The 134499-nt window shown below is 43.5% G+C and overlaps 2 protein-coding genes across 2 annotated transcripts; one reads left to right on the forward strand and one right to left on the reverse strand.

The window, feature by feature from the left end:
• Positions 1–13469: 13469 nt before the first annotated feature.
• mrpl9 (mitochondrial ribosomal protein L9) lies at positions 13470–25940 on the reverse strand. The gene is made up of 7 exons (XM_060942386.1): positions 25679–25940; positions 15481–15640; positions 15153–15277; positions 14649–14702; positions 13972–14079; positions 13769–13852; positions 13470–13670 (listed from the first exon to the last, which is right to left on the reverse strand). Exons 1-7 carry the CDS (start codon positions 25763–25765, stop codon positions 13542–13544), a joined length of 747 nt encoding a protein of 248 aa, XP_060798369.1. The 5' UTR covers positions 25766–25940; the 3' UTR covers positions 13470–13541.
• Positions 25941–37973: 12033 nt separating this feature from the next.
• Positions 37974–70002, forward strand: lix1l (limb and CNS expressed 1 like). Its single transcript, XM_060941950.1, has 6 exons — positions 37974–38497; positions 43885–44048; positions 44232–44372; positions 58636–58731; positions 58868–58945; positions 69140–70002. The coding sequence occupies exons 1-6, from the start codon at positions 38224–38226 to the stop codon at positions 69392–69394; spliced, it is 1008 nt and encodes a 335-aa protein (XP_060797933.1). The 5' UTR covers positions 37974–38223; the 3' UTR covers positions 69395–70002.
• The last annotated feature ends 64497 nt before the right edge of the window (positions 70003–134499 follow it).

The following is a 134499-nucleotide window of genomic DNA, read 5'->3' on the forward strand; positions in this document are numbered from 1 at the left end:
TTCGCCCGTAGTCAGCTGGGATAGGCTCCAGCTTGCCTGCGACCCTGTAGAAGGATAAAGCGGCTAGAGATAATGTGATGTGTGTGTGTGATTTAATACGCCAAATATTGGGGGGGACAGATTGGTACTTTCCCAATATTGGGGGGGACATGTCCCCCCCAGTGCCTATGGTCGTTACGCCCATGCCCTGGACAAGTCGCCAGGTCATCACAGGGCTGACACATAGACACAGACAACCATTCACACTCACATTCACACCTACGCTCAATTTAGAGTCACCAGTTAACCTAACCTGCATGTCTTTGGACTGTGGGGGAAACCGGAGCACCCAGAGGAAACCCACGCGGACACGGGGAGAACATGCAAACTCCGCACAGAAAGGCCCTCGCCGGCCACAGGGCTCGAACCTGGACCTTCTTGCTGTGAGGCGACAGCGCTAACCACTACACCACCGTGCCGCCCTCAAAGCAAGATGTTCAGAACAAACACAGTGGTGCTTGAAAGTTTGTGAACCCTTTAGAATTTTCTATATTTCTGCATAAATATGACCTAAAACATCATCAGATTTTCACACAAGTCCTAAAAGTGGACAAAGAGAACCCAGTTAAACAAATGAGACAAAAATATTATACTTGGTCATTTATTTATTGAGGGTGGCACAGTGGTGTAGTGGTTAGTGCTGTCGCCTCACAGCAAGAAGGTCCAGGTTCGAGCCCCGTGGCCGGCGAGGGCCTTTCTGTGCGGAGTTTGCATGTTCTCCCCATGTCCGCGTGGGTTTCCTCCGGGTGCTCCAGTTTCCCCCACAGTCCAAAGACATGCAGGTTAGGTTAACTGGTGACTCTAAATTGACCGTAGGTGTGAATGTGAGTGTGAGTGGTTGTCTGTGTCTATGTGTCAGCCCTGTGATGACCTGGCGACTTGTCCAGGGTGTACCCCGCCTTTCGCCCGTAGTCAGCTGGGATAGGCTCCAGCTTGCCTGCGACCCTGTAGAACAGGATAAAGCAGCTACAGATAATGAGATGAGATTTATTTATTGAGGAAAATGATCCAATATTACATATCTGTGAGTGGCAAAAGTATGTGACCCTTTGTTTTCAGTATCTGGTGTGACCCCCTTGTGCAGCAATAACTGCAACTAAACGTTTGCGGTAACTGTTGATCAGTCCTGCACACCAGCTTGGAGGAATTTTAGCCCGTTCCTCCATACAGAACAGCTTCAACTCTGGGATGTCGGTGGGTTTCCTCACATGAACTGCTCGCTTCAGGTCCTTCCACAACATTTCCATTGGATTAAGGTCAGGACTTTGACTTGGCCATTCCAAAACATTAACTTTATTCTTCTTTAACCATTCTTTAGTAGAACGACTTGTGTGCTTAGGGTCGTTGTCTTGCTGCATGACCCATCTTCTCTTGAGATTCAGTTCATGGACAGATGTCCTGACATTTTCCTTTAGAATTTGCTGGGATAATTCAGAATTCATTGTTCCATCAATGATGGCAAGCCGTCCTGGCCCAGATGCAGCAAAACAGGCCCAAACCATGATACTACCACCACCATGTTTCACAGATGGGATAAGGTTCTTATGCTGGAATGCAGTGTTTTCCTTTCTCCAAACATAACGCTTCTCATTTAAACCAAAAAGTTCTATTTTGGTCTCATCCGTCCACAAAACATTTTTCCAATAGCCTTCTGGCTTGTCCACGTCAAGTCAAGTTTATTTGTATAGCGCTTTTAACAATAAACATTGTCGCTAAGCAGCTTTACAGAATTTGAACGACTTAAAACATGAGCTAATTTTATCCCTAATCTATCCTCAATGATGAAGCCTGTGGCGACGGTGGCAAGGAAAAACTCCCTCAGACGACATGAGGAAGAAACCTTGAGAGGAACCAGACTCAAAAGGGAACCCATTCTCATTTGGGCAACAACAGACAACATGACTATAACATTAACAGTTTTAACATGAAGTCAGTTTCATTGATGTTATAAACTCTTCATTGATGGAAACTTGAGTGCAAAACTGTTCATGACAACTGCAGTCCTAAAGTTAGCAAGTCAACTGTAGTCCTCAGCCATAAAAGCATTACTGTGAGAGTCCAGAGCGTCTTCCAGGTGTGACTTTCAACTGTCCACATGGGCCATCCTCCACAGGAGCGATGTGATGAGACTCCAACCAGACGCAGGGCACCAGGATGGATCAGGCAGGTCCGAGGAGCAGAAGAGGTTCAGCATTTCGATCCCAGGACCAACATGTAACTCAGAGGGACAGATTTTTTTTTTTGGGGGGGGGACAGGTTGTTAGGTACGCCCAATGTCACCTCAATAAGTAGGAACAGTATACATATTGCACTGAGTACAAGCAGGGACTCCGGCAAAACTAACTATGACAGCATAACTAAAAGGGGAGAGCCAGAAGGTAACACAGGCATGAGGGAACCCCGGGACATAAAGCAGCAGCCACTACACCGTCAACAAACTCGAGTGAGCAAGTGAGTGGGGACTGACAGCATCCATACATCCCAGTTTACCAAAACACTCTGTCTGAGGACCCTCCAGATCTACACCTTTACCTCATAAACACCATTAACACAAGGCTTGACTAAACAGATCTGTTTTCAGCCGAGACTTAAACACTGAGACTGTGTCTGATTCCCGAACACTACTTGAAAGGTTGTTCCATAACTGTGGGGCTTTGTAAGAAAAGGCTCCGCCCCCTGATGTAGCCTTCACTATACGAGGTACCAGTAGATAGCCTGCACCTTTTGATCTAAGTAGGCGTGGCGGGTCATAGAGGAGCAGAAGTTCACTCAGGTGCTGTGGTGCGAGACCATTCAGTGCTTTAAAGGTCAATAGTAGTATTTTATAATCAATACAAAATTTGATTGGGAGCCAATGCAGTGTGGATAAGACAGGGGTGATGGGGTCATATTTTCTAGTTCTAGTAAGGACTCTTGCTGCTGCATTTTGAACTAACTGGAGCTTGTTTATGCACTTATTGGAACATCCAGACAGTAAGGCATTACAATAATCCAACCTGGAGGGAATGAAAGCATGAACTAGTTTTTCCGCATCACGTAGTGACATTAAATTTCTTATCTTAGCAATATTTCTGAGATGAAAGAAAGCTATCCGGGTGATGTTATCAATGTGAGTTTCGAATGAAAGACTGGGGTCAATAATCACCCCGAGGTCTTTTACTGCAGCACGTGAAGAAACAGAAAGGCCATCCAGAGTTACTGTGGAATCAGAAAACTTACTTCTAGCTGCATGTGGTCCGAGTACAAGTACTTCAGTCTTGTCAGAGTTAAGCAGAAGGAAGTTAATAAGCATCCAGTGTCTAATGTCCTTCACACATTCCTCAATTCTATTAAGCTGGTGTCTCTCATCTGGTTTTGCAGAAACATACAACTGTGTGTCATCAGCATAACAGTGGAAACTAATACAATGTTTACGAATAATATCACCCAGAGGGAACATATATAAAGAAAAAAGCAGTGGACCCAAGACAGAACCTTGTGGAACACCAAACTTTACCTCGGTATGTCCAGAAAAATCACCATTTACATCAACATACTGATAGCGATCAGTTAAATAAGACCTGAGCCAGGAGAGGGCCATTCCCTTAACTCCCACAACATTTTCTAGTCTATCCAGAAGAATGGAATGATCAATGGTATCAAATGCTGCACTAAGGTCAAGCAACACAAGCAGCGAGACACAGCCCTGATCAGACGGCAACAGTAGGTCGTTTACTACTTTAACCAGTGCGGTCTCTGTGCTATGATGAGGTCTAAATCCTGACTGATACATTTCATGGATGTTATTCCTATGTAAATATGAGCATAACTGCTGTGCCACAGCTTTTTCAAGGATCTTGGAGATAAAGGGGAGGTTTGATATTGGCCGATAATTGGACAGCTGACAAGGATCAAGGTCAGGTTTTTTAATCAGGGGTTTGATAACTGCTAGTTTAAATGATTTGGGTACATAGCCAATCGTAAGAGAAGAATTTATTATTTTTAGAAGCGGTTCAATTACTTCAGGTATTATCTGTTTGAATACACCAGGGATGAGAATGAAAAATATTTTTAAAAAAGTCTGAATAAAGCCGGGGGTTTGGGGGCTGCAGGCACCCAGCGGGGCCCAGGGGGCGGGAGCTAATGATTTTTGGCTTTTTTTTTTACTCCAAAACCATTAATTTTATCAGCAAAAAGTTGCAATGTATTTGGAAATAAATTCCCCTTCTTGGTGGACTACCAGGTGAAAATGATTAATATGGTTCAAGAGACTTGTTTTTAATCAATTCACATTTGATGATTTCAAAAAATCAATGCACCTTTTAATATAAACGAGCTCTACAGTATTATATTTCTGCATTTTTGCTATTCATGACTTTGAATACTCTAATCCTTTACAATGAAGTGCAAACCAGAAAAAAGTTCTATCATATAATTCTCTTAAGCTTTCTTCTGATGTTATCATGGTCGCAGGAGGTCTTGCATATTAAGCAGGCAACATTCAACATCACTTATCACTTCCCTTTCAACTGTTGTGTGGACTAACTAGGTTTTATCTGGACAGGATGTTGTGTAATGTAATACAGATACCATATGGCCAATGTGAAGATCAAGATGGTGATTTTGAATTAAAGAACAGGCATGTACAACTGGCATTACATATTGGAAAATTTTTTTAAATCAAAAACTATAAGTTCATCTCGGCCTAAAAAATTCGGGCAGACGCTCCCGCGTGGCACATGCCAGCAATTCCCCCCGTCCTCCTATGAAATGAGCAATAAGTAGGAGAGTTATACACGGTATCATACCTAAAATTTTATCAGAAATATAGATATGATACTCTGATTCTCCCCAACATGCTACATTAGATAAGCTAACCCCATTTATAAAAGATACACACTTACACTTGTGTTCAAAATAATAGCAGTCCAACACGACTAACCAGATCAATCACTGTTTTTGGTGGAAATTATATTACTACATGGCAAATAATTTACCAGTAGGTGTAGTAGAGTCATAGAAAACCAACAGACCCAACATTCATGATATGCATGCTCCCGAGTCTGTGTAATCGAATAATTAAGTAAAAGGGACGTGTTCAAAATAATAGCAGTGTGGAGTTCAATTAGTGCGATCATTCATTCTGTGAAAAAACAGATGTCAATCAGGTGGCCCTAATTTAAGGATGAAGCCAGCACATGTTGTACATCCATTTCTCTCTGAAAACCTGAGAAACATGGGTTGTTCCAGACATTGTTCAGAAGAACAGCGTGCTTTGATTAAAACGTTGATTGGAGAGGTAAAACGTATACTGTAAAGAAGTGCAGAAAATGATGGGCTGCTCGGCTAAAATGATCTCCAGTGCTTTAAAATGGACAGCAAAACCAGAGAGACGTGGAAGAAAACAGAAGACTACCATTCGAATGGATCGAAGAATAGCCAGAATGGCAAAGACTCAGCCAATGATCAGCTCCAGGGTGATCAAAGACGGTCTGAAGTTACCTGTGAGTACTGTGACAATTAGAAGATGCCTGTGTGAAGCTAATCTATCGGCAAGAAGCTCCCGCAAAGTTCCACTGTTAAAAAAAAGACGTGCTGAAGAGGATACAATTTGCCAAAGAACACATCGACTGGCCTAAAGAGAAATGGAAAAACATTTTGTGGACTGATGAAAGTAAAATTGTTCTTTTTGGGTCCAAGGGCCGCAGACAGTTTTTCAGACGACCCCCAAACACTGAATTCAAGCCACAGTACACTCTGAAGACAGTGAAGCATGGTGGTGCAAGCATCATGATATGGGAATGTTTCTCTTACTATGGTGTTGGGCCCATTTATCGCATACCAGGGATCATGGATCAGTTTGCATATATCAAAATACTTGAGGAGGTCATGTTGCCTTATACTGAAGAGGAAATGCCCTTGAAATGGGTGTTTCAACAAGACAACGACCCCAAACACACCAGTAAGCGAGCAGCATCAGGGTTCAAGACCAACAAAATGAAAGTTATGGAGTGGCCAGCCCAATCCCCGGACCTTAATCCGATAGAAAACTTGTGGGGTGACATCAAAAATGCTGTTTCTGAGGCAAAACCAAGGAATGCAGAGGAATTGTGGAATGTTGTCAAATCATCCTGGGCTGGAATACCTGTTCACAGGTGCCAGAAGTTCTCAGAAACCGTGGTTATACAACTAAATATTAGTTTAGTGATTCACAGGAATACTAAATCCTTAAGATTTTTTCAGTTTATACAGTAAATATTTGGAGTTTGTAATGAAAAATGCAGACACTGCTATTTTTTTGAACAGCCCAATGTTCATTTTTCTTCATTTTCTGTAAAGTAATTAAAATATTCATACATTTTTCTTCATGTTTTGATGTAGAATATAATGTGCAGTGTTCCCAATGCATGGAAATAAAAACTATTATAAGGATTTTGAGCTTTACTCATGTTTTTAAACACACTTCTATTATTTTGAACACAACTGTATATATGACGTGTATTACACACATCATGGCATTGATTCGTGCGATATACATTATAAATATAATGAATCATTGAACAGGCAAAATAATTTTCGCCCTGCCTTTGTGTTTTTTGGTGTATATGTGAAGTTCGATAGTCCTTGCCGCTCTACTAGCGGAGTTTATCATGTCAGAACACAATGAGCAAAGTACTTTTCCTGGGATGTCTAGTTTCCGTATGTGATCACCGAGCTTCGTTGCGACAGTCTGCTTGTTGATCTCGACATTCAGTGTTCTTTCTAACCAAGCCCATCGAAAACAGTTCTTTATTCCTGCACCTTTATCAATCTCCCTCGCTCGATCCTCTTCTTTCTTATCCAGGACTTTTGCCATTGTCGATATGCTAAAATATCCCGCCTGAATACGTGTCTTTCCGATGTTACCAATGCATATCATCAAATAGTGTGTACGGTCGGTGAACGGCGATTGCAAGCCACGCGTGGTGAGCATGCGTACTTGTGTTTATGCACTGCACGTGATGGGATTTCCTGAAAATTCTCCCGTAAATAAGTCGAACATTGTCGCAAAAGTGAATGTTAATTACGACATGTCGAAAGACTTGAGTGTGTTAACCCGGAGCCACCAAGAATCAAGACGTTATAAGGTGTTAACCATACCCCCCCAGAAAATTTCTCAACGGATTTACATCGATCTCAAAAACGATTATTTTGGTCTGAAAAAGTCGGAAATCCTCCGATCGGCGGAAAATTCTCATCCCTGATAGGCGTGTAGGTGAGGGATCTAGTACACAAGTCGAGGCTTTTGATGCCGAGATTAATGAAAGTAATTCAGTTTCTCTAAGGGGAGTAAAAGATTCTAATTGCTGATCTGATACAGTTATATTGTTAACTACAGGGTCACTTACATTGTCTGACCTTAAATTAGTAGTTTGAATTTTTTGTCGGATATTCTCAATTTTGTCATTAAAAAAATTCATGAAGTCGTTGCTACTCCATACTGCAGGTGTGCATGTGTTGATAGTGGACTTATTCCTGGTTAATTTTGCTACAGTATTAAACAGGAATCTAGGATTATTTTTGTTATCTTCTATTAGGGAGGAGAGATATGTTGATCTCGCAGCACTAAGAGCTTTTCTATACTTCAGGAAGCTCTCCTTCCAAGCTAATTTGAACACTACCAATTTTGTTTGATGCCATTTATGTTCCAATTTTCAAGTGGTCTGTTTTAAAGTGTGAGTGTCATCATTATACCAGGGTGCTAATTTTTTGTCTCTGACCATTTTCCTTTTAAGAGGAGCTACATTATCTAAGGTATGGCGGAATGTTGACTCTAAGCATTCAGTTGCCTGATCAAGTTCTGCAGGGGCTGACAGTGACCCAATCAAAGTTGATAACTCTGGGAGATCATTTATAAAGCTCTGTGCAGTAGTTGACACGAATGTACGTTTAATACAGTAGCGTGGTGAGACGCATATATTATTACTCAGACATAGTTTGAATGAGATGAGATAATGATCTGAGATAACTTCAGACTGTGGAAGTGTGACTATATTTTCTACGTTTAACCTGAATGTTAGTATTAGATCGAGGGTGTGACCACCATTATGGGTCGGTCCTATGACATTCTGATTAATCCCTACTGAATCTAAAATGGACACAAATGCTGTTTTTAAAGGGTCTTCTGGGTTATCGAAGTGAATATTAAAATCTCCGACAACTAAAGCTTTGTCTAAGGAAAGAACCAGATCTGAGATAAAATCTGCAAATTCAGAAAGAAACTCAGAATATGGCCCCGGGGGCCTGTAAATAATAAGCAATGGAATTAACTGGGTAGACTTATTTTTCGAGGCTACATACATTATATGAGTATGAAGAACTTCAAATGTATTAAATTTATAACCAGGTTTTTGTGTTACACCTAGATAATCGTTATAAATAACCGCGACGCCTCCTCCTCTGCCAGTTAGACGAGGCTGGTGTATACAACTGTATCCAGGAGGACTCGCTTCATTTAATGCTATATATTCATTTGGCTTAATCCATGTTTCAGTTAAACAAAGTACATTAAACTCCTGATCAGTAATGAGTTCATTAACCATTAGTGCTTTAGATGTAAGAGATCTAATATTTAATAGCCCCACCTTTAGATCAAAGGTGCTGGCAGCAGCTGTACAGTCAGTATGATCTAATTTTATATTGATTAGGTTACTGGAACAAACTCTCTGAATATTTCTACCTTTTTGTTGAGCTCGGGGAACAGACACAGTCTCGATGTAGTGGACCCTGAGTGACGACTCTGTGCAGCTAGCAGACAGTCGGTTTAGCCTGTTCCTCTGCTCCCTGGCCTTGACTCTGGATTGTCAGAGGTTAACTAGGCCTGTTCTGAGACTATGACCTATGCTGCAGGAAATGAGAGCAGCACCTTCCCGAGTGGGATGGATACCGTCCCGCCCTAACAGGCCAGCAGTGCCCTCAAAATTAGCCCAATTATCTATAAAGCTCACACTGTTTTCAGAGCACCACCTGGACAACCAGCGGTTCAGTGACCATAACCTGCTGTAAGCTACATCACTCCGCCACACTGGGATGGGGCCAGAGCATACTACAGCATCGGACATCGCCTTCGCTAACTTAAACACCTCTACAAAGTTACTCTTAGTAACCTCAGACTGACGAAGGCGTATATCATTAGCTCCTGCATGGAGAACTATCTTTGAGAACCTGTGCTTGCCTAGGACCCTAAGATTACCTGTTATGTCCGGTGCCCTGGCTCCCGGTATACACCTGACTAAAGCTGCTGGTGCCCCTAAAGGCTGAGCTAATTTCACATGCCGTATGATAGAGTCCCCTATAACCAGAGCTCTTTCAGGTTTCTCAGTGGGTGCATCACTAAGGAGAGCAAACCTGTTTGGCACGTGACGCGGAGAGGAGTGATGCTCCTGTGGGCGAGCCTCAGCAGTAGCTCTATGCTGGCTCTACGCTTATGCCGCCGAGTCATCACCCATTTGCCCCGCTGTAAGGGCTCTAATGCCGGAGTTGGGGGATTACCAACTCCACCTAGGGCATCCAGACTTTCCCCTACAGAAACTACACTGTTCTCATTCTCACTGGCCTTCTCTAAAGCCTGCACTTCTAACACTATAATCTTCTCTGTCAGAGAGCTAACTACTCTGCATTTATCACAAATAAAGCTATCGCTAGCGACGGAGGAAGAATAACTAAACATCCTACACTCAGCACACTGAACAGGCTGAAGGTGTGCCATGATGAAAGGATTCATGTACCTTAATCGAAGATCTGTTGATATTAAAGCAGATCCGATGTGGATAGCCTCCGCTTGTGGTCTTTACACAGGAGGAGAAAAAAAAGAAAGCTTCCGGTCTTGGCGTTCTTCCAAAAAAAGAGGAAAAAAACAGAAAAAGGAAAGCAAAAGTACAATAAACAAATGAAGAGGATACTGGAGAATTATTTGTAGAAAAAAAAAAAAAGATTAGTAATTAACGCCAACACTCATGGAAAAAAGACTTGTCGTAAACAACTCGGGAACCAGGAAGTGCGTAGCACAGAATGTGCATGCGCAACCCAATCACCGCTCACATGACCTTTAGCAAACTGCAGATGAGCTGCAATGTTCTTTTTGGAGAGCAGTGGCTTTCTCCTTGCAACCCTGCCATGCACACCACTGTTGTTCAGTGATCTCCTGATGGTGGACTCATGAACATGAACATTAACCAATGTGAGAGAGGCCTTCAGTTGCTTAGAAGTTACCCTGGGGTCCTTTGTGACCTCGCTGACTATTACACGCCTTGCTCTTGGAGTGATCTTTGTTGGTCGCCCACTCCTGGGGAGGGTAACAATGGTCTTGAATTTCCTCCATTTGTACACAATCTGTCTGACTGTGGATTGGTGGAGTCCAAACTCTTTAGAGATGGTTTTGTAACCTTTTCCAGCCTGATGAGCATCAACAACGCTTTTTCTGAGGTCCTCAGAAATCTCCTTTGTTTGTCATGATACACTTCCACAAACATGTGTTGTGAAGATCAGACTTTGATAGATCCCTGTTCTTTAAATAAAACAGGGTGCCCACTCACACCTGATTGTCATCCCATTGATTGAAAACACCTGACTCTAATTTCACCTTCAAATTAACTGTATAGACAATTCATAAAAAAAAGAACTTTGGAGGCAGAAATTAAATATAAAAAATACAAGAATAAATTAACCAGCATTATGAGGACATGTAAGAAGGAATATTATAATAAATTATTAGATAGTAATAAAAATAATATGAAGGGGCTATGGAATGTACTGAATAGTATTATTAGGAATAGAGCTAAAAACAAAAACACAAGCTACCCTGATCATTATATTGAGAATGACAGATCAATAAATAATATGGAGGAAGTGGTAAATGGTTTTAATAGATTCTTTGTAAATGTGGGATCAGATTTGGCAGAAAAGATTCAAGATACAGACACACCTGGAGGGGCGGAGGCTGCTCGATGGGAGAGAAATCCTAAATCTATATTCCTTGGTGCAGTTGGCATAAAAGAGGTCATAGACATTGTAAGGAGAAGTGAAAGTAAAACCTCCACTGACTGGAATGATATTGATATGAGTTTAATAAAAAAAGTTATTGAAGAAATTGCAGAACCATTTACTCACATATGTAATATGTCTTTTCAATCTGGTAAATTTCCAAACAACATGAAAATAGCTAAAGTTATACCTTTATATAAATGTGGAGATAGACACCATTACACAAATTACAGGCCAGTTTCTTTACTCTCTCAGTTCTCCAAGATCCTCGAAAAACTGTTCACAGCAAAACTAGACAATTTCATTGAAAAATATAAACTTTTAGCTGACAGTCAATACGGATTCCGGAAAGACTGATCAACAACCCTGGCATTAATGGAACTTATCGAGAAAATCACAAATGGTATAGACAATAAAAAACATGTTATGGGAATTTTCATAGATCTAAAGAAAGCATTTGATACAATAAATCATGACATTCTATTCAAAAAATTAGAGAGGTATGGTATCAGAGGGGTTGGTTTGGACTGGGTGAGGAGCTACTTAAGTAACAGGCAACAATTTGTAAAAATTGGAGATCACACATCTGAGTATTTGCCCATAACATGTGGAGTACCGCAAGGGTCTGTCTTAGGTCCTAAACTGTTTATATTGTACATTAATGATTTATGTAATGTATCAAGTATAATGAAATGCATATTATTTGCTGATGATACAAACATCTTTTGCGCCGGGGACAATGCACAGCAGCTTATGGAAACAATCACAACCGAAATGAATAAATTAAAAAGGTGGTTTAACGTAAACAAATTGTCATTGAATTTGAGTAAAACAAAGATTATGTTATTTGGAAAATATAAGTCGAACCCTCAAGTTGAATTGAAAATTGACAACATAACCATAGAAAGAGTGTATGAAATAAAATTTCTGGGTGTGATTGTTGATCATAAAGTCTGCTGGAAACCGCATATTAATCATGTTAAAGCAAAAATAGCAAAGATTACTGCAATTTTGGGGAAATCAAGACACATTCTGGACTATAAATCACTACATACTCTGTATAATGCACTCATACTTCCATATTTGAGCTACTGTGTGGAGATATGGGGTAATACCTACAAATCTAACCTGCAGCCGTTATGCACATTACAAAAAAGAGCAATAAGAATTGTCAATAATACGGGATATCTTGAGCATACAAACGCATTATTCGTAAAAGCACACACTCTGAAATTCAATGATCTGGTTAAACACAAGACTGCACAAATTATGTATAAAGCAAGACATAACCTTCTTCCGGGTGAGGTACAAAATACGTTTATGGAAAGGCAGGGTGGGTATAACCTGAGAGGGGAAATGAATTTTAAGAGAGTAAATGTTAGAACAACTATGAAAAGTATGTGCATAACAGTCTGTGGGGTGAAATTGTGGAATGGTCTGGATAATGAACTCAAAAATAGCACCAACATAAAACTGTTTAAAGAATTATATAAAAACATGTTAATAAAAATATATGAGAATGAGGACAGGCAGACTATATAGGTGATGATGAAATTGAGAGTAAGTCTGTGACTGGTCTTCTTGTATTTAGTGTATAGTTATAGGTATGTGTATATGTATGTACTGTATATATGTATTGTATGTGTGTCTATATGCATAACATAAGTATCTGTATATATGATTTGATTTGGTCGATATTATACCATGTCGGTATGTTTTGATATGTTGGTATGTTTTCTTTTTTGTTTATTGCTTTTGTTTTCTTTTGTATATATAGTTTATTGTGGTGGAAAGTGACATTTGATTAGCGGTGGTATAGAGGGTTAGGATTGGATAAGTTATTACTTCTTCCTAATCCTTTCTGAACATTGTTATGTTATTGCCTTGTGGCTACGCTATTCTGTTTGTTTATGATGATGTTTTGATTATTGTATTTTTTTATTTAAAATTTTTATATCTTTCTTCTTTATTGTTCAGAATAAAGTAATCAATCAATCAATCAATCAAAACTGCTAATCCTAGAGGTTCACATACTTTTGCCACTCACAGATATGTAATATTGGATCATTTTCCTCAATAAATAAATGACCAAGTATAATATTTTGGTCTCATTTGTTTAACTGGGTTCTCTTTATCTACTTTTAGGACTTGTGTGAAAATCTGATGTTTTAGGTCATATTTATGCAGAAATATAGAAAATTCTAAAGGGGTCACAAACTTTCAAGCACCACTGTAAGCGGTTTTCCATCAAAGTGGAAAGAATCCTGATCTGTGGTTCGAGAGAAACCCAACATCCTCACTGACCCTGTGACCCCTCTAAGCTGAAGGCTGTGGGAATTCAGGAACGCTGCTGTATTAACACCTCTGACCTGAACTCCTCTCACCTGGAAAGGGTTAACTTAATGTTTATTTTCAATAAAGCACAGACGTGACAAAAAAAAATGTAGATTTAATAGAATTATTTTGACAGAAGGTTGAAGGTCAGACTGAGACTCGGATCTTTACTCCGAGTTTGTTTCTGGCTTGTTTTCCGTCGCTGCTGCAGCTTCTAGTTTCATTAGTTTCTTCGTTCTCGGATCCACATAGGGCCCGACAGACAGCGGCACTCGCACTGTGTCCAAGCCGTTCACCTGCACACACACACACACACACACGTTACTGTAACCACCTCAATTAATGAGTAATAAATAAACACCCCCCCCCCCCCTACTGGGTTTAAACTCCTCACCGTGACGTCACACCAGAAATCTCCAAACTGTGTGATCGGCTCATCAGGTAACGTCAGAGCGTGGGGAGGGACGACCACGCCCAGCTACACACACACACAGAGCATTCATTGTTATGACTTTAACAAGAACATTAACGATAAGAGAATTTAATTTTAACAACACAAAGACCGTTTAGACAAAACTGAAATGTCCTGTTTCTCACTTTTCGCAAAAAATGTCTGCAAACGATTTCCTTGGTGAGGAGGAACTGCTGCTGAGCGGCGGGTCGGATCCCAACCTCCAGAGGGGACTTTTTCAGGAATTCAACCGTCTGGGGAGGAGGAACAACAGATTTCAGAAAATATTGTATTTATGTCATTAGTTTATTATGAAGCTGGAGTGTGTTTGTATATTTCTCGAGTTTGTTTTTTAAAAACTATTGCTTTTGTAACACAAAGGCTAATTATACAAAATAACAGCAAATAAAAAAAAATACAGACAAGTTATAATATAAATCCATAGATATGGACAAAGAAAAAATAAAGGAATTTATAATTCTGAATAATTAATAAAAATGTATTCCTGAATAAAAAAAACAATGTTTTTAATGTAAAACTAAATTACTGTTTTTGCCAAATGAGTGATTTTGTTTTTTAAGAGAAAATTCTTTTTGAAACTCGGAGAAGCAACAAGGAGCTCAGTTTATTTTGGAAATTTGAGAAAAACCTCCTACAAATTTATATATCAGCAATATATAAAATATAAAAATATGTAAATGTAAATTAATGTGGTTAACAGTATAATTATTTTATTTATTTGTGAAATTCTGCACTCTGAGACGTTGCTGTGAGATTTAGTTTGAGGTTTTGTGGCAGGAAACGTGTGTGTGTGTCCCCTTACGAGCTGTCCCGTCCTCGTCTGGATTCTGTCCTCTTTCTTCCCCTCTCGCAGTAACTGATGAAGTGGAGAGGGTTAATAACTCATTATCATCTCATGAATAAATTAAACGCAGGTGCTGATGATCAGGTGTGTGATCCTTCACCATGGTAACGGTTTATATTCCTGATTTGATGGAACAGAATCGATCCTGATATTATGGATGTTTTGTTTTATATTCAGGGAATTGTCCTAAAAGCCGTGCCGTTATTTGAGAGAGAGAGAGAGAGAGAGAGAGAGAGAGAGAGAGAGAGAAGGGTGGAGTTCTGTTTGACGTGTAAAGTGTGTGTTAGACGGGACTGAAGCAGGTGAGACGGAGCTCAGGTAAACGTGCAGGAGGCCGGTTCGGTTTGATCAGTGCTGAGGATTAAAATATGACCTGGTGATCAGAGTGAAAGTTTCTCAGTCTGTAGGTGAACCTGAACATCAGCACACTGTGCTTTTAAAGATAAATATGAAAAGTTTTACGCGTCTCTCCTCAGCGAACAGCTGCTTGTTCTCAGGTGAAGGATAAACAGCCAGACCTTCAGCCAGCAGCTTGTTCCGTCCCACAGACTTTTTCACAAACACCGTGTCCCCTCGGCCGCCCAGCTCTGTGTCAAACACACACACACACACACACACACACACACACACACACACACACACACACACACACACACACTCACCTCTGATTTCAGCTTCATGCTCACACTAAACCTTTAACCTCAGCTCTTTAATACACACCCAAGTTTTAGGATGGGGCGTGTGTGTGTGTGCGTGTGTGTGTTGGAGGATCTGTGAGTGCTGTACGTACTGGGGACGGTCTGCGTGAGCAGCAGCTCCATTTTATCCTTCATGTTGTGCTTCGTGTCCTCCACTAAGCGATAAACCCTGTGACGGCGAGGGTAGAGTCTTGGGGGACTGCCTTCCTTCGACAGGGGGACCTGCCACCAGCGCTCCACAATCACTGTGTTCTGACACACACACACACACACACACACACACACACACACACACACACAGAGTGAGTTTTTAACATGTATGGAAGGAGTCTCCAGTGTCAGCACTGAGCAGCAGTCAGAGGTGAAGTTTTCTGTCTTCAGCATGGACAGAATAAAGAGAAGAGAAAGCGAGAGTCTGGTGAAGGAATGACTTTAAAGCTGCTGTAGCGTCAGTGAGAGCAGGAACAAACTCATCTCAACATGAAACGTGACTAAAACTGAATCATAACTGCGACGCTGTTTGATTTGAATCCACTGTAAGGTCAGTAAGCGGTTGGGGTATCAGAGGAATAAAACACTTAATGTTTTAGGAAAATAATCAACATCACTCCATCTCACACTCCACTGTGACACCCTGTGTTTATTACTGATTATAAATGTTTATTATAAGTCGGGTTGACTAGAACGTAAGTCTGTGCACGTTAAAACTCTGAAGAGCCACAGTGAGTGAGATGAGAGATTAACCCTTTCAGGGACAGAGTTCACTCTGCTGGAGAGCAGATTCACTTCCGGTCCAAAACCGCACTCATTTAAAGTGAAACTGTAGAGATTAAAGTTCTGGAAGCGCAGTGACTGGGGTCAGGGGTCACTCTGTGAGAGGTGAATGGAGGTGGAGTGTCATGGAGTGATAAAGAGAAATATAATAATAATAATAATAATAATAATAATTGTAGCAGCCCTTGGATCCCAAAGAGAGTCTCGATAGATGCTTAAGGTTTCTTTTATTTTCGTTCGTAACAGCATCAACTTTAACCCATTTCGTCTTAGCCTAATAGCACCGTGAAAACTGTATCAAGACAAACAAACAATAAACATCTTAGCATCTAGTTTCCACAAGTACAAACTTCTCATTATGTGAAAGCAACAATCATACACACAACCACGTTTCATACATACACAGATATGACTTATAAACTATGACTAAATAAACATACCTCGCTGTGCTCACCAAGGAATGCAAAGAAAAATGTATAATATGATAATCTTCTGTCGTTAAAACAGACATCAAAATGAGCTTTTCTTGTGTAAATAAAATACAAAAAACTTGGAGATAAAACTCATGCGGCTTAGGCCCAAACAAAGCAGCTTCCAGTCACTCCCACCTGCAGGCTACCTTTACAAACATCTCCCCCTTGTGCAAACTACGGGGTCACCCACAGGACTAAATTCAGTACTATGAGCACACATTTCCTGTTTCCTGTGTGCGGTGCTCGTTCGCTGGTGTGTGTGGTGCTCGGCTTCGGACTATATTTCTAAGTTAATTTGACTACTGATTCTCGACTAGTGATTTTGGATTTCGGCCAGTGGACAGTGCCTGGTTTATGACGCTGATTTGGAACTGGACTTGCACGATAGTTGGCTAGTTTGCAAACTAACTAGCCGGTGGCTAGGCAAACAGCTGCAAACATCTGACCCGGCGTTGGGCAGCGTTACCTAGCAGCAGCATGCCGCCAAAGAGGACAATGACAGCAGAGGAGGGCGAGGAACTCAAGACGACCCTGGAGTTTTTGGCTAAGGAGATTTCTGCTGTTAAACAGCAGCAGAAAGGCATCCTGGAGCTGGTGGAGGTGGTGAAGGCTCTCCGGATCCAGAACGCCGAGAAAGACCAGCGTCTGGCGGAACTGGAGAACAGAGTGGCGGATCTGGAGCAGTACTCCAGGATCAAGGATGTGATTATCACCGGGCTCTGCATTAAACCCCGGTCATATGCCCGGGCAGTGACCACTGACAACGGGGTGGAGCCCGGTGAGCAGGATGACCGATCGACAGAGCAACAGGTGGCTGCTTTCCTCCACTCAAAGGGCGTTGAAGTGGATTTAAACACCGTGGAGGCAAGCCATACTTTGCCCCGGAGAAATGACAGAAATACACTGGCTGTAAACATGAGATTCATAAACAGAAAATACAAGACTGCATTGCTGAAACTGGGAAGGAAATTGAAAGGGACAGACATCTTCATAAATGAGCATCTTATAAAACAAAACTCTGACATCGCAAGAAAGGCACGCAACTTGAAAAGACAGGGAAAGATTCAAAGCACATGGACCAATAATTGTAAAATATTCATTAAGCTTAACGGGACGCCAGAGCAAGCCAAGGTTGTGGTCATCAAGACCATGGAGGAGCTGGACAGGTACCAATAATCAATCAATCAAGTTTATTTGTACAGCGCTTTTAACAATAAACATTGTCGCTAAGCAGCTTTACAGAATTTGAACGACTTAAAACATGAGCTAATTTTATCCCTAATCTATCCCCAATGAGCAAGCCTGTGGCGACGGTGGCAAGGAAAAACTCCCTCAGACGACATGAGGAAGAAACCTCGAGAGGAACCAGACTCAAAAGGGAACCCATCCTCATTTGGGCAACAACAGACAGCCTGACTATAATATTAACAGTTTTAACAGGTATAACCCTCAACTGTCCTCATGGGGGCGTCCTTCACAGGAGTGGGGCGATAAAACTCCGACCAGACACAGGGCACCAGGATGGATCAAGCAGGTCCGAGGGGCAGAAGAGGCCAGCATCTCAATCCCAGGATCAACATGTAAATCACCATAAACCGGACTGTAAGGAGTATGATGAATTATTTACAACACACAACTATGACATCGTCGGAAATAACTCATTCACCTGCATCTGGAGTTAATGATGGCACATCTCAAAGGATTCCTGATCATAACAATATGGAGCTAAAAACCTTTCAATATTCCGATTATAATTTACTGGATATAGAAAACGATATAGATCCGGACAACAAATTCTTTTGCAATATTAATGACAACTGCTATTATTATACAAACGAACAATACAATCAGACCGTTAGAACTGACAACAAATTATCCATAATCCATTTCAGCAGCAGAAGCATGTATGCAAACTTTAATAACATTAAGGACTACGTAAGTCAGTTTACAAAACCGTTCAAAATTATTGCAGTATCAGAAACTTGGATCAACGCTGATAAGGGGATGGATTTTGAGATGGATGGATATGAACTCAACTATATAAACAGGAAGAGCAAAGGCGGAGGAGGTGTGGCTGTATATGTGGACAAAAATTTAGATTATAGGATATTGGAAAATATCTCAACTGCAACTGACGATCTGTTAGAATTATAACTATTGAAATCTGTACAGAAAAAAACAAAAATGTAATAATCAGCTGTATATATAGAACACCAGGTTCTAGTATGGACTTATTCAAGGACTGGATCGAGGCGTCTTTTTCGAGGATGAATCAGAAAGGTATTTTCATCTGTGGTGATTTTAATATTGATTTTTTAAATCCTAAGAAGCATAAAATGACTGACGAATTCATTAATACACTGTATAGTATGAGCCTTTATCCAAAAATCACCAAACCCAGCAGAATCACATCATAGAGTTCCACATTAATCGACAACATATTCACTAATGACATTGAAAACAATACTGTGAGCGGATTATTTATCATTGACATCAGTGACCACCTACCAGTTTTTACAGTTTATGACGGCAATTTTAAAGGAAATCATCCAGATACAAGACCAACATATAGACGACTGAGGACAGAGGAAAACATGAATGCATTTAAGAATGACTTGCAAAATTGGGACGCTATATACAAGAATAATGATATTGACAATGCATATGAAACATTTCTGAGGATATTTACATCACTGTATCACAAAAATTGTTCAATTAAACAATATAGCAGGAAACATAAATACACGGATCGACCATGGATCACCAAGGGATTACAAAATGCCTGTAAAAAGAAAAATACGCTGTATAGAGAATTCATAAAACAGAAAACTAAAAAGGCAGAGAATAAATATAAAAATAAGTTAACCAATATTATTAGAGCTAGCAGAAAGGAATACTACCATGAAATATTAAATAAAAACAAAAATAATATTAAAGGAATATGGGATTTATCAAATAATATAATCAAAAATGGCTCTAGACAATGTTACCCTCAGTACCTTATAGATAACAACATTAAGAAAGACAATATAGATTATATAGTTAATAGTTTTAATCATTTTTTTTTTTTGTAAGTGTTGGACCAAACCTGGCAGAAAAAAATCCCTGATCCATCGTCATCGCAGGATTGGAATGATAATCTTATAGATAGAAATCAAAGCTCAGTGTTCCTCACAGCAGTGGAAGAAAAAGAAATAATCGATATTGTAAAAAACTGCAAACATAAAACATCTACTGATTGTGATAACATTGATATGAAAATTGTGATTGAGGGAATTTCAAAACCATTAACTTTCATCTGTAACTTTCCATTCCAAACCGGCAAATTTCCAAACAAAATGAAAATAGCTAAAGTTGTGCCGCTGTATGAAACTGGGGATAGACACCACTACACAAACTACAGGCCTGTTTCTTTATTACCACAATTCTCAAAAATTCTAGAAAAAATATTCAACAACAGATTAGACAAATTCCTGGATAAGCATAAATTACTCTCTGACAGTCAATAGGCAGATTCTACCGTAACTGGATCCATTAACCACTTGCCCACAAAATAAGAAATTTTTCTTGTCCTTTTTTCAGTGAGGTAATATTTTCAAGATTGAAAACATGGTATTTGGTCTTCTAAAACAGCACGTCATTTAAAAATACACTGAGTACATCAATAAAAGATTTTTAAAGAATAAAGTTCTATTTCTTTGACATATCTGACAGACATAACTCCCATTTTAAAAATCCCTTTCATTATCCCTGTTGCTATCGTCAGTGAATTTCTGTCAGATGACCTGACGATAGACTCAGACCCCGTCCACACGTAGCCGGGTATCTGCTAAATCGAAGATATTTTTCTACGTTTTGGCCTGTCATCCACATGAAAACATATCAAAAACGAATATTTAAAAAAACTCCGGGCAAAGTGAAGATTTTTGAAAACTCTGTGTATGCCTTTTCGTGTAGACGGAGATAACCGGAGTTTTGCGTTTTAGAACGTCACAATCTGCGCCAAAAAAATGACAACAAATCTGCCCTGACGTCAAACGTGCGACCTTTGTTTACTGCAGAAGCCAGATTAAGCATGGACAAAGAGTAATGGATTGGAGTAGTGCCTTGAAAGCGTTAATTATTGTGCAGATGCTATTTACATGTTTAATTTTAGAAGCCCAACTACTGACAAGATTCCCAATCAACGTTTTCTTGCGTCTTTTGAAGTTTATACTCCAAAATTGTGTTTAGAAGCAATTCTGTCTCCGAGTCTGTCCAGACGAACGAGCTTGGCGCCATGTTTTATGTTTAGGCAGAAGTGACACCAACAGAGGGCTATTCTGATGTGATTGGGGGTAGGATTTGGGGAAATAATGCCATCTACAGGTTTGGAATGCTTATGAATGTGATTGAAAACGCAGATGTTCGGTTATGTGTGGAAGGGATTTTTTTCGAAGACGAGGTGGTGTGGATAAAACATTTTTATAAACGGAGGGGGGGAAAATGTTCGGTTTTAAAAATACCCAGCTACGTGTGTACATGGCCTCAGCCATTATGGATCTTTGGTAGTTATCGTGTGGAAGCAGGCTTTATCATTTTTGGGTGTCAACAGATAGAGTTGAAATAGATTAACAGCGAAAAAACTATTTCGTTCACGAGAGAAGCCCACAGTTATTTTTAAAAAATGCTATCGTCAGTCTGTCAGTCAAATGCACCTGACGATAGCAAAATTCAAGCCCTCGCCACGCACATGTTGACTGACGCAAATGCCGCTTTTCCACTACAAACGCGGCTGAGCCGTGCCGAGTCGAGCTGAGTCGAGCTGAGCGGGGCTGTTGGAGTTGCATTTCGACTACAACCGCGCTGAACCGTGCTGGCTGGAAGTGGGTGGACACATTGGGTGGAGTTAGCGAAAGTGGGTGGACGTCACGTGATGTCGTTAAGCAGCGCAAACAGTGACATCAGTGACAGTGGCGGAACAAGTCAGAGCCGGGCCGGGGGCGGGGCAAATGACCGGGCCCTTTATTAAAGCTTATCATAACATCATTTTAGGCTACAAAATGTCCGCAACTGCGGTGTTTACCAATTTCAACACTACCGGGTGCAACTATGTTATTTAGTACATCAAGTCCTTCAAACGAACATGTAACTCAGAAACAAAAAACATTAGGATACTGTACATGGCTCATAATAAAACATCAATAGCCTATACTGCGCGCATTATTTGAAGGGCATATGAATGAGCGCTCAGAGGTTGCAACGGTGACAGGAAGAGTCAGAAATAAAAGGAGGGCGGTGCAAACCTCACTGAATGCACTGTGTTTACCAATTTCAACACTACGGGGTGCAACTATGTTATTTTGTACATTAAGTCCTTCAAACGAACATGTAACTCAGAAACAAAAAAACATTAGGCGACATACTGTACATGGCTCATAATAAAACATCAATAGCCTACTGCGCGCATTATTTGAAGGGCATACGACGAGCCTTGCGCTCCGCGAACTCGTCCACGATGCTCTGTCTGTCACTGATTCAGTGAGCTTTTAAGCGGTAGTCTCACGACCCGAATAGTAAACAATAAACATGGAGGACATGGAGTCATTAGTGTTGCTGGTCTTGGTGCTGTGGCTTTTTGTCACCGACAACGCGGACAGATACTGGCAAGAGCGTATAGATGAGGCGAGGCGCATAAGGCTTCAGAAATCCTCGTAATTCGTAATTATTCTTCTTCCGGGTTTGCGGTGTTTACAGATCCCAGCGCGCTCGCGGGGCGTGTGTGGGCATGTGAGGACACTCCTCCTCACCAATCAGTGCACAGGGGAGTGTCTGCTCACGCCCCCAGCCTCACTCGGCACGGCTTGGCTCGCTTCAGCCCCACTCCAAAACGGTGCGAGTTTTAGGGGCTAAGCAGGGCTGAAGCGAGCTGAGTCGTGCTGGTTTTTGGTAGTCGAAACGCGAGCCGTGTCGGGCTGAAGTGAGCTGAAGCGAGCTGAAGTGAGCTGAAAAAGGGTAGTGGAAAAGGGCCAAAAGAGGAAATTCTACTGCGCATGATTTTTGTGACAGCAGACATTTACTTCCGGGCAAGACTTGGAGTTCTGACAGCTAGATTTCATCAAATAAATCAAGGTAAGATTTTCAGTCAGCTATCCTGACGATAGAAATTTTTGACGATAGAAACATTGAGAATATATTTGTGCATTCATATTTAAATTTTTCTGGAGTAAAACTATCGTAAGTTGAGATAAATCAGAGCCACTTGCGACCCTTTCAGCCGACAGGCCATTTCAATGTGTTATTTCCCCGCGAAAGTGACACAGTCGTGTCTATTATCACTGTTCTGACAATTATTGTTGATATTTCAATTTTGAAAATAAATTTTATCTTTTTTATTTCAATATTTTATTTTATTATTTGGTTCTAGTGATGAGGTATTTAATATTATTACTAAATTTGTCAGATTAATAATGTAAGAAACAGTTTTTTGCTATTGTCATCTAGAGTGTCTGTCAGAATATGATGGTAGACGTTAGTTTGTCTGTCAGATTTTGATGATAGAAACCGATGTGTTTCTATTGTCATTTAGCATGTCTGTCATGTCAGGCTTTTATTAATTAGTTACCAGGACTACTGTCCTAAAATTTACTGTGAATGTCCAAGACCCCAAATGCTACTAGAAAAACTTAATAGAATGATCAAAATAATCAATTCAGCAATTTAAGGAGATGGGACTTAACTGGCCTCTGTTATGGTAGAATCTGCCAATACGGATTTAGATCAAACAGTTCAACAGCACTGGCATTAATGGAATCAGTTGAGGAAATCACTAACGCTATAGATCACAAACAGTACGCAATTGGAATATTCATCGACCTCAAGAAAGCTTTCGACACAATCAATCATGACATATTAATCAATAAACTGGAACGGTATGGGATCGGGGGATAGTTTTGCACTGGGTGAAAAGTTATTTAAGGGACAGGAGACAGTTTGTGAAGTTGGGAGACTACACTTCCTCATACTTGGACATTGCTTGTGGTGTCCCTCAGGGGTCAGTATTGGGTCCAAAACTGTTCATTCTCTACATAAATGATATCTGCAAAGTTTCCAAGTTATTAAAATTAGTTTTATTTGCAGATGACACAAATATTTTTTGTTCAGGGGGGAATTTACAGGATCTTCTGGGGATGATCACTGCAGAACTGTCTAAATTAAAGAAGTGGTTCGACAGGAACAAATTATCTTTAAACCTTAATAAAACTAAATTAAATGTTATTTGGGAATTGTAAAAGGAATACTCAAGCACTAATACAGGTAGCTGGGGTTGATATTGTAAGGGTATATGAAAATTAATTTCTTGGTGTAATTGTGGACGATAAAATAACATGGAAATCCCACATAAAACACAGAGTACAAACCAAACTGTCACGGAGCATTTCAGTACTGAGTAAGGCAAAACACTTCCTGGACCACAAATCACTCCACTTTCTTTACAGCTCACTAATATTATCATACTTAAATTACTGTGTAGAGATTTGGGGTAATACTTATAAATGTACATTACAACCACTGATTATACTGCAGAAAAGAGCCATAAGGACAATTCATAACACTGGTTACAGAGAACATACTAATCCTTTATTCTTAAAATCAAAAATACTAAAACTCACAGATCTGGTGCATTTTCAAACAGCACAAATCATGTACAGAACAATAAACAACCGACTTCCAGTCAACATTCAAAAACTGGTTTTTTTACAGAAAGAGGGGGGGATATAATTTGAGGGGGGAAATGAACTTTAAACATCTTTTTGCTCGCACAACCTTAAAAACACATTGCATCTCAGTATGTGGAGTGAAATTGTGGAACAGACTGTCGGGGGGCTGAAGCAATGTCCAAGCATGAGTGTATATTCAAACCGCGGGACAAACACATGGGATTCACTCGGGACAGGGAGGAAGAAGGGTGGGACGAGCACTAGGGCTTTTTGCACATATTTTTATTTACTTTGTTTATTTTGTTTATTTTCTATTTTGTTGGTACAGGCAAATATGTTTAATTACTTGTGCTCAGGAGTATGTGATTTTAAAATAGTAAATAAAAATAATAATAACAATAAAGATAAATAAATAATATACACACACAGGAAGTAAATAGTAAATAGTATTAATTAATTGGAAAGGGGGAAGGATTAAATAAGCTAATGCTTCTTCCTACTCCTTTTCAAACATGTTAAGTTAATATTGTTTCCATTGTTTTTAACTGAATTAAGTGTTTTTATTTGTTCTTTTGTTTTTTGTGTTTTTCTCTTCTGTTTTCTACTACTCTGACATGTTTGAAATAAAGCCTTCATTCATTCATTCACTCACACACTATTCAATCACAAATTCACATGCAAATCGGATCAAAACGTACAAAAATAGAAATATTAGTGAATAAGTTAGAAAATAAATTAGACATTTATATGTTGTTTTTCCCAGGCAAAATGACAAAACGCATACAAGGACAATGGTGGTCCTTTACAATAATAATAATAATAATAATAATAATAATAATAATAATATGATGATGATAATATCATGATGGTGATATGATGTGATGATGAGATGGTGATGATGTGATGATGGTGATAAGATGTGATGATATTATGATGATGTGATGACGATGATGTGATGGTGAGATGATGATGTGATGGTGGTGATGATGACGTGATGGTGATGTGATGATGGTGATATGATGTGATGATGTGATGGTGATGTGATAGTGATGATGTGATGGTGAGATGATGTGATGGTGAGATGATGTGATAGTGATGATGTGATGGTGATGATGATATGATGTGATGGTGGTGATGATGTGATGGTGAGATGATGTGATGGTGAGATGATGTGATGGTGATGATGATATGATGTGATGGTGGTGATGATGTGATGGTGGTGTGATGATGATGGTGATATGATGTGATGATGTGATATGATGGTGATATGATGTGATGATAGTGATGTGATGGTGATGATGGTGTGATGATGATGAGATGATATTATGATGATGAGCTGTTACCCTGCATGGTGTGCAGCTGAAGCTCTGACTCCGGCCTGAACTCCACACACCGGCAAGGACAAACCGAGCAGGCGCGCGCGCGAACATCACCAACAACACACACGAGGCGATGATAAACTAGCGCGAGTAAAACCGGGCGCGGTGTTTAAAACATATTTAACGGTTTAAATTAATTTAATCCTCATTAATCGTGTTTATGTTCACGCGCCATGTGAATATGTTGAAGCTCCTCAGCGGCTGCTTCCGCCTCCTCCTCTTCTTCTCCTTCACTCTGTAGTTGAATCGCTGTGCGCGCGCTCAGTACTGCCCTCTAGCGGCCGCCGCTTTGTAGCAGTTCATTCCAGGGATGGACTTTTTTTCTCCTGGAGATTTTAATCACTTGTTTTTTAATCTTTTGTTGTAGTTTTTCATCATTTATATACCTTTTTAAATAAATAATGTAAGATTTGTGCTTGTTTTTTCCACATTCTACTAATTCTAAACTTATCTAAAAAAATCAGCATATTAGACTTAGACAACCTTTATTGTCATTCAGTCTGCAACAAGTGGACACCGAACGAAATTTCATTGCAGTTTGGCTCAGCACAAAATTAAATATGAAGTGTATTAAATTAAATTATGCAGCAGCAAAAATATTATAAAATGCAATACTATAAAGTGACCTGTGGAATTAGGAATGTTCAAGTTATAAATAGAAGTTTAGAGTTTGGGTTTGGAGTTCAGCAGTCTGGTGACCTGGGGGAAAAGCTGTTACAGAACCTGGTGGTCCTGCACCGAATGCTGCGGAACCTCTTTCCAGAGGCCAGAGGGGAGAACAGTCCATAGTGAAGGTGTGAGGGGTCACTGATGATGTTTCTGGCTCGAGACATGCAGCGCCTTGGTGCAATGTCCTGAATGGAGGAAAGAGAAGTCACTCCATAGTTCATTTAAGTACTATTATATGTTTTAAGTACTATTATATATTTTGATGTCAGGTCAGACGGGAGTCTGCTACTGGTAACATTGTAACCCAGTACAACCTGCCGCATGGACAGGTGGTCGGTGTCTAAACCGGCTCCCCCACCAGTGCAATGCTGGTGAGGAGGGTGGCATGTCACCCTGCAGGATTAAAAACAAGACCTGACAAATGGCGGATGAGCTCATTGTGAGCCAACGGCCAGCATGCAACCCCCCAAAGTCTCCAGTGGCAGAACAGTATGAAGACGTTCTTAACTGGGATGGTGGATGAGGGCTGCAACAGAGTCTGGATCCCCAGTCATCGAGGTTTCCTTGCCACTGGAGTTCGGACCCTTTCTCTGTGAAGTATCCGTGTGTCTGCTGTTGTGCACCAGCTTTCCCACGCTAAACAATTTTCACGCACAAGGCGTCTACCAATACCATGTTTAACCAAGTCCTGCGGCAACCGGTGAGTGGCGACAGGGACAGGATAGTGAGATCTGGGAGTCCCTAGCCTTGGACTGGCATGTTAGGTGGCAGAGTCTGATTCAGTCGTCTCAATCTTGGAATGGAGTAGAGGAATGTTTCAGCAGCTTTCTCTGTGACTGAGCAGCCCTTTTCAGAATCTACTCTGCTCACCCCTGATGTGGGGAGGGGGCTAGAAAAGGTGCCCTAAAAATAGTCTGCTCCACTTCTACCTGGCTGGAATACCGCGTCCAGCAGGATCATCTTTCAGCAGTCAAAAAACCCACAAATTAAATCTTGGAACTTGGAATGTACATACCCTACTGGATGACACAGACCACTCCAGTCGACCCGAACAAAGAACCGCCTTTGTATCTCGGGAACTAAGTTGCTTCAATATTGACATAGCTGCTCTTCAGGAGACCCGAAGAGGAGGTGCCGGACAACTGAGAGAACATGGTGGTGGCTACACCTTTTTCTGGCAAGGCAGACCTGAAGGCCAGCCAAGGATGCACGGTGTTAGTTTTGCTATTAGAAGTGAAGTTATTAAACTATTTGCTGAACTTCCAAGCAGTGTAAATGAACGTGTTATGACGATGCGCCTTACGCTAGCAAAAAATGAGTATGCTACTATTATATGTGCCTACACGCCTACCCTTGACGCTGAGGATGAGATCAAGGAAGACTTCTACTTAACACTGGATACCATCATCACAAACATCCCGAAAGAGAATAAAGTTATTATCCTAGGCGATTTTAATGCCAGGGTTGGAAGAGACTATAACCTTTGGAAAGGGACAATTGGCAAGAATGGGGTAGGAAACTGTAACTCCAATGGTATACTTTTGCTTACTCTGTGTGTCAAACACCAACTTATCATAACCAACACGCTCTTCTGCCAGAAGAACAGATTCAAGACCACATGGCAACATCCTAGATCAAAACACTGGCATTTAATTGACTATGTAATCATCCACGCACATGATCAGAAGGAGGTCCTTATTACCAAAGCAATCACCAGCACAGATAATTGTTGGACTGATCATCAGCTCTGAATATCCACCGATGGAGACAGAAAATGGTAAAACGACCCAGAAGGAGACTTAATGTTGAGAAACTGAAAGATCATGAAGTGCGTGACGAACTGCAGCAGTCCCTCCACCAACGCCTTCAATCCATACAATGTGATGAAGTGGAAGAATACTGGAACAAGCTAAAGGCAGCCATTCTCTCAAGCAGTGAAGAAACCATAGGCTATTGTAGCAGGAAACACCAAGATTGGTTTGATGAAAATGACGAGGCTATTAGAAATCTTATTCAAGAAAAGAGGAAGGCCTTCTGTACCTGGCAGCATGACCCAACAAATGAGGTCAAGAAGAAGGCTCATCAGACCATTAAAGCTGAGGCTAATCCGCTGGATTAAGGACCAATGGTGGGTTGACAAAGCCAAAGAGATTCAAGATCTTACGGATAGTCATGATAGTCGTGGCTTTTTTAGTGTCACAAAGGCGATTTACAGTCCTAGCACATGTGGCGCAGCTCCTGTGAAAGATAAAGATGGCACTCTCCTTAAGGATGATGACAGCATCAACCGCCATTGGAAGGAGTATTTTCAAAATCTCCTAAACCGCGAATCACTGGTAGACGAATCTATATACCTAGAGATCCCGCAGCTGCCTGCGACTGTTGAGCTTGGACTAGAACTGGGGTGCCATGGTAACGGCCCGCGGGCTGGATACGGCCTGATTGGTCATCACATCCGGCCCGGTGGTTCATGAGACTTTTTTTTTTTAATAATAAATTAATAAAAATCGAATGTTGTGTTTTTTTTCGTAATGATTTTAAATCTAATGTTTCAATTTGATTCCATTTTCGTGTAATCCATCGGTTCGTTTTTAGCTGCTCTCTGCTTGCTGCAGCACGCACAGATGCAATGACCCGGATTTAATGTAGAGTAGGCTAGTTGTTGCTCGTTCACAAGCAACAACAGTCTAAAAAGAGAAAAGTTGATTCTGAGGGTCGCATCTTTCAGGAAAAATGGAGAGAGAAATACTTTTTCTGGGAAGTAGGGGGAAAACCTGTTTGTCTGATTTGTTCGCAACAAGTGGCTGTACCGAAGGAATACAATGTCAAAAGACATTACGAGACCCACGCCGACAAATACAGCCAATTCACCGAGCAACGCAGGACTGAAAAGCTAAATGAGCTTGCCTCAAACCTTCAAAAACAGCAAGCAGCTTTCTCAAAGTCTCGAGAGACACATGAAGGTTCGTTTTAATATCATACATCATCTTCAGTTCTCCTTTAATGTTAAATGCGACTGTTTTCAAAGAGGGGTGTCTCAATATCTTTGTTGTACATTTTATTTCATGTTAGGGGCAGTGAAGACGAGCTACATCATCGCGTGGGAGATCGCAAAAGTGTCCAAGCCATTTTCGGAGGGTGCATTCGTCAAGGATAAATACGCATCTGTTGGAATCCAATCTTTCTATCAGTCATTGCCACCAGAGTACCCAATTATCACGGCCTTTGCCGGTAAAATACTCTGTATGTTCGGGACAACATATTTATGTGAACAGGCATTTTCAGTAATGAATATTAATAAATCGAAACTGCGTAGTCGTCTGACCCATGGACATCTCAACGATGTCATGAAAATAGCAACTGCCCAGAGTCTGTCCCCCAATGTCGACAAGCTGGTAAAAAGTAAAAGACTTCTGGCTTCCACATGTAAAATGTAGCTGGTATTTCTCCCCCATGTTGCTGTGTGCTTGAGGGGGAATAAACAGGATGGGTGTGTGGAAATATATGTGGGACTTGACCAGCAAAGTTAATGTGCCATCTGTAGTTTGTTTTTATTGGTATGTTCAGTCATATTTGGCTCTTTTAAACTAATGCTACTGGATATTTAGTCACTTGACCTATTGGTGGAATTATTTACCCTGGCACTTCTTTCTTTTGACTCGTTTAGGCCTACTTGCCAACCGTTTTAATTGGCCTAACTAGGCCTATGCATTGACATGTTTTTGATGTGCAAGATCAATAAATCTGATCTAAGTCATTTACAGTTTACACTTGTGTTATTTGTGTCTTAGTCCATTTCTGTAGCATTTTTTTTTTTTATAAATGTAGGCTACTTGCATGCTTAGACTGTTACATTTTCAGAGGGTAAATTGCTTTTGTCTGCCATGTTATTGTGCGCCTCATTTTGAGGCTATAGCTTTACAATTCCTTTTGGGCGTATAGGCCTTCAAAAATCATATAAAATAATGTCCTTTTGTTGAGTTAGTGTCTAGTCTTTTCAGGCCAAAAGTGTAATTCGGCCCCCAAGGTCCCACTTGAAAAAAATCTGGCCCCCTTACCAATTTCACCCTGGCACCCCTGGACTAGAACCTTGCCTTGCTGAAGTAAAAACTGCCATCAGTCAGTTAAAGAATGGAAAGGCCCCCGGTGGTGACAGAATACCAGCAGAGATCTTTAAATTCGGGGGAGAAGAACTTACCTGTTGTCTCCATCAGCTCATTCTTCTCATCTGGCAGAGAGAGAAAATTGCTCCGGACCTAAGGGATGCTGAAATTCAGTGGTGTGCACAGACATTTTGGGGGGCAAGTGCTCTGGGGGGGAAAAAGGGCACTTTTTTGCGCATGTGGAACACCTTATTATAAAAGTCTGAGATTTAACCCTCCTCTTGTGTTCGGGTCGCCACTGACCCATTTTGGTTTTTAAAGGTGTAAAACAACCACTTAATGTTAATTTATTATATCAAGGCTTTTTGACTTTGCCAGGAATCTCTAGTTGAACAAAATAGAAAAAGAAATTTTTGTTTTCCTTAATCTGAAAATGGTCTAGCAAAAAATATAATACTTATGTGCAGTTGTTTCTGTATGCGACGGGCTACTTCACGACAAAATAATTACAGCTTGGGCTTAGAGGGCAAACAATACATTTTCACTCGATTCATGTGTCACCTGGCTGGTGGGGCAGGGGAAGAGCTGACTGACTGCCCGATGTGTTGTCTGCGCTACGACAAGGCCGTGGCTTCCAGGACGCTATGCTGCTGCAACCTCACATTGAATGCACTGCACGCTTGTTCACGTGACAGAGCAAGAGAGACAGAGGTCCGGTGTGTGTGCGGAGGGGGCACACATCGCGACATTATTTTCACACACGCTTTTAATGCCGTGGCTTTTCTAAAAGATCATGTCGACATTGGCCTCAGTAAACTGTAAAAAAAAATTCAAAAGGGCACTTTTTTGGACAGAGGGCAGAGGGGCAGGTGCTTGAGCACCACCTCGTGTCTATCTGTGCACGCCACTGCTGAAATTGTCAAAATCTTCAAGAATGGAGATAAATCGGACTGTGGAAATTATTGTGGCATTTCATTACTTGCTATTGCTGGCAAAGTCATCGCTCAGATTCTTGCCAACCGTCTACATCCCCATGCAGAAAAGTTTCTCCCGGAATCACAGTGTGGGTTTCAGGCTAACTGAGGAACTATTGATATGATCTTCACCGCACGTCAGCTGCAAGAGAAGTGTCGTGAACAACATCAGCCACTCTACATGGCCTTTATAGACCTCACAAAGGCCTTCGGTTCAGTCAACCGTGAAGCCTTATGGAAAATCTTGGCCAAGTATGGATGTTCTGAGAAATTTATTTGTATTGTTAGACTTCTCCATGATAACATGACCGCCAGAGTCCTAAACAACACTGCCAATAGCGAGCCTTTTGAGGTGAAAACGGACGTAAAGCAAGGCTGTGTGATTGCACCCATTTTGTTTTCCTTCTTTGTAGCAGCTATTATGCATCTAGTGAAGAACATAATCCCAGGTGGGATAGAAGTTGTCTACAGAATGGATGGTGGTTTATTCAATCTAAGCAGGCTTAAGATGAAGACCAAAACCAGTCGTACATCGGTGGTGGAACTTCAGTACGCTGATGACAATTGTATCTGTACCACCTCAGAAGATCTACAAGCGATTCTGAACGCCTTTGATGATGCCTACCGGAGACTTGGTCTTTCTATAAATGTGAAGAGAACAGAGGTTCTTTTTTAGCCAGCTCCAGTTCAAACTCTTACCTGTCCATCCCTTAAGATCGAAGAGACTGTCCTACACAATATACAGAGTTTCTCCTACTTGGGCAGCATCCTCTCACCCAAGGCAGATATTGATGCTGAGATCCAACATCATCTTCAAGCTGCCAGCTACACCTTTGGTCAACTGCAGGAGAGAGTCTTTGATGAGAGAGGTATATGAACTGACACAAAAATCCTAGTATATAAGGCTGTTGTTTTACCAACGCTTCTGTATGGCTCAGAGTCCTGGACTACTTATCGATGGCACGTGAAGACCCTTGAGAAATACCATCAACGCTGCCTCCGCCATATCCTGGGTGTCAACTGGAAGGATCGACAAACAAATGTCAGTATCCTGGAAGAGTCCAAATGCACCAGTATTGAAGCCATGGTGATGCAAAATCAACTTTGTTGGTCAGAACATCTCTTACGAATGAACGACTCTTGCCTTCCCAAGCAGCTTTTATTCGGCCAACTTGGCTTTGGAGCGAGATCGAGGGGAGGACAAAGGAAGCATTTTAAGGATAACTTGAAAGCATCTCTAAAGTCCTGTGGTATTAGTGTTAACAACTGGGAGGATGCTGCTATTAGCAGAACCAGTTGGCGAAAGGTCGTCCATGAGGGTGTGTCCCACTTTGAGCTAGAAAGGCGAACTAAGGTCCTGGAGAAACGTTTGCTGCGCAAGGAAAGGGAAAAGGCACCTTTACTGCTCACTGCCACTAATAAATGCCACGTTTGCGTAAGGCTGTGTGCCTCCTGCATTGGACTGTTCAGTCACCTGCGGGTGCATAAAATCTAAACATTTTCTTGGTGGACAATCTTACTCACTATCAAGTGATCCCTGATGATGATGATTATATATTTTATTTTATATTATACATATATATTATATATGACGTCCTTTCCATGAACATTTCTCTTCCTTTCTTACTACTTAGTCTTTTCCCCCATCCCCTCTGTAAAATGACCTTGGAATTGTGAAAAGCACTATAGAAATTCATCCATCTATCCATCCATCATCTGTAGCCACTTATCCTGTGCAGGGTCGCGGGCGAGCTGGAGCCTATCCCAGCTGACTATGGGTGAGAGGCGGGGTACACCCTGGACAACTCTCCAGATCATTGCAGGGCTGACACATAGAGACAAACAACCATTCACACTCACATTCACACCTACGGTCAATTTAGAGCCACCAATTATCCGAACCTGCATGTCTTTGGACTGTGGGGGAAACCGGAGCACCCGGAGGAAACCCACACAGACACGGGGAGAACATGCAAACTCCACACAGAAAGGCCCTCGCTGGCCACTGGGCTCGAACCCAGAACCTTCTTGCTGTGAGGTGACAGTGCTAACCACTACACAACCATGCCTCCTATAGAAATAATAATAATAATAATAATAATAATAATAATAATAATAATAAAATGGCCTGTCAGCCCTGTGATGACCTGGCGACTTGTCCAGGGTGTACCCTGCCTTTCGCCCGTAGACAGCTGGGATAGGCTCCAGCTTGCCTGCGACCCTGTAGAACAGGATAAAGCAGCTACAGATAATGAGATGAGATGAGATAAAATGGCCTAAATATAATCTACATCTTTTCATTAGTCATATTGGCTATGGAGGCGGCACGGTGGTGTAGTGGTTAGCGCTGTCGCCTCACAGCAAGAAGGTCCTGGGTTCGAGCCCCAGGGCCGGCGAGGGCCTTTCTGTGTGGAGTTTGCATGTTCTCCCCGTGTCCGCGTGGGTTTCCTCCGGGTGCTCCGGTTTCCCCCACAGTCCAAAGACATGCAGGTTAGGTTAACTGGTGGCTCTAAATTGACCGTAGGTGTGAATGTGAGTGTGAATGGTTGTCTGTGTCTGTGTGTCGGCCCTGTGATGACCTGGCGACTTGTCCGGGGTGTACCCTGCCTTTCGCCCGTGGTCAGCTGGGATAGGCTCCAGCTTGCCTGCGACCCTGTAGAAGGATAAAGCGGCTAGAGATAATGAATGAATGAATGATATTGGCTATGGAATAATATTGGGATTTTTTTTCAGCTTTTTAAAAAGAAAGATTTAAATACTGGTCTAAAAATGAAATATCTCTTACCATAAAGATACTGCCCAGGGAATTAATATTTATATGATTTAAGCAAACAAACAAACAAACAAACAGTGGTTAGGAAGAAGGTTCTGGGTTTGAACCTCGTAGCTGAATGGGGTCTTTCCGTGTGGAGTTTGCATGTTCTCTCCTCGTCCCTGTGTGGGTTTCCTCCGGGAGCTCTGGTTTCCTCCCACAGTCCAAAGACATGTGAATTAAGTCGCCTGGCTACTTCATTGCTGTGTCTTTTTTATTTAGAAGAAAATAATTTACACTAAATGATCTTTTGCACTGCTGAATGGTGTATTTATAAATTGTGAGATATTTAGATTTTCTGATTCTGTTTGAGAATAAATATATTTGTAAGTATTTTTGTAAGCATTAATATATAAAGGCCAAGTACAAACTGCCTGCATGAACAAGTTTGAGGAAATACTGTATGATAATATATATCCATCCATCATCCATCTTCTACCGCTTATCCGGATTCGGGTCACAGGGGTAGCAGCCTAAGCAGAGCAGCCCAGAATTCCCTCTCCCTAGCTACCTCCACCAGCTCTTCTGGGGGAATACTGAGGCATCCTCAGGCCAGCTGAGAGATGTAATCTCTCCAGCATGTCCTGGGTCTGCCTCAGGGTCTCCTCCCGGTGGGGCATGCCCAGAAAACCTCCCTTGGGAGGCGTCCAGGGAGCATCCTAACAAGGTGCCCGAACCACTTCAACTGACTCCTTTTGATGTGGAGGAGCAGCTGTTCTACTCTGAGTCTCTCCTGAATGACCAAGCTTCTCACCCTGTCTCTAAGGGAGCGCCCAGCCACCCTGCAGAGAAAACTCATTTCTACCGCTTGTATCTGCGATCTCATTCTTTCAGTCACTACCCATAGCTCATGACCATAGGTGAGAGTGGGAACATAGATGGACCAGTAAATTGAGAGCCTTGCCTTTTGGTTCAGCTCTCTCTTTATCACAACAGACTGGTTTAGTGTCTGCATCACTGCTGATGCTGCCCCGATCCGTCTGTCCAACTCCCGCTCCCCCTTACCCTCACTTGTGAACAAAACCCCAAGATACTTAAACTCCTCCACTTTAGGCAGCAACTCCCCCCTGACTCGGAGTAAGCACTCCACCCATTTCTGGCTGAGCGCCATGGCCACAGACTTGGAGGTGCTGATCCTCATCCCAGCCGCTTCACACTCGGCTGCAAACCATCCTAGCTCATGCTGTAAGTCACAGATTGATGAAGCCAACAGGACCACATCATCTGCAAAAAGCAGAGATGTGATCCTGCTGCCACCAAACCGGACACCCTCTGCCCCTTGGCTGCGCCTAGAAATTCTGTCCATAAAAGTTATGAACAGAACCGGCGACAAAGGGCAGCCCTGGTGGAGTCCCACATGCACTAGGAACAAGTCTGACTTACTGCCAGGAATGCAAACCAAACTCCTGCTCCGGTCATACAGGGTCCTAATGGCTCGCGGCAGTGGGCCCTGGACCCCATACTCCTGAAGCACCCCCCACCGGGCACCACGAAGGACACAGTCGTAAGCCTTCTCCAGGTCCACAAAACACATGTAGACCGGTTGGGCAAATTCCCATGCACCCTCCAGTACCCTTGCAAGGGTAAAGAGCTGGTCCAGTGTTCCATGACCAGGACGAAAACCGCATTGTTCCTCCTGAATTCGAGGTTTGACTATCGACTGGACTCTCCTCTCCAGCACCCCAGCATAGGCTTTCCCAGAGAGGCTGAGAAGTGTTATCCCCCTATAGTTTGAACACGCTCTCCGGTCCCCCTTTTTAAAAATGGGGACCACCACCCAAGTCTGCCAATCCAGAGGCACTGTCCCTGACCTCCACACAATGTTGAAAAATTGTAAAACAATGGGGACTCCATTGTTTTACTGGGGGACTTCAACGCTCACATGGGAAATGACAGTGAGACCTGGAGGGGGGTGATTGGGAGGAACGGCCTGCCCGATCTGAACCTAGCAGTGTTCAGTTGTTGGACTTCTGTGCCATGCATGGTTTGGCCATAATGAACACCATGTTTGAGCATAAGGGTGCCCATAAGTGCATGTGGCACGAGGACACCCTAGGCCGTAGATCGATGATTGACTTTGTAGTCGTTTCATCTGATCTATGACCATATATCTTGGACACGGGTGAAGAGAGGAGCAGAGCTGTCAATTGATCACTACCTGGTGGTGAGCTGGATCAGATGGCGGGGGAGGAGGCCGGACAGACCTGGTAGGCCCAAATGTGTAGTGAGGGTATACTGGGAACGTCTGGCAGAGGCTCCCGTTCGTCAGATCATCAACTGCCACATCCAGCAGAGCTTCAACTGCATACCGGGGGAGGATGAAGACATTGAGTCCGAGTGGACCATGTTCCACACCTCCATTGCTGAGGTGGCCGTGCAGCGTTGCGGCTGCAAGGTTATTGGTGCCTGTCGTGGCGGTAATCCCTGAACCCGGTGGTGGACACCTGCGGTGAGGGGAACCGTCAAGCTGAAGAAGGAGTCCTATCAGGCTTGGTTAGTCTTAGGGTCTCCAGAGGCAGCTGACAGATACTGATGGGCCAAGCGGAACGCGGCTCAGGCAGTCACTGAAGCAAAAACTCGGGTGTGGGAGGAATTCGGTGAGACCATGGAAAGTGACTTTCGGTTGGCCTCGAGGATATTCTGGTAAACTGCCTGGTGGCTCAGGAAGGGGAAGCAGTGCTCTGTCCTTACTGTTTATAGCGAGAATGGAGTGCTATTGACCTCAACTGGGGACATCATCTGACGGTGGAAGGAATACTCTGAGGGTCTCCTCAATCCCACATTCATGTTGTCCAAGGAGGATGCAGAGTCTGAGGGTGCTTGGGAGGACTTGCCCATCACAGGGGCTGAGGTTGCCAAGGTGGTTAAAAAGCTCCTCGGTGGTTGGGCTCTGGGGGTGGATGAGGTTTGTCCTGAGTTCCTGAAGGCACTGGATGTTGTTGGGCTGTCTTGGCTGACACCCTCTTCAACATTGCGTGGCGGTCAGGGACTGTGCCTCTGGATTATATATATATATGGTGGCACGGTGGTGTAGTGGTTAGCACGGTCGCCTCACAGCAGGAAGGTTCCGGATTTGAACCCAGCGGCCGGCGAGGGCCTTTCTGTGTGGAGTTTGCATGTTCTCCCTGTGTCTGTGTGGGTTTCCTCCAGGTGCTCCGGTTTCCCCCACAGTCCAAAGACATGCAATTAGGTTGACGTGGGGCGGCTTTGGGCTGAGGTGCCCTTGAGCAAGGTACCGAACCCCTGACTGCTCCCCGGGCGCTCTGGTGTGGCTGCCCACTGCTCTGGGTGTGTGCGTGTGTTCACTGCTTCAGATGGGTTAAATGCAGAGGATGAATTTCACTGTGCTTGAAGTGTGCGTGTGGCAAATAAAGGTTTCTATGTATATATACATAATATATATATATATACACGTAAATATATAATTTGCAGAGGCTATATAATATATTTTGTTCTTATATATTACATTTATATTTATATGAATTTTTCTACCTGACTGTTTTTGTTCTCTTTGATCTGTAATCTTCCCATAAAGTTTATCTTTTAAAACATGCTGTTACGACTTTTCCTCCCAGACCGGAAATGGATCCTGCTGAGGTTCAATCCCTAAAGCTGTGCTCGTGCCTATATAAGTGCACTAAGTAGGGGGTGAAGCCACGAGCCCTACCTCCCTACCGAGTGCACTTGGTGTGTGACAGAGTGCGGTTTGGGAGCGGGGTGATAACGGGACTCCGCCAGCAGCGCGTTATTATTTATCCCGGGATAAAAGCGGTGCGGGTTCAAAGGAGAAAGTTGCGACTCTGTAGTGTTTTAGTGGAACAGATGTGTGAGTGAGTGAGTGAGTGAGCGGTGTGTGTGTGTGTGTGTGTGTGTGTGTGTGTGTAGGGGTGTACTCTCGGACTGAGACCCACTCTGAGGTGTTCCAGCCTGTAGAGTTGCTGTGAGGAGACAATGGAGTCCCTCCGCCATCAGCAGCGCCTCCAGCCCGGGGTGGGATACGGAGCCACACTGAGAGCCGCGCTCAGGCCCGGAGTCACCGGAACCGGAACCGTGGCCAGCTCCGGGCCTCCGCCGCCGCTCCCTCCGCTCCACAGCCTCAGCGCCGGGTTCATGAGCCACGCCGGACTCGGAGCTCCAGAACCGGCCACAAACCCGGCCGTGCTGCGGGAGGCGGTGGACGCGGTGGTGCGGAGCTTCGCCAAGCACACACAGGGCTACGGCAGGGGTAGGACACCTTATAACGCGCTATAACCACACACAGGGCTACGGCAGGGGTAGGACACCTTATAACGCGCTATAACCACACACGGGGCTACGGCAGGGGTAGACACCTTATAACGCGCTATAACCACACACGGGGCTACGGCAGGGGTAGGACACCTTATAACGCGCTATAACCACACACGGGGCTACGGCAGGGGTAGACACCTTATAACGCGCTATAACCACACACTGGAATAACACTACAGGCTCAGTAATAACCCTTTAAACACTATAATAACTATATAAACAAAATATTAACTATATAAACATTATAATAACTCTATAAACACTATAATAACTAAATAAACAAATTAAGTCTAAAAACATAACTCTATAAACACTACAATAACTAAATAAACACCATAATAACTCTATAAACACTATCTATCTATCTATCTATCTATCTATCTATCTATCTATATAAAATGTATATTCAGCAGTCCATCGTTACGATGATGACTGTGAAGTCTCATCTCATTATCTGTAGCCGCTTTATCCTGTTCTACAGGGTCGCAGGCGAGCTGGATCCTATCCCAGCTGACTACGGGCGAAAGGCGGGGTTCACCCTGGACAAGTCGCCAGGTCATCACAGGGCTGACACATAGACACAGACAACCATTCACACTCACATTCACACCTACGCTCAATTTAGAGTCACCAGTTAACCTAACCTGCATGTCTTTGGACTGTGGGGGAAACCGGAGCACCCGGAGGAAACCCACGCGGACACGGGGAGAACATGCAAACTCCACACAGAAAGGCCCTCGCCGGCCACGGGGCTCGAACCCGGACCTTCTTGCTGTGAGGCGACAGCGCTAACCACTACACCACCGTGCCGCCCGACTGTGAAGTTGTGATTTAAAAAAATATATATATACCTGGCATGCTCGTTTGTGGGCTACAAGACCCGCTTTCGAGCGACAGTATCTTTCGCATCTTTCACACTTGAAAGATGTGGCCAGTGGGGGGTTTGAGTTAGGGATGTCCCGATCACGTTTTTTTGCCTCCGAGTCATTTGATTTTGAGTATCTGCCGATACCGAGTCCCGATCCGATACTTCTATAGAACATTATGAAATGAACTAAGAGCAAACAATAAAATCCAGGATGTCCCTTATTTTTATTTTTTTCCACCAACTTGTATGAGGTAGGTTGAATTACAGTCTCAAGTCAGAACAACTCAGAAATAGAAAAAAATTTTCTTCACATTAGGAATAGTGCAACATTAGAACCTAGTGCAACATTAAAGACTCAATAGTCTAGTATTAAAACAAATAGCTGCTTAACTTAAAAATAGGCATGGCATCAAAATATCAAATGCAAATAAATGTGCAAATAAAAGTTACTGCAATCAAGTCAGGCCTGTATTGTGCTTTTTGGAACTTCAATCTAACTCGTATTCTCCTTCTCTACATTTACAAAATAGTATGTATGTTTTTCTTGATGAAAATTAGCATCTCAACATGGTCAGATGAGAGCCGGTTCCTTTTCTCATCAAGGACATTTGCGACAGCACTAAAAAGTCTTTCGCTGTCCACAGAGCTGCAGGGGGCACAGAGATACTTGGTAGCAACAGCAGCAAGTGATGGGAACTGAGCAGCATGATCCTTCCAGTACTGAAGGGGATTGCTCCTCTTGGGGGTGGTTTGCTGTGAGAAGTAGGTCTGCACCTGCACCTCTGCTGATGTGGTACTCACTGACCGGGCCTGTGACTGCCTCTCTTGCAAGATCTCCTCAAAGGCACTGGCCAGGCTGCTGCATCCTTCAAAACATGGGGACTTGCTCACTGGCTCTGCTGTGGCCTCTGGCTCTTCACTGGTGGCCCTCCTCTCCTCCATCTTCGCCACCTCCTGGATGAGATTGTCTTTGGCAAGCGCCAGGTGGCCTGCCTTGTTGAAGAAACTGAAAATAGATAAATGTACCATTACTTACACTTCAAAACAACCTAAGAAAGACACCACATAGCACAGTAGTTCAGTACAATTGAATTACATGTGCTCAATAAATTAATAAACAATTAAAATCACCATATAACTAATTCTAAATTAAAAGGGAAATTAAATATTGGCTCATATTACTGGTGATAACATGTTGACCAAAAGGGGCGTTTTAATTTAAGTGTACTTGCCCATCTTTGTATCTGGGGTCTAGTAGCGTGGCCATGTAGAAGATGGGCTCTGTTTCTACATCAGCAAAGCGCTTCTCCACTGCCTCCAGGAGAGTCCTCTTCATGGTCCTGATCCCCTGGTCATGGTCACCCTCATGAGACAAGACACGTCTGAGGACTAATGGATGAATGAATGAATGAATGAATGAAAGGGATAGTTTGTTAATGGATTGTTTCAAACATGTTACAAAATAAAATAATAAATAAAAATTACCAGTGATGGTAGGAATAACATCAGCTGCAGATGCAGTCTGTCTGCTCACATCTCTGGTCAGTTCTTCAAAGGGAGCGAGAACCTCTGCTGCCTTTGTCATGAGCTCCCATTGGTGGGCAGTCAGTGTTGCTGGTAGGGTGCGCTCAGCAGCATACACACTGAGAGCCCGTTTTTGTTCCAGTAGACTCTGCAGCATGTAATAGCTGCTGTTCCATCTTGTCTGCACATCAGAAATAATACCAATAATTTGTATTATTGTTATACAGTTCTCATATTCTATAATGAAAATAAGGTTCATTCCATATCATAATAAACTGTATTCAGAGTATGCTTCACTTCACTACTATTACAAAGAAATTCTGTTGGCAAACCAGGTGCAGAGCAACGTGAATAGAAATAAATAATGGAATTGGAATGAAAATGAAAACAGAAATCTCACCTGTACATCTTGCTTCAGGCGCTTGACATCCATGTTCAAGTCCATCTGTATGTCTTCCAGACAGGAGTAGGCCAGCGGCGAGTGCTTGAAATGGTCTACGATCTTCCTCGCGTTGGCTAGTGTGTCTCTGACACTATGCTGTGAAAGCATGCCCTCGTGCACAACGAGCTGACAAGAATGCGCGACACAGCCCACACTCTGTACTCCCAAATCCAGCATGGCTCTCTTCATATTTGCAGCATTATCGCGCAAAATGACGTACTCGTTTTTTGTCGATTCCCCAGTTGTTTAGCATCTCTTCTATCGCCTGCTGGATACGTTCTGCTGTGTGGGATCCACGGAATTCCCTGACATACAAGGTCGCACGACGTAAAACAAACTTGCTGTCTACCCATTGCGCAGTGAGACTTAGTAATGACATCGGACACACAGAGGAACTCCAGATGTCTGTGGTAAACGCGACATCAGACGCCTTTGCTAATTGCACAAGTAGCTTGTCACGGATCTTTTTCTGTAGTGCTGGCAGTGCTTTTTCAACGAAGTAGTGACGTGAGGGCATACAGTATTGTACCTAGGTTCCAGGTGCTCTAAAAGCAGGAGAAATCCAGCGTCCTCTACCAGGGAGAATGGTTGGTCACTCATCGCTATCATTTGGGCAATCTTTTCTGTAATTTGTTTTGCCTTATTACTGTCGCTGGGCATTTTCTCTTTCCTTTTAAAAGTTTCTTTGAGTGTTGGCTGGCTGGTTGGCTTGTTTGCCACACTGAACTCGTTGTACTGGGTCGGGTGCTTGTTTTTTAGGTGTCTTATTAAATTAGTTGTGTTAAACGCACCCTTTGTTTTCCCACCTCTCGAGATCCCGAGTTTGCAAAGCTCACAGTTTGCTACTGCATTGTTCTCCTCGTTCACTCGGAAATATCTCCACACAGCAGACATAGCAGCAAATCCCGCGCCTCAGTTTATCCGATACCTGATCGGAACCTAACGCCCGAGTCCGGATCGAGTCCACAGTCATGTGATCGGGGCCGATTTCCGATCACGCAATCGGATCGGGACAACCCTAGTTTGAGTGTCTGATTTTATGTCTTTCCAAGTACTTTTCCTCACTAGCTTTTTCCACCTCTTTGATGGCCCTCACAGTAACAGAACGCCAATGGCTTCTGTCCATAGCTTCACGTTGCCATGTTGAGTGACAAATGCTACTAGTCTTCATATGACGCTTCAGCACACCTTTGAAGCTAAGTTTTGGGTGACCACACTTCCTTGTTCCACAACTTAACTCACCATAGTATACCAATTTTGGTGTACACGTGTTAAGCATCCTTTGCACATGACCCATCCACCTGAGTTGGGATGCTGTTATAATAGCTTCAACACTAATGGTTTTGGCTCATCTGAAAACTTCCACATCAGGGATTTTATCTTGCCATTTTATATGGAACCACGAGTTGGCCTAGTGGTTAGCGTGTCCGCCTCTCGATTGGGAGATCATGAGTTCTACTCACAGTCGGGTCATACCAAAGACCACCATAAAAATGGTACCTACTGCCGTCTGGCAAGGCACGCTGCAATACAGATGTGAGTGGGGAGTCAAACTCTTGTGGTTACCAGAAGACCCGCCCCCCCCACTGTAACCCTAGCTATGCAAGAGGCAGAGGGCTGCGGAAACAGAGATCGGCGCCGCCACATGGCGTAGGAAGGACTTTGATTTTATATGGAGCAGTTGCCTTAGATGACATAGCTGGGTTCTCGTCAGCTTCATGATGTGTCTGCGATAAAGGCTCATGCACTCCACTGACTATAACAGGCATGGAAGAACTGCAGCATTGTAAACCTTGATTTTAGTTTCAACTCTTACATCATGGCGTGACCAAAGCCTCTTGCATAATGACCCATATACTTTATTTGCGGCAGCCATTCTTCTGTCCACCCCAAGATCTGACGAATTCATCAGATCTTGAGGTGGACTAACTAATTAAACACTAGAATATCTCTATAAACACTATAGTAATGCTCTAAGACCTGTAATAACACTAGATTACTGCACATCTGTATTTTATGTCTCGTTCGACTCGCTACACATTTTTGTCTCCCAGAGAATTTCTGATCCTCAGTAAAGCCTCAAGTGTGCGTTCGTCATTTTAAGCTCTGTTCCTGAAGTGCGCTGAGTCTGCAGTATGTTAGTGTTATCAGTGTGTTCAGAACACTGTGTGTGTTAGTGTTTGAGTAAAGTCCTGCTGTGATGAAGCAGAGTCACCGTTACCACCTGGAAGTTGGTTATTTTCCTATAACAGCATGTCCCCAAGTGATGTGTTCCTCTTATACCGCAGCAGTTTGATTAAAATACTTTATTTTGTTTAGTATCTGTGAAACGTGTTAGTTCCCGTCTGCTGTCACTGCTGCAATAGCAGATATAAGCGGTGAGGTCGTTCCCTGACCTGACTATAACGGCACCACACACAGAGTGTATTACTGATTAATTCCTGCCATTTTATTCACGTTCTCTCTCCTTCTCCTGGCTGGTGCTCAGTGAACGTGGTGGAGGCTCTGCAGGAGTTCTGGCAGATGAAACAGTCTCGAGGAGCCGAGCTGAAGAACGGCGCGCTGGTGGTGTATGAGATGGTTCCCTCCAACAGTCCTCCATACGTCTGCTACGTCAGTCTCCCTGGGGGCAGCTGCTTTGGAAGCTTCCAGGTCCAATCTCTGACTTTCATTTTGTTTTCTAGATTAGATGAAAGACCAGGTTCAGCATAAAAGAGCTAAAGGTGTGATGATGCATTAGAGTTATAAGGAAAACGAGGTAGTTATATCATAAACATCATGGTGTTTATCAGAATTAATTCTTCACAACTCATTTCTCTTGTATTCTGTTCTCAGTTTTGTCCCACGAAAGCCGAAGCGAGACGCAGCGCAGCCAAGATCGCCTTAATGAACTCCGTTTTTAACGAGCATCCATCACGCAGGATCACAGACGAGTTCATCGAGAAGAGTGTGTGTGAAGCTCTCGCCTCCTTCAACGTGAGTTTATAGGCATTAACACACACGTTACACACACATTTGGGACGGAACTGAATAGAGATACTTTATTCAGAGTGAACAGGTAATGTGTTCATACTTTTCAGTTTCAAATGTGTTTTATTTGAGCAATGTATACATACATATACACCAGGGGTCCCCAAACTTTTTCCTGTGAGGGCCAAATAACTTTTCCCTTCTCTGACGGCGGGCCGGGGCCAGTTTGTAACAAAAAGTGTGACGATCGCAGAGGTGTCTAAACGTAAACATTTATTGTTTTCCAGAAAGCCACACATAACCAAAAATTAACCCTTTCTGGGATCTTGACAGGAAAAAAACTCAGAAAATAAATAATAACATTATTAATGAAATAAATAACACTATTTATGAAATAAATAATAACCAAATAACCCTTTTCAAGTTTTTCACAGAAAAAAAGACCATGGAACATTAACTTTCTTGTAGACACAACTGTTTGCAGCTCTTTCTCATCAACTTCACTCTGAAAACCAGAAAGCAAGCAGGCTATGAAGCCGAACTGATACCAACACCTACCAACACAATACATTTCACTACCAGTATGGTTGTAGAACGGATTTTATCTCAGTAGATTTCATTATGATTATATTTGTTTGTACTCAGAATGGCTCGTTCAAGTCAGAAAAGTAAGCTTACCTATATATGTTCATCAGTGTGAACTGTGGGCCTGCATCTGGCTGGTGAGAAGTTCAATGTCAGGTTCCATTTTAGTCACAGCAAGTCTCAAACACTGATGGAGATGGTCATCTGTCAATCTTGATCTCATCGGAGTTTTCAGGTGGTTCATGCGTAAAAAGGTTTGCTCAGATATACATGCTGCCAAAAACTGTGGACATCTTCATTGCGTGTTTTTTAATGTTTGGGTATGTGTTGTTTTGGGAGGGCGGCATAGAAGTCAATGAGACTGTTGGGCTTGAATGCATCTTTCAGGGCATCACAGTTCTGTAACTCGGCCAACTCAAACTGATAAGAAGGCTGGGCTTCATCAATGTCGGAAACAAAGGGGTTCTGGAAAAGGCGGATATCTTTTGCATTAACATGTAGTTCACGGAATCGCACACCGAACTCCGCCTTCAGCATTTCCAGTGCTTCCACACACTTTTCAGCTGGGAACGGGACCGCTGGGTTCTCTGCAGAGAGGTTTTGGGTAGCAGGAAGATGGATGAAGTTGTTTTTCACTTGATCCAAAAGCAGCGCTAGTTTCACCTCAATTGCTTTTATGTGGGAATACATGTCGCAGATTAGTTTCCCTTGGCCTTGTAGCTGCAAGTTAAGGCTGTTCAGTATTTCTGTAACGTCTGTTAAAAATGCTAGGTGCCATTTCCATTCTGGGTCGATCAGCTCGGGGACCGTTTTGTCTTTTGAATGAAGAAATGCGTTTATCTCAGGTAGCAGCTCGTAAAAACGCCTCAAAACTCTGCCACGGCTCAACCATCTGACCTCTGTGTAGTAAAGCACATCGCCATGCGCAGACTCCAGTTCAGACAGGAATTGTTGGAACTGCCTGTGTTTAAGTCCCTTTGCCCTGATGAAGTTTATGCATGACGCCACATCCTTCATGACAGAATCCCACTTCAACACTTTGCAGCACAGTGCTTGCTGGTGAATTAGGCAGTGGACTTGTAGCGGGGCGGTAAGACCCCGTTCTTCCATCTCCCGGTTCGCGAGCCCAATCAGACCCCGAGACGCGCCCACTATACTAGGAGCTCCGTCAGTCGTGATGCTAACAAGCTTTGACCAGTCCAGGTTCAAGTCTTCCATGGTTTGGCATACTTTGCCAAAAATATCCTCCCCCGTCGTAGTCCCTTTGAGACTTTGGAGGGCTGCCAGATCCTCGCATATTTCAAAGTTTGCGCTAACTCCACGAATAAAAATTAGCAGCTGCGCTGTGTCCTGCACATCCGTGCTCTCATCCAGTGCTAATGAAAAAAAGTCATATTCTTTCATCTTCTGCTACAGCTGGGCATATACATTACCCCCAAGTTCTTCAATGCGTCTTGTGATTGTAGTCGCCGACAGACTCACGGCATTAAAGACATCTTTCTTCTCGGGACACATCTCCTCCGCGACAGCATTCAAACATTTCTTGACAAATTCTCCATCAGTGAAAGGTTTACCGCTGCTAGCTATCAGTTGAGCAACCCGAAAGCTCGCTCGAACAGACGACTGGTTCAACTGAGCTTGGCGTACAAATGTATTCTGCTGAGCTAACAGTATACTTTTTAGCTTTGAGAGTTTGTCTGCTCGCATTTGGCCTTGCAAGCTATCATACTTGTCTTTGTGACGGGATTCATAGTGTCGGCGCAGATTGTATTCTTTGAATACAGCCATTGTCTCTTGACAGATGAGACAAACAGCCTTTTCTTTGCATTGAACAAAAAAATAATCGTTTGTCCACTGCAGGTTAAATACCCTGCATTCTGAATCTATTTTTCTCTTACCTAATCTTTTCGCCATTATTCTGTGTTATTTGACAGTGGTGTGTCCAGGATTTTTTTTTTTTTTTGAGGGAGGGGTTTCAGATATGGCACAGACTGCAGAAGGGTGGAATAGAATGTTACGTTCTATGCATGTACAAGTCACGATCACGTGGCCAGACTGAAAAAAAAAATCATAATGCATCTCTAGTATTGTTCAGGGGGCCGGGCAAAATGTGGAGGCGGGCCGTATCCGGCCCGCGGGCCGTAGTTTGGGGACCACTGATATACAGTATATACATACAGTATGTCGCGTATCTTTCACACGCACATGTTTCATCATTTGTTGCTCTTTTTTCTTTTTTCCCCATGAACACCCGTACACACACACAAAATACCCACAGGAGCAAAACACAATAGAACAAAAGAAAACAAAAAACATGAACAACAATTTAAAAAAAAAAAAGGCTCACTGTTAACTTAGTCTCAGAGTTCTATTCCCGACTCTCCCCAGGCCCCACCCCATTCCTCCGTCAAGCTTGTTGACATTAAGTGAACCATGATTTTAATTTGCCAGATACTTAATTAGAGGTGACCACACCTTATCAAAGTAGGGGAGTTTGTCCATAAGAGTGTATCGTATTCTTTCTAGGTGGAGTGTGTTCATAAGATCACTGAGCCACAACTTTGTAGGCGGGGCCTCCTTCTCTTTCCAGTGCATGAGAAGCAACCTCCTTGCAGTGATAAGACTGTAGGAAAGGAAACATTGCTGAGCGTTGGTCAACTTCATAGTATCATCAGATACTCCTAAAATGATAATTAGTGGGTCTGGTTCCAATTGGATTTGAAGTATTTCAGATATTGATTTGAAAATATTGATCCAATAAGCCTGAACTTCGGGACAGTCAACAAAGCTATGTAGTAGTGTATCATCTGCTGACAGGCATTTGTCACATATCGGGGAGAGCTCAGGATATATTTTATGTAATCTCTCCGAAGACGATGTAGGATTTTAAATTGAATTAAGCAGTGTCTTTCATTATTAGAGCATTGATGGACATGCTCCAGCCCCCCCTTCCATGTTATGTCAGAGATCACAATGCCCATTTCTTCCTCCCACTTCGATTTTATTCGGTTGGACTCAACTGGACTAAGGGATTGTAAGGTGTTATATATGTAAGATATTGCTTTAACCGAGCATGATGTGAGTCGGAGACATCCATCTAGACTAGAACCTGCAAAGGTCTCAAAATTTGGTAGGTGTTTCCTTACATAGTCTCTTATTTGCAGATATCTAAGGTGGTCATTCCCCTGCAACTTATATTTACTCTGTAGTTGTGCAAAGGAGGCAAATGTATCTCCAATGTACAAGTCTCCTGTTGTGTGGATGCCTGCCCCTTTCCAAAGCTTAAAAGCACAGTCCAGATTAGATGGTGGAAAACCAGGGTTTCCGACAATGGGAGGTAGGTTAAAGTGTGATCTAATTTTTTTCCAAATGCGCAGAGTGGTGTGGATCACTATACTGCTCTTATATACAGACTTTTCAACGATGGACGGAGACAGAAGGATGGCTCCCAACGAGTAGGGCTGACATGCCTCTTGTTCCAACTTAAGCCAATTTGGTGGAGATGTTGTGTCATCTAACCAGTGCATCATAATCGTAATATTTGAAGCCCAATAGTAAAATAGAAGATTTGGGAGTGCAAGGCCCCCCTCTCCTTTAGATTTGCAGAGATGTCTTTTGCCAATTCTATGTGTTTTGTAATCCCACAAAAAGGGGTTTACAATCGCGTCTAATTGTTTAAAGAATGAGTTGGTAAGAGACACTGGGATATTCTGAAATAAATACAATAATTGGGGTAGGAGTACCATTTTAATAGCATTAACTCTGCCCAGTAGTGATATTGGAAGAGTCCTCCAAAATTGTATTTTCGACTGTAATTCAGACAGTAATGGAGGAAAATTTGCGTTGAATAACATATTGTGGTGTTTCGTAATTTGGATTCCCAAATATGTAAATTTGTCCAGTGATATTTTGAGAAGGAGAGTCTGTAACCAAGAGGCATCTCGCATATGTATTGGCATTAGTTCGCTCTTATTCCAATTTATCCTATACCCAGAGAAGGTCCCAAATAGATTGATTTTTTCTAAAATTTTTGCAATAGTGGCTTCCGGCTGAGTAATATACAAAAGAACATCATCAGCGTATAACGATATTTTATTTATTGATTTTTCTGATATATGATCATAAATTAAAGGGTCTGAACGAATGCTCTCATTCAGCAAGAGGTTTGATTACAAGGGCGAAGATCAAGGGAGACAGAGGACAACCTTGTCTTGTGCCTCTGTGTAGATGGAAACGAGGAGATAATATTTGATTTGTGAGGATTTGCGCCGAAGGGCTGTTATATAGGAGCTTGACCATTGAAATGAATTTTTGACCGAATTTAAATCTTTTCAAAGTTTCGAACAGGTAAGGCCATTCGACTTGGTCGAATGCCTTTTCTGCATTGAGTGACAGAATGGCAAGCTCTTCTTTCTGTCTATCAGTAGAATATATTATGTTGAATAGCTGTCTGAGATTGAAAAAAGACTTTCTATTTGGTATAAAACCAGTCTGATCTGGGTGTATTAATTTATTTAAAAGAGGGCTCACTCTACTGGCCAAGATTTTAGAACACAACTTTCCATCCAGATTTAGTAGGGAGATGGGACGATAAGAGCCGGGTCTTTAGCTTTTTTATATATAACTGTTATAACTGCTTCTCTTAGCGTTGGAGGTAAAACACCGTCATTGTTGGCTTGGGTGAACATCTTATGTAAATACGGACAGAGAATTTCGCTGAACGTTTTAGGTGGGGTTTACATTAGACCGTATCAGCGGATCATCAGATTAACGTTATTAAAACGATTAGTGTGCACACAGCAACACCAATACACGATTCGCGTGCACACAGCAATACCAATACACGGATACGCTCGGCTCCGCAGGCATCCTGCGCTCCAAATCACTCCGCCCTGAACAGCGAGTGCCCTCTGGAGGGTGCGCACTCCGGCCCTGCGCAGCTCACAGAGCGCGCAAGTGAAGTGCACAAGCAGTGATTCGGGACTGAGCCGCTGTGTGTGTGATCCCAGCGCATATCACTTACCACTTGCAAGTGGAAGGATGGCAAGCCTAAAGACAATCATAACTACACAATGGGCAGTATTTGCATCAGTATTTACAGTATTTTCATACTCATCTCATCTCATTATCTCTAGCCGCTTTATCCTGTTCTACAGGGTCGCAGGCAAGCTGGAGCCTATCCCAGCTGACTACGGGCGAAAGGCAGGGTACACCCTGGACAAGTCGTATTTTCATACTTTTATACTCTTTAATGAAAGGTGATACAAGGCGGAAGTCCGCGCCGTTTTTCAGCAGTCGCGTCACATGACCAACGCCAGCGAATCAGGAAGGTGGATGTCACAGTGACGTTGTCCAATGACGACACCAGCTAGAGCTCAGCACAGCGTATCCGCGTATTCTCAGTGTTTACACAGCACCGGATCAGACACGATCTGGATTGAATACGTGGACCCTGGCGGATTCCCGTTTTCCGGCGTTTCCAGGTGTTTTAATGTAAACGGACAATGCATCCGCGAAGAAAACGAGACAGATACGGTCTAATGTAAACTTGGCCTTATACAGCTCTCCTGGGAGGCCATCAGGCCCAGGGGCTTTGTTACTTTTAAGTGACATGATGGCCCTTTGAATTTCCTCAACAGAAATTTCAGAGTCCAGGTGGGCTGACTCTTCTTCATCTAATTGAGAGAGGTTGCAACCGTCTAAGAATTCTTGCATAGCAGCGTAATCTAAATTTTTATTGGATGTATATACATTTTTGTAAAATTATAAAAATCGGTCATTAATATCTTTGGGTTTCATCAAAACATCCCCTTTGGCTGACTTAATTTTATGTATTATATGGTCATTTTCTTGCTTTCTAAGTTGCCGCGCTAAAAGTCTGTGTGGTTTGTCACTAAACTCAAAATATTTCTGTCTGGTGTATAAAAAGGACTTACTAACTTTTGCTGAGAGTATCTTGTTATATTCATATTTTAGGGATGATATCCTTTTATGTAGATCACCAGACGGTGTCCTAGCATTCTCTTTGTCTAGTATATTAATTTGCTGCTCTATTTCCACTAATCCAGCCCTATTCTTCTTTTTTCTGTATGCTTCAAATGAAATAACAGAGCCTCTAAGGAAGGCTTTAGACGCCTCCCATAGTATAGCAGGGGAAGTCTCTGTGTTGTCATTAGTTTCAAAATAAAGAGATATTTGAGCTTTTAGATATTCACAGAACTCCTTTTCGGTTAGTAAGAGAGGGTTTAATCTCCAGGTCCATTGTGGTCTCACCATATTCTGAATAGCCAGGGTGCAAGTGAGAGGGCTGTGATCTGAGATCACTATATTATGATATTTTGCATTTGTAGCATATGGCATCAATTTTGCATCAATGAGGAAATAATCTATCCTGGTGTATGAGTTATGTGTCACTGAATAATAAGAATATTCTCTACCAGTAGGATTTGCAATTCTCCAAATATCAGTCATGTTAGTATTATTAATGAAAGTATTAAGAAAGACACATGAATTGCTTTTATCCATTCTACGTGTAGAGGACCTGTCTAAGTATGGGTCCAGGATGCAGTTGAAATCCCCTGCAATAATAAGATTTGTCTGGGATCTATCTGGTATTAGAGAAAACACTTTTTTAAAGAATGAAGGGCTGTCTACATTGGGTGCATATATGTTCAGTAAAGTGAGGGGTGTCGAATATATTTCACTGATTACAATCAAAAAGCGTCCTTCCTTATCAGATATTGTGGTTGCGTGAATAAAGGGAGTATTCTTCCGTATCATAATTGCTGTACCCCTAGCTCTAGCATTGAATGATGAATGAAATATATGTCCTATCCATTTACACCGCAGCCTGGCATGAGTCATTTTTCAAATGTGTCTCCTGTAAAAATATTATATCTGGTGTTAACGATTTGAGATGAGCAAAAACCCTCCCTCTTTTGATTGGGCCATTAAGACCACGTACATTCCAGCTGGCTAATGTAAGACCTCCTCTTCCCCCGTCATGTATACCATCCTGTGTTTGCATCATTGGATTATCTGCCATAGCAAATTTTGATGTTCAAATAATTGTGGAACACACTTATCTGGTTCAGACAAACAGCCATATATACTAGCAAATCTATTACTATTTCACATAATAACAACATATTTTCTTGAGTGTAGAATTGCACTTGAAAATAAACAGAGTGAGTGGAGAGAGAAACAGGAGAAATAAGAAAATGAGTGAGAGTAAAAAAGACAAAACGGAAAAACAAGACGAAAACATGCCCTGCCCCCCCAACCTCCCTCCCATCACCCCACTGCCCCCCCACCCCACACACACATATACACACACCTAAGCTTATCTCCCTACCCATAAGCTCCAGCTAAAACAGTGTTTGGGATCCCTAAAGAGCCACCCGCTCAGACTCCCGCAGAACTTTATCACATACAGTTAGGTCCATATATATTTGGACACTGACACAAATTTTGTTTTTTTACCTGCTTACTGAAACATATTCAAGTTATAGTTATATAATGGACATAAAGTCCAGACTTTCAGCTTTCATTTGAGGGTATCCACATTAAAATTGGATGAAGGGTTTAGGAGTTTCAGCTCCTTAACATGTGCCACCCTGTTTTTAAAGGGACCAAAAGTCATTGGACAATTGACTCAAAGGCTATTTCATGGGCAGGTGTGGGCAATTCCTTCGTTATGTCATTCTCAATTAAGCAGATAAAAGGCCTGGAGTTGATTTGAGGTGTGGTGCTTGCATTTGGAAGATTTTGCTGTGAAGAAAACATGCGGTCAAAGGAGCTCTCCATGCAGGTGAAACAAGCCATCCTTAAGCTGCGAAAACAGAAAAAAACCATCCGAGTAATTGCTACAATATTAGGAGTGGCAAAATCTACAGTTTGGTACATCCTGAGAAAGAAAGAAAGCACTGGTGAACTCATCAATGCAAAAAGACCTGGATGCCCAGAGAAGACAACAGTGGTGGATGATCGCAGAATAATTTCCATGGTGAAGAGAAACCCCTTCACAACAGCCAACCAAGTGAACAACACTCTCCAGGAGGTAGGCGTATCAATATCCAAATCTACCATAAAGAGAAGACTGCATGAAAGTAAATACAGAGGGTTCACTGCACGGTGCAAGTCACTCATAAGCCTCAAGAATAAAAAGGCTAGATTGGACTTTGCTAAAAAAGCATCTAAAAAAGCCAGCACAGTTCTGGAAGAACATTCTTTGGACAGATGAAACCAAGATCAACCTCTACCAGAATGATGGCAAGAAAAAAGTATGACAAAGGCGTGGTACAGCTCATGATCCAAAGCATACCACATCATCTGTAAAACACAGCAGAGGCAGTGTGATGGCTTGGGCATGCATGGCTGCCAGTGGCACTGGGTCACTAGTGTTTATTGATGATGTGACACAGGACAGAAGCAGCCGGATGAATTCTGAGGTATTCAGAGACATACTGTGTGCTCAAATCCAGCCAAACTGATTGGTCGGCGTTTCATAATACAGATGGACAATGACCCAAAACATAAAGCTTGTTCACTTGTTAAAGACTAAACTTCAGACAGAAAGGCCCACAAACAAACAGCAACTGAAAACCGCTGCAGTAAAGGCCTGGCAGAGCATTAAAAAGGAGGAAACACAGCGTCTGCTGATGTCCATGAGTTCAAGACTTCAGGCAGTCATTGCCAACAAAGGGTTTTCAACCAAGTATTAGAAATGAACATTTTATTTACAATTATTTAATTTGTCCAATTACTTTTGAGCCCCTGAAATGAAGGGATTGTGTTTAAAAAATGCTTTAGTTCCTCACATTTGTATGCAATCATTTTGTTCAACCCACTGAATTAAAGCTGAAAGTCTGAACTTCAACTGCATCTGAATTGTTTTGTTCAAAATTCATAGTGGTAATGTACAGAACCAAAATTAGAAAAATGCTGTCCCTGTCCAAATATTTATGGACCTAACTGTATAAAAAATTATTCACTGTGGCAAATTGCCCCATGAAGTTAACGTTTGAAATGTATCAGAGCATTAAAGCCAATGAATGGGGAAGAACATTAGACTGCTACTGTATTAACACCTGTATTAACACCTGTATTAACACCTGTATTAAAACCACTGCCTTAAAAGAAAAACGCTAAATCGAACTGTAGCAGCATTGGCAGTAACAGTTATAGGCCTTAATTTTCTTTTCTTATTTCCCCCCTCAGTATTAGGCTATTTGAACAAGTATCATCCTACTCCAAATATCAGAGGAAAAAGGCAAAAACAAAAATAAACAACAGAAAAGTCTAGCCATTTAGGCTACATTTGCCACAATACAAAAATAAGAAAATATTGTTTCCTTGGGGTAGGTAGGTTATACAGCTTTAAATGCTACATGAGTAAAACTCAGTCCCACATTCACATTCACACCTCTGTTTGGGCAATATTCTTCTTCACGTAGGCCATCGCTTTGACTGCATCCGTGAACTCCCTCTCCTCTCCGTTGTGCGTAATGCGCAGCTTGGCTGGGAACATTATGCCACACCGGACACCCTGGTGGTTGCGCAACAGTTTCCTCACGTCGGTGAACGCTGCCCTGGCTTTGGCGACGCTTGCGGTGTAATCCGGAAAGATGGCAATTGTCTCCCCGTTGAATCGGACTGGGGTGCGGGCACGTTTAAGCACCTCTACACAGTCCTGATAGTAGTGGAGCTTAGCAACTATGGTGTGCGGTTTCCCATCTGATCTCTTCGGTGCAAGCTCCTGTGTGAGCGGTCCACAAGCACATCCTTATCCAAATGTAACGCTTCTTTCAGCAGATTTGAGACCAACGTTGTGGAGCATGATCCATTCGTCTCTGCCACCCCCAGGATTCTGATGTTGCACCTCCTTAATCTTCCCTCCATATCCTCACATTTCTCCTGAAGCCCCTTCACCTCTGCTTTCAGGTCGGATACCGTAGTCTGCAAAGCTGTCACCTCCTCTGAGCACGTACTCAACCCGTCTTCCATCTCCCTGATTGTAGCCTTCATTGTGTCGAGTTCAGAGTGAATCGCTATAGTGTTGTTTTTTATCTCCCCTCTGATGGTTTGTAACTCGCTTTTAAGAAAGTTGAAGTCTTCTGCAAGTGCATTTTTCAGTTCTGATTTTATCACCTGCGCAATGTCCGCCTTCAACGAGAGGAGAACATCTTTTTTCAGGGCTTCAACGTCCATCTTCACAGTTTCTTCTGATTGAAGCAGAGTCGTGGCCCGCGTGTCAGTGGAACTTGAGGTCAGGGTCACGTCGGGCCTCGTGCTGCTCGATGGTTTGTACGAATATTTACGCAAGTTGTATGGTTTTGAGGCCATCGACCTAAATCTAAACTGTAGTTTTAACCTTAGCAGACGCTTGGAGTCAATTTCACAGTGTTTTGTAATGTAAGACAAACATTAATTCGAAATAAAACAAAAGTTCGGCGGGAGCTCAAACCACATACGTCCTACTCCATTGCTCGCTCAACAGCGCCCCCCCCCCCCCCCCCCCGTGTTCATACTTTTCAGTTGTTTTGAAAGGATCAGATATGAAGGTTGTGGAACAAAGAAAGGGACGCGTTCCAGTTCTTTTTTCTTTTTATTATTATTCTCATTTTCTTCCCACCCACAAGACATCATTCTTTATGGGACACATTCATTGACATGAAGGTGTGTGATACATTTACAGCTTTCATTCGTTCATCCTCAGTTCCTGCCTGATCAGAGTTGCCCTGCTTTACGCTCGGATAACAGTGTGTTTATATTGCTGGAAGATTTCGCAGGCAGGTCAAAACAAAAATAACAAGTGTTGCCAGGCAAAACAAACTTCGCCCGGTAGCACTTACAGTATGATGAATATGAAGGAAGATATCACGAAAAAACGATTTTGACCTTTTTGGTGACCTTGACCTTGATTTTGACCTTGTGTGTGAACATACTTGGCCAGTAAACATGGTTCTGATTCTCTGCTGCTCTCAGCCAATCGGAACACACCATACTGCTCTCAGCCAATCGGAACACACCATACTGCTCTCAGCCAATCGGAACACACCATACTGCTCTCAGCCAATGAGAACACACCATACTGCACGATTGTTACACTCTTACAGCATGATGACATAGTGGCTAGCACTTCTACATGAGGCAGTAGCCACAAAAACCTTGACTTTGACCGGATGACCCCCAAAATGTTGGAGGTTCTATCTGAGACCAATGCCCATCTATCCTGAAAGTTTCATGAAGATTGGTCCAGCCGTTTTCCCGCAATATCATTAACAAACAAACAAACAAAGAAACCCGACCGAAAACAATACCTCGCCCCCTGGTGGACTCCATCCCAGGTGAGGTAATAAGAAAACTTAACCCTTCTGATTTAGGCCACGCCCACATCTTAGTTTAGACACAAATAGTGCTTATTTATTTATTTGTCCATTTATTAATTACCTTGCCCGGGACAGAGTCCACCAGGGGGCGAGGTATTGTTTTCGGTGAGGTTTCTTTGTTTGTTTGTTTGTTTGTTTTGTTAATGATATTACGGGAAAACAGCTGGACCAATCTTCATGAAACTTTCAGGATAGATGGGCATTGGTCTCAGATAGAACCTCCAACATTTTGGGGGTCATCCGGTCAAAGTCAAGGTTTTTGTGGCTACTGCCTCATGTAGAAGTGCTAGCCACTATGTCATCATGCTGTAAGAGTGTAACAATCGTGCAGTATGGTGTGTTCTCATTGGCTGAGAGCAGTATGGTGTGTTCCGATTGGCTGAGAGCAGTATGGTGTGTTCCGATTGGCTGAGAGCAGTATGGTGTGTTCTGATGGGCTGAGAGCAGTACGGTGTGTTCTGATGGGCTGAGAGCAGCACGGTGTGATCTGATTGGCTGAGAGCAGCACGGTGTGTTCTGATTGGCTGAGAGCAGTACGGTGTGTTCTGATGGGCTGAGAGCAGTACGGTGTGTTCTGATTGGCTGAGAGCAGTATGGTGTGTTCTGATGGGCTGAGAGCAGTACGGTGTGTTCTGATTGGCTGAGAGCAGTACGGTGTGTTCTGATTGGCTGAGAGCAGTGCGGTGTGTTCTGATTGGCTGAGAGCAGTACGGTGTGTTCTGATGGGCTGAGAGCAGTATGGTGTGTTCTGATTGGCTGAGAGCAGTACGGTGTGTTCTGATTGGCTGAGAGCAGTACGGTGTGTTCTGATTGGCTGAGAGCAGTACGGTGTGTTCTGATTGGCTGAGAGCAGTACGGTGTGTTCTGATTGGCTGAGAGCAGTACGGTGTGTTCTGATGGGCTGAGAGCAGTACGGTGTGTTCTGATTGGCTGAGAGCAGTACGGTGTGTTCTGATTGGCTGAGAGCAGTACGGTGTGTTCTGATGGGCTGAGAGCAGTACGGTGTGTTCTGATTGGCTGAGAGCAGTACGGTGTGTTGTGATGGGCTGAGAGCAGTACGGTGTGTTTTGATTGGCTGAGAGCAGTACGGTGTGTTCTGATTAGCTGAGAGCAGTACGGTGTGTTCTGATTGGCTGAGAGCAGTACGGTGTGTTGTGATGGGCTGAGAGCAGTACGGTGTGTTCTGATTGGCTGAGAGCAGTACGGTGTGTTGGGCTGAGAGCAGTACAGTGTGTTTTGATTGGCTGAGAGCAGTACAGTGTGTTCTTATTGGCTGAGAGCAGTACGGTATGTGAATGAGAATCAGAATCAAAACCATGTTTATTGGCCAAGTATGTTCACACACAAGGTCAAGGTCACCAAAAAGGTCAAAATCGTTTTTTCCTGATATCTTCCTTCATATTCATCATAAGTGCTACCGGGCGAAGTTTGTTTTGCCTGGCAACACTTGCTTGATTGTTTGTTAGTTAGTTTGTTTGTTTATTCATATATTCATATTTAAAATAAGAAAACCTACCCTTCTGATTTAGACCACACCCACTTCTGGTTTAGACACATATAGTGTTTGTTTGTTTGTTTGTTTATTTGTTTGTATTTAAAATAAGAAAACCTACTCTTCTGATATAGGCCACGCCCACTTCTGGTTTAGACACAGTATTAATTAATTAATTAAAATAGAACATCTACCCTTCTCATTTAGGCCACGCCCACTACTGGTTTAGACACATATAGTGTCATTGTGTTACACCAAACACACACAAAGAGCAGAGATATAGTTGCTTTTAAGTACATGTTCACGTGCAGCTGATGGCTGCTTCATGTCTCCTGTGTCCGTTTAGTGCGTCAGTTGTGCATTTGCTCAAAAATTAACACAAGATGCGACACACACATGAACAGTGGGGCAGTGCAGAAGCAGTATAACCAAACAGTGTACTAACCTCCTCGAGTGTCAACATGTTTATTGTTTACATCAAGCAAATCCAGATGTTCTACACGGTCTGAGTTCGCCACACTGTGCGCCCTCTAGTGGAATCCTCCAGTAACACGTGTAGTACATGACAAGTGTGTGAACATTCAGGACACACAGCTGTGTATCTACGTGAACTTGTGGTCAAAAAGCAACTGTATCTCCACCCTAATACATCTCGTATGATCTCATGCATCCACTACGACTCGTCTCTGTCCAATCAGAGTGACTCCTGATTATATTTTATTATTTGATGCACTTTATGCTGTAATCGTACACTCTGTGATTCTTAAGTACTGTAATAGAATTCCAATTTCAATGTTTGCAGGGAAACAGAGAAGAAGCTGATAATCCCAACACAGGCATCGGGGCGTTCCGCTTCATGCTGGAGTCGAACAAAGGCAAATCCATGCTGGAATTCCAGGTAAAGGGAATCACAGTCCTGAGGAAGGATCTCATTCTGATTTATAAGCCCCGACGGGAGAAGTGTGTGTTTCCTGCCCTGATGTGTGATGATGGAGGATGTCAGCGGGACGGTGTGTTTGTGTTCTCTTTCCCAGGAGCTGATGACAGTTTTCCAGCTGCTGCACTGGAACGGAAGTCTGAAAGCCATGAGAGAGAGACAATGCTCTCGCCAGGTTAGCGTTTAAACATCATACATCAGGGTCATTACTTCAGCTTTTATTCAGAGTGACTCTGAATGACTGTTAGCTAAACTCACGAGTTAAATCACTCAGCAGATATGGGCTTTGTTGTTTTGTTAGATGTTTATTTGTTTGTTGAATTATGAAGTTAATTTCTCTTGACTCTATATTTATTAGTATTTGTCGTATTTGTTCTTGAGCACATGATTTTAAGATTAACAGGTGGGAAGGAGTCGACATTTTGTGCATATAGACGCTTTAAGGAGCTTCTATGAACATTAAATAAGGAATAAACCTGAAACCGTGCTGTTATATGAAGTGATTATTTTCATTTAGTATAAATACGGAGGTGGGCGGCACGGTGGTGTAGTGGTTAGCGCTGTCACCTCACAGCAAGAAGGTCCAGGTTCGAGCCCCGTGGCCGGCGAGGGCCTTTCTGTGCGGAGTTTGCATGTTCTCCCCATGTCTGCGTGGGTTTCCTCCGGGTGCTCCGGTTTCCCCCACAGTCCAAAGACATGCAGGTTAGGTTAACTGGTGACTCTAAATTGACCGTAGGTGTGAATGTGAGTGTGAATGGTTGTCTGTGTCTGTGTCAGCCCTGTGATGACCTGGCGACTTGTCCAGGGTGTACCCCGCCTTTCGCCCGTAGTCAGCTGGGATAGGATCCAGCTTGCCTGCGACCCTGTAGAAGGATAAAGCGGCTAAAGATAATGAGATGAATGAGATAAATACGGAGGTGATTATAGAAAATCGTGCGTGCTGATTGGTTGAGAGATTAGGACTATTTCTTGATAGTCACCTCGAGCGACTCGGCAAAATAGCTCCAATCGCTTCGTCACCGTAAGTGAGGAAGAATTACAGATGATGAAAGAAAATGCTGTTCCTAAAAGCACTAAAGATGCTCTGAAGTTTGCTCTAAAACTATTCAAAGGGAAGGCAGGGTTGGGATTTATTTTATTGATTTCAAAACAAAGTATTTTATGTGACTCGGTGTAGATAAGGGACACAAGTCTGCACAGCGCCGTTGTTAGCTCATCCGGTCGACAGGTGATGAGTTTATGCCATCATGTGTTGTCCGTCGTCTGTTCGGCGTCGTCCACGTTTCACGAAAATCACTTCTTCTCTCTCAATTCTTCACCGATTTTTATTCTTTTTGGCAGGAAGGTAGGTCTGCCTGGGGTGCATATAGCTTCTACCCCAAATTTGCATAATTACAATTAATAAGGTGACATTAGAATTGTAATATGGAGGAATTAATCAATCCCTAACGAGCAGTTTCCACACAAATCACTACTTCTCCCTCAATTCTTCACTGATTTTTATTCTTTCTGGCATGAAGGTAGGGGTACCTAGGCTGCTTAGAACTTCTACCCAGATTTGCTTCATTACGATTATTAATGAAGTTATGGACTATTTAAGCCTTAATGAGCAGTTCAACAAAAGTTGCAGTCAATTCCTCGCCATTTTGGATTCTTTCTGGTAAATATGTCAGTATTCCTAGGGTGGATATCGCTTCTATATGTAACCCCTTTTTAACAGGTGCTGATCACCCAGCACAGTAGGCTACCGGCTACTAAAGAGTTACACTAAATCCCAATAAATAATGGCGCAACAGGGTCCTAAGTTCTCAGCGGTGGAGTGGTGAGCTGGCTGAGATTCCTGATACCATAAGGGTACAAGTACGAGTATAGAGAGAGAATAATAAGCATGAATCTAATAAATGATAAATTTAACAGCGCAGTGCCTCCACTGCGAAAATACTACACTTACCTTTGAAGCTAGTGTATGGTGTATTTCCTCAGAATTTAAAATAAACAGTAGTTTGAGTGAAAGAGTTAATCGCTAGTCTGCAGTGTGCATGTCAGAATGTTCAAATATAAAGAACCAAATGTACACCCAAGATATAATTAAATAATAATGATTATATTTATTAATAAGCAATAATAATAATAATAATAGGAGATATTATTTGATAATAAATGCTTCCCAAAAAAGCATGCAATGTAATCACCAATATGAATAAAATACTAACACCGGCACAAGAAGAGCGGAAACAATTAGCCTACATCATAGAGATGTTACAGATAACACATCAACAGTGTGTATACCAGCAGTACATCTCATCTCATCTCATTATCTCTAGCCGCTTTATCCTTCTACAGGGTCGCAGGCAAGCTGGAGCCTATCCCAGCTGACTACGGGCGAAAGGCGGGGTACACCCTGGACAAGTCGCCAGGTCATCACAGGGCTGACACACGGACACAGACAACCATTCACACTCACATTCACACCTACGCTCAATTTAGAGTCACCAGTTAACCTAACCTGCATGTCTTTGGACTGTGGGGGAAACCGGAGTACCCGGAGGAAACCCACGCGGACACGGGGAGAACATGCAAACTCCACACAGAAAGGCCCTCGCCGGCCACGGGGCTCGAACCCAGGACCTTCTTGCTGTGAGGCGACAGCGCTAACTACTACACCACCGTGCCGCCCCAGCAGTACATAGTAAGAAAATAAAACTTTGTAAAGTATCAAAAGAAAAGAGTGAAAAAGAAAAAAACACGCGTGCAGTTGGGGCCCGTTGTTGCACAGGTGGCAGCTCTCTGAACTGCAGGCAGAACAGCAGCTGCTGCAATGCCCTTCTAAAACACTGGCTATCCAGGCGAGACCAGAGGAACGTGTGTGTGTGTGTGTGTGTGTGTGTGTGTGTGTGTAAGTGTGGGTTCGCGTTACTCTCAATCCACCGGTCAGACCAGACGGATCAGGTTACAGATGTCGATGCAGTTACGCAGCAGATGCTCCTGAGCAGAGGGCTAGCTACTGCTGTGGGTTAGCTCGCTCGAACAAGATGCTGCTCACCCCAAACCCCTCGGTAGCTGGCTGGGTCCCGGTCCCGACACAGTGAGTCCCCGGTAACTGACGAAGGCGCTCTGGTGGGCCCAGCAATGGAGGGCAGATGTGTCCGCGAAAAAAAACCCCCAAGATCACTCACTGGAGTGACACCGGAGTCCCAGGTACACGTTATGGCCACAAGCAGGCCAAACTATAAAAATTCTCTCTGCAAAATAAGTGCTGAAATAGAGCTCTCAAACAACGTGACCTCTCTCTCCTCTGCTGTAGGCGTGAACTGGCGTGAGCTTCTCTCTCGCAAAGTGATGGAACATTCAAAAAGCTCGCGAACTCGCGGGCATTAAACATATACCAATTACCATTGGCTGAGATCAAAATTCAAATAAAAATACAACGAGCAAATAAGTCTGATTGGTCCGAATGCACAGTACGTCACAACACATCAGAACAGTGAAAATATTCCAAACCGCAAGGCATCATGGTAAATGGAGTTAATTACACAGAAAATAGAGCAATCCAATATAGAGTATAAAATACAGTGTTATTTTAGAGGACCTTACATATATATAGCCTGTATATAGATTATATATAGAGTATATCTTTATAAGATAAGTTAGCTTTTAAAACAAAATGCCAGGGGGCAAAAAATCCAGGAGATCCTGCAGAAAATGCACAGAACTAGAACAGAGGATTTCTATCCTGGAATCAAAGATTGATGCTCTGCCAAAGATGGACGAATTAAAAGCGATATCTCAGGAAAGGAGTACAGAAACAGTGGCTGAGAATGCAGAGATTGCACCCCGACAGGCCGATGGCATTGCAGATCGAGTGGATGAATTCATCGATCTAACAGGGCAAAATGTGAGTACAGAAAACTGGCACATGATGGGTGGCAGGCCCAAAAATAAAAACAGAAGAGTAATTACCTCAACACCAGCTCGTTCTGATACTATGCAACCCATGCTCCACAGCCATGCTATTAGAAATAGAGCTAGGTCTACAAATTACAATGGGATTTACAATCCTATGAAAAATCCACAGCCCATAAGGCTTCAGAACAAATTTGAATGCCTCAGGGATGTGGAAGTGGAATTTTCAGGCGGACAAACACATCGTAAAAAGAGATCGCACCAAAACCGAAGAGCTGTGGGAAGAGGCAAAAAGCAGCTCGTAACACCACCAGATCCCACAACCCTTGTTCTTGGTGATTCCACTGTAAGACATTTAAAAGGACATGGGATGATTATTTGCTGCCTTCCAAATGCATCCATCTCTGACACCAAAGACAGCATTTTGAAGCTCATGTCCGAGCATAAAACTATCAAACGTATTGTTGTGCATGTGGGAGCAAATGATGTTTTCAGAGAACAGCTGTTTGTCCAAGATGATTTCAGAAAACTTTTTTCTGATCTCTATAAGACTGGAATACAATCTTTTATCAGCGGCCCACTCCCTGCAAGGGGAAGTTTTGCATTCACTCGACTCTTCAGTCTTAACACCTGGCTTGGAAAAACTTGTTTTTCATCTGGTATGAACGTCATAGACAATTTTAACCTTTTCTGGAATCGCAGAGAATTCTTTAAGCCAAATAGCACTGAACTCAGCTGGATTGGGACCAAAGTCTTAGCAGATCATTATAGACTTGCAATTTTCTCTCAGCCAACATTGAGGAAAACAGTTGATAAGATGTCGCAGACTGACCTAGTTACCTCTGCAAAGCCAAAACAATCATCTATGCAAGTCTTCACCAAGGACACACAGCCATCTGGGGCAGACTGCAAGAACCATCTGGGGCAGACTGCCAAGGACATCAACAATCACATGGAGAATGTGAGCATGCGATTTTATCATGCGATTCCATCCAGATTGAGGACCTGACTAAAGATAATCATGTCAAGGCTGCATCATCCACATCTTGACCCCATGCAAGTATCACAGAGACTATCAGGGAGACAGTCACCACAGAGACAGTCATGGAGACACTTACAAAGACCTCACCAAAGTCTCGCTCTTCTGATTTTATTGTACCATCTCCGTCTCCCCCCTGCATGGATTTCCCTAATAGTATGCAGAGACTGCTGCCAATGGCTACACTCTCTTTTTCCAGCCCAAATCTGTCGCGACAAGCAGTGTACCCAGTTCATCAAAAATTAACCAACAGACTGAACTGTGTTCGCCCAGGACTTTCAGCTGGCTACCAGTCTTTTTCACCATCTAAAAGATACATGACATCTCCAATTCTTTCACTGTCAAACCAAATGGAACATACAGAAAGTCTTGTATGATGTGCTGGGGGTCCCTGCATTGGGTGTAGTTTTGAAAACAAGCTGGGACCCAGTATGCCTATGCCATTCTCTATTCCTGTGTTGATAAGAAATAGAAAACATAGAGCATATTTAACCCAGGGGGTAAACCAGTCTAGTCTCCTTCCTGTTTCAAAACAATATCAGAGTGCCCAAGCGGATATTACTTCTAGACTTTCTGTAAAGCTAGCTCTTCTGAACGTTAGATCACTTTCAAACAAGTCATTTTTAATTAATGATCTTATCTGCAAACACAATCTTGATTTTTTGCTTCTAACTGAAACTTGGCTGGATCAAGCAAATAGTGCTACCACCCTTATTGAAGTAGCTCCCCCAAATTTTAATTTTATGAATGTTACCCGACAGGGGAAAGGTGGAGGGATCGCAAATATATTCAAAGTCTCTTTTCAATGTAAACAATCCTCACTTGGTGATTTTACATCCTTTGAACACTTATGTGCACTTGTTACATGCTCTCCTAACATATTATTAACTATTTACAAGCCTCCGAGACATTCAGCCAAAGTTTTTCTGGAAGAGTTTGGTGAACTGTTGTCAGTCATTTGTTTAGAGTTTGACTGTCTTATTATATCTGGGGATTTTAACTTGCATGTAGATAATCCTGAAAACACTTATGCCAAAGAACTACTTGCACTTATTGACAACTTCAACCTAGTACAACATGTACAGGGGCCGACCCACTCTCGTGGTCATACCCTTGACCTCGTCATCACAAAGGGTCTTACTGTTTCTACTACTGTTGTTGACCTGGCCTTATCCGATCATTTTTGTGTTTTCTCTGATGTTTCTATGTCTCCTCACATTCAGAACAGCTCAACGACTATGGGTAGGAGAGTCATAAACGACAACACGTGTTCTCTTTGAGCAAGCTCTCTCTCAGATCTCAACCAAAATGTCAGACTCTGTAGATGATTTACTGGAAATTTTTAATTTAAATATGACCCAAATTATGGATGATATTGCTCCATTCAAAATTAAAAGAGTCAATGATAAGCAGAAAGCACCATGGAAGCAGTACCCGGCTGTTAAACTGCTAAAGAGAGAATGTAGAAAGACTGAAAGACAATGGCGCAAATCTAAACTTCACATCCATTATCAAATCCATAAAGAGATGCTTTGTAAATATAATTATGAAATTCGTAAAGCAAGACAGTCTTTCTTCTCCAACATCATCAGCAGGAATATGAACAATGCCCGTGTGCTATTTTCAACAGTAGAGAAGCTAACTAATCCCCCACCACAATTAGCACCTGAACTTCTCTCAGTTAATAAATGCAATGAGTTTGCATCCTTCTTCAAAGGTAAAATTGATAAAATACGGCAGAATATTGCTCATAATATATCTCAGTTGCAAATAATTGAAAAACTGCAATCACCAGTGACACAGACAGATAACTTCAACACAATGTCAGAATTTTGTTTAATTGATTATGAGACTCTTGAAAAAACTGTACAAAATCTCAGTTCCTCAACATCTGAATTGGACATTCTGCTCACCAACTTTTTTAAGTCTGTTCTTCATCTTATAATTACAGATGTGCTTCAAATCATAAATACATCCCTAGAGACTGGCATTGTTCCGGTGTCCCTGAAAAAAGCCGTTGTAAAGCCCCTACCTAAAAAGAATAATCTGGATGCTTCAGTATTAAATAACTACAGGCCAATATCAAATCTACCATTCATCGGGAAAATCCTTGAAAAAATTGTCTTCAATCAATTAACTGCCTTCTTGATATCAAACAGCTGTTTTGATAACTTTCAGTCAGGATTTTGTGCCAATCATAGCACTGAAACAGCGCTGATTAAAGTTATAAATGACATGCGTCTTAATACTGATGCAGGCAAAACATCGGTCCTGGTATTACTGGACCTCAGTGCAGCTTTTGATACTGTTGAGCACAACATACTGCTATATCGACTTGAACACTGGGTTGGGTTGACTGGTAAAGTTATCAATTGGTTAAAATCATACTTAAAAGATAGAAGCTTCTTTGTTACCATGGGAAATTGTTCCTCAACGTCAATGTCCTTGACCTGTGGTGTCCCCCAGGGGTCGATTCTTGGACCATTACTTTTCAACCTTTATATGCTCCCACTTGGGCAAATTATCAATAAAAATTCAATTTTGTATCACTGCTATGCAGATGACACCCAAATTTATTTTGCTCTATCACCTAATGACTATGCCCCCCTTGAATGTCTCTACCAGTGTATCGATCAAATCAATAGCTGGATGTCACAAAATTTTCTTCAGCTGAACACAGATAAAACAGAAGTAATTCTATTTGGAAAAAAAGATGAAAGACTCAGGATTACCACTATTCTTGACACAAAGGGGATTAAAACAAAAGATATGGTTAAAAATCTTGGTGTTTTCATTGACAGCAAGCTAAACTTTGACAGTCACATGAAAGCAATCACTAAAACAGCATTTTATCACCTAAAAAACATTTCCAAACTAAGAGGACTTATGTCAAAAAATGATCTGGAAAAACTAATACATGCCTTCATCTCTAGTAGGGTTGATTACTGCAATGGCCTTTTCACAGGCCTGCCAAAAAAGACCATCAAACGACTTCAGCTGGTTCAAAATGCAGCGGCGAGGGTTCTCACACGAACAAAAAGAACAGAGCACATTACTCCAATTCTAAGGTCCCTTCACTGGCTTCCAGTAAGCTACAGAATTGACTTTAAAGCATTGCTGCTGGTGTACAAATCTCTAAATGGTACAGGGCCCAATTACCTCTCTGATATGTTGCAGCGGCCTAACCCAATCAGATCTACCAGATCGCAGCAGCAAAATTTACTGTTAAAACCTGTTGTTAAAACAAAGTGTGGTGAAGCAGCTTTTAGCTACTATGCAGTACAGCTATGGAACCAACTGCCAGAGGACATTAAAAATGCTCCTGCTGTTGGCAGCTTCAAATCTAGGTTAAAGACCAAGCTGTTCTCAGATGCTTTCTGTTAAATAATTAATATTGTCATCTCTACATGTTTTAAACTCTTTACTTTTACAGTCTCTGCATGTTTTAAATTTTATTTAACATTTATTCTATTTTATTCTGCTGTTTTTTTAATTGAAATTTTATTTCATTTTATTATTTTATTTCTACTATTGTTTAATTCTTATTATTTTTCTTCCCCATTTATTTTATGTAATTTTATTTTCTATTGCTTACTGTTTTGCTTTTACTTCTGTAAAGCACATTGAACTGCCACTGTGTATGAAATGTGCTATAGAAATAAACTTGCCTTGCCTTGCCTATACACTACCGTTCAAAAGTTTGGGGTCACCTTGAAATGTCCTTATTTTTGAAAGAAAAGCACTGTTCTTTTCAATGAAGATCACTTTAAACTAATCAGAAATCCACTCTATACATTGCTAATGTGGTAAATGACTATTCTAGCTGCAAATGTCTGTTTTTTGGTGCAATATCTCCATAGGTGTATAGAGGCCCATTTCCAGCAACTCTCACTCCAGTGTTCTAATGGTACAATGTGTTTGCTCATTGCCTCAGAAGGCTAATGGATGATTAGAAAACCCTTGTACAATCATGTTAGCACAGCTGAAAACAGTTGAGCTCTTTAGAGAAGCTATAAAACTGACCTTCCTTTGAGCAGATTGAGTTTCTGGAGCATCACATTTGTGGGGTCGATTAAATGCTCAAAATGGCCAGAAAAATGTCTTGACTACATTTTCTATTCATTTTACAACTTATGGTGGTAAATAAAAGTGTGACATTTCATGGAAAACACAAAATTGTCTGGGTGACCCCAAACTTTTGAACGGTAGTGTAGCTCACAACATTTATTGTGCAAGGTGGCCCACTTTAGATCGTTCCTTCTGGACTGGTCACTGATGGTCTCATTACATTTATATGCCACTTTTGAAGATTGAAATAAATTATTTTTTTAATACAATTTTTAAAAATACCTGTGTATTTATACTAAAACAATTATCCACCTCAGGCTCAGTGAATATCGGTGAATAATAACCTGGACTTCGGTGAATATTTGTTAAATAACAGCACAGTCTGGAGTGTGTTATTCCTTTTACACAACAGTGAATTATCAGCGATTACAATGTTTAATTTTTTAATTAACTAATGAAACATCACATATTTTAACTGCTTATATTTAGACTGACTGTTGCGGAATGTCGGAGAGACGAGTCGGTTCCTGCTGTCACGTTACCGCAGCGATAAACAGTCGCTCCTTCATCAGTATCTCTCTGTTCCTTCTTAACAAAAGTATCTTGTCGTCTTTTGTTCCTGAGAAACTATAAAAAAGTGTAAATTCCTCCTCTGTCCTGAAGATGTGAGAAAACTTGGTTCCAGTTTCCCCTCTGACCGTTACACAGCGCTGACACTGGAGACTCCTTCCAGAAATGAACAAATCCTTACTAGAAGAAAACTTTATCGTGTTCATCTCTACATGTTTTTATTTGTTAAACAACTACATATATTTTAAACATTTGTTTCTTTACATTAGTCTTAGATTATGTGGAGCATGTGCCCGTGAAAGAGCTGTTACTATGGAAACGATAACGTGTTAGAACAAGCGCATCAGTATAACCCTGTCACTGCAGGACTGCAGTCCGAGCCGAAGGGTTTCGGGCCTTCCACAGGATTTATGTAACTGTTAATAGATTAATTATTTATTTAATAAATAAAAACTCTTGGAAAAGTTTTTATTCAGGGGGAAGGGGAGGGGCGTGAGCGAACCGCTGGGCAAACAGTTCACACGTCTCCTCAGTAGCACCGGTACAGAGATAAATCAGCACAACTACAACGTGTCTGAGAGTGAAACACCGTACTGTATAACTGGCACAATAAAACCAAGAAGGAAAGACTTATGAAAAACTGCAGGCCTGAGTTTCTACTTTCATCTGAACCATTAACCTGCTATGGAGTGTGACATCATAAATAAATTCAGTGCTGAACACAGACGCGCCCAAATCTGGCCTCTGGTTCGGAGAGTTAAACGTGACTCTGTGTGGTCGTGTGTGCAGGAGGTGCTGGCTCATTACTCTCACCGTGCTCTGGATGACGATATGAGGACGCAGATGGCGGCAGATTGGGTGAACCGCGAACACGGCGTGTCAGGCAGCGTGACGCGGGAGCTGGCGGCCACCGAGCGAGAGCTGGAGGAGGCGCGACTCGCCGGTCGAGAGTTACGCTTTTATAAAGAAAAGAAAGACATCTTGATCATGGCACTGGGGCAACTGGGCGGCTCGAACAGCACCACACTGCCCCTGACATGCTGAAGAGACGGGATGCCATGGTAACGGAGCACATAATGTCCACACACACACATCATAAACAATGCTTATATTCCATTTCCTATAAAAGTTAAACAGGAGCTCAGATTGAATTTGACAAATAAAACAAAAAACACTTCAGTATTTCAGACTGAATTTAAAACATAAGGCCGATGTTGTTCAAACATTATTAAAGTGTAAAGCTTTTTTTTTTGGGCTACATGACTTTATTTCATTAATCATATCTTATAGCCATGACAGACAAAAGTGCAATCCTTCATTTCCCAAATATCACTTTTACATTCATTATAATCACAGCATACTTCTGTAAAAAAAAAAAGAAAGAAAGAAAGAAGAAGGAAAAAGAAAATCCTGTGATTATTTTTTTAATACAATATACTTGTGTTTGTTTCCTATAATCATTACCTGTATGGATGTTATCACGTATTACTCATATTCCTTGTGTAAATGATTTAATGTAGCATAGCATCATTTTACTGCAGTCGTTTCTGTCCTGAAATACATTTTGTACAACGTTCCTGAATTTGATATGAAAAAACCAGCCATTTTGTTTTATACGACTGTTTTGTTATATGACTTTTTGTGACGATTCAGTATCCAGTTTTCTTTGTAGATTTATATTCTATAATGAATAAAGACATTTTACAGTATTGCTATACAGGCGGTGTGTTTTTTCTCGGTTTATTTTATAGCTCATGCTGAAAAACAGTGCAGTGAGTTATGTGAGTGTGTAGTTTTATGGTTCGTGTATTTATTTGTGCCCTGACGATCCCACAGCAGCACGAGCAGCATTTAATATCCACATGGGCTACGGTACACGCTACGAAGTTTTAGACTGTTAGTAGTATTATGGCGGCACAGTGGCCATAATAAACAAAGATAAAACCAACCTTGCCATTCCAAATCTGAGCTCAGATCACATCTCAAGGTCTCGTTTCTGTGAAAATCATACACACAATACACCTGTGAGGAAGGAAGTTATGCTCAGAGGCCATTTTCCATGAATCTTAGTGCTTGCTTGGGAAAATTTTTAAGCTTTCTGGGCAGTTTATCTGACTACACTTAAAATCACGTCAATATAAACCTCAGAACACTGCATTTTGTGAATAATGAAATTGGAATGTGAAACCATGAAGCACTGTTTCCGGATAAACACCACCGTATCCAAGTGTCGCTTCAAATCATTGTTCTTCTCTTACTCTGGCCCTTTTTACCCTACAAACAGAAATCTGGGTATATACTGTAATCATTTCCATGTAAAGCTTGGTGTTGATCGATGTAGATGTGAGAGCACACTACGATCAAATCTCACGTCAAGTCTCACCTCGTGGACACAGGTTTTTGCAGCACAGTAAATCTGGCTGAGAATTATGGATAATTGTTATTATATTCCATCCATTCATCCATTATCTACACCGCTTATCCTTTGGGGGGAGCCAATCCCAGCTGACTCCAGGTGAGGGGCGGAGTTCACCCTGGGCAGGTCACCAATCTACCACAGAGATGGACAACTGTCACACTCACACTCACACCTCTGCAGGGTTTATAGTCGCCACTCAAACAAATCCACGTCTTTGGACTGTGGGAGGAAACCGGAGCACCCGGAGGAAACCCACACAGGCACAAGGAAAGAACATGCAAGCTCCACACAGAGAGACCCCCAGCCAGCCACGAGGTTCAAACCCAGAACCTGCTTGCCGTGAGGTGACAGGGTAAACCACTGCACCATTGTGCACAACGTAAATTTTCAAATTGTTGACAATTAATGGAGTTAACAGCTTTTTTTTGGCGTGAGATTAATTTCTCTTTCACTTTGAGATGAGGCTACAGGTTGATATAATTACAACAATGAAAATGAAGCAGTTAAAGTCAGTAGGTGGGGTCTGCAGAGTGAGGGGTTAGGTGCTTATTCAGTCTCCTGTTTCACCAATATTTACGAGCTGTGCCAGTCAGCCAGCCTCACCAACGGGACATGTGGCTCTGTTCGAAGACCTCAACACGCCTGAGTGGATATTACATCACCTTCATCTCCCAAGGCATCAGGGTGGTGATGTGGCAGTGTGGGAGGCGGAGGACACATGCTCTATCTCTTTCTGCCTCTCTCTCTCTCTCTCTCTCTCTCTCTCTCTCAGTCTCTGCTTCTCTCAGTTTCTGCCTCTCTCTCTCCCTCTCTCTCTCTGTCTCTGCCTCTCTCTCTCCCTTTCTCTCAGTCTCTGCCTCTCTCTCTGTCTCTGCCTCTCTCTCTCAGTCTCTGCCTCTCTCTCTATTTCAGTCTCTGCCTCTCTCTCTGTCTCTGCCTCTCTCTCTCTCATTCTCTGCCTCTGTCTCTCTGTCTCTGCCTTTCCCTCTCTCAGTCTCTGCCTCTCTCAGTCTCTGCCTCTCTCTCTTTCAGTCTCTGCCTCCCTCTAATGCTCTCTCAGTCTCTGCCTCTCAATCTCTGCCTCTCAATCTCTGCCTCTCTCTCTGTCTGTCTCTCTCTCTGCCTCTCTCTCAGTCTCTGCCTCTCTCTCTCAGTCTCTGCCTCTGTCTCTCAGTCTCTGCCTCTCTCTCTATCTCTGCCTCTCTCTCTCGGTATTTGCCTCTTTCTCTCAGTCTCTGCCTCTCTCTCTCTGTCTCTGCCTCTCTCTCTGTCTCAGTCTCTGCCTCTCTCTCTGCCCCTCTCTCTGTCTCTGCCTCTCTCTAAGTCTCTGTCTGTCTCTCTCTCTCTCTCTGCCTGTCTGTCTCTGCTTCTCTCTCTCAGTCTTTGCCTCTCTCTCTGTCTCTCAGTCTCTGCCTCTGTCTCTCTCTGCCTCTCTCTCTGTCTTTGCCTCTTTCTCTCTCTCTGTCTCTGCCTGTCTCTCAGTCTCTGCCTCTCTATCTGCCTCTGTCTCTCTCTCTCTCTGTCTCTCTCTCTCTCTCTCTCTCTGTCTTTGCCCCTCTCTCTCTGTCTCAGTCTCTGCCTCTCTCTCAGTCTCTCTCTCTCTGTGTGCCTCTCTCTCTCTCTCTCTCTCTCTCTCTCTGTCTTTACCTCTCTCTCTGTCTGTCTCAGTCTCTGCCTCTCTCTCTGCCTCTCTCTCAGTCTCTGCCTCTCTCTCTCTCTCTCTCTCTTTCTCTCTCTCCAGTCTCTGCCTCTCTCTGTCTCTGCCTCTCTCTGTCTTTGCCTCTCTCTCTGTCTCTGCCTCTCTCTGTCTTTGCCCCTCTCTCTCTCTCTCTGTCTGTCTCAGTCTCTGCCTCTCTCTCTGTCTGTCTCAGTCTCTGCCTCTCTCTCTGCCTCTCTCTGTCTCTGCCTCTGTCTGTCTCTCTCTCTGCCTCTCTCTGTCTTTGCCTCTCGCTCTCAGTCTCTGCCTCTCTCTCTGTGTTTGCCTCTCTCTCAGTCTCTGCCTCTCTCTCTGCCTCTGTCTCTCTCTCTCTCTCTCTCTGGCTCTCTCTCTCTCTCTGTCTTTGCCCCTCTCTCTCTGTCTCAGTCTCTGCCTCTCTCTCTCTCTGTTTGCCTCTCTGTCTGTCTCTGCCTCTCTCTCAGTCTCTCTCTCTCTGTGTGCCTCTCTCTCTCTCTCTCTCTCTCTCTCTCTCTGTCTTTACCTCTCTCTCTGTCTGTCTCAGTCTCTGCCTCTCTCTCTGCCTCTCTCTCAGTCTCTGCCTCTCTCTCTCTCTCTCTCTCTCTCTCTCTCTCTCTCTCTCTCTCTCTCCAGTCTCTGCCTCTCTCTGTCTCTGCCTCTCTCTGTCTTTGCCTCTCTCTCTCAGTCTCTGCCTCTCTCTCTCTGTCTTTGCCCCTCTCTCTCTCTCTCTGTCTGTCTCAGTCTCTGCCTCTCTCTCTGTCTGTCTCAGTCTCTGCCTCTCTCTCTGCCTCTCTCTGTCTCTGCCTCTGTCTGTCTCTCTCTCTGCCTCTCTCTGTCTTTGCCTCTCGCTCTCAGTCTCTGCCTCTCTCTCTGTGTTTGCCTCTCTCTCTATCTCTGCCTCTCTCTCAGTCTCTGCCTGTCTCTCTCTGCCTCTATTTCTGTCTTTGCCCCTCTCTCTGTCTCAATCTCTGCCTCTCTCTCTCTGTCTCTGCCTCTCTCTCTGTCTCTACCTCTGTCTGCCTCTCTCTCAGTCTCTGCCTCTCTCTCTCTTTTTGCCCCCTCTCTCTCTCTGTCTCAGTCTCTGCCTCTCTCTCTGTCTCAGTCTCTGCCTCTCTCTCTCTCTGTCTCTGTCTCTCTCTCTGTCTCTGCCTCTCTCTGTCTCTGCCCCTCTCTCTGTCTCTGCCTCTCTCTCTCTCTGTCTCAGTCTCTGCCTCTCTCTGTCTGTCTCTCTCTCTGCCTCTCTCAGTCTCTGCCTCTCTCTCTGTCTTTGCCTCTATCTCTGTCTTTGCCTCTGTCTTTGCCTCTCGCTCTCAGTCTCTGCCTCTCTCTGTGTTTGCCTCTCTCTCTCTCTCTCTCTCTCTCTCTCTCAGTCTCTGCCTGTCTCTCTCTCTGCCTCTATTTCTCTGTCTTTGCTCCTCTCTCTGTCTCAATCTCTACCTCTCTCTCTCTGTCTCTGCCTCTCTCTGCCTCTCTCTCAGTCTCTGCCTCTCTCTCTCTTTTTGCCCCCTCTCTCTCTCTGTCTCAGTCTCTGCCTCTCTCTCTGTCTCAGTTTCTGCCTCTTTCTCTCTCTCTGTCTCTGCTCCTCTCTCTGTCTCTGCGCCTCTCTCTCTGTCTCTGTGCTTCTCTCTCTGTCTCTGCGCCTCTCTCTGTCTCCGCACCTCTCTCTCTGTCTCTGCACCTCTCTCTCAGTCTCTGCCTCTCTCTCTCAGTCTCTGCCTCTCTTTCTCCCTCAGTCTCTGCCTCTGTCTGTCTCTCACTCAGTCTCTGTCTCTCTCTGTCTCTGCCTCTCTGTCTCTGCCTCTCTCTCTCAGTCTCTGCCTCTCTCTCTGCCTCTCTCTCTCTGTCTTTGCCCCTCTCTCTCTGTCTCTGTCTCTCTCTCTGTCTGTCTCAGTCTCTGCCTCTCTCTCTGTCTTTGCCTCTCTCTCTCAGTCTCTGCCTCTGTCTCTCTGTCTCTGCCTCTCTCTCTCTCAGTCTCTGCCTCTCTCTCTTTCAGTCTCTGCCTCTCTCTGTCTCTCTGTCTCTGCCTCTCTCTCTGTCTTTGCCTCTCTCTCTCTCAGTCTCTGCCTCTCTCTCTGTCTTTGCCTCTCTCTCTCAGTCTCTGCCTCTTTCTCTCTGTCTCTGCCTCTTTCTCTCTCAGTCTCTGCCTCTGTCTCTCTCAGTCTCTGCCTCTCTCTCTCAGTCTCTGCCTCTCTCTCTCTTTCAGTGTCTGCCTCTCTCTGCCTCTCTCTCTCTGTCTCTGCCTCTCTGTCTCTGCCTCTCTCTTTCTGTCTCTGCCTCTCTCTCTCTCAGTCTCTGCCTCTCTCTCTTTCAGTGTCTGCCTCTCTCTGTCTCTGCCTCTCTCTCTCTCTGCCTCTCTCTCTCTGTCTTTGCCTCTCTCTCTCTCAGTCTCTGCTTCTCTCTCTGTCTCTGCCTCTCTCTCTCTCAGTCTCTGCCTCTGTCTCTCTCAGTCTCTGCCTGTTAGGACTTGGACTGTTTTGGCCTCTAGAGGCCGCTGTTATTTCCTTTTCGTGTCTTGTTTATTTTGGCCTCTAGAGGCCGCCACTGTTCCTGTGTTTTGTGTTTTTGTTAATTGCCTGTTAGTCCTAATTATCTTCACCTGTGTCCTTAATTAGTTTGTGTATTTATACCCCTGAGTTCAGTCCTCTTGTCACGGAGTCTTTGTGCTGTTATGTTTATCTCCAGTTTCCTTTGTACTGTGTTTTGTGGATCTTCTGAGCTTTTGCATTTTTGCCTTTTTCTTTTTGAATTATACTCTTTGTTTTTATTTTTTTTGTTTTGCCTTGGATTGTATATAGTGTACATAGTATAAATAAACCTTTTGTTACTTTTTCTACTTCCGCCTCACGCCTCTGCATTTGAGTCATTCCCCTGGTGGCCTAGTGGGGGTTTGCTGGATCTTCACACCAACGAACCAGGTTCGAATCCCAGCAAAACCCTAACAGAAAGACTCCGTCATGACCGACTCAGCAGAGGCTGCTTCAACTGTCTACCCGGCCAACCTTCAGGGAATTATGGCAGCTTTGACACGCTTCGGAGCGACCATGGACGCTCATGGACGTACGCTCACCAGCCAACGTGAGGCCCTTGCTCGCCACGAGGAACTGCTTCAGCAAATTGGGAAAACCCTGGCACAGCTGACATCTCTGCCTGCATCTCCTGATCCAGTTCCTGCTCCTGATCCAGCTCCCACTCCTGCTCCAGTGCCTCCTGCCATGCTGCCTTCTTCACCTCGCGAACCCAGCCTTCCTGCACCACAGAGGTATGACGGCAAGCACAGTGAGTGCCGAGAGTTCCTTACCCAGTGTCAACTCACCTTTGAGCTTCAGCCTACCACCTACACTACGGATCGCCGCAAGATTGCCTTTGTGATCACCTTATTAGCTGGTAAGGCGCGAGCCTGGGCTACTGCTATCTGGCAAAGACAGGGACCTGAGTGCTTTGATTTCCAGCTGTTTTCTGAAGTGATGCTTCGGGTCTTCGATCAGGCAGACATCAGTACCGACGCAGCCCGAAAGCTCATGTCCATCCGGCAAGGAGGAAGCGTCGCAGATTACGCCATCTCGTTCCGAACACTCGCAGCAGTAAGTGGATGGAACGAGACTGCCCTGGTGTCAGCCTTCCACCATGGTCTGTCTGACCCCATCAAGGACGGTCTGGCCTCTATTGGATGCCCAAGTGACCTCGAAACCCTCATCTCACATGCTATTCGTCTGGACAACAGGATGAGAGAACGCCACCAAGCCTTGAGCCCCCCCAGCCTCCCTACCTCTACCTGGAGACCATCTACCTCCTTCAGTGACTGTCCAGAACCCATGCAAGTGGGTCGTACTCGCCTCTCCGCATCTGAGAGGGACAAGTGCTGCATCTACTGTGGCAAGCCTGGTCACTTCCGAGCATCATGTCCCGAACTCTTGGGAAAAGGACCGCCCCGTCCAGCCGAGGGAGGGTTGTGACGGGGCCTACCCTCTCTCCCGGACTCCCTGGTCAAGGAATCTACATCCCGGTCTCCATCTCCTGGGGTGAGTCTGTCCACTCTTGTCAAGCTTTGATAGACTCAGGGGCGGCTGGGAACTTTATGGATATTCACTTCGCCCAAAGCATCAATATACCTACTGCACCTCTTGAAGTCCCTCTGTCTGTGTCTGCCCTCGATGGCCAAGCGTTAGGTGATGGAAGAGTCACCCAAGTTACTTCTCCAGTCTTCCTCCAGTCTCAAGGTCACAAGGAAGAAATATCCCTGCACCTGATTCCTTCACCTGAGTTCCCAGTTATTCTAGGCCTTCCTTGGCTTATTCGCCACAACCCTCGCATAGACTGGGTAACAAGCCAGGTTGTGGAATGGGGCCCTGCATGCCATGCCTCTTGTCTGCTCTCTAGCTCTCCTGTGTCTCCTGCCGAGCCCCCTGATCTCACCGAGTTATCTCAAGTTCCCACAGAGTACTGGGATCTCAAGGAAGTATTCAGCAAGAGCAGGGCCGCCGTTCTTCCTCCGCACCGGGCCTACGACTGTGCCATCGACTTGCTCCCTGGGACTACCCCTCCTCGTGGCAGACTGTTTTCCCTCTCTCAGCCAGAACGCAAGGCTATGGAGGAATACCTCAAAGACGCCCTGGTCTCTGGGTTCATTCGACCCTCCACCTCACCTGCTGGTGCCGGCTTCTTCTTTGTCGGCAAGAAGGATGGGGGGCTTCGACCATGTATTGACTACAGGGGCCTGAACAAGATCACTGTGCGCAACCGATATCCCCTTCCGCTGATGTCCACTGCTTTCGACCTGCTCCAAGGCGCCACCGTCTTCACCAAGTTGGACCTACGGAACGCATACCACCTCATCCGTATCCGACAGGGAGACGAGTGGAAGACTGCCTTTAACACCCCGTCTGGGCACTACGAATACCAGATGATGCCCTTCGGACTCACCAACGCACCAGCTGTTTTTCAGGCCCTAATCAACGACGTCTTAAGGGACATGATTAACCTGTACATCTTTGTCTACCTCGATGACATCCTTATCTTTTCCAAGACCATGCAGGAGCACCGCCACCATGTCCGCCAGGTTCTCCAGAGGCTGCTACAGAACAATCTGTTCGCCAAGGCCCAGAAATGCGAATTTCATGTTCCCGAGGTCTCCTTTCTGGGATTTATTGTACGGACAGGCCAACTCCAAATGGACCCTGCCAAGACCCTGGCCGTCCGGGACTGGCCTACTCCCAAGTCCGTTAAGGAGGTTCAGCGGTTCTTAGGATTCGCTAACTTCTACCGCAAGTTCATCAGGAACTTCAGTTCTGTGGCAGCACCCATGTCAGACCTCACCAAAGGGACAGGTGGATCTTATGGCTGGTCTCCTCAGGCAGAAAAGGCGTTCAAAGACCTCAAGGCCCGCTTCTGCACGGCACCCATTCTGGTCCTCCCAGACACCTCCCAACCATTCATCGTGGAGGTGGACGCCTCGGACAGTGGTGTCGGCGCGGTACTCTCTCAACGTTCGGAAGGAAAGCTGCACCCCTGCGCTTACTTCTCCCACCGCCTGAGTCCTGCAGAGTCCCGGTACGATGTGGGGGATCGAGAACTGTTAGCGGTCAAACTGGCCCTTGAGGAGTGGAGGCACTGGCTGGAGGGAGCGCAACATCCATTCCTGGTTTGGACTGACCACAAGAACCTGGAGTACCTCCAGCAAGCCAAGAGACTGAACCCTCGACAGGCTAGGTGGGCCCTGTTTTTCAGTCGGTTTGACTTCACCCTCTCGTACCGTCCCGGCTCCAAGAACACCAAACCTGACGCACTGTCCAGGCTGTTCTCTGCCACTAACAGGGAGAATGAAGTCGGGCCTATTATCCCGGTGTCCCGGATTGTGGCGCCTGTCCGCTGGGGTATTGAGGAGGCTGTTCGACGAGCCCAACGCCAGGACCCCGGTCCTGGGACGGGGCCACCGGGCCTCTTGTACGTCCCACATCAAGCCCGGGCCAAGGTTCTCCAGTGGGGTCACTCTTCCCCTCTCACCGCCCACCCGGGAGCTCGGAGGACCCTGGACTTCCTGAAAAGACGCTTCTGGTGGCCTAACATGGAGCAGGAAGTAAGGTCATTTGTCCTGTCCTGTGAGGTTTGCACCAGAACCAAGAACCCATGACAGCGTCCCCAGGGTCTCCTGCATCCTCTGACCATTCCCCGGCGTCCCTGGTCCCACGTGGCAGTCGACTTCATCACGGGTCTCCCTGAGTCACAAGGTAACATGGTCATTTTGGTCATTGTTGACAGATTCTCCAAGGCCTGCCGCTTCATACCTCTGTGCGAACTCCCCTCTGCTCTTGAAACAGCGAAACTTATATTTAATCATGTCTTCCGAGTCTTTGGTCTTCCACAGGACATCGTCTCAGACCGAGGGCCCCAGTTCTCCTCCCGAGTGTGGCACGGGTTCTGCAAGGTCATCGGAGCCACTGCCAGCCTCTCCTCTGGGTTTCACCCACAGTCCAATGGTCAGACGGAGAGGCTCAACCAGGACCTGGAAACCACCCTGCGAGGCCTGGCTATGGATAACCCGACATCATGGAGCACCTGGCTGCCATGGGCAGAGTACGCCCACAACACCCTGCAGTCATCGGCCACCAAGCTGTCGCCATTCCAGTGCCAATTCGGGTTCCAGCCACCTCTGTTCCCGGACCAGGAGGAGGACGCGGGGGTGCCCTCGGTCAACCAATATGTGAGACGGTGTCGCAAGACCTGGAGCAAGGTCAGGAAGACCCTCATACAGACCTCCAGAACCAACCAGACTCAGGCCAACCGCCACAGAAGACCTGCACACACTTTCTGCCCTGGGCAGCGGGTTTGGCTGTCCACTAAGGACCTTCCGCTGTGGGTGGAGAACCGCAAGCTTGCTCCTCGCTACATTGGCCCCTTCAAGGTGGTGCGCAGGGTGAACCCTGTCTCCTACCGGCTCCAGTTGCCCCAGACTCTGAGGATCAACCCCACTTTCCATGTTTCCCTGTTGCGGCCTGTACTGACGTCTACGTATGCCCCTGCCCCTAGGAACCCCCCACCCCCCCGCATCTTCCAGGGGCAGACTGTGTTCACTGTGCATCGCCTGCTTGACTCCCGCCGGGTCCGCGGCGGGTTGCAATATCTGGTGGACTGGGAGGGCTATGGTCCTGAGGAGCGCTGCTGGGTTCCTGCTCGGGATGTCCTAGATAAAGAACTGTGTCGGGACTTCCATTCGGCCCATCCGGATCGCCCTGGGAACGTCAGGAGACGCTCCTAGAGGGGGGGGTCCTGTTAGGACTTGGACTGTTTTGGCCTCTAGAGGCCGCTGTTATTTCCTTTTCGTGTCTTGTTTATTTTGGCCTCTAGAGGCCGCCACTGTTCCTGTGTTTTGTGTTTTTGTTAATTGCCTGTTAGTCCTAATTATCTTCACCTGTGTCCTTAATTAGTTTGTGTATTTATACCCCTGAGTTCAGTCCTCTTGTCACGGAGTCTTTGTGCTGTTATGTTTATCTCCAGTTTCCTTTGTACTGTGTTTTGTGGATCTTCTGAGCTTTTGCATTTTTGCCTTTTTCTTTTTGAATTATACTCTTTGTTTTTATTTTTTTTGTTTTGCCTTGGATTGTATATAGTGTACATAGTATAAATAAACCTTTTGTTACTTTTTCTACTTCCGCCTCACGCCTCTGCATTTGAGTCATTCCCCTGGTGGCCTAGTGGGGGTTTGCTGGATCTTCACACCAACGAACCAGGTTCGAATCCCAGCAAAACCCTAACACTGCCTCTCTCAGTCTCTGCCTCTCTAAGGCTCTCTCTGTCTGTCTCTCTCTCTGCCTCTATCTCTCAATTTCTGCCTCTCTGTCTCTTTCTCTCAGTCTCTGCCTCTCTCTCTCTGTCTGTGCCTCTCTCTCAGTCTCTGCCTCTCTCTCTCTCTCTGCATCTCTCTCTGTCTTTGTCTCTGTGTTTGCCTCTTTCTCAGTCTCTGCCTCTCTCTCTCTGTCTGTGCCTCTCTCTCAGTCTCTGCCTCTGCCTGTCTCTCTCAGTCGTTGCCCCTCTCTCTCTGTCTCTGCCTCTCTCTGCCTCTCTCTCTCCCTCTCTGCCTCTCTCTGTCTTTGCCTCTCTCTCTCTCAGTCTCTGCCTCTCTCTCTGTCTTTGCCTCTCTCTCTCAGTCTCTGCCTCTTTCTCTCTCAGTCTCTGCCTCTTTCTCTCTCAGTCTCTGCCTCTGTCTCTCTGTCTCTGCCTCTCTCTCTCAGTCTCTGCCTCTCTCTCTCTCTTTCAGTGTCTGCCTCTCTCTGCCTCTGCCTCTCTCTCTCTCTGTCTCTGCCTCTCTGTCTCTGCCTCTCTCTTTCTGTCTCTGCCTCTCTCTCTCTGTCTCTGCCTCTCTCTCTTTCAGTGTCTGCCTCTCTCTGTCTCTGCCTCTCTCTCTCTCTGCCTCTCTCTCTCTCTGCCTCTCTCTCTGCCTCTCTCTCTCTGTCTTTGCCTCTCTCTCTCTCAGTCTCTGCTTCTCTCTCTGTCTCTGCCTCTCTCTCTCTCAGTCTCTGCCTCTGTCTCTCTCAGTCTCTGCCTGTTAGGACTTGGACTGTTTTGGCCTCTAGAGGCCGCTGTTATTTCCTTTTCGTGTCTTGTTTATTTTGGCCTCTAGAGGCCGCCACTGTTCCTGTGTTTTGTGTTTTTGTTAATTGCCTGTTAGTCCTAATTATCTTCACCTGTGTCCTTAATTAGTTTGTGTATTTATACCCCTGAGTTCAGTCCTCTTGTCACGGAGTCTTTGTGCTGTTATGTTTATCTCCAGTTTCCTTTGTACTGTGTTTTGTGGATCTTCTGAGCTTTTGCATTTTTGCCTTTTTCTTTTTGAATTATACTCTTTGTTTTTATTTTTTTTGTTTTGCCTTGGATTGTATATAGTGTACATAGTATAAATAAACCTTTTGTTACTTTTTCTACTTCCGCCTCACGCCTCTGCATTTGAGTCATTCCCCTGGTGGCCTAGTGGGGGTTTGCTGGATCTTCACACCAACGAACCAGGTTCGAATCCCAGCAAAACCCTAAGGCTCTCTCTCAGTCTCTGTCTCTCTCTCTGCCTCTATCTCTCAATTTCTGTCTGCCTCTCAGTCTTTGCCTCTCTCTTTGTCTCTGCCTGTCTCTGTGTTTGCCTCTGTCTCTCTGCCTTTGCTCCTCTCTCTCTCTCTGTCTCAGTCTCTGCCTCTCTCTCTTTCAGTCTCTGCCTCTCTCTAATGCTCTCTGAGTCTCTGCCTCTCTCTGTCTCTGCCTCTGTCTCTCAATCTCTGCCTCTCTCTCTCTCTCTCTCTCTCAGTCTCTGCCTCTGTCTGTGCCTCTCTGTCTCTTTCTCTCAGTCTCTGCCTCTCTCTCTCTGTCTCTGCCTCTCTCTCTCAGTCTCTGCCTGTCTCTCTCAGTCTCTGCCTCTGTTTCTCTCTCTGCCTTTGCCCCTCTCTCTCTCTGTCTCTGCCTCTGCCTGTCTCTCTGTCTCTGCCTCTGTCTCTGTCTTTGTCTCTCTCTCTGTCTCTGCCTGTCTCTGTGTTTGCCTCTCTCTCTCAGTCTCTGCCTCTGTCTCTCTCTCTCTGCCTTTGCCCCTCTCTCTCTCTCTGTCTGTCACTGCCTTTCTCTCTCTCTCTCTGTCTCTGCCTCTCTCTCTGTCTCTGCCTCTCTCTCTGTCTGTCTCTCAGTCTCTGCCTCTCTCTCAGTCTCTGCCTCTCTCTCAGTCTCTGCCTCTGTCTCTCAGTCTCTGCCTCTCTCTCTATCTCTGCCCCTCTCTCTCTCTCTCTCTCTCTCTCGGTATTTGCCTCTTTCTCTCAGTCTCTGCCTCTCTCTCTGTCTCTGCCTCTCTGTCTGTCTCAGTCTCTGCCTCTCTCTCTGCCCCTCTCTCTGTCTCTGCCTCTCTCTAAGTCTCTGTCTGTCTCTCTCTCTCTGCCTCTGTCTGTCTCTGCTTTTCTCTCTCAGTCTTTGCCTCTCTCTCTGTCTCTGCCTCTGTCTCTCAGTCTCTGCCTCTGTCTCTCTCTGCCTCTCTCTCTCTGTCTTTGCCTCTTTCTCTCTCTCTGTCTCTGCCTGTCTCTCAGTCTCTGCCTCTCTCTCTGCTCTCTCTCTCTCTCTCTCTCTCTCTCTGGCTCTCTCTCTCTCTGTCTTTGCCCCCTCTCTCTGTCTCAGTCTCTGCCTCTCTCAGTCTCTCTCTCTCTCTCTCTCTGTGCCTCTCTCTCTCTCTCTCTCTGTCTTTACCTCTCTCTCTGCCTCTCTCTCTCTCTGCCTCTCTCTCTCTCTCTCTCTCTCTCTCTCCAGTCTCTGCCTCTGCCTCTCTCTGTCTTTGCCTCTCTCTCTGTCTTTGCCCCTCTCTCTGTCTCAGTCTCTGCCTCTCTCTCTGCCTCTCTCTGCCTCTGTCTCTGTCTGTCTCTCTCTCTGCCTCTCTCTGTCTTTGCCTGTCTCTCTCTGTCTTTGCCTCTCTCTCTGTCTTTGCCTCTGTCTTTGCCTCTCGCTCTCAGTCTCTGCCTCTCTCTCTGTCTCTCTCTCTGTGTTTGCCTCTCTCTCAGTCTCTGCCTGTCTCTCTCTGCCTCTATTTCTCTGTCTTTGCCCCTCTCTCTGTCTCAATCTCTGCCTCTCTCTCTCTGTCTCTGCCTCTGTCTGCCTCTCTCTGTCTCTGCCTCTCTCTCTCTTTTTGCCCCCTCTCTCTCTCTGTCTCAGTCTCTGCCTCTCTCTCTGTCTCAGTCTCTGCCTCTCTCTCTGTCTCAGTTTCTGCCTCTTTCTCTCTCTCTCTCTGTCTCTGCGCCTCTCTCTCTGTCTCTGCGCCTCTCTCTCTGTCTCTGCGCCTCTCAGTCTCTGCCTCTCTCAGTCTCCGCCTCTCTCAGTCTCTGCCTCTCTTTCTCCCTCAGTCTCTGCCCCTCTCTGTCTCTGCACCTATCTCTCTGTCTCTGCGCCTCTCTCTCTGTCTCTGCGCCTCTCTCTCTGTCTCTGCGCCTCTCTCTCTGTCTCTGCGCCTCTCTCTCTGTCTCTGCGCCTCTCTCTCTGTCTCTGCGCCTCTCTCTCTGTCTCTGCGCCTCTCTCTCTGTCTCTGCCTCTCTTTCTCCCTCAGTCTCTGCCTCTGTCTGTCTCTCACTCAGTCTCTGTCTCTCTCTGTCTCTCACTCAGTCTCTGTCTCTCTCTGTCTCTGCCTCTCTGTCTCTGCCTCTCTCTCTCAGTCTTTGCCTCTCTCTCTGCCTCTCTCTCTCTGTCTTTGCCTCTGTCTCTCTCTGGCTCTCTCTCTCAGTCTCTGGCTCTCTCTCTCTCTCTCTCTCTCTCTCTGTCTCTGCCTGTGTCTCTCTCTCTCTCTCTGTCTCTCTCTCTCTCTGTCTTTGCCCCTCTCTCTCTGTCTCAGTCTCTGCCTCTCTGTCTCTTTCACAGTCTCTGCCTCTGTCTCTGTCTTTGCCTCTCTCTCTCTTTCTGTCTCTGCCTCTCTCTGTCTTTGCCTCTCTCTCTGTCTTTGCCTCTCTCTCAGTGTTTGCCTCTCTCTCTGTCTCTGCCTCTCTCTCAGTCTCTGCCTCTCTCTCTGTGTTTGCCTCTCTCTCTGTGTTTGCCTCTCTCTCTCAGTCTCTGCCTCTCAGTCTCTGCCTCTCTCTCTCTGTCTCTGCCTGTGTCTCTCTCTCTGGCGCTCTCTCTCTCTCTCTCTCTGTCTTTGCCCCTCTCTCTCTGTCTCAGTCTCTGCCTCTCTCTCTCTCTCTCTCTCTCTCTCTCTCTCTCCCTCTCTGTCTCAGTCTCTCCCTCTCTCTGTCTCTGCCTCTCTCTCTTCCTCTCTCTCTGTCTTTGCCCCCTCTCTCTCTGTCTCAGTCTCTGCCTCTTTCTCTCTGTCTCAGTCTCTCCCTCAGTCTCTGCCTCTGTCTGTCTCTCTCTCTGCCTCTCTCTCTTCCTCTCTCTCTGTCTTTGCCCCCTCTCTCTCTGTCTCAGTCTCAGTCTCTGCCTCTCTCTCAGTCTCTGCCTCTGTCTGTCTCTGCCTCTGTCTCTCTGTCTCTCTCTCTGCCCCTCTCTCTGCCTTTGCCTCTCTCTCTCTGTCTCTGTCTCTCTCTGTGTGTGTTTGCCTCTCTCTCTGTCTCTGCCTCTCTCTCTTCCTCTCTCTCTGTCTTTGCCCCCTCTCTCTCTGTCTCAGTCTCTGCCTCTCTCTGTCTCTGCCTCTCTGTCTTTGCCCCCTCTCTCTGCCTTTGCCCCTCTCTCTCTGTCTCAGTGTCTGCCTCTCCCTCTCTGCTTCTCTTGCTCTGTCTTTGCCCCTCTCTCTCTGTCTCAGTCTCTGCCTCTTTCTCTCTCTGTCTCAGTCTCTGCCTCTCTGTCTCAGTCTCTGCCTTTCTCCCTCTCTGTCTCAGTCTCTGCCTCTCTCTCTTTCTCTGCCTCTCTCTCTGTCTCAGTCTCTGCCTCTCTCTCTCTCTCTGCCTCTGTCTGTCTCTCTCTCTGCCTCTGCCTCTCAGTCTCTGCCTCTCTCTCTGTCTCAGTCTCTGCCTCTCTCTCTGTCTCAGTCTCTGCCTCTCAGTCTCTGTCTCTCTCTCTGCCTCTGTCTGCCTCTCTCTCTGTCTCTGCTTCTCTCTCTGACTTTGCCTCTCTCTCTGTCTCTGCCTCCCTCTCTCTCTGCCTCTCTCTCTCTGTCTCTGCCTCTGTCTCTCTCCCTGTCTCAGTCTCTGCCTCTCTCTGTCTCAGTCTCTGCCTCTGTCTCTCTCTGCCTCTGTCTCTCTGTCTCTGCCTCTCTCTGTCTCTCTCTCAGTCTTTGCCTCTGTCTGTCTCTCTCACTCTGCCTCTCTCTTTCTGTCTCTGCCTCCCTCTCAGTCTCTGCCTCTCTCTCTCAGTCTCTGCCTCTGTCTCCCTCTGCCTCTGCCTCTCTCTGTCTCTGCCTCTCTCTGTCTCTGCCTCTGTCTGTCTCTCTCTGCCTCTCTCTCTCTGTCTCTGCCTCTCTCTCTGTCTCTGCCTCTCTCTCTTCCTCTGTCTTTGCCCCCTCTCTCTCTCTCTCTCTCTCTTTCTCTCTGTCTCTGCCTCTCTCTCAGTCTCTGCCTCTCTCTGCCCCTCTCTCTGACTTTGCCCCCTCTCTCTGCCTTTGCCTCTCTCTCTGTCTCAGTCTCTGCCTCTCTGTCTCAGTCTCTGCCTCTCTCTTTCTCTCTCTCAGTCTCTGCCTCTCTCTCAGTCTGTACCTCTCTCTCTCTGTCTCTCCCTGTCTCCCTCTCTCTCTCGGCTTGTTTTTAGCAGCGAGTTTGAGATCTGAACTTTTTTCTTCACTTACATGTACAGATTTGCGAAATAAACTATTACATTATTATAATATACAGAGTAAATGTTATACAACCCCGATTCCAAAAAAGTTGGGACAAAGTACAAATTGTAAATAAAAATGGAATGCAATGATGTGGAATTTTCAAAATTCCATATTTTATTCAGAATAGAACATAGATGACATATCAAATGTTTAAACTGAGAAAATGTATCATTTAAAGAGAAAAATTAGGTGATTTTAAATTTCATGACAACAACACATCTCAAAAAAGTTGGGACAAGGCCATGTTTCCCACTGTGAGACATCCCCTTTTCTCTTTACAACAGTCTGTAAACGTCTGGGGACTGAGGAGACAAGTTGCTCAAGTTTAGGGATAGGAATGTTAACCCATTCTTGTCTAATGTAGGATTCTAGTTGCTCAACTGTCTTAGGTCTTTTTTGTCGTATCTTCCGTTTTATGATGCGCCAAATGTTTTCTATGGGTGAAAGATCTGGACTGCAGGCTGGCCAGTTCAGTACCCGGACCCTTCTTCTACTCAGCCATGATGCAGTAATTGATGCAGTATGTGGTTTGGCATTGTCATGTTGGAAAATGCAAGGTCTTCCCTGAAAGAGACGTCGTCTGGATGGGAGCATATGTTGCTCTAGAACCTGGATATACCTTTCAGCATTGATGGTGTCTTTCCAGATGTGTAAGCTGCCCATGCCACACGCACTAATGCAACCCCATACCATCAGAGATGCAGGCTATTGAACTGAGCGCCAATAACAACTTGGGTCGTCCTTCTCCTCTTTAGTCCGAATGACACGGCGTCCCTGATTTCCATAAAGAACTTCAAATTTTGATTCGTCTGACCACAGAACAGTTTTCCACTTTGCCACAGTCCATTTTAAATGAGCCTTGGCCCAGAGAAGATGTCTGCGCTTCCGGATCGTGTTTAGATACGGCTTCTTCTTTGAACTATAGAGTTTTAGCTGGCAACGGCGGATGGCACGGTGAATTGTGTTCACAGATAATGTTCTCTGGAAATATTCCTGAGCCCATTTTGTGATTTCCAATACAGAAGCATGCCTGTATGTGATGCAGTGCTGTCTAAGGGCCCGAAGATCACGGGCACCCAGTATGGTTTTCCGGCCTTGACCCTTACGCACAGAGATTCTTCCAGATTCTCTGAATCTTTTGATGATATTATGCACTGTAGATGATGATATTGTAGGTGCATTTGGGTAATTATTAAGTGATCAATCTCACTAAATCTGAAGGTTAATAATTAAATTGAATCAATCCCATTGAATCATTTAACTTGAATCAATTAAATTGAATCATACCATTGAATCAGTCTCATTGAATCGTTTAAAGTGAATCATTTAAAGTGAATAATTTAAAGTGAATCATACCATTAATTTTGGTGCTTAATAATAAATTACCAAACAGCTAAATTATGGTATATTCCAAATTATGATGAGCACTTACTGTATTACATAACTTATATGCACCCTTTTTTAGAATTCTTTGGAGATTGGGCAACTTCAGAAATATTGGAACACAAATAAATACACATAGTTTCAATAATAAATGAATTTATTATAACAAAGATAAAAATGGATAATGGCAGTTGAAATATATATACAAACAGTGAGATATACTTGATGAGCGTGTATGTGTGTGGGTGTGTGAGAACAAAAGATTAGCTTTGTGTGCTAATTAAGATGTGTTTGTGTGTGTCAGGCCTGGTGAGGCCTAGCTTGGTTGCTAGCTAAGACAAAGGAATGTTATCTAAGTAAAACAAAGAATTAGCACGTGTTGCTAATGTGTGCTTGTGTGTGTGGCCTGTGTGTGTGAAAGGCCCTATGGCCTAGCAAAAGAAAGGCTAGTGTGGGTTGCTAGCTAAGGTAAAGGAATGCTAGCTAAGTTGTGTTTGTGTGGGGGGGGAGGACCGCCATGTGTTAGAGACAAAAGATTAGCTCTGTGTAGCTAACTCCACGTGTGTTTGTGGGGGAGGAGTTGACCACATGGTTAGGCCTAGATTAGCCTCGTGTGGCTAAGCTAAGACAAAGGAATGCTAGCTAAGGTGTGTTTGTGTGTGTGGGGGGAGGACCGCCACGTGTTAGAGACAAAAGATTAGCTCTGTGTAGCTAACTCCACGTGGTGTCCCTTGAGACAATACAATTAGCCCTGGAGGCTAATGGAACAAAAGAATTAGCCGTGTGTTTAGCTAAGGTGTTTGTGAGGCCTGGTGAGCTAGCTTTGGTTGCTAATTAGACAAAGAATTAGCCATATGTGGCTAGCTAAGGCCCAAGGATCCTACCTCATGGAGTTAAGACAAAAGGTGTGTATGTGAGTGTGGGGGGAGGACCGCCACGTGTTCCCTTGAGACAATACCCTTAGCCCTGGAGGCTAATGGGACAAAAGAATTAGCCGTAGGCTAATTTCACTAGCTTATAACAGTACTAGATCCACTGAAATCTTGATGCGATCAAGATACATGTAATAATGAAATCAAAATGTTAGTAAGGGATAAAGAAGCATGCACAGCCTATCTATTAAAACAATTGAGAGATTAAAACAAAACAGATCAATTCAATTGGACACGCTGTGTGTCTAACAGTGTAACAAATAAACCTGAGTTTAAATTCACACTACTTCAATAAAAGCAAATTCCTAAGACTAGCTTTAATTATGCCCAAAAATGCCAAGTCTTACTTCCGTATTTCGCTTCTACACGAGATTATGAGATGATGTCCCGAGACTTTGGAGTTTTCACCGTTGTGGAGATCTCCGTGAAGCACAGGGAATTACTGGAGACGCTGAGTTCACAGGAGCCCGTAGAGACTTCTGTAGAAACAAAGAATTCTTGGTCCGACGCTTCGTAGCTCGTGGGAAGAAAATCTTTGTAGAACAATGTGCACAGCGTTTCAGTTAAGGAAAAGAAAGGGTCCAGACGCTTTCCTATAACTTTGACTTAAACTGCTTGGGCGGCAGTCGTGACGTCACTTCTAATACGAATAAACCGGTTGTAACTCGAGCTGAGTTTAAAATCGCGCGACTCTGGAGTCTACCTTGGCCAAGGGTAAGAAAGAAATCGCGCTAAATCATGGATCTTGCAAGAAAGAGGTCTTTTTCTGGTTTGCTCGCGTGAGCGAGCAGCCTCTTTGTGTCTGCAGACCGCTGGTCCCGAGACGGAAAGAGGAAGAGCGGAAGTTTGTTCCGTTATTTATGCCTTCATGGAGGACGTGATGTTGGTGATCCCGCCCCGGCGTGACGCAGGTCAACGCGGAAGTGGGCTGATGGGAAATGTAGTTTCTTAAAGGGACGGTGCACTGTACCTACAATATGTTCAAACTCTTTGCAATTTTACACTGTCGAACTCCTTTCTGATATTGCTCCACTATTTGCCGGCACAGAATTAGGGGGATTGGTGATCCTCTTCCCATCTTTACTTCTGAGAGCCGCTGCCACTCCAAGATGCTCTTTTTATACCCAGTCATGTTAATGGCCTATTGCCAATTGACCTAATGAGTTGCAATTTGGTCCTCCAGCTGTTCCTTTTTTGTACCTTTAACTTTTCCAGCCTCTTATTGCCCCTGTCCCAACGTTTTTGAGATGTGTTGCTGACATGAAATTTCAAATGTGCCAATATTTGGCATGAAATTTCAAAATGTCTCACTTTCGACATTTGATATGTTGTCTATGTTCTATTGTGAATACAATATCAGTTTGAGATTTGTAAATTATTGCATTCCATTTTTATTTACAATTCTGTGGCCCCATGCATGAACCTGATAACCCACATATTTTTAAAAATGAGAAAATTGAATCTGAATATAATAATCCGTAAATTTGATATCAGTCAACCAGACATAGATTTGAGGTTTGTAAGGGTTTCATTAACATGTCTCCAGTTAGTCTGAAAATTGCACTGGTGAATATTTTAAACAGCTAAGAAAAATACAGATATATGCATATGAGGTGAATATCCCCAATGAAGAATCTGGTGCATGAACCTGACAACCCTCAGGTTGTCAGGTTCATTCACGGTAAAACATTAAAAAAGTAGCATTACTACTTGGTTACAAAGTAATACTTTATTAACTGCAAACAACAACAACATGGTTTCAAATGAAGCAACTGAATAATGACGAAACTTGTGAAATCATCTAGTTTTAAGCCTTCCACAGCTAGTTTATATGGTATAGGCCCCAATGGCATTGCACACTGGTCCATATACTATGTCTTCTGAGGCACATCACAAGCGTATGAAAGACAACCTGCAAAATAAATCTACTTGATAGTGTATAGACTTGGAATGTTTCAAAGGGTTCAACGAAAGGTACCCTTAACTGAGTTATACTATTTCCTGAGTATTGCATATTAACATGTTTTGTTGTAGGACCGCACAAAATATAAGCAGCAATACACACATAATTCCCATTTCAAATGTGATAGGCGTAGTAAGCCAGCCTACAGCGGTCCAGATAAATTTAATGCGTCCCACACAATGTAAATGTTGAAAAATTTTAATTCTAGTACTGCTTGGTTGTTCTGTGATCACAGATATATATATATATATATATATATATATATATATATATATATATATATATATATATATATACCTCTAAGGATTTCACTAATAACTTCCTGAAAGGACAGCCTTCTCGCAGCTGTCTTTGCACGTCTTCCCATGGGCGCTGCCATGTTGGATTTTGTTGGTTGTCAGGTTCATGCATGGAAAAATATTTTGATTATATGCTCAGCAGATAGTGCTGCTACCTGTATTACAGAAGTGGAACTAATTATTGGTTCGTCAATTTCAGGGAAGGCAGATATTGATATGAACTGTTCAGAGACATGCCCAACTAAAATTTTTGGAACAAGTGGGTTGTCAGGTTCATGCATGGGGCCACAGAATTTGTACTTTGTCCCAACTTTTTTGGAATCGGGGTTGTACATATCACGGATGTACGGATTAAATCAGAAACAGAAACACTTTAATTGCCAGGTATGTGGACACACACGAGGAATTTGACTCCGGTTCACTTAGCTCTCATAGTACAAAACAGATAAAAAAGTGTAGACACAAAATCAAACAAACAAGCAAACAACAACAACAACAAAAATAGGTGCATAGTGCAAAGTAATCCAGTTAAGTTAAGTATGGAATAGTTAAATAAATATAAAGTATACAGTGTGCACAGAATGACGGTATAAGTGTTCAGATATTTTACAAGTGATATTACTGATATATGAATCTGTATTTTAGCTGTTCATCACAGAGACAGCCTGAGGGAAGAAACTTTGCGTAGTATTTGTTTTGTTAGTGGAATAAAATTTGTGCATTATAACCCCTGTTTTGCAGAAGATTGTTGAATAAAGTCATTTTTGCGCCGTTCTCTTTATCACAAGCTTTTTGTCATCAGCATGTGCTCTGTTTGAACACATTTCCCCAAGCTGTTTTTTCTGTGTTCAGGTCTGGTGAGGATCTGACTCCGTTACACATCGCTGCGTTATGGGGTTGTTATCAGAACCTCAAACTCCTGCTGAAGAACGGAGGAGACCCGAGTCTGAAAGACCAGGTGAGCATGTCCACTGTGGGAACCACTAACCTGTGTTTCAACACTAAAAATAATCGAAATTTTTATTTTGTTCCATTCATGCATATTTTAAAATATTTTCTTTTTTTTATTGTACAATCTTTTGTTCTTATCAATTAAACATGTTTATGTTTAAAATGCGTTCAATATAAGGAGAAAAAAGACGAGAATAGGTTCTATATTTCTGTAACATTGGATTTCACTGATAAACAAAGCGGTATATTATTACAGTTACATAATCAAGAATATGGTATATAATTATCTTTATTTTAAGTAAGAGATTTATGTATACTGTATACTTTAATGTTATTGTGTGTGTTCAGGATGGGAATAAGGCAGTTGATCTGGCAGAACAGGAGGAAAACAGTAAATGTGCCAGCATCCTTCAGGAGTACGAGTCTCACGCACCCCAAGCTGAATATGAGGATTTGCCCAAATTCCAATACTGTAAGAGATTTTCTTTACTATTCCACAAGAGTTAAAGCTGTTAAAGTGAATGTAATGCCTTATTGCAGCGGTTCCCAAACTTTTTTGGCCGCGCACCCCCTTCTATTGAGGTATTTCACCCACGTGACCAAGTCATGTGACGCAGCCATTTTGGACGGCACGTTTAAGTCCTTCAGTGCAAGGCGGTATGAGATGGTGGAGACCTTTGCACATTTTAACAAGAAAGTAAGCTGTGATTCGTGTTAAATTGGATCTGTCTTTTATCACAAACACTGTACCCAGCCTTGGTATGGAGCCCTGTTTATTTATTTCTGTGTCCCGTTTCTTTCTAGCCTCTGTTATTGCGTTTTATGTCTGATGTCTGCTACATGCAACCCTAGACAAATTAACACTGCCTTGTTTCACTGCTCAGATGGGTTAACAAACACTGACCCATTTACTTTTTGCTATATATTTTATCAAAATTGCGTTAACTGATAAACTAACCTGAAATGAAATGATCACTGCAAAGTCTGGAGTACTCTGTTGGCTCCCAATCCTGTCTCTTCACAGCTGCAATCCATTTGGCCCTCTTGTCTGGGTCAGTAGGAAACCGGCAGTGATGTGTCGGTCGCGAACGATCCGGTTCAAAGAGTCGGCTCTTTGAAGTGAACAACGGGAGCCGGCTCTTCGGTGGGAGCCGAGTTGGGGAGCCGAATTAGTTTTTTGTCCTTAGGTGCCTCAGAGAGAGAGACTTTCACAAAAAAAGTTGCTGTCCGATTGCGTCTTTGTGTTGTCTATTACCATTCAAAGGAAAAAAAGTAGCATGGTGTACGCCTACTTTTTTTGGTTGGGGGGGTTGATGTCATTCACAGCTGTGAAAATACGAAAATTGGTGTAATGCTTAAAGCTGTGGAGCGCAGGGGAGAGGAGTCTGTGAGGCACCTGAGGAGGGGAAAATCAGCTGTGTATTTTATATTGGTAATATAACACAGTTTTGCATTATGTTTGTGAGAAAATAATTTATTAATTGGTAAGTTTTATTTCTATAGCGAGAACATTGTTACACTGCTATACTTTACAAAGCTTTACAATGGCTACAAAAACTAAAAAATAAAATGGAAAACATCCTATTGATAAAATATAAATAATAATGTAATTAATTAACTAGTTAATTGCAGCAATTAAATCAAAAATAAAATCTCAGGAGCCATTTGGGAGCCGAAAGAGCCGGCTCCTTATAGTAAGAAGAGCCAAAAGAGCCGGCTCCCGAAAAAGAGCCGAAATTCCCATCACTAGAAACCGGTAAAAGGAGCGTCCTGCACGCTGTCCCTGTCTGTTGTGGCAGCCCACAGCACAACAAGCAAACACCATGGTTATTTATAGAGTGCTTACTGACAAATTAATCTATTCTAGGTGTCTGTAACATGTTTTTTTTCAAGCTGGTTCTCCCTCTCTGTCTGCAGCGTTAGTTTGTAGCTTGACGTTCAAAATGGCGGACACCGGGGCGTCACGTGACCCTGTGACGTCAGGTGAAATACCTCAATACTCCAACCAGGTTGACGCACCCCCAGTTCCCCAGTTTCAAAAAAACACACACTTTCTTATAAGGGAAGCATCTTTAATCGTGCTAAATGATAAACATCGTTTGCCACACCTGCAGGAAACCACAAAAGTGGAAAAAAAAAACACCAAAGCTTTCTTACAAAGGCAGCACATCGTGCTCGAATGAGAACATCGAATCACATTAACATATTATGCGCTCTCGTATTTGAATTAGATAGAATTTGATTGAAATGTAACAGTTTTAAAATGTTGCAACACGGTAAATGCGCAAATTCATTACAAAGGGAGATCACATCGAGGCATGTAGTCTACCAGCCAGATATGGGGAAAATATATGATTTTCATCCGTGTTTAAAACACTAGCAACACAACCCTGTCATTACAAGGTTATGAAAATGAATTGAGAATGAATTTAATTTGCAAAAAAGTTAACATATAATAACAGTAAAAATAGCAATGATAATTATGAACATATGCATTTTAAAGAGATACAACAATTAAGGAGCATATCAGGAACAGATAAAGAAGAGGATCCATCTGATTGTGAAGTGCAGCGCTGGCGGCTCAAGGCAAGGCAAGTTTATTTATATAGCACATTTCATACACAGTGGCAGTTCAATGTGCTTTACAGAAGTAAAAGCAAAACAGTAAACAATAGAAAATAAAATTACATAAAATAAATGTGGAAGAAAAATAATAAGAATTAAACAATAGTAGAAATAAAATAATAAAATGAAATAAAAGTTCAATTTAAAAAAAAATTACATAAAGTTGTTAGGTTCTCCCAGTCATATTATGGGTTTAAGGCCCCGGTCACACCGCCTGAACTTTGCTGGAGCGTTCCTGGAGCGGTGAAAAAAATTCATCACCGCTCGTAACCGTTCACCACCGTTTAACAAAAGTTGGCCCCCGTTAAAGCAACGCCGTATACGCTCGGCCACCGCTGATGTTTCTCGAGGGGCCCTCCTACCGCTCCGAAAGTTTTGAGCTGCACAAAATATTGCGAGCGGTGAGAAGGGGGCAATTTTCCGCCCCGGCAAACTTCACCCCCGCTCCACCAACGCCCAGTCAAAGTTTGGCACCACTAGACGCAAGTTCGTGGACACTTGGGTCCGCTAGGCCAACGCAGAAATCTTGAACGCTGGACCACCGCTGCTTCGCCAGCGTTGTCCGGGCGGCGATTAAACGTTGCACAAACTTCGGTGGAGCGGTTGTAAGCATTTTACAAGCGGACACGGGGTTGCTGGAACGGTGTCGGGTGTTGAAGCAGCTATCCATGGCGGTGATGAACTTTGGTTTGGCGTTGGTATAGAGGTGTCGGAGCGGGACCAAAATTTGGCTATAAATACGGGGAGAAATGGACCAGGAGCTCATTTGGAATCGAGCTGCCGTTGAGTTCAGACCTCATCTATATCGAATTTGCTCAAAGTTACAGTAAAACTGTATCACCATGGATGCTGAGAGACTTGCTATGATTGGTGCTAAACCAACTTTATACCCCCACCGAGCCAAAGCCCGCATGCGCAGAACGCCGCTATACCAACGCTCGCGTCACCGCTAAACCAATGCTCGCTACCGCTAAACCAACGCTAAAGCAACGCCGGCTTCAGCGGTGCACCGCTAAGCCAACGCCCGTGTTTTTGATTTTTTTTCCCATTTTGTGCGCGGTGACGAGCGTTGTCGAAATTCGGTCCCCCCTCCCTACCGTTCAAGGAACGCTCCAGCAAAGTTCGGGCGGTGTGACCGGGGCCTAACTCAAAAAAGCGCGCTCTTCCCGTAAACAAATTAAGAGGATCACCATCTCATAAACAGATTATGAGGATAACCAATCTTCCCGTGCTTTTACACAAGGATCACCAAAAACATCCTGTAAACAAAATCTACGAGGATCACCAAAATAAAAACATCCCGTAAACAAAAGTCTACGAGGATCACCAAAATAAAAACGTCCCGTGCTTATACACGAGGATTACCAATAAAAACATCGTCCCATGCCTATACACGAGGATTACCAATAAAATAAAAACGTCCCGTGCTTATACACGAGGATTACCAATAAAAACATCGTCCCATGCCTATACACGAGGATTACCAATAAAATAAAAACGTCCCGTGCTTATACACGAGGATTACCAATAAAAACATCGTCCCGTGTCTATACACGAGGATTACCAATAAAATAAAAACGTCCCGTGCCTCTACACGAGGATAACCAAAATAATAAACGACTAGGGTTTTTTTTAAAAGAAATTATGTTAAAGGAAATTAATTACACTTTAGGTAAAAATTAATCAAGTGAAAGCATCTGAAAACAGCTTTGTCTTGAGCCTGGATTTAAAACTAACAACAGTAGGAGCATTTTTAATATCATCTGGAAGTTGGTTCCAAAGCTTAGCAGCATAGCAACTAAAGGCTGCTTCACCACACTTCGTTTTGACAGCTGGTATTACTAGCAAGTTTTTCTCTTGTGATCTTAGAGACCTAGTTGGTGCATATAATTGAAACATATCCAGTAGGTAGCTGGGTCCCATCCCATTTAATGTTTTAAATAGAAGAAGTAATGCTTTAAAGTCAATTCTATAGCTCACTGGGAGCCAGTGCAGAGACCTTAGGATTGGAGTGATATGGACGACCCTTTTTGTTCTTGTAAGAACCCTTGCTGCTGCATTTTGGATTAGTTGAAGCTCTTTGATGGTCTTTTTTGGAAGACCTGTGAAAAGGCTATTGCAGTAATCAACCCTACTGGAGATGAAAGCATGAATAAGTTTTTCTAGATCATGTTTTGACATGAGACCCCTGAGTTTAGAAATGTTTTTTAGGTGAGAGAATGCTGACTTTTTTACCACTTTCATATGGCTGTTGAAGTTAAGTTCGCTGTCAATAAGGACACCAAGGTTTTTGACAGTATCCTTTGCTTTAAGCCCCTTAGTTTCAAGAACAGTGGCAATCCTAAGCCTTTCCTCCTTTTTGCCAAATATAATTGCTTCAGTTTTATCTGCGTTCAGCTGAAGAAAATTGTGAGACATCCATTTGTTAATTTGGTCAATGCATCTTTGAAGAGACTCAAGAGGGGCATAGTCATTAGGTGACATAGCTAAGTAAAGCTGAGTGTCATCTGCATAGCTATGGAAGTTTATTGAGTTATTCTTAATAATTTGTCCAAGTGGGAGCATATAAAGGTTGAATAGTAATGGTCCCAGGATTGAGCCCTGGGGAACCCCACAGTTCAAGGACACGGGTGATGAACTGTGGCCTCCAATGGCCACATAAAAAAATCTTTGTTGTAGGTAAGATTTTAACCAGTTGATTACTATACCAGTAAATCCAACCCAATGCTCCAGTCGATGTAACAGTATGGAATGATCTACCGTGTCAAATGCAGCACTTAAGTCTAAAAGCACCAAGACTGATGTTTTACCAGCATCAGAATTAAGACGTAGGTCATTCATGACTTTAGTAAGAGCCGTTTCAGTGCTATGCTTGGCACGAAAACCTGACTGAAACTTATCAAAACATCCGTTTAATGTCAGGAAGGCAGTTAATTGATTAAAAACAATTTTTTCAATTATTTTACCAACGAATGGCAAATTGGATATGGGCCTGTAGTTGTTGAGTACTGAGACATCCAGGTTATTTTTTTTCAGTAGGGGTTTTACAACTGCTTTTTTTCAGAGATGAGGGAAACATGCCAGTTCGTAAGGAGGTGTTGATAATCTGAAGTACCTCGTCTGATATTAGGTGAAGAACAGATTTGAAAAAGACTGTAGGTAAAATGTCCAGTTCAGATGTGGAGGAGCTGAGACTTTGTACTGTTTTTCTCAGTCTCAACATCAATTAAACTAAATGTTGACATTGTATTACGACCCCCTCTCTCGTTATCCAGTGGTTCCAGATTTTGAAGTGTTTGCACCTGTGTGGCTATATTCATACGTATTTTATCAATCTTTCCTTTGAAAAAAGATGCAAAGTCGTTGCATGTATTAACTGAGAGAAATTCAGAAGGCATTTGTTTTGATGGGTTTGTTAGCTTTTCAACTGTAGAAAATAGCACACGGACATTGTTGATATTCCTATTAATAATGTCAGCAAAAAAAGACTGTCTTGCTTTAGAAATTTCTAAGTTGTATTTACATAACATCCCTTTGTCGATTTGATAATGAATCTGGAGTTTAGATTTACGCCATTTTCTTTCAGACTTTCTACATTCCCTCTTTAACATTTTAACTGTTGGATTTAGTTTCCAGGGTGCTTTTCTTTTGTCTATGACTCTTTTGGTTTTAAAAGGAGCAATAGCATCCATAATATGATTCATTCTTGAATTAAAAATTTCCATTAGATCATCTGCACAATCTGAAGATTGACATGGGAGTTCTGAGAGTGCCTGCTCAAAAAGAGCTGCTGTGCCATTGGTAATGACCCTCTTTTTTACAGTCACAGACTTGTTTTGAAAGTGAGGGGAAATGGAAACATCAAAGAAAACAGAAATGATCAGATATACCCAGGTCCATGACACTAGTAGATACATTAAGACCCTTAGTGATGACAAGGTCGAGGGTGTGGCCATGGGAGTGTGTTGGCCCTTGTACATGTTGTGTTAGGTTGAAGGCATCAATCAGTGTAAGAAATAAATTTGCATACGTGTTATCTGGATTATCAACATGGAAGTTAAAATCCCCAGAAATAATAAGGTTGTCAAACTCTAAACAAATATTTGACAACAGTTCCCCAAACTCCTCTAGGAACAGTGGTGCAGAAAGTCTTGGTGGTCTGTAAATAGTCAACACTAATATGTTAGAAGAACATTTTAGGATTGCACTTAGGTATTCAAAAGATGTAAAATCACCAAGAGTTGTCTGTTTGTACTGAAAACATGCCTTGTATATACACTGAACAAAAATATAAACGCAGCGGTCCATATTTTATGAAATACAAATGTTCAGATAGAAATTCATTTTCATTTTTATTTTCTATGTGCCCGAGCCCAGTCCAGACGAGAACGTCGTCGCCCAGCAGTCAGGTCCAATCCTCGATGAGGTCTACGTGCATGGAGGCCAGCTTCTCTGAGTCAGTTTCTCACAGTTTGACTGCTGACCCTGCGATTGTGTATCCCCATGGTCTCATCTGCGGTCCGTGTTGCAGTCCGGCACCGATCACGCAGGTGGGTCAGACGGATATGCCGGTCTTGTGCTGGAGTGGTGACACGTGGCCTGCGTGCATGTGGCATGTTGTCTGTGGTGCCATGCTGCTGAAATCGTCGTCGGAGGCGGACTATCGTGGAATTATGCACCCCCAATTGACGCCCTACAGCTCTGATGGACATTCCAGCCTGCAGCATGCCAATGGCTCGTTCCCGGTTGATTCTGGTCATCTGTGGCATCTTGACATTTGAACATTTTTGTCATTTTAGGGTGGCCTTTTATTGGCCCCACATAAAGGATGGTCATGACATGCATTACTCAGTGAAATTTTTGTCTGCAATGGTCACACCCGACTGGATCATGGATTATCTCAAGTCTGGGCACTGCTCAGAACTTGAGTAGAGGGACATTTTTTTTTTCAAAAAATGTTTACTGGTATGCTATACTATCATTTGATGTGGGCAGAAAAAAAAATCAGTATCGGATGTACAAAATAAATAAAATCTTTAGGTGCTGCGTTTATATTTTTGTTCAGTGTATTTGCTATTCCTCCTCCCCGTTTATTGGCTCTTCCAACACTCATGAAATCAAAGAGTGGGGGAGTTGCTTCAATAAGAGTAATAGAGCTACTTGATTGTTCAAGCCAAGTTTCAGTAAGAAGCATAAAATCCAGTTTGTGTGTACTGATGAAGTCATTAATTAAAAAAGGCTTATTAAGTGATCTTACATTCTGAAGAGCTAGTTTTACAGTGAATGTGGGGATAATTTCCACAGAAGCGTTCTGTGGTTGTTTTGGAACTGGAAGGAGATTTGATGAGTTTACCCCATTGATAGGATGAATAAGAACACCTCTCCTTCTTGTTAGCACAGGAATAGAAAAGTACGTCATGGGTCCCAGCTTATTTTCAAAACTACCATCTGGACCCAGATTATATCAGTTCATTCCAACATGAAGGTCTTCACTGCTACCGGTGAACTGTAGCTGTGCACATGGTCCTTGAGTCTTATCTGTAATCACAGGGGGAGGTGGTGCTCTCTGTTTCTTGGGTGCTGTGGCAGTTGGATACATCATTAGAGATTTTGGGGTACACAAGGCCTGACCATGAGACAGCTCTGTGTATGGTACTTGATTTGAGTGTCCTCTTGGGCTTGCCAAAGACACTCGGCTTAAAGACAATAGTCTCTCCATTTTCTCAGGAAAGCGCAGTCTGGGGGGTGAAGGAGATACAGAGGGGCTTGGGGTTACATCCACTGCTGTTGTTGGTGATTGCCTATTGCCAGTCTCAGGAGGTTGTGGTGATGCTTGTTTATCTGATTGTCTTTCTGATAGTTCTGCCAACTTACCCGTTAGCTCAGATATCATGTTGCTAGCCTTGGAAAGTGACGGGGATGTGTGTGGTGATAGATCCACCCTCTGATCATTTTCCTGAACTGTATTGGGGGCAGATGAGTCAGCATGATCCTCTGTAGTTGCTGGGGGCTTAGTTGCCTTCGTTGGTGACAAGGAGTTTTGCTTGACTCCACTGAGAATGGGAACTGAGATTGGACATTTCCCGGAATGTTGTGAATCATCTGTATGTTTGAGGTTGTATATCATTTTTTCAGTTTGTAATCCATCAGCGTGAGCGTTAGTCCCGCTTCTTTCTGCCTGCAGATTCACTGCTTGAGTTTGAACCTCAACAGTGTGTTTCCGTACTGTTTTTGAGCCTTTGTTGATGTCCCTGGGAGGTTCAGTTTGTACCCAAACAGAGTTCGTATCAGTGTTTTTAGCTCCTTTCAGTGCAGCTACAGAGCGCTTATCAGAGAGTGTACCCAAGGTCGGCATGGAATGGTGGACAGAGTGTTGATAATGGTCTGCCAAGACTTTGGCACCGATCCAGCTGAGTTCTGTGCTATTTGGGCTGAAAAAGGCTTTGCGTTTCCAGAAAAGGTTAAAGTTGTCAATAAAATTAATGCCAGAGGAAAAACATGTCTTTGCAAGCCAGGTGTTGAGACTGAGCATTCGGGAAAAACCGTAGTTGCCGATCACAGATCCTGGTAATGGACCACTGATAAAAAAAGGCATTCCAAGTCCGTTTAGGGCAGAAAAAAGGTCTTTGAAAGATTTCCTCACAGTGAGCTGTTCCCTGAAAACATCATTTGCTCCAACATGCACAATAATGCGTTTAATTGATTTGTAATTTGACAGCATTTTTGAAATGTTGTCTGTAGTCTCTGAGATGGAAGCGTGAGGAAAACAGTACAAAACCATGGACTCTCCTCCAATATTTTTAACAGTGAAATCACCCACAACAAGGGTTGTAGGATTAACAGGTGTTTGCGGCTGCTTTCTACCTCTACTGTGAGCTTTATTTTTGTTATTCAAATTCTGCCACTTTCTAGGAACTACTGGTTCCATGTCTGTAAGGCACTCTAAGGCTCAGTCTGCAGCGAGAGAGAGACAGACAGACAGACAGACAGACAGACGGTGGGTGGGTCAGTAGGCTATATAGGTCCTATTTTCAGTAGCAGTATATATTTTTAGCAAGATCAAAGCCATTTGGCCAAATACATACCAATAGTAATGTGACGGATGGGCCTGCATCTTGGCACAGAGCTCTCCGATGTTTGGGGTAATTGAAGACAGTCTCAGCCTCAAATCTTTCTCAACATCTCCCAGTCTTTGCCGATGTTTAGTTGCCGATCGGCAATTAGTTTTGCCGATTTCAACCAGTTGAGCATCGCGAATGAATGAATGAATAGACCCCTTCGCAGTAAACGTCATTCATACGTAAGCGGAAATTGCGCGCGCAGCCTGGACCCAAAAAAGACTCAGAAATGCCTAGTTGTTGTGTTGCCGGGTGTCAGAATCGTAGCAGTGATGGGGTTAAAATGTACAGAATTCCAGCAGGATCTCACCCATTCCAAAAAAATCGCCGACGTCTATGACTACAAGCCATCAAACGTGTAGACTGGGATGAAAGCACCATCAAAAATGCGCGGGTTTGCAGCGCCCACTTCATCACAGGTAAGATCAGGCTATTTATTAAATCTTTCTTTTTTATTCTTTCTAGTCTTCGTTTATTGATGTAGCAAAATACTTTGGTAACGTTTGTCTGATTAGCTGGATCATAGTTACACAATGTAATGAATATTGTTAGCATGTTAACTTAGCTTTGCATGCAATTTTGTTTGTAGGAGAGGTCTTGCTTGACTCAAGCAGTCCAGATTTTGTGCCGTCATTATTTGTGTATGCCGAAAATCACAATTTTAAAGCAAGGATGGAAAGGTAAAATTGTGTGCCCTCACTCTAAATGCCAACTTACGCTGACTGCTCTAACCTAGCTCCCGCCCCGTTCAGTTTCATTTCTGCTCTCTGCCTCTCGCTTTTTACGCAGCTCTGATTTCTCTTAGCTGCACTCTTTACACTATCATTCCTTTCATGCCATTACCTCCTGCAAATTGCTGTTTAGTGTTGGTATTTGCTGTTGTAGCTAAAGCCACATTGCCATCACATCACTGGCATAATTTGATTAAAACAAAATGAATATGAATGTCCCATTGTTAATCAAGTTGTACATGCCCGCACATAACATAATCATATGCGTCTAAAGACTTGTAGGCACGAAGTTTTTCGTGGGTGTACACTGAAGTCTTGTCAGTAAGGTACGAGTATATATCTGGCCATTGTATACCAGGGAACTTACTAACATCGTCCGTCCACTCTTTAATTAAATACGGATCCGGTAGGCGATGTCCACTTGTTAGAGTTAACTTATTTATGTAGCATTCTCGATCTTGTAACGACAATTGTTTGGCATAATCTGACAGCTCATAGTGCCAGTCTATGGGCAGCGCCATTGTTTCTGAGTCCAGGCTGCGCGCGCATCCTGGCAACGGTCGGTTTGTTTACAAACATGCGAAGGGGTCTATTAATGAAGCCACAAACTACTGCAGAATTGTCCGGCAAGATGGCGAACTAAGTACACACTTCACTCCGAACACGGAGTGATTCATGCCCCAAACCTAAGCAAAACAAGTCCCTCTAGTTACGGAAATTAGACCCACTGAGCTTTAAGGTTTAGCCCATCATATTTTTTTCCTCTTTTATCCTATTTGCTGTCATTCTGACCATGGAAATCACGTCTGAGAAGACCGAGGCGGCAGGTGCCTCAGCACTAGCCCTGCACGACTACTGCGGCAATGTGACTGCACCTGTGGAAGACATGGAGTCTGCAGCCACGAAGAACTCCCGTCCTTTACCCGAGACACCAACCAAGCCTGCAGTTGATGTGAAGAAAATGAAAATACGTGAGTCCACAGTTGATACTGAAACCGAGGTATCCAATGCTACCATACTGGCTGCAGTAAACAACCTCTATGCCATGCTAAAAGAAATGAACTTGCAACTGAAAGAAAACACCACAATGATATCAGAAGTAACTAAAAGTGTTGAATTTAATGCTAAAGAAATCGAAATATGCAAAGCAGAAAACGTTGCTGTTCAAAAACAGATTACAAATTTGGCAAAAGAAAACGCCGACCTCCGAGAGAGGGTTTTGGAGTTGGCGCGTTATAAGCGTCGTTGGAATCTGAAACTACACGGGCTAAAGGAAAAGGACAACGAAGACACTCGTGAACAGGTGTCCCACATCATCATGCAGATCATTCCAAAATGGAAGGAAAAAATCAACTTTGTCATCGACTCTGTGCACCGCTTGGGCCAAAAGCAGAAGAACAAAAACAGGCACATCATCATACAATTCACAATGCGACACTTCAGGGATGAGCTGTGGCGCCTCTCAAAAGGCTCTGCAGTGTGCTCGAAGCTCAGCATCGCGTTCGCTGAACACCTTCTCCCGGAGGACAAGGAGGCGAGAGAGGCTGTGTGGCCAAAGATCAAGGCAGCAAGAGAAGCTGGTCAGCGAGCCTACTACAAAGGTCCGATTGGCTACATAAACGGGAGTGCCATTGAGGCCACCGAAGTTGGTAACGTATAGAGGGACATGTTTAAATTGACCACTTGTAAGGGGTTCAGTTCATTTTTGCCTAGGAACCTACAGGCGAGGTTTATTCCTGTTACTCCCTGAAGTTTTCTTCAAAGTTCAGAGTTTCACTCTCTCTCTTTAGTACTGTTCTGTTCTTTTTTTTCCGTCCAATTAATGTTTTCTATCAAAGAAGATTTTAAGTTAATTTCTTTTAATGCAAGGGGACTAAGAGACAGTGTCAAAAGAAAAGCTGTCTTTCTTTTTTGTAAAACTAAGAAATCACACATTGTTTTACTACAAGAGACTCACTCTATAAAGACTGATGAAAAATTCTGGTCCAACCAATGGGGAGATAAAATAATTTTTGGACATGGTACCAATCGCTCTGCTGGTACAGCTATCCTCCTGCACAACTTCCCTGGGAAAATTCTCACCACCAGAAAAGGCTCAGATGGACACTGGATCTTTTGTGTTTTGTCTATCGAACATTCCTTTATTATTTTGGGAAACATCTATGGTCACAACAACTTAACACAAAACAAGGAACTACTCTCTGATATCAATGATATTATTAAGGAACTGAAACTTACTTACCCAACAGACAATGTACTGCTGGGGGGTGACTTTAACATGGTATGTAATGAATGGTTAGATCGCTGTCCCACCAAATTTGTTAACCACCATTATAATCCTCATCTGTATAATTTCTGCAACCTTCACAATTTGATCGATCCTTGGCGTATCTTACATCAAGATCAAAAAGACTTTTCTTGGTTTAAGCCAGACGGGTCAAGCAGATCCAGAATTGATTTCTGGCTCATCTCTGACTGCTTAAAAGAACTTGTTAGTGATTGCTCAATCTCTGCTGCTCCTCTATCAGACCATAGTCTCATAAGTTTACTATTGAAACCTTCCAACACTGCCAAACGCAACAGGGGTTACTGGAAATTCAATGCTGATCTTTTGAATTCTGAAGTATTTTGCACGGGGATAAGGAGTATTATCAAAGACATCTCTGAGGATGATAGCTTTTCTTCTTTTACATCAAAATGGGAATATATCAAATTCAAGATAAGAAACTTCTCTATATCATTCAGCAAACAACTAAAACACTCCACTCAGCTAGTGGAGAACGAACTGTTAAGGGAAATTTATCTATGCTGCAACAAACCCACTATCTCTGATTCTGACAAAAGGAAACTACTTAACTTGCAAACTAAACTTGATGACTTCTACACCAAAAAAGCCAAAGGGGCTTATATCAGATCAAGAGCTAAATGGATAGAGGAAGGGGAGAGGAACTCTGCTTATTTTTGCAGGTTAGAAAGGGCATGACAAGAAAAAAACAATTTAGAAACATTGTTAATAAATGGCACTGAATGTTCTGACCCCAAAACTATAGCAAAAGAGGTCTTCACCTTCTTTAACTCATTATACTCAAGCAATTTTTCACCAGAGGCAGCCGACACTTTTTTTGACAAAATAAAAGAATACATCCCACTTATCTCAGAAGATTTCAAATTAAGTTGCGATGCACCTCTATCACGTGAAGAATTAGAAAAGGCTATGCAATGTTTAATACCAGACCGTTCACCAGGTTCAGACGGCCTCACAGCAAACTTCTACAAACACTTCTGGGAGGATATCAAACACATTTTGTTTTATACTCTGAATGAAGTTATTGCTAACTTGTCACTCCCACACACCATGAAACAAGGTGTAATAGTACTTATTCCCAAACCTGGTAAAGATGGAAAATACCTTGAAAACTGGCGACCAATTACTCTGCTTAACAACGACTATAAATTATTAACACACATCTTCTCGAACAGACTAAAAAATGGTCTTCACCAAATAATCAGTGAAACACAATCGGGGTTTATGAAAGGCAGATCAATACACAACAATGTACGTCTAGTATTAGACCTACTAGAATATAACAACTACCTACAGGATGATGGTTTTATTCTCTTCCTTGATTTCTATAAAGCATTTGACACAGTCGAACACTCTTTCATTTTTCAGGCTCTTAAAAGATGTGGGTTTGGAGATTTTTTCAGGAACATAATCAGATGCATCTACCATGACACTAACAGTTCTGTTTCTCTTTCAAAAGGTACATCCCCCCGTTTCACTATCAGAAGAGGTATAAAACAAGGGTGCCCCATCTCACCTTATCTATTCCTAATTGCAGCAGAAATGCTTTCCATCCTAATTAAAAACTCAGAAATTGAACACATTAATGTTTTCAATACTAAACTTCAAATAAGCCAGCTAGCCGACGACACCACTTTATTCCTGAGAAACCCTGAACAAGTCCCAAAAGCCATAGACTCTATAAAATTATTTTCAAATGCTTCAGGTTTACACTTAAACCTTAACAAATGTGAACTTCTAGCTATACACAACTCCCTCCTCTCATCGGTTTATGGCATTCCCATCAAATCCTCAGTTAAATATCTAGGAGTGCATATTACAAAGGATGCAACTCTAAGTGATTCTCTTAACTTATGGAGCAAATTAGAAGAATGTAAATCTAGATTGGATAGGTGGTTAAATAGGGACTTATCTCTATTAGGTCGACTCTACATAACCAAAATGGAAAGTATTTCTAGATGTATTTACCCTGCTAGTTCTCTATCCTTTTCTGACAAAGTAATTAAAACCATAAATAAATTAAATTTTGACTATATTTGGAGAAGGAAAGTCCACTATCTAAGAAAGGCATCCATGGTAAAAAGTTATGAAGATGGTGGACTGCAGGCAATTGACTTTGATTGCATCAACGGCACATTAAAAATAAAGTGGCTAAGATCATTCCTTGTTAACAACAACAGTTTTTGGTATTGTGTCCCTAGGGAAATCTTTAGAAAACTTGGTGGTATTCTTTTTCTCTTGCACTGTGATTTCATCCCAAAGAAGTTGCCCTTAAAACTATCCTCTTTCCATTCTCAAGTCCTCCTCTACTGGAACCTTCTGTACAAACACAACTTCACTCCACACAACACACCTATCTGGAACTGCAGAAATATTCTTCACAAAAACAAATCAATATATTTTAGCGAATGGATGGAGAGGGACGTGTGGTCGATAATGCACCTGCTAGATGAGGATGGCAGTGTCTTATCATTTGATAACTTCTGTTTAAAACACGGCTTTCAATGTGATCGACAACAATACAACAGGCTCATGAACTGTATCCCTCCTGCCTTTTTATTAATGGCCAAAAACTCAAAACAATTCACTTCTGCCCCTAGCCTTCCTAGTGCCTTAAGAGTAGGTGAGGACGACTTCATAAAGAAAGATATACCTAACCAAGTAATCCGAGGATTGTTCACTTCTTATCTCTTTCCTTATCACCAATATAAAAACTTTAATCCTAAAAATATTGATTCACACACTATCAAAAAACTACGCGCACTCACTTTAAACCTACCTATCCCTCCCAAGACAAAGGAACTCCACTTTAAAATATTTAATGACATATATCCCTCAGGGGAGCTTATTAACTACAGATTTAATATAGAGCTGAAGAATTGCATATTTTGTTGTGAAAATGTTGAAACTACAGATCATTTATTTTTCTTATGTTTATACAGTAACACCTTTTGGGACGATGTATGTGACTGGCTCTGTGAAAACATTCCTACCGTTCCTTTTTTAAACTTGAATCTACTCAAATATGGGTGTATACACGAAGACAAAAACATAGAGCTTTTAATAAATGTGGTGACGTGTTTAGGAAAATATTATATTCACAAATGCAAATGCATAAAGACAATCCCCATTTTCCCTTCCTTTAAAAACGAGTTATGTTTGTACAGTAAATCCGTCAAATATTTAAAAACTAAGAGGAGTAACGAACTTATATCAATAATAGACAGCTTCAATTTGTTATAATGTACCCCCCTCCATTACTTTCTTTCGAGTGTCTTTTTTTCCTTTCTTTCTTTCTTTCTTTCTTTCTTTCTTTCTTTATCATGTTATTAATTTTTTTCCTCTTATGTTTTATAATTTCTTGATATGTGTACTATGTGTGCTATGTTCCTACAAGGTTCTGTAAAAAAGACATACATTTGCCTTAATGCTCTGTAAACCTTTGAAACTTCCAACAAAAAAAAAAAACTACTGCAGAACCATTACGGCGTAGAAGAAGAGTTAAAAATCGCCATTACATTTTTTATCTTGCGCACCCCCTAGTGGCAGCTCGCGCGCACCACACTTTGGGAACCCCTGCCTTATTGTAATGCTTTAAAATGAATATATGTCATTAGTAACAACCAAAATGAATAAAGCAGAGGGAAAAAAATAATATAAATTATTTATTTTATTATCAAGCACAAAACTATCGGTAAATCGCGGCTTCCGGATCCCGGAAAAGGCAGCCTTGCCGCAGGGCTAATCTCGCATGACGTCACGTGTGGAACCGCGGTTATCTGGGTCATTTTGGTTCATCTGACTCCATGTTTGTTTACTCACTGAAATTGGATATTGTTGTAATCTTACAAAAATAACGATGTGAAAGCGCTGTGTTGTGTTTGGATGTTCAAATCCATATACAACAGAACATTCAGTTCACAAATTTCCGAGAAATGACACTAATCTAAAGCGACAGTGAGGTTTGCAAAAACGAAGCGGGTAGATTTCGTGTCGCCTACTAATAATAAATCTGATTCATCAAGTGTTCATCAGCACCAGAACGACTACATGGGAATTATTGGAGCAAAAAAGAAACCCGTTGATTTCATAAATGACATTTGATCTGACGTTTGGACAGTTCATCGATTCCCCCATTATCGCCCACTTCATATTTTCTTTTAGTAATTACACTGCATAAGTGTACGTTTTAGAGGTTATATTTCTGCATTTATTGAGGTACATGTAAGTATTTTTCCTATATTGCAGCAGCCAGCTTAGAATAAAAATCCACAAATCAATCTGTTTCCCCAATTCTCTCTGGCTGATGGTGCGCTATCGGCGCTGAGCGGGACTGTCATGAACTGGCAGGTTCTGATCTTGGGGGCTCCGAAAAGATAACCATTTGCTCCAGAATATCCTTGATAATCATCTGCTCCTTCATCTGACATATAAGAATCCCAATCACTATCAGAATTCTCTCCAAAACGTGATTCCATATCAAGACTGCTCTAACCACTGCTGCACACGGGAACGAAATTAATATCTGGATCTTTGTTACACGTGATGCCACGCAGCCCTTCAGGATCTTGCGGTTCAGTCTCGGCAGATTTCGTGAAAATCGGCTGATCTTCTTGATTTTCCATTAATTTATGGCCTTTTGGATCAGCTATGGCTCAAAAACACATGGTCAATCAACATAATGACTGTTGCTTTGTATAAAGAAAAATAGTGTGGTTTAGGGGCATTACATTCACGTTAATAAGCAGTGACCTACACGACATGTTTTGGTGGCAATATATAGGTATGTACGGTAGGTGTGTCTTTTTGAGTCCATATAAGGAAGTTTGTAAATAGGAGGAAGGAAGTCGTTGGCTGCCAGTCTTAGACACACCAGTCTGTCCCACTTGGACACACCCAGCTCCTTTCTAGTCACACCAAAATGTCTTCCTTGGACACACCCACTTTCCCTATTTGGACACGCCTGTTTGTCCCTTTCAGTCATTCCCATGTGTCTCATTCAACACCATCCTTCTCTTGCGTCAATCTCAAATATCCCTGGAATCTGTCTGTCTTTTCCAGCGCTCTACTCAGGCCACTTGGTGAGAGACTGCAGTGGGAACCTGACACAGATGAGTGATTTCGGAGACGAGCTGCTCAGCAGCACCCGATATTCCTCGTTTTACTGTAAAGCAGAAAGTAACGGGCTGCCAAGGGCCAGAGACCCTCACGAGTCCTGGCTCTCCGACATCTCTGGTTTTACTGCACATGATAGTGATGTGTTTAACAGAGAAGAAGTGGGCGGTTCTCTTCCTCCGGTTCTCTCCAGTACTCGCCTGTCAGGGATGGACTTTTCCATGGAACATCTGTCAATGCTGCACTCCTTCAAGGCCCAGATCTGACGAGCACGCTCATTGGTGTGCTCACAAGATTCAGACAACACCCAATAGCCTTGATGGCTGACATTAAGTCAATGTTTCACCAAGTCAGAGTGTCCAGAGGTGATGTTGACTTCTTACGTTTTCTGTGGTGGCCTAAAGGTGACGTATCTCTGCTCCCTATTGAATACTGCATGACTGTGCATATCTTTAGTGCAGTGTCCTCTCCAAGCTGTGCAAATTTTGCACTGAGACAGACGGCTAAAGACAACAGAGGCACTTGCAGTCCAGAGGTGGTGAGCACAATTGAAACAAACTTTTATGTTGATGACTGTTTGAAGTCTGTTGAATCAGAAGCGCAAGCAGTGGAGCTGATGAGAGACCTTACCTGTGTCTGCCACAAGGGAGGATTTCACCTGACCAAATGGGTGAGTAACAGCCGCACTGTACTTGCACATATCCCAAAAGAAGATAGAGCCACTGAAATGAAAGAGCTGGATTTAGACAGAGATAAACTGCCATTAGAAAGAGCATTAGGCCTGTTATGGTGTGTGGAAAGTGACATGTTCACATTTAACATCTCTATCCCAGACAAAGCACCCACACGGAGAAACATTCTATCAATGGTCAGTTCCATATATGACCCACTTGGTTTCTTGTCTCCTCTAACTCTACCTGCCAAGTTGCTCCTGCAGGATCTTTGCAGACAGAAGTGCAGCTGGGACCATCCAATACCTCATGCTTCTGCAGAGAGATGGAGAAGATGGGTGGCCGGTCTGGAGGAGCTGAAAGACTTCAGTGTGGTGCGCTGTGTGAAGCCAAGTGAAGTTGGAGCATCTGTGGAGGCTGAACTTCATCACTTCTCAGACGCAAGTGAACAAGGCTATGGAACAGTGAGCTACCTGCGTCTTCATTCAGGAACACACACTGTGCATGTCGCCTTTATGCTTGGCAAGGCCAGGGTGGCGCCATTGAAGCAGATGACCATACCCCGCATGGAGCTGGTGGCGGCCGTCTTGGCAGTGAGAGTGGACATGATGCTTAGAAGAGAACTGGAGATGAAGCTCAACAGCTCAACATTCTGGACAGACAGCCAGTCAGTGCTGAAATACATTGGAAATGAACATACAAGATTTCGCACATTTGTGGCCAATAGGATTGCTGTTGTTAAAGAAAATACAGATGTCTCACAATGGAGATATATTGGAACAAAACTGAATCCAGCTGATGTTGCAAGCAGAGGAGTGAAGGCGGACACCTTTGTGAAAAGCAGTGAATGGCTCAACGGACCAGACTTCCTATGGATGTCAGAGAGTGAGTGGCCACAGGATCCTTTGCGGTCACCGTCACTTTCTGAAGATGACGTTGAGGTGAAGAGTTCAGCCATATGCAGTGCTGTAATACAGCAGTGTGACAGTCCCACATGGCAGCTGCTGCAACATTATTCAAGCTGGAACAAGTTGAAGAGAGCTGTGGTGTGGTATCTGAAGCTGAAAGATTTCCTTATATTCAAAATGAAACGAAAAAAACAGTTGCAGCATGTTGTCTCCCCCCAGACACGGAACCAAAATAAGACCCTGGATGATGAGAAGAAGGCTTTTAAGAAGAGACTGGGTGGACAGTGCATTTCCTTGGATGACCTGTGGAGGGCAGAGAAGTCCATTATTGTGTTCTGTCAACACCAGAGGTACCCAGAGGAAATTGCAAGGCTGCAAAAACCTGCTTCCAACAATGGTCTGAGCCAAAAGAGCACCATCTACAAGCTGGACCCTGTGCTGAAAGATGGAGTTTTGAGGGTAGGAGGAAGACTGAAGAGGGCAGCGATGCCTGATGAGGCCAAGCGTCCAATGATACTTCCCAAAGACCTTCTTGTCTCCACTCTTATTCTTCGACACATCCATGAGCAACTTGGACATGCTGGAAGAAATCATGTGCTCTCTCAGCTCAGAAAAAGATATTGGATAGTGAATGCCAACTCAGCTACTCGCAAAGTCCTGTCAAAATGTGTAACCTGCAGGCGTGTGAGAGGGAAGAGAGGTGAACAGAAGATGGCTGACCTGCCAAAAGAAAGACTTGAAGCTGATCTTCCACCTTTCAGCAATGTTGGTGTTGACTACTTTGGCCCTTTTGAAACTAGAAGAGGAAGAAGTCTCATCAAACTCTATGGTGTCATATTCACCTTCATGTCAAGCAGAGCTGTGCATCTAGAGATGGCGCATGCATTGGATACAGACTCCTGCGTCAACGCCCTACGACGGTTCATCAGCAGGAGAAGTCAGGTGACACACATCCGCTCTGATAATGGAACCAATCTTGTAGGAGCCAAGAAAGAGCTACAAAATGCCATCTCAGCCTGAAACTCTGAGAAGATCCACAATGCAATGCTCCAGAAAGACATCCAGTGGTCCTTCAATCCACCTGCAGCCTCACACCATGGTGGAGTATGGGAGAGACTCATCCGGATGGTGAGACAGATTCTCCTCTCAATAGTTCAAGAACAAACACTTGATGACGAAAGTTTACAAACACTGTTCTGTGAAGTGGAAGCAATTCTAAATAGCCGCCCCATCAGCACAGTCTCTGAAGATGAGTGTGACTTGGAAGCACTAACACCTAATCACCTCTTGCTCCTCAAAGGCCATCCTTCTTTTCCTCCTGGGCTGTTCGAACAGTCAGACATGTATGTCAGATGCCGCTGGAAGCAAGTTCAATATCTTGCCGATCTGTTTTGGAGAAGATGGACAAAGGAATACTTACCCTTGCTACAGGAAAGACAGAAGTGGACAAGATTGAGAAGGGGATTCCAAGTTGGAGACATCGTGATGGTGGTGGACAACATAGCCCCTCGTGGATCCTGGGTTCTTGGAAGAATTGAAGATGTTCTGCCAGACTCAAAAGGGCTTGTGAGAACAGTGAAGATCAAGACAAAGACTGGTGTATATGAAAGACCAGTGACTAAACTCTGTCTGCTACTGGAGAGTGCAGAAGGATGAGTATCTTTTAAGTTATGATTACAAGTTTTAAGTTAACAAAGACATTAAATGGCTCCTTTAAAATGTTTGTTTGATAATTGTTGCTTCTGCACACAATTAGGGGCCGGTGTGTAGGAGCCATAGGAGGAATTTCTGTTTATGCTTTGTTGACTCTACATATAATTTGCAACTTTATTTTGTTACATTAAGAACTGATTTAGTATTTCTATATCTAATATAAGTTCATGTTTTGAGTATGTGTGAGTATATGTGAGTGAGTGTGTGAGCCCTCTATAGGTCAAAGGGGTGATATGCCAGAAGGTATATAGTGTGTCATCCTGACGCCAGGGGGAAGGTTTTCGGTGATGCGCATACCATCATAGACCGTGGTATGGCGTGCATGGAAAGGAAAAAGAACAATTAATGGACATTGCTAGAATTAAGGAACCTGGAACCGTTTGAATAGTTTAAGTTTCTTTCTTTATTTTTTTTTGTATAATCGATTGTAACTAATAAATCACCATTATACTTTATTTTCGTTTCCTGGACTATTTCCACGAGTCAAGTGATCACACCGAATCCCAGATGTAATGCTCAAACAAATGTCAATGGGACTCATAAACATCACGGTTTTGAGCTTACAACTGTATTTACTAGTTTACTGTAATTATGATCCGGCAGCTATTTAAAAAGTTTCAGCTCGGTTTGGACATGCATGTACGTTTACATGCACGTCCAAACCGAGCTGCTGTTGGTAATCGAGCAAAGGGTCCCAGCAGGGGTGCCAGAGAAATCCAATCCTACATGCACAAGTGAAATCGGGCTATTGTGCAAGGTGCATTGTGCACCCGAGCCACACGTGGCGCTACACGCCCCATCGTGCTGGTACACTTCCGGTTGTCGTCATGAAGAAGAGCTATAGTGTTGCCAGATACTGCTGACGTTTTCCAACCCAAAACATGTTCAAATCCGCTAAAATGCACTTAAAACCCCAATCTGGCAACACTAGCAGTTCCGTGTTCAAGCTGTTAGGCTTGCTCTAACAGACTATGGCTACAAACTGTCCGGCGCAGACCACTGTTTTGTAAGACAACTTATTTTGCACAATAATATTTTTCTAAAGTCCATTTTTTGCTTACAAAAAATATATATATATATATTTTGCTTACAATTTAACTTATGTCTTAATAAACACACAAAAAGTTCAATTGTTTTGTTTTTATTGACATTCTTCAGATGTTGGACATTATATATATATATACACACAAATACAATGACTTGTTTATGTACACAATTCACAGCTATGCAACAGCTGTACAGATGTATTTGGTGATACAGTAAGTGAGCTAAATTTTAACAGTGCAAACAATGCCACAAAAAGAAAAGATTCATGCCGTTGTCATGATTCGTTGTCATGCCGACCGAGGCTGCTGTTGTGTTTCCCGCTTGTGGTCTCGTCACTTCCGGAAGTAGCTCGACAACTAGCTCGATAGGGTATACATGCACAAAGTAGCTCGGCAGAAATCGCATAAACTAGGTCGTGTAGCTCGATTCCGAGAAATGGTGTTCGGTTAAATTTCAGCCGAATTAAGGTGTATACATGGCATTTTGAACTTCGATTTCAGTCGAGCAACGGCAGAAATTTGATTCTCCCTATGTGCATGTAAACGTAGTGAGTGAGTAAGGAGACAGAGTCTGGGCCAAGCAAAAAAACAGAGCATCCAGGATGTTGCGATTTGCAACTTCAGCACAAATTCAACCAATCCCCGCGAATTCAGGGCGGTGTTGCAATTATATCCAATCACCGCAACTTTCCCGCAAATTTGACCAATCGTTGGTGTCGTCTTGAGGTGACGTCGACAAACTACCTTCCGCCTTACTTCCGTGTTTACGTTCAAGAGAAGCAGCATGCGCTCAGTGTTGCCAGATTGGTTTTAAGTGCATTTTGGTGAGTTTTGAACATATTTTGGACTGGAAAACGTCAGCATTATCTGGCAACATTGCATGATGTGCGAGTCAGTGTTTCTGTAGGCTTAAATTCTGTTACTGAAAGTGTGTTATGTTTACAGTGAAGGACTGTGTGCACTTTATTTTTTTTTACTTAATACAAGAAATTAATGGATGCCAACATTTTTGCCAAAATGGTATTTTATTTTCCATTGTTTAGGCAGCTTTAGCATCATACTTTGAGATTCTGTTCAAATTGTTTTTTTTCTTCTATGAAGCCTGAGCCATTTATTTTATTAGTTTATAATTATTGTTTAATTTAGTCTTCAGGAGAGACTGCCTGCACACAGGACTAGTATTAAAAGTTTTTTTCTTGCATGAAAGCTGAGGCATTTATATTATATTTTAAGGTAACTTCATGTTGTTCTGTGAGGTTCTATGCACTTTAACTTTTGAACCAACAGGTGCATTTGGATAAGTAAAGCCTATTTTTCTGCATTTTTGTAGTCCTCGTAATCTTTTAGATTGGTAAAGTTGTTTATTGGACCATTTCTCAGTGTCTTTGTTTTTTAATCAATAGTTTTTTAGTAATAACTTAATATTTAACATATCACTCAATTTTAATCACAAAAAGAGAAAATCGCAACAATTTCTCGCAACTTTCACTTCCTCCCGCAATGTAATCGCAACAAAAACCTAAACACCGCAACTTTCATCGCAATTTTTTTGGAAACCCCCCCGCAACATCAGACATTTTAGCCCGCAACAATCACAAAAAAGGCCCGCGGAATCCTGGGGGGACTGAAAAAAGAAGGAAGTATGACCACGATTATTTAAAGTTTGGATTTTCATGGACTGGATCTGAAGATGCTCCACTGCCACAGTGTGTTGTCTGCCAAGAGGTGCTAGCTAATGATGCTATGAGATGTTTAAAATGTGTAAAACAAGATGTTTTAAAAAGCACAGATGTTTAAAATGTGAAAAATAAAAAAATAAAAATGTGTACAACAACCATTTTTTTAAAAATACAAATGGAACATTAAGTATAGCAACAACAAAAATTGTAAGGGGGGGGGGGGGGGGGGCGCTGTTGTTTATTTGCTCTCCGAGGGGGGGCTGACTCTCCCACACTTTGAAAACCCCTGATATAGTGGGTTTACTTACAGAGAACTACAATCTCTTAACAAGTGTAAAATCCATGTCTGTAATTTTTAAATAAGCTACATGATTGATTATTCAGACTAATCACTAACCGTATGAAGGAATACTTTGTTATACACTGATCAGCCATAACATGGAACCCACTGAGAGGTGAAGTGAATAATGTTGATTATCTCATTACAATGGCACCTCTTAAGGGGTGTGGTCTATTAGACAGCAAGTGAACAGTTAGTTCTCAAAGTTGATGTGATGGAAACAGGAAAAATGGGCAAGTGTAAGGATCTGTGCCACTTTTTTATGAGGGCCAAATTGTGATGGCTAGATGACTGGGTCAGAGCATCTCCAAATCAGCTGGTTTGTGAGGTGTTCCTGGTATGCGGTGGTTAGTACCTGTTAGTATGTACCAAAAGTGGTTAAAGGAAGGACAACTGGTGAACTGGCAACAGGGTCATGGGTGCTCAAGGTTCACTGATTCGTGTAGGGAATGAAGGCTAGCCTGTCAGGTCTGATCCCACAGAAGAGCTACTGTAGCGTTCCTGAAAAAGTTCATGCTGGCTCTGATAGAAAGATGTCAGAACACACAGTGCATCACAGCTTGCTGTGTATGGGGCTGCGTAGCTGCAGACCAGTCAGAGTGCCCATGCTGACCCCTGTCCACCACCGTTTACCTGGGGAAGAGGATGCTCTATGGGTAGAAGGCAAGCCTATGGAGATGGTGTGATGCGCTGTTCTGCTGGGAAACCTTGGGTCCTGGCATTCATGAGGGTGTTACTTTTGCCTCTTTCATACCAAAGACCAGGGTTGAATCTGGGTTATTTGACCAATGTTTAACACTTCTGTAACAGCAAGGATGTGGTCAAGTGTCAGCTGTGAACGGCAAGGAGCTGGGTTGAACCAGCAGGTAACGTGATGAGTTACGCCTGTGTCTAATTACTGGCTGTCTATTAATGTGTGTTTCTGTGTGTTTTGCAGATGGCCAGTAAGACTGAGCTGTGTTCTCCAACGTGTGTGTATGTTATTCACTGAAAAGTTTTTTTTTAATAATTCAAAGTTTTTATTATATTTTCATTATTGCAAACAAAAATACAAACAGACAAACGTTTTTTCCCCTTGTCCCCATATCTTATTCTTATTCTTTTTTTATATTTGTATATGCAAATACCTAATTTAATTTATCTAGAAGTTTTTCTCTATTTCTATTCTCTGTTTATCCTGTAATGGTGCTGCTGGAATTTTAATTTCCCTGAGGGAACCCGTCCAAAGGGATCAATAAAGTTCTATCTAATCTAATAATAATAATAAATAAATGAAATAAAAACAAGACAGGCAGGTAAGTAAGTAGGCAGGGTAGGCGACTCAACACATCTGTCCACCAAAACTATTCCATTTTTCTTTCATCATATCATTTTCACAGTTTAATCTCCCCAACATCATCTCGCACGCCACAGTCCCCATCATCTGGGTTTTCCACATATTCAGTGTAGGAGCTTGAGGCTCCCTCCAACACCTCAGAATAGTCTGTGCACATGCCAGTTTTTAATATTCTAAAAATATATTTGTTTAACTGGGGTACCATAGTTCTGTCTCCAAGGAGACATAATCTTGGTGACCTGGGAAGTTCACAATTTAACCATTTGCTCATATAATCTATAACATTTTCCCTTAAAGGAACAGTCCACCGTACTTCCATAATGAAATATGCTCTTATCTGAATTGAGACGAGCTGCTCCGTACCTGTCCGAGCTTTGCGCAACCTCCCAGTCAGTCAGACGCGCTGTCACTCCTGTTAGCAATGTAGCTAGGCTCAGTATGGCCAACGGTATTTTTTGGGGCTGTAGTTAGATGCGACCAAACTCTTCCGCGTTTTTCCTGTTTACATAGGTTTATATGACCAGTGACATGAAACAAGTTCAGTTACACAAATTGAAACGTAGCGATTTTCTATGCTATGGAAAGTCCGCACTATAATGACAGGCGTACTAACACCTTCTGCACGCTTCGGCAGCGCATTGATACGGAGCTCAGATATCAATGCGCTGCCGAAGCGCACAGAAGGTGTTAGTACGCCTGTCATTATAGTGCGGACTTTCCATGGCATAGAAAATCGCTACGTTTCAATTTGTGTAACTGAACTTGTTTCATATCACTGGTCATATAAACCTATGTAAACAGGAAAAACGCGGAAGAGTTTGGTCGCATCTAACTACAGCCCCAAAAAATACCACTGGCCATACTGAGCCTAGCTACATTGCTAACAGGAGTGACAGCATGTCTGACTGCGTCTGACTGACTGGGAGGTCGCGCAAAGCTCGGACAGGTACGGAGCAGCTCGTCTCAATTCAGATAAGAGCATATTTCATTATGGAAGTACGGTGGACTGTTCCTTTAAGGGGAGGATCTTAGAACATTCCCATAATACATGGATATAAGTGCCACTTTTTTCCCCACACTTCCAGCATAGATCATTATTAAGTAAACCCATTCTGGACTTCCGGTGACGTCGTGATGGGAGCAACAGCCTGATCTTTTAGCTCCTGAGGAGAACTTAAAAAAACCTAGCCAAAATTTATTCATTTACAATACGTATAATTTATACTACTCACAACAAGTAAACATGATGTCTGCTCTTCGAAAGGAAGCAGAAAAGCAACTGGAGAAAGTAAAAGCGGCAAGCAAAACCAAAACGATACAGAACTCAGTAAAGAAGACAACATGGCGGGCGTACTAGAAGAGCTACATACGTTAAGAAGAGAGCATGCAGAGGCCTCTAAAGAAACCAGAGAATCATTAGTTAGAGTGGAATCCGCTCTGAGTGAAACTGCTGAAAGAACGTCAAAACTTGAGCGGCGTATGACAGAAGTTGAGCAGAGATTGAGCGACACAGACGATAAAGCACAATGACATGAGAGAGCCCTTCGCTACCTATTACAACGAGACACTAACCTCTCAGCTAAATGTGAGGACCTACAGCCGGTTTCACTAAAGTAGTTTAGACTGGTCTATGGGTTAAGATTGGTCTTAAGTTTCTTTATAGACCAGTCTAATGCAAGTAAGACAGTTTCACAAAAGTTAAGACTAATTTTTTAAGTCTAATTTTAGGCTTAAAAAGTAAGACACCCTCCCCCCAGTCTAATATGGGTCTAAGGGCTATATCACCATGGTAATAACTGAAATAGCAAGAAAAATAGAAACAAGGGAAAGATGGCGCAAAATGTGTGGTTTGCTGAATTGATGGAGAGAGGTTTTAGATGGGAAAGAGTTTTCAGGGACCGAAGTAACCCACTGGAGATTTACAACAGTGATGAAGTAATTTCTCGGTTTAGATTGTCAAAAGAAATGTTAAGGCAGTGAAGTACATTGCAAGTATGTAATACACAAATTTAGGCTATTATAATCTAACCATAAAGTATTCAATAAAGAACAAACAGTGTAATGCCAGCTTATTCATTTTATTACTTATAAATAATATAAATCCCCTCCTAGAACTGCCACCTTATTGTGGTGGAGGGGTTTGTGTGCTTGAATGATCCTAGGAGCTATGTTGTCGGGGGCATTATGCCCCTGTCAGGGTTTCCCAAGGCAGACAGGTCCTAGGTGACAGGCCAGACCAAGAGCAGTTCACCAAAAACCCCTATGGAGAAAAAATCAAGGACCGTGATGTCGCCCGGTATGACGCAGCCGGGGCCCCACCCTGGAGCCAGGCCCGGGGTTGGGGCTCATATGCCAGCGCTTGGTGGCCAGGCCTTTGCCCATGGGGCCCGGCCGGGCTCAGCCCGAAGAGGTGACGTGGGCCCGACCTCCTGTGGGTTCACCACCCACAGAGGTAGCAGTAGGGGATTGGTGCAGTGTGGATTGGGTGGCAGTCGAAGGCAGGGGCCTCGACGACCTGATCCCCAGACACAGCGGCTGGCTGTTGGGACATGGAATGTCACTTCGCTGGGGGGGAAAGAGCCTGAGCTTGTGCGGGAGGTTGAGAGGTACCGGCTAGAGATAGTCGGGCTCACCTCCACGCACAGCTTGGGCTCTGGAACCCAGCTCCTCGAGAGGGGCTGGACTTTCCACTTCTCTGGAGTCGCCCGTGGTGAGCGGCGGCGGGCTGGTGTGGGCTTGCTTATAGCTCCCCAGCTCAGCCGCCATGTGTTGGAGTTTACCCCAGTGAACGAGAGGGTCGCCTCTCTGCGCCTTCGGATTGGGGAGAGGGCTCTTGCTGTTGTTTGTGCCTATGGGCCAAATAGCAGTATAGAGTATCCGGCCTTCTTGGAGTCCCTGGGAGAGGTACTGAGGGGTGCTCAGACTGGGGACTCCATTGTGCTACTGGGGGACTTCAATGCTCATGTGGGCGACAACAGTGACACCTGGAGGGGCGTGGTTGGAAGGAACGGCCTCCCCGATCTGAACCCAAGTGGTGTTTTGTTATTGGACTTCTGTGCTAGTCACGGTTTGTCCATAACGAACACCATGTTCGAGCATAGGGGTGTCCATAAGTGCACGTGGCACCAGGACACCTTAGGTCGGAGGTCGATGATCGACTTTGTAGTCGTTTCATCTGATCTCCGGCCCTATGTCTTGGACACTTGGGTGAAGAGAGGGGCTGAGCTGTCAACTGATCACCACTTGGTGGTGAGTTGGATCCGCTGGCGGAGGAGGAAGCTGGGCAGGCCCAAACGTATGGTGAGGGTCTGCTGGGAACGTCTGGCCGAGCACTCTGTTGGGGAGGTCTTTAACTCCCACCTCCGGGAGAGCTTTTCCCAGCTTCCGAGGGAGGCGGGGGACATTGAGTCTGAGTGGACCATGTTCTCTACCTCCTTTGTGGACGCAGCTGTTCGGAGCTGTGGCCGCAAGGTCTCCGGTGCCTGTCGTGGCGGCAATCCCCAAACCCGGTGGTGGACACCGGAAGTAAGGGATGCCGTCAAGCTGAAGAAGGAGTCCTATTGGGCCATGTTGACCTCCGGGACTCCTGAGGCAGCTGACTGGTATCGGCAGGCTAGGCGTGCTGCAGCTCGGGCAGTTGCGGAGGCAAAAACTTGGAACTGGGAGGAGTTCGGGGAGGCCATGGAGAAGGACTATCGGTCGGCCTCGAAGAAATTCTGGCAAACCGTCCGGCGCCTCAGGAGGGGGAAGCAGTACTCTGCCAACACTGTTTACAGTGCGGGTGGGGAGCTGTTGACCTCGACTGGGGACATTGTCGGGTGGTGGAAGGAATACTTTGAGGATCTCCTCAATCCCACCATCATGTCTTCCACTGAGGAGACTGAGGCTGATGACTCAGAGGTGGACTCGTCCATTACCCAAGCCAAAGTCACTGAGGTGGTTTGCAAGCTCCTCGGTGGCAAGGCACCGGGGGTGGATGAGATCCGCCCTGAGTATCTCAAGTCTCTGGATGTTGTGGGGCTGTCTTGGTTGACATGCCTCTGCAACATCGCGTGGCGGTCGGAGACAGTGCCTCTGGAGTGGCAGACTGGGGTGGTGGTCCCTCTTTTTAAGAAAGGGGACCGGAGAGTGTGCTCCAATTATAGGGGAATCACATTTCTCAGCTTCCCAGGGAAGGTTTACTCCAGGGTACTGGAGAGGAGAATTCAACCAATAGTTGAACCTCGGATCCAGGAGGAACAATGCGGTTTTCGTCCTGGTCGTGGAACACTGGACCAGCTCTATACCCTTCATAGGGTGCTCGAAGGTTCATGGGAGTTTGCCCAACCAGTCCACATGTGCTTTGTGGATCTGGAGAAGGCATTCGACCGTGTCCCCCATGGTATTCTGTGGGGGGTGGTTCGGGAGTATGGGGTTCGGGGCTCTTTGCTAAGGGCTGTCCGGTCCCTGTACGAACGGAGCAGGAGTCTGGTTCGCATTGTCGGCAGTAAGTCAGACCTGTTCCCAGTGCATGTTGGACTCCGGCAGGGCTGCCCTTTGTCACCGGTTCTGTTCATAATTTTTATGGACAGAATTTCTAGGCGCAGCCAGGGGCCGGAAGGAATCCTGTTTGGGAACCACAGGATTTCATCTCTGCTTTTTGCGGATGATGTCCTGTTGGCTTCTTCAAACCAGGACCTTCAGCATGCACTGGGGCGGTTTGCAGTCGAGTGTGAAGCGGCTAGGATGAGAATCAGCACCTCCAAGTCCGAGGCCATGGTTCTCGACCGGAAAAGGGTGGCTTGCCCTCTCCAGGTTGGTGGAGAAGTCCTGCCTCAAGTGGAGGAGTTTAAGTATCTCGGGATCTTGTTCACGAGTGAGGGAAGGATGGAGCGTGAGATCGACAGGCGGATCGGTGCAGCCTCCGCAGTGATGTGGTCGCTTTACCGGTCCGTCATGGTGAAGAAGGAGCTGAGCCAAAAGGCAAAACTCTCAATTTACCGGTCGATCTATGTTCCGACTCTAACCTATGGTCATGAGCTTTGGGTAATGACCGAAAGAACAAGATCGCGGATACAAGCGGCGGAAATGAGTTTCCTTCGCAGGGTGGCTGGGCGCTCCCTTAGAGATAGGGTGAGAAGCACAGTCACTCGGGAGGAGCTCGGAGTAGAGCCACTGCTCCTCCACATCGAGAGGAATCAGCTGAGGTGGCTCGGGCATCTTTTTCGGATGCCTCCTGGACGCCTCCCTGGGGAGGTGTTCCAGGCATGTTCCCCCGGGAAGAGGCCCCGGGGAAGACCCAGGACACGCTGGAGGGACTATGTCTCTCGGCTGGCCTGGGAACGCCTCGGTGTTCTTCCCGAGGAGCTGGCCGAGGTGTCTGGGGAAAGGGAAGTTTGGGCTTCCATGCTTAGACTGCTGCCTCCGCGACCCAGTCCCGGATAAGCGGAAGAAGACGAGACGAGAAATAATATAAATATATATAAATAATATAAATCAATTCATTTATGCATATAATTACATCATCACTCATCACTCTCTCTCTCTCTCTCTCACACACACACACACACACACACACACACACACACACATTACTACTACACTCCTCCATCTGCACGAGTCTCTTCAATTTAAGTTGCAGTCTTTCCTTTTGGAGCTGCAAGACCTCAATCTCCAGAAGGAGTTTTTTCTCCTCCAGATGAAGGTTGTTGTATTGCTTGTCAAGCACCATGGCCCTGGTGGTGGTGGTGGCAGATGTCTGGGAGTCCTCCACAACCGGTTCAGGGATCAAGGAAACTTAAAAAAAAAAATCAGACCAAGGTTTTCATTATTAGAAACTGTAGTCACACCACAACATAGTATTTAGGTCAGCTTGTTCCAAACGTCTTTCTTTACGTGTACTACCTACTGTAGCAGAATTTAAATCTATGTTGGTCAAACCAACGACTGTATAGTCTATGGGTCAAACCTATGTTCCATCGTTTAGTAACAGACCTTGGTATCAACCGAATGGAATAGCTATTTCACCATCGCAAGGTAACTGTAGCTTAGCTCAGTGCTGTGGGAACATAATCTCCCCTACTGTTTATGCTGAAATGACAATAAAACCCCACTTGACAACGTTTATAACTTAAACAAGACTCTACCTGTAATTTCCTCCTGATCGGTAGGCTCTTCGTGTAGTGTCACATCCGTGCAGGTACTGGGTGATGACAACTCCGAAGGTGAAGGAGCCTCAGCTTCAACGTTGCTAGCAACGTTGCTAAGGGAGTTGCTGCTGGGTCTGGCGAAGCCGGTTACTCCGCTCTCCTTTCCTCCTTTCACTCCCCAGAATAAGGGTGACTCGTCGCCATAAATGTTGATGACCATTTCGGTGGTTACTTTTAGTTTCTTCAAACCCCCTCCTCCAGTGGGGGTGTTTTTATGTTTGAAAATTTCTTTTTTTGCTTCTGCATGGCAGCAACATCTCTTTTCACAGATGGATTAACGCTATTCACAGACGACGTTATTTTTTCCCACACTTCATGTTTTTTCTTATTGCTACATTCTTCGCTGAATTTGCCTAATAAAACGTCTTTGTAGGAATTAAATTCCTCTAATATAGCCAGATTTTCTGAGTGGCTAAACAGCGCTGAATGACCACTGTCCGCCATTTTTTTGTTTTGAAAAGAGTCTTAAACTACCCACAATCCTTTGCAGCATAGTACGACTTAAGATAGTCAGAGTCTTAACTGCTTTGTGCAACAGTATTTGTTAGATGTCTATGCTAAGCCCGACTATACCCGCTGTCTAAGTTAAAGTCATAGTCTAACTTAGTGAAACCGGCCCCTAGAATCCAGAGCAAGCTGGAATAACCTCCGAATTTATGGGGTGAAGGAGGGCGAGGAAAAGGACCATATGGTCAGCTTCATAACCAACCTTATTCAAACCTCACTGGCCCTACCAGAAGAACTGAACCTGAACATAGTGAGGGCGCATCGCTCATTGACCATGAAACCGAAAGATTCAGGCCCACCGAGATCCATTATCGTCAGGTTCCTCGACTACAGAGTCAAAGAAACAGTCATCCAAGAGGCACGGAAACACAGAGGAGGGGTGACACATGAAGGACAAAAGATATTCTTCGGCCAGGACTATACAACAGATATACAGAGGAAGCGTAAACAAGTAAGAGACATGATAAAACAGCTTAAAGAGAAGAATATAAAAGCACAGTTACCTTTCCCCACGAAGCTGAAAATTCACCTGTTTTTGCACCAAGAAAGTAGTGCAGGATAAATCTGGAAGATATGTCATGATGATTGGGACAGTTGGAGGCATAGAGATATCCATCTTGAATGTATATGCCCCAAATGAATATGATTCAGGCTTCTTCAGGGAAAATGCTAACATCATTGCAGATAACTCAAGGGGTTTACTAATAATTGGAGGAGGTTTTAATGCTGTACAAAATGGGAAGTTGGACAAGACGCCACCAGAAAAAGGGCTACAGAATATAAAAACACAGACTTTGAATAATCTGTTCTCTGGATTAGGATTTATAGACCCATGGAGAGCTCAGAATCCAAAGGGGAAAGATTTTAGTTTTTTCTCCAAGGTTCATAATAGTTACTCAGGGATTGACTTTTTCTGTCTCCCCCAGCAATATCTCATCTCATCTCATTATCTCTAGCCGCTTTATCCTGTTCTACAGGGTCACAGGCGAGCTGGAGCCTATCCCAGCTGACTATGGGCGAAAGGCGGGGTTCACCCTGGACAAGTCGCTAGGTCATCACAGGGCTGACACATAGACACAGACAACCATTCACACCTACGGTCAATTTAGAGTCACCAGTTAACCTAACCTGCATGTCTTTGGACTGTGGTGGAAACCGGAGCACCCGGAGGAAACCCACGCGGACACGGGGAGAACATGCAAACTCCACACAGAAAGGCCCTCGCCGGCCACGGGGCTCGAACCCAGACCTTCTTGCTGTGAGGCGACAGCGCTAGCCACTACACCACTGTGCCGCCCCCCAGCAATATAAAAAATCTCCTTCTCACCCCCGGCGGGGGGGTGGTATCCATGTCATCCTCAAGATCGGGTCCTCTACCAGAGGCCTGGGAGTTTGAGGGTTCTGCGCAGTATCTTCGATGTTCCTAGGACTGCGCTCTTCTGGACTGAGGCTTCAGATGTTGTTCCTGGGATTTGCTGGAGCCACTCTCCCAGTTTGGGGGTTACTGCCCCAAGTGCCCCCACTACCACGGGGACCACGCAACCCTTGACCTTCCACATCCGTTCCAGCTGCTCTTTCAACCCTTGATACTTCTCAAGTTTCTCATGTTCCTTCTTCCTGATGTTGGCGTCAGCTGGGATCGCCACATCTATCACCACCACCCTCTTCTGCTCTTTGTCCACCACCACTATGTCCTGTTGGTTAGCCAGGATCTGTTTGTCAGTCTGGAAGCTGAAGTCCCACAGAACCTTGGCCCTGTTGTTCTCAGCCACCTTCTGTGGTATGGCCCATTGGGACTTGGGTACTTCTATTCCATACTTGTTGCAGATGTTCCTGTATACTATCCCAGCCACTTGGTTGTGCCTCTCCATGTATGCTGATCCAGCTAGCATCTTACACCCTGCTACTATGTGCTGGACTGTTTCAGGGGCTTCTTTGCACAGTCTGCATCTTGGGTCTGATCTACTCTGGTAGATCCTGGCCTCTATGGCTCTTGTGCTTATGGCCTGTTCTTGTGCTGCCATGATTAGTGCCTCTGTGCTGTCTGTCAGTCCTGCATTATCCAGCCACTGGTAGGATTTCTTGATATCAGCCACTTCCTCTATCTGACGGTGGTACATGCCATGTAGGGGTTTGTCTCTCCAGGTTGTCTGTTCCTCCTCCTCTGCATTCTCATCAGGGTTCTGCTGCCTGAGACATTCACTTAGCAGTTCATCCTTTGGGGCCATCTTTCTGATGTATTCTCGGATTTTCGATGTTTCATCCTGGACCATGGTCTTGACGCTCACTAGCCCTCGGCCTCCCTCTTTCCGCTTAGTGTATAGTCTCAGGGTGCTGGACTTGGGGTGGAACCCTCCATGCATGGTGAGGAGCTTTCTAGTCTTGATATCTGTGGCTTCTATCTCCTCCTTTGGCCAGTTTATGATACCAGCGGGGTATCTGATGACTGGTAGTGCGTACATGTTGATGGCTCAGACCTTGTTCTTACCATTCAGCTGACTTTTCAGGACCTGCCTTACTCTCTGGAGGTATTTGGCTGTGGTTGACTTCCTTGTGGCTTCTTCATGGTTTCCATTAGCCTGTGGGATGCCAAGGTACTTGTAGCTGTCTTGGATATCACCTATGTTGCCCTCTGGTAGGTCAATCCCCTCAGTCCGGATCATCTTGCCTCTCTTTGAGACCATCCGGCCACACTTGTCCAATCCGAATGATATCCCTATGTCATCGCTGTAGATCCGGGTGGTGTGGATCAGCGAGTCTATTTCTCGCTCGTTCCTGGCATACAGCTTGATGTCATCCATGTAGAGCAGGTGGCTGATTGTTGCCCCACTACGGAATCGGTACCCGTAGCTGCTCTTTGTGATGATCCGACTGAGGGGGTTCAGGCCTATGCAGAACAGCAGTGGTGATAGCGCATCTCCTTGGTATATGCCGCACTTGATGTTGACTTGGGCAATGGGTTTTGAGTTGGCCTCTAGGGTTGTCTTCCACATTTCCACTGAGTTCTGGATGAAGGTCCTTAGGTTCCTGTTGATCTTATACAGTTCCAGACATTCCAGTATCCATGTGTGTGGCATTGAGTCGTAGGCTTTCTTGTAGTCAATCCAGGCAGTGCACAGGTTGGTCTGTCTCTTCTTACAGTCTCGGGCAACTGTTCTATCGACCAGTAGCTGGTGCTTGGCTCCTCTGGTGTTACTGCCAATCCCTTTCTGTGCCTCGCTCATGTATTGAGCCACATGCTTACTCATTTTTGCCACAATGATGCCTGACAGGGCCTTCCATGTTGTGCAGAGACAGGTAATTGGCCGGTAGTTGGATGGGATGGGTCCCTTCTGGGGGTCCTTCATGATTAGGACTGTCCTGTCTTGGGTTAGCCATTCTGGGTGGGTTCCATCCCTCAGCAGCTGGTTCATCTGTGCTGCTAGGCGTTCATAGAGTGCAGTTAGCTTCTTCAGCCAGTACGTATGGATCATATCAGGGCCTGGTGCTGTCCAGCTCTTCATCTTTGACACTCTTTCTTGGACGTCTGCCATTGAGATGGTTACTGGTTCTTGTTCTGGGAGGTTGCTGTGGTCAGCTCTTAGGTCCACTAACCATTGGGCATCGGTGTTGTGTGATGCCTTTCTTTCCCATATGTCTTTCCAGTATTTTTCCACCTCAGCTCTTGGTGGGTCTGACCGGTTGTTGTTCCCCTGCCACTGAGAGTACACCTTGGCTGGTTCAGTGGAGAACAGCTTGTTTATTCTTCTGGCCTCTCCCTCCTTGGTGTATCTCTTCAACCGGGTGGCCAGAGCTGTTAGTCGCTGTTTGGCAGTTTCGAGTGCCTCTGGTATGGAGAGTGAGTTGTACTTCCTGGGTGCCCCTTTTTTTTTTTTTTTTTTTTTTTTTTTGGGCTTTTTGCACCTTTATTGGATAGGACAGTGCAGAGACAGGAAATGAGCGGGAGAGAGAGACGGGAAGGGATCGGGAAATGACCCCGGGCCGGAATCGAACCCGGGTCGCCCGCATTCATGGTATGGCGCCTTAACCACCTGAGCCACGACGCCCCCCTCTGGGTGCCCCTTTATTCACCATGTTCCCTTTCTGTAGTTCAGCTAGCTGGCTAACTTCTCTCCGTGCTGCCTTTATCTTGGCCTCTAATCGTCTCTTCCATGGTGTTTGTTATGTTTGCAATAAAGGTGTGGTGCAGACTCGAGTCACTGATCTACGCCGAGTCACATAAAATACTTTGTTCTGAAATTGATTAAAAATAAATCAGTTCCACCTTCCCTTTGAATAGTTTTAGACCACTTCAGAGCTTTAGTGCTTTTAGGAACAGCGTTTTCTTTTATTATCTGTAATTCTTCCTCACTTACAGTTTGTACTGTTTGTTATGTCCCGAGCCCACCTTGTGTCCAAGCATCTCCATGATTACTGTTGCTGTACTGTGTATCAGCTTGTTGGAGATTTGTTATGTCCCTTGCTAAGAGAAGCATTCACATCTACTAGTAGATCTTCTGAAGGTACTTGGCAACTCAGCTTCGGTATTCGTCGGGGGCTCCAGGTTTCCAGTTGGGAACAGCTCAGTTGAGGCTGTTAGGTGTTGGGGCTTGGTACCCAATCTCTGGTTGTGGGGATGATGACATCTCCCCGCTCCCTGGCTCCCCCTTGCATCGTTGTTGTATTTCATTAATCTCTAGCTGTGATAGTAGATTTTGATTACGGAAATCTCTAGCTGTGATAGTAGATTTTGATTACGGATGTTGGAACACTGGGCTAATAGCTGTTTCTTTGTTAGAACTTTCTTAGTTTCGAAGTACCCAATGGTCCCACATTCACTGCATGTGTCCATACATGTGTGCTTGTATAGTAGCATTCCAGCAAATCCGTATTTTCTGTCCTCGTCCATCGATGTCTGGTTCCATTATCATCAGTTTGCCCTGGTTCCCTAGCAACTGACGCAGACCTTGTTGACCCAGGCGACATCTGAGCTGGTATGACTCTATCTTCACTCATTCCTGAGGTAGGCTGTTAAGGGTCTTGCCTAAGGATCCTTACTGGATGATGTTTTGCCCCGACCGGGATTCGAACCCCAATCTCCTGCATCGTAGTCAGTGAGCATTACCACTGTACTATCCAGCTGATAGTATATATATATTAAAAAAGTCATAGATTGTCATATAGAATCGATAACTCTGAGTGATCATGCTCCTGTGATACTGAAAGCAGATTTAGGTGCTCATTCCTTTTTCAGATACTGGAGGTTAAATGCATCACTACTAAAAAATGCAGAAACAGGAAAAAGAATTAAGACAACACTTAAAAGAATACTTTGTGAGGTTAATTCCTCCATTTTATGGGAGGGTGCGAAAGCAGTCATTAGAGGGAAAATTATCTAAATATCATCAAGACTAAAGAGACAATGACTGGAGGAACAATTTAAACTATAAAATAAAACGAATGGAAATACAACACAAGACCACAGGAGCAAGTAACATCTTGTCAGAGCTTAAAGAGACAAGAAAATCCTTAGATAAACTCTTGTCTTATAAAGCAGAGGGAGCCTTAAGGTTCACCAAACAAGGATATTATGAAATGGGTAATAGAGCTGGCTGCCTTCTAGCTTTCCAAGTACGTAAAGCTCAGGCCGATTGTACTGTCTCCAAAGTTACTCATCCTGCTATTGGAAAAATGGTATCTCACACTAAAGAAGTGGCAGATGCCTTTGCCTCATTCTATCAGAACCTATACAGAGAAACTAAACCAAAACCAACACTAGACAACATTGAGACCTTCCTTGCTAGTTTGGACCTCCCTTCATTACCAGAAGAGGCGTCAAACCAAATGATATCAGCAGTCACTGAAACAGAAATAAGAGAAGCAATAAAAAGGCTGAAAAACAATAAATCCCCAGGTGTGGATGGATTGTCAGGAGAGTTCTATAAATGCTTTGTAGATGACCTAATACCAATACTAACAAGGGTCTTTTAGATACTCTCTATCTCAGGACAAGCCGCCCGAGACATGGTCACAGGCTATAATATCAGTGATTCATAAAGAGGGAAAGGACCCAACACTCTGTGAGGGCCATAGACCCATTAGTTTGATTTGCAATGGCCAGAAATTACTGACCAGTATTTTAGCACAGAGAATTCAAAAACATATTACAAACCTGATCAATCTGGACCAGACAGGGTTCATACCCAATAGACAAGGAGCAAATAATATCAGAAGAACCCTAAACATTATTACATGTGCCAAGAAACAAAGGCAGATTTCTATGCTACTTAGTTTTGATGCTCAAAAAGCATTTGATACTGTAAACTGGGACTTTCTGAACAAAACATTATCTGTGATGGGATTTCATTCAAAGTTTGTAGACTGGGTCAGAGTCATGTATAAAAATCCACAGGCACGTGTCGGAGTAAATGGTTGCTGCTCTGAGTTTTTTGACGTACAGAGGGGGGTGAGGCAGGGAGATTGCCTAAGTCCCCTGCTCTTTGCTATAAATATTGAGCCATTGGCAGCCTCCATAAGACAAAATGTGGATATTAAAAGGTATTAGAGACATGAGTAATAGAGAACACAAGACATCACTCTATGCAGACGATTTATTGGCCTATATAGCTGACCCAATAGTCTCTGTTCCTTCACTAATGGATACATTAAAAAGTTATGGACAGCTTTCTGGTTATCAGATTAACCAATCAAAATCAGAGGCAATGATGCTAAATGGAAACTGGCCCACACAGTTATCAGGTAGACTTCACTGTCATTGGTCACAAGGTTTTAGGTACTTGGGAATCATAATAACAACAGATTTAGCAAAACTATTTAAACTTAATAATGGCAAACTGATGGGCCAAATAAAAGCGGACCTTGCAAGATGGGAAATTATACCACTATCCCTCATAGGGCGAATGGAGGCAATAAGGATGAACATTTATACCAAGATTACTTTTTCTTTTTCAGTCACTACCCATATATGTCTCAACCTCCACCTTCAATACAATTGATAAATGGCTATCAAAATTTATATGGCAAAGCAAAGCACCCAGACTTAAATTTAAAAGACTACTATGCTCAAAAGCCAATGGAGGTCTAGATCTTCCTAACTTGAAAATGTATTATTGGGCAGCTCAACTTAAGTCAATGGTTGCTTGGATATCCCGGGACACTGATACGATATGGGTAGGAATGGAACAGAGCGATTGTCCTGATATGCCATTAGACTCAATCCCATTCCTGAACCAAGATCAGTGGGGAAAGGGGAAAATTAATAATATTTGGATAAAAATACTCTAAAAATATGGTCAACTGTGAGGAAAAAACTATCCAGGGCTGTAAGGATAGCAAACAACATAGATTTCCCCCCAGCTGGACTTGATGGAGGCTTTAAAAGATGGGAAGAGGCAGGTTTAGTGGTTCTAGACCAGCTGTTTGAGGGACATACTCTTAGATCATTTGAACAACTCCAGAACAAATTTGATTTACCAAACCAGGATTTTTTTAGATTCTTACAAATAAGACATTACTTACACGCACATCAAGAATAGAAGACCCTTTGTAACCCAGCATCTGTTATGGAACATTTCTTTATTTCAACCATTGAAGGCACAATTGCAACAAAGTTCATATCACACATCTATAGGATATTGCAAGATGATTTAAAAAACAATAATCTGGACATCAAAGGAAAATGGGAGTTAGAGATGAACGTTATAATTTCTGATGAACATTGGGAAAATTCATGTAGCCATGGACATAAAATAACCAGTAGCCCTAACTGGAAAGAGTTTGGATGGAAGATTAAAATGAGGTACTTTAGGACCCCACAGTTTATGTCAAAATGGAGCAATACCTCAGTACAATGCTGGAGAGGATGTGGTATGGTGAGGGACCATACACGTATTTTTTGGGACTGCCCAATACTTTCAGAATACTGGAAAAACATACAAAAAGAAATTAAGAAATGTCTATCAATAGACATGCCACTAGAACCACAATATTTCATATTCGGGATATTACCAGAGGATCTTGAAGAAAATAACCAGGCAGATTTATTGAGAATTCTTCTCCTGATAGCAAACAGTAATTACAGTCTCCTGGTTAAAACCACACTCCCCAACAATAATACAATGGCGAGAAAGAATCCAAGATGTTTACAATATGGAATACTTGACTGCATTGTTACATTTAAAAATAGATGCTTTCATAAATGAATAAATGGGCCCCAGTTGCCTTGCATTTTAATTTAATATAATTTTTTTTCCTTGGGTCGTTTTTTTATTTATTTAATCATTTTTTTTATTTAGTTTTTATGTCATTGTATTTATAATTATTATTATTATTATTATTATTATTATTGTTGTTTTTTCTCTCTTCTCCCCACCTTGAATAAGACTGTGAAAATGGCCATTTGCGGAGTAATGCCAAAGTGTTTCTAGATTGTGAATCAATCCAGTTTTGTAACATCTCTAATTGTATGTGGACTCTTGGTGTAGATTCTCATTTCACTCTGCACATGATGGGCAAGATTGGAGACCCATGGACTAATGACTCTTTCAAGACTTTCGTACCTGTGGATATACTTGCTTTGTTTTGTTTTTATTGTACTGTATATAAGATATATGACTGCACATGATAAATGGAAATAAAAAGAAGTTCCAAAAAAAAGTAAACCCATTCTGTTAAGTCTTGATGGGGTAAAATAATATCTATGAATTATTTTATACTGAATAAATTTGCCTCTGGCTTCTCTTATGTATTCTTCAGTGTTGGAAAGAATCCCCTCCCATGTTTTTTCCATCTAGTGTACAAGACAAATCTTTCTCCCATATCATCTCGAGATTATTGCAACCATTATTATTTGTCCAAGGACACATCTCAGACCATCTTGAAACCTTATGATGCATTTTGGGTAGTTGTACGGTAAGTAGCATTCAACCGCACTTCTATCCTGACCAGCAGGAACAACCTCTTTAATACAGTGTCTAATTTGTAAGTACTTCCAAAAGTGGCCTCTGCCCTCCAAATTAAATTTTTCTTTAAATCTGATATATGAAAGAAAATTGCCATTTTCAAATAGATCATCTATTATTCTGATGTCTTTTCTTAGCCACTGAGCCCAATAGATAGACTGTCTGTCTATCTTTATTTTCGGGTTATGCCATATGGATGCATATTTTTGAGTATACTGAGAAATTTTACATCTCTTATAGCCTGGCAAGCCAGACTAAATGTGAATATTTAGTCTGGTCCCGATCGTAGACATTTCCGAAGGGGGTGGGTAGGGACAACCCACTGTCTTTCAAACTGTCTCTGTGCGTATAGGCCAACGCTCTGACCAATCAGCGCAACAGTGACTGTGACGTAGTCAGAGCAACAGAAAGCAGTGGGGCAGGCCTTGAAATAAATAATTTTTCAAAAATGCGTATTAATTAATAAACAGGTTCTAGATATTAAGAAGTTTGGAGATAATGACCACAAGTTTGGAGTCTGTACCACATACTTAACTCTTTTTTTTTCAAGTGTTTAAGCGTTTGCTTAAACTGTTTTTGAGTTTTTATTTTTATTTAGTGGTGTTTGGTGAAATAATTTTCCTTAAATTTAAAATAATGGGAAAATAAGAAACAATCAAAAAGTAATGTTTCAAAGCTGTTTATTAATTCTTCGCACTGCACAAACTAGCCCCATCCTTTTGGCTACGAGCGGAGCCAGCTGGTAGATCAGACTTTTGCCATAGCCGGTCAGCAAAACAGCGAAAACGTCCTTCTTGAAAAGGAATGAGCGGAGAGCCTCTTCCTGCTCATGTTTCAACGAAAACTCCAAGTCTAATTCTTCTAAAACTGATTCCAAAGCGGAGTCAAACGAGTGCTGTTCTCTAGCCTTAGCCATCTTTCCTGTTGTGCTTTCTCCAGCGTCGCGCAGCCTTGTTGTCACTCCTGCAAAAGCCCGCCCAAAGAATCCAAACAAAAACCTTGCGTTGATTGGCGGGCAGGATTTGATGCCCGGGGTGTTTTGCTGATATGGTGCGAGGCTAGACCCACTTGTAGGCAAAAATATTTTTGGCCACTAGGTGGGTGGGTCTAGTTTACTAGGCTACATCTCTTATATACCTCCTGACAAACCATTTTTGAATGTTCTAGAATAGGATTGCTCACCTAATTTTTCTCATTTTTAACTGTTTGTGCTAGAACCTCAATAGGTTTAAAGGGGGAGGTGAGTTCCCGCTCAGTCAGGACCCAGTCCAGGTCAGCACCAGCTTCGTCCCAATGTCCTGTAAGCTTGGACATCTCAAATGCAACACTGTAATATTTTATGTTTAGTAATGATAAACCCCCTCTCTTCTTGGACTCACATAATTTATCCAAACGAATTCGAGTTTTTTCCCCACCCCAAAGAAATTATCATTTTATCATATCTTACTAATAGTTGCTTTGGAATGCATATGGGTATCATCCCGGTTAGGTAATTTATTTGTGGTGCCACAACCACAAATTTTATTGCATTTACTTTACCCCATAATGTCAGGTGTAATTTACTCCAATTATCCAAATTAGCTTTTATTTTATTTAATACTTTTCCATATGGGGCGGCACAGTGGTGTAGTGGTTAGCGCTGTCGCCTCACAGCAAGAAGGTCCGGGTTCGAGCCCCGTGGCCGGCGAGGGCCTTTCTGTGTGGAGTTTGCATGTTCTCCCCGTGTCCGCGTGGGTTTCCTCCGGGTGCTCCGGTTTCCCCCACAGTCCAAAGACATGCAGGTTAGGTTAACTGGTGACTCTAAATTGACCGTAGGTGTGAATGTGAGTGTGAATGGTTGTGTGTCTATGTGTCAGCCCTGTGATGATCTGGCGACTTGTCCAGGGTGAACCCCGCCTTTCGCCCGTAGTCAGCTGGGATAGGCTCCAGCTCGCCTGCCTGCGACCCTGTAGAACAGGATAAAGCGGCTACAGATAACGAGATGAGAATGAGACTTTTTCCATGTTAGTTGTCATAATTTCCCTTATGTCTGGGTCTAATTC

This window comes from Neoarius graeffei, chromosome 16 (genome assembly GCF_027579695.1).
Source record: "Neoarius graeffei isolate fNeoGra1 chromosome 16, fNeoGra1.pri, whole genome shotgun sequence".
Taxonomy (NCBI): Eukaryota; Metazoa; Chordata; class Actinopteri; order Siluriformes; family Ariidae; genus Neoarius; species Neoarius graeffei.

What these genes read in the sequence shown, in the direction of transcription:
- mrpl9 (XM_060942386.1), bottom strand. Translation starts at nt 25,765, where the DNA reads ATGTTCGCGCGCGCGCCTGCTCGGTTTGTCCTTGCCGGTGTGTGGAGT. An exon ending in TCAGCTGCACACCATGCAGG is followed by an intron (nt 15,641 to 25,678) that starts GTAACAGCTCAT and finishes TGTGTGTGTCAG; the next exon opens with AACACAGTGATTGTGGAGCG. An exon ending in TGTTCGCTGAGGAGAGACGC is followed by an intron (nt 14,703 to 15,152) that starts GTAAAACTTTTC and finishes CCACTTCATCAG; the next exon opens with TTACTGCGAGAGGGGAAGAA.
- lix1l (XM_060941950.1), top strand. Translation starts at nt 38,224, where the DNA reads ATGGAGTCCCTCCGCCATCAGCAGCGCCTCCAGCCCGGGGTGGGATAC. An exon ending in CACACAGGGCTACGGCAGGG is followed by an intron (nt 38,498 to 43,884) that starts GTAGGACACCTT and finishes GCTGGTGCTCAG; the next exon opens with TGAACGTGGTGGAGGCTCTG. An exon ending in AAGCTCTCGCCTCCTTCAAC is followed by an intron (nt 44,373 to 58,635) that starts GTGAGTTTATAG and finishes CAATGTTTGCAG; the next exon opens with GGAAACAGAGAAGAAGCTGA.